Below are 129,117 nucleotides of genomic sequence, written 5' to 3'. Positions count from 1 at the left end.
AAAAAATATATGTCATGCTTTGCTGCTGTGTGGGTGCCATAGGCCTGCAGTGGGACATGTTTGTAATTTATAATTACATTTATAAAAATATAATGTAACAAAGACCTGTCCATCCTCTGCAGTGAGTTGTTCTGACACTTAGAATCCTTCCACTGCTACAGGCAGGCAATTTGCTGTTACTCCAAAGCACAGAGTTATGGTGATTTCCTTGTCTGAAGACAATAAACTGGATAATTTTCTCATTCTTTTTATTTACAGAAGGAAATATTAGAAGTTGCAAATATGAATGGGCTGACATTCATATGTATTGCCTTCTTCAAGGTCTTTGATGTTGCAGCCTCAGAAAACTCAGTTGTTTTGTGCATTGTGTCTTGAAACCAGGAACACTTTGATCTACATTTAAATGCATGTACTCATGGACTTTATTTACATCATTCCGATATTAGGGAATGACACTTTTGATCATAAAGGCTGTACCACCAATCTTCTAAAATTCTGCACATGTGGTTACATAGCTGCCTTATAAAATGCAAGCAGACCCTCTGTTTCTTACCTTTATTAACTGGTTATTGTGGTTGGGTAGAAGGAGGCTAAGCAGTGGCTGAACAGAAATGATGGTCATGTCTCAGTGTCCCACTGCTGTGTTGCAGAGCAGACTGGGCTGTGTCCAGCCCGCTTGTCACTCTGTGTTGGCTCATTTTTCTTCAGAAGGAAGGGACCTTTCTTATTAACATGCTCCATGCCAGCACATCCTGCTTTCATTTGGTTTCAAAACCTGCCCATCAGAATATGGCAGCTACAACCAGCCACCAAAGACAGTCCCTCCTTAGAGTGGAGTGAGTTAAAGTATGCAGATCTGTTAGGAAAATCTCAGATCCTCCAAGCACCATCCTACCAGCTTTTCTACAGAGCTCTGATGGGACTTGGCCATGCCAGGACCTCCCCCAGCTACCATCCTCCATGTACATGTGCCATGGGCACCAGTGAGGCTTGCACTGGAAAGAGTCACTGCAGAGGAAGAAGGTGTCTGTAGGCCATGACAGCATCCTAACAAGAGGTGACACTACCAGAGCAGGAACAACAGGGCATTCTGAGATCAAGCTACCAGGTTCAGAAATTTGGTAATGCCTTGAACAGATCTGCTCCCAACAGAGAATCATGTTTAATGGTAATCCACTATGGACAAAGAGACAACCCAGATCAGAGTGCAGCTGAGTGTGACACCACTTGTCCAGAAGGATATAAACAGAGAATATATATGTTCTCCAGCTCCACTGTTCGGAGGTTTATGCTCCCAAAAAGTTCTAATTTTCAGGTGGTGAAAAAAAAATCCATGTTGATAAAACCCCACAAACTAAAGTAAGAGAAACTAACAAGAAACATTTATTTAATTTAAAATGAGACAAGGAAAGAGTTTTCTTCATAGAGAAACACTGTAGGAAATGTTAAATGTGAGCAGGTAAAAATCCATGGCCTATTCCTGCACAGTTTTATTTGCAGCAAATTTACCCACGTGTATCTTAATTTCCTGTACTGTATTCTTCTTTAAATACACATTGTCACAAAGCCCTCATGTCATTTTATCCTTCTGAAAGTATTTTAAAATACATTCTAGAATTTCCAACAAAAATAAAATTATTGAACTTGAAACTTCATTTAATTTATTGCATATAATTTTCCTTCTTTATCAAGTCATGTCAGATGCATGAGCTGACAGTTTGACAGCTGTTCTCCATTTGATGGTACTGTAAGCATATGATTTTTATGAAAACAAAAATCAGCAGAAGTCCTGACTAAGTGTCTTAGGATATGCTTAAAATGTATCTGTTGCTTTGTAAGTAGTGTTATTTTTCAGCACAAGTAAAAAAATAGTGAAAAATCTCTCAGAACTTTAAATACGGCTTCTTATAATTTGGTCACTTTTCTATATCTGAAGTGATGACTTCTAGAGTTGTAAAATGACCACAGTGAATTTGTGCTCAACAAGAGCTCTGATGTATTCATGTTTGTATAATCTGCTCCTGATTTTGTCTTGATGTACATGTATTTCTGATAGCAAAATACTGTTCTGTGAATGAGCTTAGCAGGAGACACTGAATAAATGCCATTAACTTCCACTCTAAGCAAAATAACTTTGATAACTTCAATAAATACCCACCCTAATTCTGCTTTAATATTACCTAAATATTACCTAATATTCATCATCAACTGTTCTGGGAAAACCCAGCAGTACAAGAGATTATTCATAGTTACACAGTGATAGATAGAGATGTGTGAAACACAATACATTTCATCTATCCCCAAAGAAAGGCCTTAAATTTAAGCACTTTGTTGTTTTGAAAATGTAATACTTCTACCCAAAATTTACCACTGTGGTGAGAGCAAAAACTATATACCGAATATATATGTTTGAGATGTAATTATATTTTTAGGTAGCAAAATGTTCCCTTAACTTCTTCTGCCTTGTTCTAATTAGTAGTAATGCTAATTAAACTATTTAATATATGAAAATGGTACCTTCAGGTTAGCTATCCCCTACATAGCATATAATACGGATGTTTGTACTTGTCTTGGTTTGGTTTTTTCTCTGAACAAATTATGTAACTGTCTTCTTAGTTCTAATTAGGCATTGATTATAAAATGAAACTGTGGTACCTTTCCCATGATCACATCCTTTTTGCAAGTTAGTAGCCTGTAGAAGTCCTGGCCAAAAAAGCTGGACAAAGAAGAAGGTTACAGATTACAATGACTATGCTGATCTGCAATTTTCTCTCTTTGATTGCAAAGGGAAAGAAGAATACCAAGATCTAAAAAAGGGCTAAATATAATTTGTAACAGGAACTCAGGTTCTTATTCATCTGTAAAACTGGGTTAATGACAGCAACCAATTAATAAGATGCTTCTGTGCACAAGACCCGGCTAATATAAAAACCCAATTAATCCCTCTTCTACCGTAACAGACAGACTGTACCATAGAAAACTGAGTGTTTCCATTTTTCTGAAAAGAACTTTCCCAGCTCAGTAATTCTGCAAGGCCTTATCCATTATCATGATGGTGGGTTGGGTTTTTTCCAGGTACTACAGGCCAATTTAAATGAAAGATCTGTCTTACATCAGGAGTGTTGAAGTGATGTTTGGAAGGGCTCTCCTGAGAACATGCAGGTCAACCTCCTGCTCAAGGCAAGCCTTTCACCAGCACTAAATCAGGTCAGCTGTGGGGCTGTTTAACTCAGTCTTGGAAACCTCCAAAGATTGATACATGCCTATGTCCCTCAGGTCCAGTGACAGAAGAAGAACTTTTAATAGAAAAATATCCACCAGCAGACCAGCACTTGATAGCTCAGTGTTAGGACAGCCTTACTGAGAATATAAGCTCTGCTTATCTCTGCATTCTGAAGACAGTTGGAAAGTGAGGTGGTTTTTCAATATAAACGTGTTTATTCCTTCTTGTTCCTTGTTAAAGCAGTTGTATGCTCGCATTTTGGCTGATTTATATCCTGCTATAACACTGTATTTTTACTCTTAGATGATTTACTCTTAGATGATTATAAAATTTCAGAATTAATTATCCATGGCCTGGAGAATAATGGTTCTATAGAGGAAGAGAGGTTTTAGATATTTTACAGGTGCTTCCAATTTGCATCTTATATTTGCTTTTACATGGCAAATCCTAAAAGATAACCCTAAAAGATATTTTATTTTAAAAATAAAAGAAAACCAACCCCATCACTTTTACAGTACACCCAATAAGGTCTATTATTTTAATTGGGGTTTTTTAAGTCCAATGTGATTACCATGAAATCACTGGTACATTGTTACTATGTTAGCAGAAATTGGATCCTCAATACACATTCATGCCAGAAAAACTTGGAAACCCATGTGGTTTTGTGGCAGACACAGGTTTTTATTCCCAGCTTTCTACTTGCACAGAGTAAGCAAATAATTTCATATGTTCTTCATCTGCAAAACACAGCAAATGACAGTAACCTACTTTATAAAGTACTTTGAGATCTATTGATTAAAATAACTAATTGAAAGATTTGCTGATACTAAATAAAAGATCTTATCTCTGGAAATTACTCAAGGGGGCTTCAAATCTTCATAGATTACTCTGATTTAAATATATTCCTTAAACTGATTCAGTTAAATTATTGCAACTTCTGTGGTACAAACCAGACCAAAGAAAAAGCCCGAAGCCATAAGTACAGGGGAAAAGGGATGTATTCGTAGGTCAAGCAGCGTAGGGCAAAATTTTCTGAAGCAAGCACTTCAGTCTCAATCAGTTCTCATTAGCTTTCACCTCTTCCTATTTTAGCTTCTGATAACAATGTACAAATGAATGCAGCAAATAAAAGCAAACAAGGTCCAGCCTTTTTACCTGAAGCTAAACCACACATTATTGTGCACTGCAATATAAACCATATTTGAAACTTTTAGTAGATTGTGTAGGCATGGAAGACAATTAAAAGGAACTGAGGAACAACCTGTGCCAGACATGAACTTCCTAGTGTATTTTAAAGTAAAGATGATTCATTTTGGCAGCAATTCAAAACCTGGCAATGGGTGGAGGGGGAGACTTAGCCTGAAGGATAGATGGTGTTGTCGCTGTCATCCTTCCTCATAGTTTTGTCTGGAACAGCTTAAGAGCCTTTTCAGCAAAGCATGCTGAATCAACTTATTCTTGGCCAGCTCAGTTTGCTTTTTGCTGAGCCCAGTGCAGGCAAAGAGGAGGGTGTGACCAGTGCAGCCTCTTTATTCTGCAGACTTCCTAGCCCCTTGTCATAGTTTCTGCTACCCAGAACTAGTTAAAATTGAACAGTATTCATTGCCCGAGGTGTCCTGTGATAGGAGTTGTAGCTTTGTGGATGTTTTTTGAGTGTAGAGGAGCTGTGTTATTCACTATAATGCAAACACTACCTCCTGTGTCTGACTCATATTTCCAAAAAAATTATTAGAGCTTAAAAATATTCATGTGGGGTTGTTTTGCTGTAACTAGAAGACAGAATAAATACCATGGAATGTAATGACCTAGATGAATTAGTTCAATCCTAGATTACTTTTTTATTTATTTGTGGGATAAGTACGTTGCAGCAAAGAGAATTAAACATTCTGCTTTAGATGGATTGATAAGCATTCCTAAATGCTCCTGAAGAGAAGCAGTATCTTAACTGTAGTCAATGATATTTAGACTAAGAAATACTGAACACAAATCTCTTCAAAACATTACATGCTGGGGCAAAGATAAAGGCTAAGGTATGATATGGAAGCCCTTTTATCATTTCGCAAGGAAATGGGCCTATGCCTGGTGTCCAGAGCAAATGGTCTTACCTGATATAATTTCCAGCTTAAGCCATGATTTTTCTGAGTGATAGTAAGTTGTTTCACCTGTCTGTGCTTTAGGAGTTGTTGTTGTACAAATAGTGCATGGATATTCAGAGAATTGCACTGTTACAAGTGTAGAGCAACCTAAACAGTTCACCTAACAGTGAATACTGTGTTTATGGAGATCTCCATATCACTATTAACATACCACACACCTTTCAAAAACAATGACACAAGAATTTTAATATTCAGAAGTACCTTTCATTTTTTAAGTGTTTCTTTTGAAACTGAATTTCTCACAGGGACAATATCCAGAACCATTAAAGCTGCGCTTTGGGAAAGAGAGGACACCAGATGTTGCCTTCACTGGGCCTAGGGACCAGAAGTGCAGGGAGCAGGAATGGCAGCAGAATGGCAGCAGAATCCTCCCCCCATCCCTGGTGTTTAACCATCAGGTCCATGACTCGTGCTCTGTAAAACAGCTGAGATTGCAAAGGACAAGTAGACATTGCCTCTCTAATTCTTGAGCCTCTGTATATCCTCTTCTAGACCAATGAATGACAAAATACTCACAAAATAGTATGGTAAGCTTAGGCTTACTAGCAACATTTTCATTCATACTTTCCCATCTTCTGCAACAAGACTAGAATGCGAGACATCAGTGGAATTCAGACCTTTGACCTTCTGAATATTCACAATGAACGTACTTTGAAGGCATCATACACTTCAATCTCAGGACAGCTTTTGCTGTCTTTGGTGTGGTACAATTACTAAAATAAGATGGTTGGAATGCCTTTCCATGTACCAAAACAAACACCTTCACATGGTTCTGTAACATGCATCTGCACCAAATGTACTATGGCTGTGGTTTTAAACAAATTGTTTGACATGTTTTTAAAGCTAGTGTGTTTCAGATATGAATCATTACTATTCCAAAAAGTAACAGTTTATCTCATGCTTTGTTGAGAGCAGGGGAAATAGAAACATTTTGTCTTCATAGCTATGACTTTGGCTTCCTTGACATCATCAAAATGCACTGGAACTTAACTTCTCTGTTTTCAATACTTTTAAAAAGAGGGAAGGATGGAGAAGTCAGGAGTTTACGATACATACTTCTTTAACATGCTGTCATTAATGATAGTTTTAGAATGAAAAATAAGAACTAAAGGCAATACTAAGAAAAAAAGATTACATACAAAAAATTTTGTGTTTATTGACTGATTAACATACATGTTCACATGAATTAGATAAATCGTTCTGTTTTATTTTAGATGTAAAGAAGTTGTTTTACACCATTTATATTAGGGGAAAATTCTACATTTAAAAAATAGGATTATTTAACTTTCTGCAGGCTTTTCCAATTGGCCATATTCCTCTTTCATAACTTTCTCCAGTGACAATTTTCAGATGCTCTTCAGCTTTCTTCAAACACTGGATTACTTAATATGGTAAAAAGATGAGCTGTGTTGTTCTTTGATACCTAGACACTCATGGAATAGCGCATATATTACCCCAAATTCTTCAAAATCTGAAAGAGAAGATTGTGGTGGACATGTATAGTCTTCCACAGAACAATATATTATATCAGACCACTGCATTGAAACTGAAGATTCCCAGAATACAAATGCGAGTCTTAAGAATCTGGGGGGATTTTTAGAAATATGGAAAAGAAAGGGACTCTCAAGGGGAAAAAAAAAAAAAAAAAGATAGCTATGTACTGCTTAAAGATGCAGCAAATGGCAATCTCCTCTACTAAAATTTAGTTGGCAGGATAAGAGAATAAAGGATTGACCTGAACTAGAAAGGTGCTATAATGTATGAAGACAAAGGTACCTTTTCTTAAGGTTTAGTGAATTTACATCTGTAAATGGATATGGAAAGCTAGGCTTTCCTCATATTTAAAATAAAATGTTGTTGAAATAATGTACAAGTGCTTCTACTGAACTAAATCCAAATAAATTTGAGTTCTCTGTGAAAAAGGAAAATTTTTTGTCACAACTCATAGTAAACATGGGGAGTTAGAATATACTGTATTTGAGAAAAACTCAGAAAGTTCTGGGTTCAGGAACCTAAAAATAAGAGGGAGTATTATTTTCTTTATTTGGCATCATTAGTCTGCATTTTATCATTACATTTGGTATCTCTCCATTATATTATACATTTTATATGCATACATATATATATTTTTATATCTATCTATATATACACATTATACATTCATTATACATTCATATGTACATTAGTATATTGCAGTAGAGGCTGAAAGAAGTTATTAGAAAGTGCCTGCAGTAGTTCTGAAAGGTATGTTACCACCCTGTAAAGGATCCTTTGTTCTGGTTAAACAGAGCAAACAAATAGTTATAATCTCAAGACTTCCATGACTAATATGTAAATATGTTAATACACATTCTTATCTTGGACAGAAATTAAGGGGGAGACTGTTTTCTTCAAGATAAAGCAGACAGTTCATGCAGCTTATAATTAAGATGTTAGAAACCATCTGAAGACATCAATATATTGAAATTTGTGTATATTTGTAAACAAAATCACCTTCCAAATCTTGTGTCTAGAGGAATGAAACTAAATGCAGCACCCTTTGTTAGTGGAGTTCAAGGGAAAATAGTGACATTTGTTTTTTAACTGATCTGACTTGCAGGTTTAGTGTCACGCACAGAAAACTTGATTAAGGTACTGTCCTTGAGAAGCAGTTACACAACTAACTGGAAGTGGTTTGCATGGATAATACCTTCAACTGTAAATCATCAGTTATGCTCTGAAGAGCATATTTAAAATGCTTTATTCAAAATCTAAAAAGTTTTGGCTTAAACCACAAAGAACAAGGAAGATAGGCAATCAGTCAAAATAAATTGTGTATCCTACCTTGGCAAGCATTAGAGTAAAGTACCCTCCCAAATCCACACAACATATTCTGTCAAGGTCATTCTTTGCTTCTCAAAGCCTTTCATAGTGCAAACACTTGAAGTCAGCTCAGCTTTGTACCCTGATAATATTTTTAGGTTACATCAGTGAGATTAAATGATCAAAATGAAAACTGCAAAACCACAAAATCTAATCCAAATCTGCTAAAGAGGCAGAATATATATGTAACACATATATTTACAGGATTTGAATGTATTTATATTACATGCAAAATAACTTTGCAAATGTCAAAGATCACCAACTAATAGAACTACAGTTTTCTGTGATTTCAGTACCAACAAAAGGATGGTAAGCATGCAGAAAATAAAAGATTTTTCTATTTGTGATTCAGGATTACTATCCAGACATCATAAAAATTACAAATTAATTTGGTGTAGCAAAGGAAGCTATGATGTAGAACTGCTAAAGCTCTATAAATGACAAACCTCAGGAACAGCAATCAAATTCAACAGGTATGCTTATATTGTAGAACTGACAGAATATGTTTTAAAAATATCAGTAGAGTAGAACTTAAGAAAGGTCAGAAATTTGTTTTGCAAAAATATATTTTATTTCTTTATATTTCTTTTGGAGACAGCTTTTCATTAATTACAAATATAAGATGATTGATTTTAATACCAATCAAATACTAGAACTGAAATGTTCTTCAGAACATTTCTTTCTTCAGAACTCTTCAGTGCAATTTTCTCTTTCCAGAAACCACATGGGAAACTTTTTGATGACTCCTGGACTCTTACCTATGTATGCACAGAAAACATTGAAGCAATACTGTGTTCAAAACACTTTCTCATTAGATAGACAAATGACTACTTGTGATGTCTAGATCATATGGTTCTTAAAGATGTTTAGTTTAGATGATAGCTTTGGACAGTATGATTAAATGGCTTTGGAAATACTGTTCTCAGGAACTGTGACTGGCACACAAGCAGTAAAGCAGTGTTGTGCCAACTAAACTGCTGGAGGGAATAACAGAGATTTAAAAGCCTAAGAAACAAAGTCAAGCAGTCTTTTCGAAAGAGGTGGAGATGATAAGGATCTGACTATTTGGACATAAAGGATCCCAGAATTATTTTTAAGATCTGTGGATTCCCTGCCATTGTTACAGCTAATAACTGTTTGATTCAGTTCTACCATGGTGCCAGAAAATTGGCAGACTTGGCATAAAGGGATCACATGATGAGCTAGGCATGGACGTTGTTGTTGAGTTTTATTTCCTCCAACAGCTGTGAGGTCCTTGGCAGGTCCACCTGCTGGATTTAGGAAGGGGAACAGCACTGCTATCACTGCTAGCCATCATGAATGGAAGCATACAGACATTATGACTGGAGGGCCAAGGTGGGATGAACAGAAAATAAAAGGAGGGAGAAAATGTGTCAGGCTGAATGCCATTACTGCATCCAGAAATTATTATTCAGATATGCCCAGGCACTGGAGAAAGCAAGCAGGGTATTCTGTGGAGAGTGTTCCTGCCAGTTCCTTGTCTGTCTGGCAGTTATTCAGGGAGGCAGTTATCCAGAGGTCTCTGCAAACTGTGTCACTCTTGTCTGCTCTTCTTTTACAGGATGCTCAGAAGGATTGCGTGATATATGATGGATGTATCAATCACACAAGACTGTTGTTTTACAGCCCACAGCCATGCTGAGATATACCAACAAGGCTTTTAATGTTTTCTGGTGGTTGACTGTTTATGTTGTTTTCAAATTACTGTCCTCTAGTAACTGCAGCTGGCACTGTGTGATTCTGCTGTTGGCAGAGCAAGGGTGAGGAGCAGCAGGCAGAGGAAAAGAATAACTGCAGGGTCCTCTTCAGTGGGAGTGAGGAAGTGGTCCTTCTTCCATCTTGTTCAGACAAAAGTAAAAGTGAAATTCTTGCATCTGTTTCTCTGTAATTTGGAAATCTGTAGCTTCCAGTAGGAGGGGGAAAAAAACCTGCCACAATTGATTAAAAGCTGTGCCTCTCTTTATACCTTTGACTCAGAACAGAAGGAATAACAAGCACCTAGGCTGAAAGAGATGTAACGGCAGTAGCAGCAGGGTGAAGGAAAACTGAGCTATCACTCTTTTACAGAGTGTGAAATGGTAGAGTTGCATTCCCCCAGAGAAAGAACAAATATACTTACTAGAGATGGGATTGCTGATCCAGGTGAGAACTATGCTGTCAATTTACTAGTCTGAAAGAATATAAGAAAAAGAGCTGATGGCTGCAATAATTTTGATAGATCTTTGTAAATGATGTATAAGAAGAGGTTTAACAGGTTTTGCTCAGTTCATTAATATATTTCTTTTGAGCAAGGGTTCATCTTGAAACTCAATAATATTATAACCCTCGGCATTTTGTCGTGCCTTAGGTAGGTAAATATATCTGTTACACAGTTACAGTTGGGAAAAATTGAACCATGGAAGGATCATGACTTGTTCAAGGCCAGAAAAATCCTCTGCAGTACAGCCAAAAAGAATATCCAATCAAACTATCAATATTCTAAAGATTATCTGAGGTCAAAAATAGAACTGATTTCAGTACTTAATGCAAGATGTACAAACTAGTGATAAAAAAAAAATCAAGGGAGCAGATATAGTGTACAAGGACTACACTCTTGCTTGCTGAATGCTCTGTTGCCTGTTTGTCTTTCATACTTAAATTGCAAACTCTTTGGAAAGAGATCATCTTGTTGCTTTGGATCATATGGTGGACAGACCAAAAGATTCACCAGTTCATAAGTAGATACTACAGCCAAAAAATCCTGTTAAGTGTAAAGAATGTGACTAGACAATGCAGGAGTGTTATAAGTAGCATCAGCATCATTAGTTCTTAGAAAGATTCAGGGAACTGTTATTACATGTTTTGGCAGAACAAGGAGGTTTAAGTACAGCTCTTTCCTTATATTATGTGTCTAACACTTAGGTCAAAACATCACCCTCAGTTTCATGGATCCAAAAAACATTTCCAACAACAGTTCAGTTCCACGTGGATTGAAATGTGGGGGAAAAAATAATCTTTAAACATGTTTTCCATTGAAATAATGAAGAAAAGCATAAGTAAAACATTAAGAAAATAAATACATAAATAACAGTAGACTAGATATTCTCGGTGTGTGAGCAAAACCCCTACAATTTTCTGTAACAGATTCCAGTTTTACCAAACATTCTCTCTCCTGAGAATTGTTATGGGATCCTGCTTTTCTGAAGAAAATTTTTTCTGAAAAGTACACCTGTTATGCTATAAAGTAAGAACAGTGCATCAGCAAGATGGCAAAGCATTTCTGCAGAAAACAGTGATGGCAGCAGATTTTCAGTAGGACCTAGGAAACAAGCATGAAAAGGTTCTCAGATTGGTCCTCATTTAGTTGCTTGACTTTTCCATTACATGGAGGAGTAAACAGGAAAGGATTTTGGCTTAATAGCAGGTTTGTTTTCCGTTTCTCACAATGGAAAGAATGAATAGAAGATCAAGGTGGGGATAAGTCCTTCTACACAGACTAACGAGACAGGGAGAATCCCATTTGTATTCAGTATTAAAGCACTTCTTGCATGTTTAGTCAAGACCAGAAACTATGGACTGTGTTATCTCTCATATTTATTCTGTTTTTGCATGATGATGCCTAGGTTATGTATTCAGGGGCACAGCAGATTCCTATCTCTAGCATGTTGAAAATTGTTGATTATTCATTACACTGTTACAAGTTTTGTGCAACAAGGAAACTCCTTGGCTTGCAAAATCTTAGTGTGTTCCCAAACAGAAGTTTCTTTGTGTACAACAGTAGATGTTCCAAATATTGCACGATGCTAATTTGAGGCCAAAGGCCTCTGTTTCATAACAAACCCTGGGTGCCGTTACTTGTGACTGAAAACTACTAAAAGTTTCATGTTACCTTCTAAAGCTGTGTTTTACATAGACTGAGAAATAATCTGTGCAAGAGGTAACTGAGTATCTTTCAGAGCTCTTCAGTAAGTTTTGTACTTCTTTTCTATTGGGTAAACCCGTTTGTATAAGTGCAAAAAAAGTTTTTAAGAGCAAAGGAGAAAACACGTATTTCAATCAGCATGTTCAGTTTCTGATTTCAAAGCAGTAGATCCTAAATCTGTGCATAAATCTGTGTTGCATGCCAGAAATGCACTACATAGTGTTCTGGAGTGAGGAATGGAAGGTGGGTTTGATTAGCCATTGTGCCTCCTTCTCTGGTCAAGGCACTGCGGAGAAACACACATTTGAAAAAATAAGGTGAATATAAGGATTATAGGGAGAATGTAATTTATTGGAATTGAAATATAGAATTGAAATTCAGCCAATAATTATGGAATAAATAACCATTATAAGGCATGCCATGCATTTCTTAATGACAGAATAGTAAGGGTTTCCCACTTTGCATCTTATCCAAAAGTAGCTCAAAACCTTGACAGCAGTGGCCTTACTCAATGCCTTAACAGGAGTGGTGACAGCCCATGTCTCCTTTTAGCTATTTCTTATACTTACATATTTCTTACACTCCCACTGTCCCTGTATTTTATGTTTTGCCCTGTTCTTAGCTGCATTCCAGAAAACATTTCACCTCAGTGTACCTGGACATTCCTCAGTAACCCACTTCCATCCTGACATTTTCTTTTAGTTTCCTGTTTCCTTCTCCCTTGTTGGAGTCACTCTGGGAGAGCTGCCACCTAGAATTGTCACAGACATTGCATAGGTATGCATCCCTACCTCCTAGATTTACTTTTACTGAAGACATGCTTTTTCTTCTCAGTATTCTATTCCAACCACTTGCTATTCAAAGGGATATTCCTCTTCCATGTGATGAGTATTTATAAAATACCTAAAGTCATCTTCTTGTTCTGTTTAGATGTTTTTAAAAGCATAAGTTTTTGTGTGGTTATTTTCTTTCCTTTTTCTGTAAATGTGATTTTATGGAGGAGAGGAATATTTGAAAAGATATAATAGTGCACTGATTTGGGAGCAACTAACTTCATGCTAAGTCTACAAAGTGGATACTTCGTTGTTATTCCCATGAGTAACTGTCTCATATTGTCAATATGTCTTGGTCTAGGAATCTTCCAGGAAACTCTAATTTATAGTAGAGGCTTTAAGTAAGTGACAAATGCTACCTTTATGAAACTCATTATTAATTTACATCTGAGTTGTATATTACAAGAGAATATTAAGTGATCTGCTTATCCAAAAGAAACCATACTTGCAAGATGGCAATGAATGCAACTTTCTCACAGCATCCTTCACTGAAAAACCTGCACAAGATTGGTTGTAGTGGTTGTGGCATCTTGACAGATGACCTAAATAATTCACTCAGTGCGACCTCAAGGCCTACTGACATTATTCTGCAGGTATATAGAGTACAAAGAATGTCCTCAGGCTTTTGTTTAGAGGTAAAAACCTCTTCCTATCTGCTCATCATATCCTCCAGCAAAGACCCCACATTTGATCAGCCTCTGATAATATATGTAAGGCAAAAAAGAATCTGCTTCTGTTAGAAGGTAATTCTCACTCTACTATTGCTTCAGATCAAATCACTGATCCCAGCAAACTGACCATTCAAATAATCATTGTTGAGACAGTTAATGTTACACTTGGATACCTACCAAATTCTGAGAAATAAGCCTGAAATATCCAGCTGAAGTGCTTTGAACTGTATGACTTATACTGTATTTAAATATCACATACTGTCCTGGAAACAGACTTGTATGCATAGCAATATTCAGTTTTTCCTTTTCTCATCTCAGATCAATAGAGCAAAACCACCCCAATGTGGTCGAATGAAAATCCCAAGCAGAAAATTTACTTGAACCTCCCCAAGGTTCTGGTCATGTGATGTCTCCTGCCTTTCTTCTCTCTCGCAGTCTCTCAGGAAACAGCCGCAGCGGTAGGTGTGCGTGGCAGGGTATAATCTCATCTACATGTGCATTCCTGCGCACACATGGAGCCGGCTGTGCTCCGGCAAGACATTAACACTTCTCGGTCGTTTACAGACATGGAGAGCTACCTGAGGACGAGGGGAGCGGCGCCGGCCAACTGAGCGCAGCCCGAAGGACGCGCGGAGGCTACGTGCGAGAATGTGCATTTAATTTCCTACTAACTCCAGAGAGGGAGGACCAGGTGAGCTGGGGCACACCGGAGAAGCGATTTCTCGGCTGCACGCGGCGAGGCACCGCGGGCGCTCCGCTCCTCCTGGCCCCTCATCGGCTGCCAGGGAAATGCTGGGGAGAGGGAAGGCTCAGGTTACAGGGGTGCGAGCTGGGAGCGCTCCGGGATCCGGAAAAGCTTCTCCGCGCCTCGCACCGGGGAGCCCAGAGCGGCCGGCCTGCCGTGCCTTACCCCACCCCGGGGCCACAGGCGCCTCCGCCGCTCTCCGCACACGGGGAGGGCCGCGTGGGGGGGGGGCCGCGCTCCCCGCTTGGCGCCTCCACCGGCCCGGGCTCCGCTCGGCCACAGAGACGGACCCCGTCCGGCTCCGGCTCCGGCTCCGGTACCAGACCCTGCCCCGCGGAGCAGCGTCGACAGCGCTCGGCGCTCCTCTCGCCCGGCTCCCTCACAGCCCCGACACCTGCGCGGGGGCGGGCGGGGCGCGGCCCCGCGGCACCTACGGGTGCGGCTCCGCCCCCGGCGCCCGCCGCCGCCAATCCGCGCCCGCCGTCCGCCCCCGCCCTACGCCGTTTGCGCAGGCGGCGCCGTTTGCGCAGCGTGCTGTCCGCCGGCGGCCCCCGGTGCTCGGGAGCCCGATGTGACCCGACAGAGAAAATGGCGGCGGCGGCGGGGGATCGCGCCTCGTCATCGGGATTATCCTCGGGCGGCGGCGCGGAGGCGGCCGCCGCCGCCGCCTGCGGAAGCCTGAAGGGCGGCGCGGTGGCGGGGAGCGTCGCCGGGAGCGGCGGGGGGCTCTTGCGGGAGGCGGGCGGCGGCGGCAGCCGGGAGCAGCGCTCTGACTGGAGACGGAAGCAGCTGCGCAAAGTGCGGAGTGTGGAGCTGGACCGGCTGCCGGAGGCGCCCCTCTTCCTCGCCGCCGCCCCGGCCGCCTCCTCCTCTTCCTCCTCGCCGGAGCCCCCCGAGACGCTGCTGCTCCACTACCTGCCCGAGCCACCGCGCTCCAGTCCCGCCAGCCCGGCTGCCTCCCCAAGCCGCTGCGCCGAGCTCCTGGAGCCGCTGCCGGCGGGGCGCCCGGCGGGGACGGACCCCGCCGCCGAGCGGAGGATGGAGCCGTCCCCCGCCGCGAGGTGAGGGGCGCCGGCGGCTGGAGGGGCGGGCAAGGGTCGGTCCGATCGGGCGCTGCGTGACAGCGGCGGCGTCGGGGCTGTTCCCGCGGACGGGTCTCGGGGCGGGCTCCTGCGCCCTGTTTCCCGCTGGCCGCGGGCCGGTAGCGGATGCGGGGGCGGCGGGAGCTGCTGCGGAGCGCAGCGCTGGGGCGCGGCGAGCAGAGCTCGCCCGCCGCCCGCCTTCCCCCAGGGCACCTGGTACGGGGCTGAGGGAGGGGCACGGCCGGGCCGGGCTGCCCCGCCGGCCGCAGCTGTCAGCGGTGCGGAGCTGCGCGGGAGCCGAGCCGCGGGGGGCGGCCCGTCTGGCTCCGGGGTACGTTTGTGTTTGACTTCTGCCGGAGTCCCGAACGGCTTTGAAGTGTGAGCTCGGGGCGGTGGCGGGGCCGGGGCCGGATGTGTCAGCAGCCATTGGGGCTCGGGGCGAGCGAGTGCGGTGCTGCCGCGGGGCTGGGGCCGCGCTGCGGACGGCGGCTGAGCGCCAGCCTTAGGTGCTCCCCAGGCGCTACCTGCGCAGCCCGAGCACCTTGCTGCAAAACGGAGTAATCGACTTTGTTTTATTTTTATTTTCCCCAGCACCACCACCCCCCCCCCCCACCCCCCCACCCCCTTCCGGACTTCTCCGAAGTCAGATTCTAATTTGCAGCTTCGCAGTAATGCAGAACTGATTTCTTTTAGTACGAGAAAGTCTTTGAAGCATAATATCCTCTCAAGTAATTTTATCGTGGCTTAGACTAGGTGATAAATTTCGGTGGTAATAATTAGTGCCCTGCTGTTTGCAGCCCATATTTGCCTTATATATGTATTAATCGATAAGCCCATTTTGTTGTGAACTGCCGGTATTTCGCCTGTTTAACATTTGTGCAAGTAATCAGAAGGAAAGCAAACTTATGCCCATGGTGGAGCAGTTTAGATGCTTCAGGACGCATTTCAGCTTTAACATGTACTCACTGGGTCTTACTGGTTTCTTTCTGTACGTGTGTAGGCACTGCAGTATGACCATGTAATTTTGAAGTGGAGATGACAATTTCACCTGCATCTCTTGTAAGGTTTTATCTGATGTGGACTCTGTAGTTTAAGAACTTAGTATTTAACATCCAGGCACGTATTTTAGTGATGCCTTACAGTTTGGCTGATCATTTAAACCTCATAAAAATATAATTCCTGTTTGGACTTACGACCTGTGTGTTCTTTTCAATTGTCTCTTATGTCAGTCAAACCTCAGGAATATTTTTTAAAGGTTAAATTACCATGTGAATACTGTAATAAGAACTGTTTTATAGTCCAATGTCCTGTTTATATGTATTCTCAGCAATTCAGATGGATTTTGGCCTGTTCCTAGGACAGTGTAAAAATACTTGTTGTGGTGTGTAAATGTTTATGGGGAAGGGGAATGATGTACATATTTTAATGAGTGCCTTGTCTTTTTATAGACTCTTAGCACCATCTTTGTTTTTATAAAGTCGTGAAATTATAATGTACTCTATATTGTAATATAGTTATATCAAGTTTCATGGCTTTCAAGAAGAAAAAGAAGCTGTATCAGAATATGCTTAAAGCAGTTGAGTCTCATGGTGATAGCAAGTGGGAGTTAGGCTTGACATTAGAGGTGCAGGAAGGTCAATGTATATCACATCAGTGCTGAAACACTGCGTCCGTCCTTGGTAGCTGGTCCCACAGCAGCAATGACAAAGCCGCTGTGGAATTTTTTTCCTTTTCACATGGACAGTTTTGCTTACTTTTAAGTACCTGCATTTGGGCAAATCGGTGTATTGACTGTGTATACAAGTTAAAATACTTGTAAGTGCTTTGTGCTATTTAACTAGGAATGTTAACAAATCTTCAAAAATACTGAATGCCAAATGCTTTTCAGTATTTGAGTGAGCCTACTCTGAGTTTATTATAAATGCAGTTGAAAATACATGACAACTTGAACAATGATTGTCCTGCAGAAATACCCTATAAACACTCATGTAGAGTAATCTCAATAATTCTGTGTGCTGTGTTACAACTAAACGAATATTAGACCAGGTCGTACTTTATGAAGCTGTTTTAAAAATTTAAAACCTTTATCTGCCCTCATTTTAATATTGACTTGTTTTAGCTGGAGGAGAGAGGCTAATTTATATGTGAGTAAAAGTAATACACATTAAATTTGCCTGGGCAGCTGTTGCCCAGATATTTATTAAGAGGCAAACTGAAAGGCATAATTTAAATAATGTTTTATGGGGAGGCTTTGAATACAGTTAGTTGTACTTTCCTTTAAGGATCTACTATGAGTTAGAAGATACTGTGCTTGCTTCGAAGTCCCCCTATCAGTCTCTTCGGTATTACAGTTACTTCCTTTTAAATAGATTCTCTGTTTTTGTTTGTGCTGGAAGACCTTCCTGAGCCTCAAAATGAAGCTGAGAAGGGAAACTGACTGCTGTTGAATTATGGATGTAAATATTACCTTTTTTTTCTTTAAGCTCTCAAGCAATTCTGCTTGTCAAGCAGTAGAGGGAATATTTTCATTAAAAGCAGGTGTAAGCTTTCTTATATCATTGTAAGAGAGGAAGGGAGCTGTCTTCCTAGGAATTACATCTTCAACATGATAAAGCACTTCAGGTCTCTTATCCCATGTTTACTGTCAGTATATTGTTTTTGTTTATAACAAGATCCAAATAGCAAATTCAGTGATAACTTAGTGTTGTTTTTTGTAGCGTGAGGGAAATCCATGGAGGTAAAATGCACCTCCTTCTTTTTCAGCTTAACATTATGCTTTTAAAACATTCAGACCTTAAAGTGATGTTTGTGTCTGAAATTGGTGTAGATACCTTATTACTTTCCCTAGTACAGCATTAGTTTATATTGTCAAAATCACATTTTTATAAAGACAGAAGGAAATAAATGGTGCAGCTCATCTCTTCTGTGTGCAGTAACCACATACTTGTGACTATCGTAAAATTAGGTGTTTGGCAGGTGCTAGATAGTTCAGCTGCAAGCCAACCCTTGTAGATGCTTATACTGTATTTTTCTGCAGTTGCTGTTTGACACATGCTAGAGACACCAAAGTCACACTCTTAAACTGAAGTTTTCTCAATATGTACAGGTGTACTAGTAAAAGCTCATCAGTTTCAGCTCTGTAGCACCTTTGATGACTTTCAAAGGAGGACATGAATGCTTTTAACAGAGCACTGGGAGATGGAGTGGGAACAGAGGGAGGGTACCTACGATGACCACCCAGCATGGCCAGAGATTTTTCTGTTAACTAAAATGCTACATTTCTCTGTTCTTGTCAGAATAGAGAAAGCAAGGGAAAAAAATATAGCTTATTGTTGATCTTGGCTATTCCCAGCTAAGGTAAAATATAATTTTATATTTTATCCAGGCCTCTCTAATGCTTGATGTTTGAAACCATCTGTGTAAATAAGCCACCAAATTTTCTGCTTCCAGTTTGAGCAGATACTGCGGTGAAAGATGATTGCCTTTCTGCCTCTCCTGTGCTCCGTGGCTTGGGAGTACTTTTGGAAGAGGGTCACCCTCTACCATGTCTGATTTTTATCACTCTTAGTTATTGCAAGTCGTAGGGTTCTGCTTAAATGGTCTGATCTGGTATGGCAGTTTCTTTGTTCCTGTGCAAAGTAAATAGATTGTAACTAACTAATCTGGAGCTTTCTGTCTCATTGGATTTAGTGATACTAAAGGTTCAGTCTCTACTGTCACTCAGTGGAGTCTAAGTACTGCTCAGTGCAATACCTGTGTGTAGACATGTGCAGTCATCTTACCCAAAGGTCGAACATGTAGAACACAAGATTTGAATACCAGTTTTTCCTTCTGTACGATGAATTTGAACTTCACAAGACCTTTTAGAGTACTAACACTTTGAAAAGTAATTATGCAACTGTGCAGAGATTTATGCTGCTGCAGGGGAGCATGAGGCAGGAGTAGAAGCAAGAATCTGGGGGTGGAATGAATGTGAGAACGCTTCTGTTGGCTTTCACTGGCTTCCAATATTGGTGAAACTTGGCTTAAGCTTGTTTAAAATACAAATTATATGTTGCCATGTAGCTGTTTCTTAAACAAACTTGTAAAGCTAGTTTTCAGCAGAAGTGGTGATAAGAGGACGGATCTGGTTTGAGTTCTGAGTTTCTAAGGCTAATCTGAGTGTTCTCAGAGGATTCTCTGCAGAGACCCAAGGGTCATCTTAATTTACTTTTTATCTGCTCTGCGCTCAGTTAAAGCTCTAGAATTACAGTTCATTCTTTTGCTTAAGGCAGAGTGGACAGAAAGCTTTTTAAAGGGCTTCATTACTTGTCTGTGTGTGAGTAGGAGAACATGGTTAAGTGGAGAGCTGCTTTCTGTTGCTACCCTCCCTTTTTATCTTTAACCAGAGGCAGAGTGTATTGCCTGCAGGGTTGCTTCCGCTTTCCAGTCTCACAGCACTACACAAGTACAACTGGAGAATTCTGGTTGGTGCTGAAGTGTCTTGACTATTTTTTTCCTGTATGTTTGGAGTTCTGAGGGGGTTTTGGTGTGGTTTGTTTTGGTTTTTTTGGGAGGGGAGGAAGGTTTTTTTTTGTGTTTCTTGGCTTGTAGTTTTGGGAGGTTTTGTTGAGTTTTGGGGGTTTGCTCGCTTTATTTTGTTGGGGTTGTTTGTTTGTTAGTGTGCTTTTAGAAGATGAGTTTTGGCTGTAAAATGTCCTGAAAACACAGCAGTTCTATTTACTTGTTACTTAAGAGCAATTTAAAATTGGAAATCATTTGCTTTCTGTCTGGAAATTGATGAAATAGTTTTCAATTTGTCTTAATAAAATATGATAGAGGCATTACTCCCTCTATTTTTGGCTTATTAATGCCCAGTTGTATTGATAGTGTTCAGCATGTGATAATTTTAAAGAAATCTTAAAGATTTTAAGATGTTTGCAGAAAGTGTTTTTTCTTCATTTAAACTTAGAATGTCATGGAGTATTCCTATTTCTGAGATTAAACTGTAATTCAAGTCAGTCTGTCTTTGTTTCACACTGTTTCCATATATTTCATTTGTGTCTCTGAAATGTAGACTATTCAAATCATTCATGGAAACATAGCATAATAGTGTCTGTTCTTATCTCTTTTGTCCTAGTATTCTAATTGCTAGTTAAATGACTGCTAATGTGATTATTATGCTGGACAATTTCAGTTCTTTCCTAGTATTTCCCATCAACAGATTTCACCCTGCTCTTGATACTGCAGCTCCTTCTAGCTAACCCAGGATCGCTGTGGAAGGTGGAAATAGAGTGCTGGGAAGTGAGTTGCATCTGCTTGACCTCACTGACATCTGACCGCATCTGACATCTTGCTTTCTGACCTCTTCCCCATCCTCTTCTTGAGCCTCCAGTTGTCTTGAGCAAACTGAAATGAGTTCTTACTCGTTTCTTACTGTCACCAGTGATGAGCAGGTACTTTTGGGAGCCGGTAGTTTACCCTCAAAGGTCTGCATATATATGAGTTTCATTTCAGTAGGTATTTCTCTGAAATACCATCTTACACCCTGAGATTTTTGCAGTTCTTTATAACCATCTTGTTTCTGTCTCCAGGGCTGTTCCTTTCAGATGCTGAAAGAGCTTGGTCTAAATATTGAAAATGCTGAAAAGAGAAAAAACCCCTAACCCTAATTTGTTGTAACAAATTGAGAAACAGTTCTGGGGTTTTTTATACAAATTGTTGTATAAAAACAACATTCTACGTATGTATAGAAACTCCCATTCTACAGTAAGTAAAATGTCTGCACAATACTATATTGTTAATTCTTAGTATCTTTAAAAGAGAGGCTTCTAGGCTCTGTGGAAGATAGTTCACCTTCGGATAGTGTGTAAGTGCTCTGCCTTTGGAGACGTATATAGAAATGTAAATATCTGTCAAAGGTGTGGTGAAACTTGCAGTGACAACCAGTTTGCAGTTCATGTGCAGTTTATTGAGCTTGTCAGATTAAGACAGTCTAGCAGCCTAGTGTTTATTTACCACCATGGCTAAGACAATATTCTAATTGCTTTGAACTATGATGGTAATTTAATTTCTGGTTGCAGAATGTGTAGTTTGAAAATTCTTGTGTAGTCAGTGACAGTTTCTGCATTTATCAATATTTTAGTACTTTTTTTTCTTTTTTTTTGCTTCCTTCATGGTTTTAGATAATGGAATTGCAAGGTCTGATATTAATTGTCTTTTCAATCTGGTTACATGTTTTAACTTTAGAACTATAGATTATATATTATTATATATTTAATATTATTATATATTATAATTATTATATAATTATAGATTAGATCTATAATTAGTGTCTTAAATCTTTCCATAAATAAAGATCTGAAATGTTTGTCATTTCACTAAAGGAAATACCTCTACAGAAGTCTGGCTACAATTACAGATTTATTTGCTTAATATAAGAAATTATTGCATTTTTAATTCGCATGGAAGCTTGCTGAGACAGTATTAATGTACTCTTAAAAACTTGGTTCTTCCATATTAAGGATGTGTATTGCATATTAACTTTGTTAGATTATTTATATAAATAAATTATAGGGGGTGGCTTCTGTAATTGGGTAAAGTTCTTTCACAGCTCATACATGAAATGGAAGTGTGAAGAATTAATTTTTTATTTGTATGGAGCTGGATGGAGTTATTCTTAAAATTGTACTAATGTGCTTAAGTTTCTTTTTAAAAAGATAATTCAGTAATGCTTCCATATAGATCCAGAAAATGGTTCTTCTGTAAAGATAGAATTAACATCAATTTTTTGGGTTTTTTAACTGTAAATTCTGAATTGATTTGTAAGGAAAGCTTATTACAGTGGGTCTCCTGATCTCTGCAGGCAAATCGAATGCCCCAGCCTGTAGAAAGTGTGAGGGCTTTGGGATTTCTATTAGGTTTTCCATGGTGTGGAAACTATTTCTATAACAAATTAGTAAATGCAGCCAAGCTCTTCACTATCTGCCTGGCAGGGGTGGGTCCTGGTTTCTGGCAGGGTCACAGTAACCAGGAAAACTTACTTTCTCTTTGAACCTCCAAGGTTAGGGTAGGGCTAGTGACCTGTACGTTCTGCTCCACACAGCCTTGTTTACACACTTCCTTAAACATCTTCCTAAAATTAACTAAAATCTAGAGTCTGTTCCCTTGAGAAGAATTTACTCTGAGTTGCAGCTGCATGTTTCTTACCCTTCCCAGAGGCTCTTGGGAGGAAGAACAGGGGTACATGGAAGAGAAATCGTAAAGATATGCAAATTGTTCTGCATTTGCTTTAAGCCAGTAGTACATGAAGAGGGGGAAGAAGCTCCCACTTCACCTCCCCTCCAGCCTTGTGGACAAGAAAGCATGAAATGAGACGCCTTAAGCCATGCAGAGCTCTGGCAGAGAGCAATGCAGGTGGCCTTTGGGGTTGTCATTTTAGAAATGCCTTGTGCCAAACCAATATGGAAAAGTTTGATTTGTTTGGTTTCTCTCACTGTGAAGATTAACATGCTGACTGAATGCCCTTTTTTTGTGGTAAGAGGGCACATAATAAAATAATAAATATTTTGGATTAAACTAAGATGTCTTCCATCTTTTCAAAGTCGTAAGGTGCTTTCATGTAAGGATGTGTTCAGCACTGTAAAGCAAGATACACTGATACACTAAGCAAGCTGAGTGAGGAAAGGTATGGACTGACAAAGTGTTTGACTTGGGAGATTTGTGCCTGCTCTTTGCATTTGGCTTATGCTGCACATCAGCATCCTCTGGACCAATGTGGTTACTGTTGTCACTCATTTCTGTTATATTGCTGGTAGCAAAGGATTCAATTCTGAAAAATAATGTTTTTTTCTTGTATTGATACTTCAAAACCAGTGGGTCTAAGTTGACTCTCTTAGGAATGGAAAATATAGGAAAAAGGCTTAGAAAGTACCAGATTAGTAATATAAAAAAAGGTGAAGTGTTCCCTGTACCTGAGATGCTTATTATTTTAGACAAAGAGAATTTCTCAGTCCGAGGGGGTTTTTTATTGCATGAAAGGAGAGAAGTCAGGATTTGCAGACTCCTAGACTGTCCTGCAAATCCTGTCTCTTTTCTACAGTAGAAAATGGACTTCCCTTTCTGAAGAAAAAAAAAAAAAAGTGTTGGAAAGGTTTGATGTGAACATTGCCCATTGACATGTCCATGAAAAAGGTCTTGATGACATCTCATTCAAATGTTTACTGTCTGTTCCAAATAAAACAGTGACAGTAACTTTCCTTGGCTGTTGCTCTTTGGGATACAATTTGCTAATAAGGTCACAAACCTTAGGGAAAACAGGCATTTCTCAGAAAAATAGTGTCCTTAACCAAGCCTTAATTCATGATAGTAAACAAATGAAACTGCTTACTGTTCATCTTTCTAAACTCATTTGAACTACAGTTATACTTGATCTTGAAATTGTTATTTGTATTGAAAATTTTGAAGTATAATTTAGCTCTTTATGAAAAGTTAAGTGTACATATGGTAAGCGGAACTGTGCTACTGCCAGATTTGTCTTTTAAGCATGTGGTTAAGTTCCAGCATGTTCAGGTACAATGGTAAACTGTCTTGTCCTGGTAAAAGTGCTGAAGTATTTAATTCTCCCTGGTGTCTCAGCAGTAAATTAGTATGCTCTACTGTTTGCTTGTTCTGACCTGCTCTGAGTTGCATATTTGTGGCAGTGCTTTACAGTTCTGCTGCTGCTAGTGAGGGTGCCCAGCAGAGCCAAGTGGAGAAGGAAAATTGCTTTGACATTTTGAAATCAGCTACATATGAATTGCAATCCTTTATTTTAAAATTGACTGCAAATGAGAATATAGGTCCAGTGCCAGGGCAAGCCACTTGCAGACCCTGGGAATCAAGACTGCAGGGGAGAGCACAGCCAGAATATTTAGATTTTTGGCTTCCTTTCAGCCTACCGGGTGGACTGTTGAGGAACTAGCAAGAGCAACTAATAGGAAATCTGCCAATTTCTATCATGTAGACAGAGTTCCAGAAGCTTCATCAAAATAGGTCTTTCACTTTTTCTTATTCAACAAATAATTTTTTGAAAGTACTTCTTCCCATGAAGCAGCTTAACTGTGTGCATTGGGATTTCAACTGTATTTAATGTACTTGCATGTGCATAAGTAGTTGAGACATAAATAGCTAGGACTTAGACAAAACTCAGATTTTAATCCTGTGAGGGAGCCTCTAGCAAAAACCTTAAACAGAGGTGGAGCCCTATAGGCTTTATTGGTATTCTTTGTGAACAAGTGTTCACTTCATGTGTATCTATCATATTTGTAATGTTCGTGTCTTAGCCTGAAATAAAGCAAGGCATTTATCATTAAGTATGTGACCACTGTGGGTTTTGTTCAAAACATAAATTCCACTTCAGAGAAAAATCAGCACCCAAATTTACCACTACACCCTCTGTCAGGCTGTCAGGAAAGAGTGTTCTTTCTCTGCTCATCAGCTCTGTGTAGCGGCTGGCAGCAGGATGAAGCTACCATACCTGTTGTACTCATACTGGCTAAGTAAGTTCTCTGCACCTTGTGGCACTCAGCTACATAAAACTTGTTCCAGGACTTGTAAAGTTAGCAAGCTGGACTGTCTCTGATGCTTCAGGCATTACATACCTCTGTAGAACTTTTGAGGGGGGAAAAAAGGGTGCAACATCTGCTTGTAGTATGTGCTACGAAGTGCAATACTTCCTGGCTGTAACAGAGTCTCTGCATAGAAATGTGTGTTTCAATTAGCACACTTAGGTTGCTTTTGCCTAGGCTATGCTGATTGTGTTTTGGTGCATGCTGATTTATTAAATATCTAAAACTCATGGGTTTGTCACGATTTAAACGTGGTTTCAAAAGATTTAATGTTGGAAGTGGTCATAAGTCTGTAACTGTTTAATTTTAGGACCTTTAGCTGTAAATAGCTGTACTTAAGGAGCAGTAAGATTTTGAAAAAATACTCAGTTTGTTTCATCCAGTTTATAGGGAAATAGTTCAGGTCTCTTCCATTAATGTTTGTGAGGGGAAAGACTGCTGAACAAATTTATGTTTTCTGGTTAACATTGGTACAAAAGCTGCACTAAGTTTCTCTGATCATAGAGCCAAAAGTGCTAAAGCTCTGATTTGCACAACTAGTAAGTGGGCAAACTGGACTGGGACAAAACTAAAACCAGATGGAGAACTGATTTATACTATAGCAGCATTTTCAGAGACGTGACATGTCATCTCTGAGAAAGCTCAAGTGGTTATACTACTTAGGACCAGCTGTGTTCTGTCTCCCCTCTGTGGGGAGAGCACAGCTCATATTATGGGAGCTGATGCCTTAGGAAGAGACAGGCTCTTTTTTTCATTAAGTATTGTCAGTTAATCTCTGGTCGAGAAGACACCATTGCCTCAAAATCTCAAAATATTTGTGCATCACACATGATGACAAATACATTTCTGATTTGGCGGAGGTACTTTTTCCGCTATTACCATTTTTTAAACTACTGATTTTTGCTTGAAACCAAAAATAATTATGCAGTCAAAGTTTTCAATGTAGTTATTATCAGGCAAGGTTTTTGGCATTTTTCTTAACTGTCTGTCCAATCTTTCCTCATGTTTCTTTATAATCACGTTTAGGGAGGAAAACTTGCTCTTTTTCCCCCCGTAAATTCATTTTAGAGAACCGACATTTCACTTTATCTCCTGAAGGCCCAATATATGCTTCATTGCATTTCTGAATCTCATTGTGAAAAGACCTGCATTTTGATACTTAAAAGGAAATAGGAAATGAGACAATATGGGTCTAGCACTGTTACTCCCTTTCCATGTTCAAATAAATGGCATGTTTTTATAACTGGGAGGGGATGAAGCTGGCTCTCACAAAGGAAGTGGTTAGTTCTTGCCATGGTGACTTTTGATAAGGATTTGTTGGGCTACTGTATACTTATTTGCACTTGCTAAAATAATCTAAAGTTAAAGGATTCTTAACCCTTTCTGTGTAACTGCATTAGTTCTTCAGTAGCTGTGAGTGGGCAGCCAAGGAATAAGAGTTTAGAACTCTGCTGTTCCATATTCATACAGCAACTTGTTTCTAATTTTGTGTAGGTGCATGACTGGATGGCTAATGCTTAACCCAGATATACTAAGTAAGTATGGGAAGTGTGTCTTCTGAAAGTAGTGACCTTTCCTGTCGAGAGTATTCAGAGAGATACAGTCTGTGTTATGTATATGAGTGATCCTGAGGCTGACTATGCAAATGTCTTTTGGTTTTCCAGGAGAGGATTATGTGATAGTGTATTCTTCACTGGTCCTGCACTGCAGTCAGCCTTGTTCGAACGTTTCAAAGGCATGTTTTCTTTCTGATGCTTGCATGGACTTGGGGCTCTGTCACCCTTTGCTTGTCCCAGACTGCCTGACATTTTAATGTAGCAATTACTTAAATGGATGACATGAGTCTTCAGCTTCTAGTTCACAGTCAGGTCACTCTAGTACCTAGTAAAATATTAACTTGTTGAGAAAAGTATTTCCATAAACAGTCCATTAGTAAGTCACAAGGTCATGATTTGTTTCACATGCAGACTTTCCCCCAGCTGTAGTTATACCAGTGTGTCCTGGAAACTAATTTTTATTTCTGGATTTGTATATATTATTGTGGTTTCATTTTGATTTGAAAAGCACTTTTATACCTCGTTAAAGAAGTGAGACTGTGAGACTGCTTTCCCAGTTACTGTCCCATATTTGAGACGCACTACGGTCGTACAAGTTCTCATGGTAAGAAATAAAATTAGTTTGACAACTTTAGTGATCACAAATGTTTGCCTAATCTTTGAGTATTTTATTAAAATTTAATAAGTTATCTGTGTGTTATATAAAATACTTTTTTTGTTCTCTTAGGCATTTGTTTTGTATAGGTCTTTCAGAATAGTATTCTTTTGTCTGTAAAATGAGCATATTGAAATGTGTTTCAATGACGTTGGCTAAACTTGCAAGATGTCTGATCATATGTTGATTTTACGTGAGTCCTTTTGTAATCTCTGAATATATGGAAATACCATTAAACTGGAGCAACTTCTAGAGTTGCAAGAGGTATGGACATCTTTTCCCCCACTTTTTTTTCCTTTAAAGTAAAGCTTACATGGTGTAGAAAAGTAAATAAAATTAAATTGGTTTATTAAATTGTAATAATCAGGCAAATTCTGGGACAGATTACTATGTCAAGTTGCTTCAACTGAGCTTGAAAGTCCTTTTAGAGAAGTTATAACACAATGGGTAATCACAAGTGGAACTCTTAACTCGAACAGCTGCCACAATGCTCAGACTTCTTGATAATCACCTGTTTAATTTGTTGCTGCTTTACGATTTCATGTGCTTAATCAGTGCTGATGAGTTTCTTGGTAGCGCCTCGGGATTCAGATTCAGTTGCTGTTACTGATTTCCTTTGAGTGAAAGATACTTGCTCTATAACAAGTGGCATCACTTACCCTATTTTAAGTTGATTCTGTAAACTCTTGGGCTTTTATTTCCCAAATTTTTATGATTTCCATTACTATCACTTCAAGTCCTTGTGTTTCTTATGTTTAAATGTGTTGTTTAAAAAAAACAGCACTGTGGCTTAGGCTGTACTGATGTCTTTTTGTATGGATTCTGGTATTAGATCCTCTGATAGATTATGGAAGTATGGCCAGTACAAAACTGACTGAGATTTCACTAATGGCTGTGCAAAAAACACTCATGAAACTTGAAGGGAAACTTTTTTGAGGCAGATGGGACAATCTCATCTTTCCAAATAAGAATTAATGTTCTTGAATATAATTAGCGCTCCATTTTCCTTTAATTTAATTTTGAATAAAGGCAGTTATGGCTGCTGGCAAATACATTAAGTCACTTTAAAATCTGTAGATTGGTCCAATGAGTCTAATACAAAGAGTGATGAATTTTCTTCAGAAGGAATTAAACAGTAAAGCACAAGGATAAATACTCTTTTGAACTGTGCAATTTAGATTTTTACTTCCTGAAGATACTTTAACAAAACTGTGTATATAGAGAATTACAGAAATCGGTTCTGGATGAGTTTGGCTTCATCGAATCAAAAAAGGATTAAATGAGCTGGGCCTCACCTGTGCCTTAAGTACTTGCTAGTACTTGAAAAATTCTCAGAAACTATCCCATAACTTCAAACTAGCAAATTCTTCTTACTTTTTTTTTTTTCTGCATTTTTTTAAATATCATCCAGTTTGATTCTCTTTCATTGTAGTCTCATTTTTACTGTGAACTTTTTTTCAAAAGTAACTGTCATATCTCTTATTTAGTGATTTGCTTTTGGTGGTATTTGGGTTTTAATATTGGAGTTTGAAAACCTTATTGTACTGTGTTGCGGCTTTCGAGGTTGATATGCTTCTGTCTGAATGTTCATACAGAAAAGAAACCTCACTTTAGTTACTCAATTTTTTAAAATTAATTTCTATCTTTTAATTTTTAATAGTTCTGAATTTCTAATGTTGGTATTTGATTTACGTGTCCTCTGGAAAGGAATGCCTCTTCTGTTCCTTTTTCTTTACTGTGCCGTCTTTAACTAGAATTGCTTGTGGTGAAAGTGAAGGTTGGTTTTGAATACAGCTGAAATACAGATTTAGCTACTTAAATGTGAAGCCTAAATTTGGAAGCGCTTTTGGGAGGCTTGACATATTTTAGAAAATGAAACTGCTTCTTGGATGCTTTCATATGAATTGGGAAGCTATTTTAATGTGAAGCCAGGGATGGGAAGGGAGCAATTCAGGAAAATAGTCACTACTAGACTTACACCTTCTTCAGAAATATAGTGCCCTTTATTTTCAAAGCTGAAAGTGGGAGCAAAGCAGAAGAGTGCATTTATCAGCCAGTTTGCTCCGAGTGATGTGGTTTATTCTGACTTGTTAAGGAATGAGTACACAGTATTAAATGTTATTTACATAATTACGTAGAAGTTGGAGGTAGTTAAGAATCTTCCAAGAATAATGCTTGGATAAGAATATATGCAAAGATAATTTGCTTTTCTCAAAATACATACCTTTCTTGAGGTGCTTTTGATTAAATGTCTGTGATGACAGACTTTCACCCACCAATTTCAGAATTTCAGCCAGTAAGTTTTGGTGATTTGCTTTTTTTTTTTTTTTTTTTTTTTGAAGGTCAGAATTTTAATTGACCAGGATTTGTTGTTGCAGAGAGAAATTGAGATGGTTTTTAAACAGAAAATTCAGTCAATGTTAGTTTAACCTTCCTTTAGAAGCCTGAAATAAAATGAAGTGGAAAAGCTCTGGAAACCAGATTAAGACACACTTGAAAGCACAGAATTCACTTACTGCCTTTCCAATTTTAGAGCATTGTGATGGTCAAAACTACATGAGATTTCATGTAATTGAAATTAAATAAATTTATGTAATAAATTGATGTAAAAACTCACTGATATGCATTTAATTTCAGAAATTCTGTTAAAACTACAATGCAGAAAGAATATCTCAGTGAATTAAGTGCTGTGAAGTTACTAGGCATGGAACTTTTAGGTTAGTTCTGAAGTGAAATGATGGCGCAAGCCATCGATCTGCTGGACCTTCTGTAAGACAAGATGGTTTCTCAGACAGCCTTGGAACTTGTAGTCTGTGTTGGTAAGGATTTGTGTCTGCCAGTGTGATGTGGAAAGGAAAAGGGACAGGGCTTGGCTTTGCTGAAACTGGACCTCTTCAGCATTATCATTTATGGCCTCTTCTGTGTTTGCCTTTGTTGGTGTTTCACGTGTTTTCCATTTGTTGTTCCTCGCTGTACTAAACAGTAGGGAGAAGAGGAGAGACAAAATATTTCTGTAGTTAGGTTCTGTACTAGATTTTGGGAGGTGGGCTTATGATTCTGGCTTCTTACCTGAAAGCTCAGACGCTTAGGCTTTGCTAGTTCAAATACAGTTGTTCTTGTAGGTGCACAATTGTATAGATTACTTTCAAACATAAGATTTAAAATTAAGTGCATATTCTTTCCTTATTGCGCCTATGTTTCAGTCTAAAACTTAATTAAATTTATTGAGTTCTCTTTAACAGTGTCTGTTACCCAGGAGGTCCTGAAAAGTACATACATACCTAGATTCCATCATTAATACCAGAATAGCTCTAATGTATTTTGATTTTATGACAGCTTAACAATGTTCCACACTAGAAACTTCTTTTAATGTGCATTGATTCAGATTTCGCAGTTTGCTTAAAATGGTACTAAATGGTGAATATATGAAATGAGAAAAAAATTCAAAGATATAATTTTCTTCCCCATCCCCCTGCCTCACCCCACCAGACACTAGTGGCATTTGTGCATTTATATTTTAAGTTTGACATAGACATTTTTGCTTACTTTTCTTATATGTATATTTTGCTGCCCTTCATAAGGGAGGAAAACAATGGATATGTTGATTGAATAAAATAAAAGTTCAGATAAGTTGCTTCCCACATTTTTTGACAACACTTCCATTCATGGGCTAGATTTCATGTTCTTTTTTCTTCTTAGTAAGAACATTGTTTTTAAATTAATTCTGTTACATAAATGTGAACACCTCTCTTTGCTTATTGGATCCTGGACTGAAGAGAGAGTATGACGTGGTGTGCTGTGGATGAGAGATATCCATAGGATATGGATAAATAGCTTATTTTCTAATGCATCATGAAACTGGAAATAAGTTGTAAATTGAACATCCAGCTGGTAGTTACACAGTAATATCTCCTAAATTAGATGATTCCTTTATTTTGCACTTTCAACTAAATGTATTACATGTGGATGACACTAGTTTGCTTTTGGTGTAAAGACAGTAAGTTTATAGGATAAATATCTGCATTTTATGAACTGAAAAACAACTTCCATTAGAAAAAAAAAAAAAAGCAGATCTAAGGTTTTTTCTTTTCTCCTAAATGACTCTTTAAAATTACTGCTATAAAAGTCTTCTGAGATAAATTACAGGTAACAAGTACCTTGCACTATTTTTAGCTTACCTCATGCAGCTGAATCTTTAGCAGATGTTGAGTTTGCTGTGGACTTAATGCAAAGTCAAAAGGTAACACAGAGTACAGTCCCAGTGAGTGTGTTCTGCAGTGCAGGAAAACAAAGTCCTCCAGTGAAACACTTCCTGTTGTGTTCTTGACAGCTCTGTTGCAGTAAATTGTTTATTACTTAAACAAGCCATCTAAGGAGAGCTGAACTGTGACATCATATAGTAAAATTCAGTTCTGTGCTGATCATAACTTTTAAGTTTATTTAATTATGCTGTTACGCAAGTCAACTAGTGTAGTATGGTATTTGGAACAATTCAGTGCAAAAGTGATGTAAGGCTAAGTCACACACGCATTTCCCTCTTCTAGTTTTTGAAACAAATTGCTGTATTTTTACTTTGTCTGGCCGTTTTAGTTTTCTTAATGTAATAATCAAATTGCTTTGTCAAATGCTCAGGTATTTTAATAGTGCTTGACTGTTAACTTCTGTTTTTCAACTATCTGCCTCTCAAGAACTGTTTTTCATAGAAATTTTTGCAAGCTGCAATGCAAGAAAAGAGAAGGGCTTTTTCTTAGTCAGATAAGAGAAACCAAAAGCATGCAGCTCACTTCAGCAAAATGCTTTTTTGTTCACTGGCTTTGCAAGAGGAGTCCTTATGAAGCTTTCTTAAACTTTCGTTAGTAATCTTTGTCTTAGTGTTTCTGTGTTATGACAAATACCACTTTAATGTGTGTATTGAATTTTCTGTTTGAGAGATTATGAGAATGCATCTTTCTTGATCAGTGTGTGGTCATGTTCTCCCTAGGCTTTGCCTTTTTATTGTAGATTCCCTCGGAAATCTGAGGTGGTTTTTTGTTTTGTTTATCTTAAATTCTGCTGCCAGCTTCCCTTCATAGCTGAGGTTCCATTTCCGGTGTGAAAATAAAAGACTAGCACCATCTGAGTACAGTAATCTGTTCCTGTCTGCTTGTTAAATACTGAAAAAGTGACAGTCATTTTGATAGTTTTGCAAAGCAGGAAATTACAGACTTCCTTGTCAGAAACTTCAGTGACTAGAGCAGGAAGAGCTACTGAGATCCCAAGGAACATGTTCCAGGACACAAAATGTTTCTGTTTTAACATTACTGTTTGGGAGGAAGCTAACTGGACACTTGTTTAGGTTTTTTGGTGGGGTTTTTTGTTCAGGTTTGTTGTTTGTGAGGATTTTTATTGGGTTTTTTTTGGTTTTGATTGGTGGTGGTGGCTTTTTTGTTCGCTTGGTTTTTTATTTGTTTTGGTTTTTGTTGGGTTTTTTGTAGTTTTTAGTAATTATAATCATCTTCTTATTTCTTTTTGTATAACCTAGAAATCATTTTTTAACATGCCATGGTGCAAACAGATCTTATTTTTAAGAATTTGTTGCTAATATAGTTGCCCAAGGGAAAACCTTCATAAAGTCAAACTTGCCTTTCTTCTCCTCTTCTGGGTTGTATATAATGATAACACTGACAGATGTGTTGTTGAATATCTGCTGGCACAGACAGCTTCCTTTAGAATTTTGAAATAGACTGTAGTTCTACAGTTTCTCCTTCTTCCATCCCCAGAAGGTCAAGTAGGTCACTCTGGTTTTTCTCTCTGCCCATTTGATTTGAGTGGAACTTACTCATTGAATAATTAATTGGATAATTCTTAGTGTAGTTTAAATTCCGTTGCATATAATGGCATTTCTGGTGTAACATTTTTTGAGCATTGAAACAGTGGAATTTCTTGCATCATTCTTGTGTAATAATGCTGATAGTGGCATTAAGTCAAAGACATGCAATGTCTTCTGCCTACAGAAGTCAATGACCTTTTCAAGATAAACTTAGTCAAAGCAAAAATGAGGTAAACAAAGCCTGTACCTGTGGATGAGTGTGTTTTCTCAATACCTCAGGAAGATACCTGAGCACTCTCCTCTCTTTTGACTTGCCTACAGGATCAGATTTGATGGTTACAACTCTTTTAATACTTGCATGAGGGCTTTAGAAGAAGCAGGAAGTTCAAGGGGTGTGTGTGTGTGTGACTTTATGCTAATTTTTTTAAGTTATTGTATCCCCCAGCCTACAGTCTTTCTGATTTGTAACAGTGGGGGTTTGTTCTGTGACCTACATTTGTACACAAAGGTGGCATATATATTCAAATAAACAGTGGGGATTTACTACATTTATTTTCAACGTAAGGGGCTTTTTTTAGTTTTGTGGTGTGGTGAATGAACGCAATTTTTACTTTTTTCCTGAGGTCAGCCCAGTGTCTTTTAAACCTCTTAAACCTTGGGTCATTTCACATGGCATGCCTTCAGTTTCTAGATTGCAGTCTACATAGGAACCAACAGATGAAAGATACAGCAGATAAAAAATAAATCAGACAAATTAATGTGAAGGTACCTTCCTCTCATTCATCCCTGAAGCCACGTATTGGCTGCTGAAAGCGAGAAAGAATCTAGTGGGAGGAGTTTCTCAGAGATTGTTCTGTGGTTTTATCACAGCATGCACAGATAGTTGCAGTTTGACATAGGATGCTGGGCTGGATGGGCTTGCAGCTTGGAGTTACAGAAATGCTTCAATGGGGAGGTCCTGTGGAGTGACAGACTGCAGCTGGGAGCCTTGTGAATGCACAGGGTCTGCAGTTCTCTGTAAGCTCAATTCTTATGCTTAGTCATACTGACATGTTTCCTTTTTGTCCTGGAAATGTAGCATTTTCTTCCTACAATAAATAAGAAAAAAAGGAAGGTGTTACTTTTGGGGGTAACTTCTTGAACAGAAAAGGGGAAAAAAGAGGTCATATGACTTGCTTTCAGTGTTAAGCTTTCAAATACATTTAAATCTCATGGCTGAAGGTCATAACGTCTGCTGTCCTGCTGGGGTTGAAGGAAAACAAATTTCAGCTTTTGAGGACTGTTGCTTCTGCTCTGGCAGCTTTATTTTAGTTATAAGATTTTCTTCATCCTACAGAACTGTTGTCTTCAGTATGGTAAGTCCCTTTCTGCATGTGGGGGATCTTTTCCACTGGAATAAATCTGTGTTACAATGCATATGTACTGTAAAAGAAGCTTGTTTGTCAGAAGTGTCATCCTGTGTTTTTTTTTTCTGGGAAATTGTTGAAGCACCATATGAATTAGGTTGGAGATCAAACCCAGACCAACAGTTTTCCATTTTCTTCTCTCCAATTTAAAGTTTCAGAATGTGTGGTGGTGTTTTGGGGTTTGATTCTGAAGTCAGATCAATATCAGTAGGGATAAATAGGAATTAATAACTTAGGTAGGGAATGGGAACTCCTTAAACTGACCTTGTGTCTGCAGAGATGGTGTATAGAACTGTTTCAATAGGTTACCTACACAAGTTACAGTAGCTTCTGGCCCCTCCTTCCTTTGGGTTGGCATAAATATCTGTTTTTCAAAGCCTGGGTATTACCTAAAGTGTTTCTAGGCTTCTTACCGCTCTAGTTCTGATATTAGTGCTTGATCTAAGAGTACTCTAGCAGCAGATTCAAGATTCTACTTGCATATAAATCTTTTCAGTACTCTTTGCTATTTGATTATTATCTTTTTTAAATATTTGGTGTGTTTTTTTAATGCTTAAAAACGTCTTAATCTATAAATCTTAGATGTTTGTGTCTGAGGTTGAGATCCATTACCAAATTACAAATTGCAAATTACAAAATTACCATTACTTGACAAAGTACCTTGGCTTTTCTTTAACTGATACAGAATGGAAGAAAGGGAAGTAAGAAGAAATGAAATTTGTGTGTGTTCCTTAAGTAGGTTTGCTTTCAGTTTAATACTCTGAAAAACCATTTTAACTTTTTTGCTTTTCTTTCCTCAAATTTTTGAAAGCTGTTTGGTAAAGAAATAAACTTGCAGTTTTTACTTTTTCTGTGTTGTCAGTTGGAATCTTTCAGTAACCTCTTCGAACCTCCAATTTATGCATGTTCTATGTGACATTCCATTTGATAATATTCCCTGAGACTCATTTCAGCTTTTCCTAAAAGACTACAGTATCTCTAAAAATACTTTAATATCTCTTGTCACATTCTGCTTGTATATAGGAAGGTTTTAGAACTTTGTTGCCTGCTGGAAGCTGCTTTATGTGGCAGAAAAATGCAATACTTCTGATTTTTCTGTTTTATTATTTAGTTCAATTCTGGCCTATAGGGTAGACTTTGTGTTGAATTTCCCCTTCATTGTATGAGTACATGATTGAGTTGAAATATTCAGAAGAAAGTTGTCAGTTATACTTGAGTTTTTGAGGCAACATTCAGCATTCTTACTTAGTTGATTTTGTATTTTCAAGCGAGCTAATTTGGGAAAATGTTTTGTCTTTTTTTATGCATGACAGATTTTTAAAGATTAATTACACAGTTGGTTTTTTTCTTAATAGCCTAACAATATTTCATAATATGTTGAATTTTAGGAAGATGAATTTAAAAAATTGACCTTGGGAAGTAGTTATTTTGACGTGAACTGCATAGAAAACAAAGCTTTCAATTGCAGCTTGAGTTTGAAATCTTATGCTAGCTTTATATGTCAAGTCTAAGTGTGCCCTGCCCTGAGAAGGGGAGCACAGCTGTCTTCATGAGTCTAGATGCACATTATACTGCTGTAACTGCATTTTCTCACAAACACCTGAACTAAGTTTAAGTGTGGCACTCGGCAGTGGCATGGTCTCCAGTCTGTGGTTCGTGTCTTCCATCCAGTGCTGAATTTTGTGTCACACTGGTTGCACTGACAGTATTAGATGGTAAATTAAAAACCAGTCTGCTCTCGGAGATGAGGGCTGCAATTGTGCTATATCCCTCTAGAGCAGGTTGATATGTCCATAAACAAGACTGTATTTTCTTACCTTTCGTTGTTAAAGTATTAATTGTGAATTCATTGCATGGAAACTATCTGAAATCCAACATTGCTGGGGGGCAGCATTAAAGCTTAGTACATAGGGAAATCCAGGTAACTGGTAAAACATATCTGTGCATTAAAGCAGTACTCATGTTAAAGTTTCCTTGTAAGGCGAAATATATATATGATTTGCTTGCAGCAGCATACAAAGTTCTTTTGCTTTGAAAGTTAAAGGAACTATGAAAATACTGTCCTGTACATACAGCTTTGTGTAGCAGGCTTTCTGCTTAACATGTGGATTTTTAAAATGCTTTATGTGTTGCTGGCAACAAAACAGAATATTAAATACCTTTATTTCATGATCCTTTTGTAAATGAGACACTTATACCAGGGATTGACAATGCATACGTGCTTTTCCCCTACAGCTTTAACTTGCCCTGAAAGTTACTTTCTTTCTTAACAACCATCCCCGGCCCCCCACCAATAAAAAACAAACCACAAAACCCCCAAAATATTCCAAGTACAGTACATGTGAAACTGAAAATCAAAGTTCTGATACTTCTTTACAAAAACAAAAGCATGCTGGCACAATGTGAATAAAGTATCTGCTGTTCAGGACTGAAGATTCTTTTGAGCTATTTTAAGTAAATTACAGAAATGTTTTCATTTCCACTGCTGCCTGAATCATACTCTCTAATTCCTTATCATGATTGTTGTTAATCAGTTGGTAGAATAAAACCAAAATATTTGTATTTTGACTTTTCCTTATTTTAGATTATTTATTTCAAATGGATGGTAAACCTGGCATATTGGTTTTTTAGGGAGGCGTGTTGAGACTGTGGAGAAATTGTAGTTGGGATAATGAAGTACTTTCAGTTGAGGATGTTTTTGAAAGTTGACTTCTGAGCTAAAGGTATCAAGAGCCAAATATAAATTTATGAAATGTAACCACATGAATTATACTAGCAGTCTCCAAATCTGCACAGTGAGGGAAGACATCTTAAAAAAAAAAAAAAAAAAAGAAAAAAGGTGCATGTTGACATTTGACTTGGTCAGTTTCTGTTGTAGAACAAGTACTTCTGAACAATGGACCTGCATGTTTCACTGGGAATAAACAGAGCACAAATAAGAAAGGCAGGGCTTCTCTGCACAAAGGTACAGTTTCGAAATAAAGTCTGCAAATAAAGACTTTTGAAAACCAAGCTGTAAAATTACTTTAAAAGGCTTTCTTAACAAGCCCACATTTACTTACTTGAAATTCTAATTTCAATATGGCCTTACTTCTTATGTGTAATAGTGAAATGTTATCTTCCAGACAGATGTATGTTTATACTGGTTTCTCAAATAATGTTCCTTGAGAAGTTTGAGAAAACCTTGGAACTTCTTTGCTTATATATGAGGTTAAGTGGTGTTTCAGCCTATCCAAAATGTTTGTAATTATTTTAATTCTGGCACATTGAAAAAAGTTCACTTTTATGCATACCTTAATTTTATTAGTAGAGTTAATGTTATAAAAACTTTAGTACATTCAGCTTTTCTGGTCTCACAGAAGCACTACACTGCTTTCATGTCTCTATAAAGTTCAGGTAAGCCATAGTGTTTCATGGGAGCCTGACCACGTGTTTTATATCAAAATTTTAAACTAGTTCCTTTAGGTGTGGAGGCAGTAGTGAAGCAAGGAAATGTTGTCATTACAGTGCACAAATATTTAGACTTCGTGAATCTCAGGGTGGGATGCTGGGAGCATCCCAGCATTCTTCCATATATTTGGAATATTCATGAAAGCATTTTGTTATTATAATTTTCATTTTCTAAATGGAAGCTTAATAAAAATGCATAAATTTCAGAGAACTGCTCCATCAGAATTAATTTGTAGAGGTCAAACACAGCTGTGGACAGGAGATGGATCTTGAAGACTGCATTGATGAGCTTACATGAGTAGGCCACAAAAGCCTAGTGTATAGTATTGCAGAACAATCACAATGTTTTTCTTTCAGGCTATGTGGGAGAGCAGTTTAAAAATCTGAAAGTACACTTAGTGTGTGTGTTAGTGGTTTTTGTTTTTTCTTTAAAGCCATGGACTTCACTGAGTGCTGCTCTCTCAGCTGAAGGACCACTTGAGGGTACTGCACAAATAGTTCTGATCTATAACTTTTCAGTGTCCTTTAGTATGGATGAATTTCATGGCAATTCTTAGTCATATTTTTCTTGGTTGCTGGTTCGTGGCTTGAAGTCTTTTCTTGCCATTGTGCTTCAACATTATAGTTGAAAAATTTGGATGGGCAGAGATTTGCTGCCAGTTACCCAAAAGATGGTCTGAGTAGTTGTTGGTTTTAAGTGACTAAAGGAAAATACATCTTAAATGGTAACTGGTGTCTTAACTGGTCAATAACATTAAAAAAATCATGACCTTTTGTCTTGAATGCTGACAGTCAATTTCTGATGAAGCAAGAAGTTTAATGGGCAGATAAAGAAGAATGTGTCATCATACACTTTTTGACATACTAATTACTGCATTTATGATGACTGTCAGTATTAAATATTTTAATCAAATCCCAGATAAAGCTAAACTTGAATTTTAAGTCCATCAGTTTCATTCTGCTTCCTAAGTTCCTTTTTTAAGTCTAAATAGGTGAGAGAAAGATATTTATAATTGAAAACATGTTTCCTCTGCCTGAAGTATACATATATCTGTATATTCCTGTGCTCCAAATAGTTATGTTGTCATGAAACCCACTGAAAATCCCTTTGGTGCTTGTCCTATAAACAGTACAGTAGTTTCTCAATGAGAAAGTAAATGAGCTCTTTTGGAATCATAGTTATTTTGTAGCTGCATCAATGTGAGGCTGCTTCTTCAAAGATACGGGTTGTTTCTTCTTTTGTGCTTGTGGGTTAGGACAAATGAAGAAGCTTTTGTCAAGTTACTTTAATGTACTACCTATCCATAGTAATAAAGCAAGCAGGGAGTGCTGCTGTTAGTATTTTTGCAATAAGCATTTTAGAGATTTTTTCAGTTCAATCATTTTAACTTTTTACAGTTGTTTGAATTCCTTTTTATGTCCACAAGGCTTGTGTTCCATGATTGCCTGTGCTTATTCCTGTTTAGAAATTTCACCTTTTTCACAACATTTTTTCCTCCTTCCCTGATTCTTCTGGATGAATTAAAAAAAAAAAAAAAAAGGTAAATTTAGTTACTCTGATTTTATTTAACAATGATACATGGAAGTTTAAGTTATCGTTGTAACTCCTTCCCAGCCAAACCCTATGCAGTTACCTTTGGGAAGAGATCTCAGAATGTAGTAATAAGCAGTAATTACTCTTACTCAGTTGTGGTGCTGATTAGAGAGGACAGTAAAATACTAACTATCCCGTTCTGGAAAGCCTTCTTCCGTTCCTCTTCAAAAGTGTTTTGTTCAGCAGTCTGCCAACTGCACATACAGGTGACATGACCATTACTTGTGTTACTTAATGTTTATTACTTGTTTTAAAATGTTAATATTTATGTTCAATATCTTTTGTGGTCTCAAAGTCATGTATGAAGTTAGAGACAGATTTGTTCCAACTACCTTGTAAGTATATATAACCAGAATGTCTGAATAATGCAGCAGTGGGAGATGAGTAAATATCAGTGTAAATTTGGGGTTATTCCACAGTGTGGTTTATGCTTTCCAGTAGGTTATGTATTTTAATATTTTTGTACTGCCTTATGCATAGAGTAGCTTTCAGTGTGCAAAGTTGTGGTGTAATCAGTAAAGTGATGGTATTTTAGGAATTTTTGCTAAACAATCACTCCACACAATCCTGGAGGAAAGATAATAATTCTTAAAGCTGGCAAGCATGGGAGTACTAAAGAAGTGCTTGAATCAAAAACTGCCAAAATAAATGCAAGAAATTACAAGTAGCCAAAGCATTTTCTGGTGGACTGCTGAAAGGCAAAAGTGAAGGCACCACTTGCAGCTTCCTGCACAACATTTTGAATTCACATTAAGTGAATATTCTCTGATGTCTGATGACATTTTGCATGAAGTGCAGTTTAATTTCCCCCCTCCTGCCCCCCTTCACTACCTACTACTTTTTCTGTAATTAAGGAAGCCCTAGGTTTAGAGAACACAGGATGGTGGTCAGAATGAGATGCAAGGAGTTAGTGTGTAGAGCTGTACGTTCTGAGCACTGGTTTTTATAAACAGAGAGATGACAGTTCTTGGTGGCCCACAAAACCTTCAGCAGGTTGGGAATAGCAGTCAGTGTGCTAACTGAAATCTGAATAATTAAGTCATCTTTATTCACCACTAGGGTCTCTTTAAAACTTAGTGCTTCATGTCAAATGCTGTTATTCTTTCATGAATCTGGACTTAGAAGAACCACATATATGTCACTAGATAAAAATTAATTAGTTTTGCAAGTTTCATTTTTTTAAGAACATTTCACAGATAGGAAAACTGATACCGGCTGACCTAACAGTTCTTATCCTTACATCATCCCTCAAGTACTGTATGAAGCTTCATACTGCTTCTAATTCCTCTTGCATGGTATGTCTTGATGAAATCAGACTATTCCTTTTCATGTACTAGCATGCTTTGTATGAGTGCAGTATCTATCTATACAATTCAATTCTGATGCATCTTTGTAGTGTTATTTTTCTCTTTTTATGGAGGGGTGCTCATGTTTTATGATAATGTTATTCGCAGTTGCTTGTGCACAGAATGTATTGTGCCTAGTAATCTGGGATTAAATGGTTAATCTGAAAACTTGAATGCAAAGGCTTTCTGATCAAATGTGGCTCGCATGTAACAGTGTCTTTTGTCAAGTCACTGGTGACAAGCTGGAATTCTCATAAAGTAATGCTTCTCTTGTGTTATGCTTTCACACTGCTATGTGAATAAGTATGCAATTTGTAAGTCAGTTTTTAAACAAATACTGAAGATACCCATTTTCCTTTACCCAGATCCATATCATATGGAAATGTGCTCATTGCATTTTTATGCTGACAGTGTGTCATTTCTAGTTAGGGTCAAGAATTACATTTCATAAGGAGTATGCATTACTATAAATTAGAACTTAAATACATTGTTAGAGATATAAAGCAGCAAAGTTTAAAAATAAAATCTCAGGAACACACTGAAAATGATAAGAAAAAATGGTGTGTTTTTAAGGAGTATGCTTGCTGTCCTGTATTGGCTTTCTTGTTTTGTTATAGAGCCCTGGTTGATTATTATGGAAAAACATTTTCTTTGCCTGCTAACTGCACTGATTTATTTTTATATTTTTTTTTAATTTGGATTTTTATTTTTTTTTAATTTTAAAAAGTTGTCCCACTAAACACTCTTTTTCTTATCTGTTAAGATTTCTGTACTTATTTTCTCTTTATTCTGTAGATTTTAAAGAAGGCAAAACAGGAGTACTGAGGCTACTGAATACAATTTTTAGCCATATGCTCATGGAAGTTTTGAGTGTCTTTTCCTGACATTTTTCTTGTTATGATAGCTTGTTGTCTTAAAAAAATAAACATTTGTAATGGTAGCTGCCATCGTAGTTACTGTATGGTTGGCCTGTGGTTAGATTAGCTGACAGATACCACCAAAAGGCCTTGTTCCAAAGGAGACAGGCCTGTTCAGCACAGAGCACTCTATACCTGCAAAGCCACTGCATGTGTGAGCATTAAGGACCTGCAGAACCTAAATCTGGATCTTCATGGTGAGAGCCAGTTCCCCTGTGGCTCTCTGCTGATAGAAGATACAGCACTCTTCAATATGTGTTTACCATAAGTGCTTCAGGGTTGCTGGGATTGTATATTTTTCACCCAGCAGTTACTCAGAATAAGCTTGCAAGGAATTTTTTATGTTATTCCTGCATTCTAGTAAAACTTTTTGTGACAGTCAGAAATCTCTGTGGAAACATTTAGCCCACTTTGGCCTTTGATCAAAATTCAGTGTATGCATCAATCTTCAGAGTACAAGGTCTTTTCGAATGAGTCTTTGACTATCAGTGAGCAAGACATATCTCTCTTTAGCAAGTTCAGTGCCTGTTTAGTATGGCTTACTGTTTCTATATCATGATATCTTACTAATGATACAAATACTCAGTGTGACTTGGACTGATAAGTATATAGACAAGAAATACAAAAAGAGGGGAAAAAAATAAAGCTTTGACTTTAAAAAATGAGTACCAAATAACAAAACATAAATTAAAAAAAAAAAAAAACAAATTGGGATGCTTAGAATACTAGGGGCTTGCTTCATGACTCCTAATTGCTACTTCAGTACAACTAATTGATAACAATATTAATTGGTTGTAATTGTCAGCAGTGTATGCTAAGAAACAAATATAACCCTGGTGAGAAATAATGATTATCATGAAAGCATGTCAGTCAGCTCATTCTTCAGAGTAGAGCAGGAGGAGTCCTGTTAAATTTCTTTCTGCATCTCTGGTCTCCTTCTGTGAGGCCAGACTAACCAGTCATTAAGACCTAAAATTTGTAGAGGATGTTATGTCTATTTTCTAGAAATAACATATATATAAGCCTTCACTTTTTCTCATTTGCTTTGTTTCACTGTTGATTTTTATGAACATATTTTGCATATGAACATATTCTGAAAGAACTTTCCAGCAGTAATCTCTGAACATTTGGTATCTGCTGATAATTTTGCCATTTTGAACAGAGCCAAGACATTCTAAATTTTTTCTCATTTATAACTATACGGCAATCATTTAGTAGCTGTAGATTTTAAATTGTGTAGCTTATCTTGTCCAAGTTACTTGTTTGTATCCTATCATATTTCCACCATTCTTATTGAATGTGGAGAATGTAGTGTGCAGGTTTATCTGCTTAACCCTAGTACCTTAAGCTGATTCAAAGCATAATTTTTTTGTATGAAATATCTGATGTTCTTTACTGGCGACAGGGAAGTAAAATTCGCTAAGAAACTCTTAATCTTGTGCCTTATGTGTGGAGATGTTTTACTCTTCTGTGACAGTCACTTAATATACAATACAAAATTTTATCTTTAAAAAATAGGACAGACACTTGAAACAGTAGGATATGTACCTGACACATGGACATATAAAAATAATTTCCAGTGAGAACTTTTCTAAGGACTTGTATTTTGGGGTTTACTCTACCTTTAATTCTCATCTTTCTGTTAATGGCTTCAGACTTCTGCATCAGCAAGGGCCATATCTGCTCTGACCTGATCCTTTCTATGTGTTGGCCAATCCCATTTCAACTAGTACTCCTAATTTGACCCAGGACAGCCTTGATGAATCTGAGGCAAAAGATCGGTTTGGTGCCTAAGAGATCAAACTTCATTCTAGAAATGAAGAATTTGATTCTGTTAAAAAAAGGAGTTGACTTACATGATATGTGACAAGTGAAAATTTGTTCTTATACTTCTGTAAGAGCTGGACGACTCTGGTGGGCTAAACTGGGGGAAGGAATCCCTAACATGTATGCTTGAGATCCTGTAACCTGGTGCAGATGAACTAATCATAAAGCTATCAGTGAGCACTCCTTTTCAGTCTTTGTAATGACATTACAGCTATTTTTGAAGTAAAGCCCAGTGATGTGTTGCACCACAATGGGGACAGGACTAGCATGTTCTCTTCAACTGGAGTAACATGAACTCGGTATCTGGGTTCTGCTGTCTGCTGGGATGCTGAAATTTGTCATATAGTAATAAATGTGTGAACCTTTATAAACTCATTTTGGGTATATTAAGCAAAACTCATAATTGAAATAATTAAACAACACAATTATAATTACCTTTGGGTCTCTTATATCAATATAAATTATCTACCTCCTGTAAGTTCTAAAAATTCTGCTCAATAATGGCATAAGCTTTAAGGGTTTTAGAGATAAAGTACCAAATTCTCTCTCTAAAGCATTTAGTGTGACAGTGTAGAGTCTGAGAGATCATGTAATATTACTACTGCTTTTCACATCTTGAAAACACCTGTGTGTATACCCTGATCCATCTGGACTGCAACTGGCTGACTAAATAATGATAGAAAGAGAGCATAAGAACTTTCTGTAATACTGGTCTGAGATGTCTGATAGCTTTTTTAAGAAATACACAGGAGAGAAGCCCATTTTATTAGCTTCATAGCAAGCATCTATTGCAAGCAGAGGCTGTCATTTCTTGTTTCATAGGAGGATTTCTTTTCTGTGGCTACTGAGTAATGTATCTCAAAGGATTAGCTAGGTGGTTTCAGAGCAAGAAATAAAACAAGTGTTTTACATAGGTGAGTTTGACTTCATAGGAACTAGAAAATTTGTGCAGGAAATCTACCTCTGTATGTTTTGACATCTATCTTTGGAGTTTTGAGTCTTCATCACTGAGGCTGACAGGAAGGATGGTCCTTCCTGGCCAGGGCCTGTGAGGTTCCACTGAAGGGGATGGCTCAGTCTATGCAGTTGGAGCTCTGATTGTAAATATTGTCCTGTTAGCAGTGAAATATTCTCTTTGACAATTTCACCTTTTGACATACCAGCCTTCAAGGGAGTACTCTTAACAGAATAATACATCTAAATTTTCACACTTCAGCTAAAATCTCTTTAACTATTTTAGGAAGCCATGTACCTTTGTCTCTAGGAAGTAGCACATTCAATTCTGTTGTTAAGTGCCAGTTGCTGCCATTTATTTCCAGGTTGAGAAAGTTCCCTGTGAAAGTTTTCATAATATGTGCCATACCTAATTTTTGCTTTGTTGGAATGGGTGCATATGGTTAGATGATAGATGTAAGCAGTGGTGAATCAGCAAGAGAGGAAACATCCATCTTGCTCTGTATTTCATTACTGATCTTGATTTCATAAGAAGTAGTTAATGGCAAAAGAGAAACTGTGAGCACTACTGGAACTGTTAGTGGCAAGAAGTTACCTAATATACTAGTAGCTGACCTCCTCAACTATTAGTATGTTAGGTAGTTCTCTCAGTTCAGGGAATAGCTAACTCTTTTGTCCCTGTTCCTCACATTGAGCACTGCTTCTATGTGCCATGCCTCCTGGACAGGTGACCAATTAGCTTGGTGCTCTTGGGACCTACTGACGCTTTGGTTGCATTTAGCTGGGTGACCATATTCTTAATTCTCACTTAAGATCCTCAAAGTGAGATCTTGATATCCCATCTAAGGTCACTTCCAGTTTTGATTGTTATAATAGATGGCATTTGTATTGAACAGATTATATAATGTCTCTGTATTTTTTCTTTCTCTTCCAGTGCTCTTGCATCAAACCTGTTAATAATTGCATTGATTGCTCTGATGTAGCTGCTTTGTGACCACTTTTGTTCATGATGCTTCTTGTGGTTCCCCATGGTTTGACCACTGCTCATATACAAGTTACTTTTGCTAAATTGCATCAGGTGAATGTTTAAAAGGGAAAAAAAACAACAAAAACAAACAACTCACCAGCCAATAACTTTTTCCTTGCTATGACTGGGTACTTGTGGATATAGCAAATAGAACTTACCTTTCTTGGTGCATTGACTCCTATTCCAGAGCTTGCCTTTTTCCCTTCTTCCTGCTGCTAATAAAATGTGGTCCAGTCTGGCTATTGGCTAAAGCTTTTTTTTACCCATATAAGATAGCAGAGAAGCCAAGACAACTAACTATTGAGAAGTACAATGTAAGCAATGTACAATTTGGAAATGAACCAGAGCTACAGTTGAGCTTTCATATACCATTATATACCTTTGTAAGAAAAATACTTGCAGAGAATTAGTATTCACTAAGCTATTAGAAGTAAAGTTTGCTTGTGTACTTCACCATAGTTCACTAAAATAGCACATGTACCACATACTTTATTATAAAATACTGAATCATTGATCCACAGAAAACAAGTTGTTAGTGATCTAGCTACTCAATAGCTGTTCGCAAGTCTTGAAAATTAAGACATAGAAATTAAGGACATTTTGCCTTCTCTGCTACATAAGATGTTGCAGTAGATTTTTTCCATGCAGTGTGTTAATAGATTGAGTTTTGTAGCTCATGAAGCAAATAATCCAGTGTGAATGACAGAATTATTGAGGTGCAGATCAGTGATCTTATGCGTTAAACTCCAGTATTCATCACACTGTTGACCGTGCTCACTACTCCAGAACTCAATTTAGAGCCATTTCTTTGGTACTTCTTGACAATACAAGAGCTGGTGTCAGTTGGTTTGGAAATACCAATACAAAGAATTCAGAAGATACTTGGAGTTGCCTTAAGGGGGAGGGAAGCAAAATTTAAAAGTTAAAATTTATCCCAAAAAAGTGTCTTCTATCCTTTTTTGTTTGACTCATGGGAAACTGAAATATTTAAGAGCAAAATCCTTGCTTCAGAGGAGTGGGCTGTTTAGAAATATAAGGCTCCCCTGGTCCAAGCATGATCTCTGAGGTTTGTTTTTCACTTACTCATTAGCTTTGCACTGATTCAAATAAAATACCACCTGAGAGTCACTTAAGTATGTGGCTATCACAAATACATGCTGCTCTATGAAGATCAAAATACTCCATACACTGCAAGATTAATTCCTTGGTGGAATATGCTCTGGATTTCTTGTTTTTATTTTGTGCTGAGATACAGTGGTCTACAGACACTAGACATTGCTGCGTAGATAAACTTCAGCTTGCCTGGAATAGATGAGGGAGTTTGTAGGTGTAATAGATGTAAAAAACAAAACAAACAAACAAACACAAAACCCCAAACCCTGCAGGTTCAGGGTCACAAGGTGAGAGCATCTTGCAGTGTTGTAGGAGCTTGGTGCAGTCACAGGGAAAATATTTTTTCCACAGACCTAGCAGACATGAATATTCTAATGGATATTTTAGCCAAGGCTCGAGTTAAAATATGAAGTTATTTTGATGACAGATAGATAGACAGATAGATAGATAGATAGTCAGACATACAACTTAAATTCTGCATAAGAGAACTGATTTACTAAGCAAAAGCTTTCAGACATGGTCTTTCCCACCTGCGTGTAGAGAAAGCACAAGAGTTCTTTGTGCAGACAAGAGTAGATTGGTTTAGCTGTCACATGAGAGGAGGATAGCTGCTTCTGCTTTTTAGAGAACAAGCAGAGATTGTGAAGCCTCTACTGTTGTATTACATTGTTCATGAATTCAAGTCCAAGGGCCTCTAAAAGACTTTTTTTATATCAGTTGGGAAGTTAATCATGGTTATATGAACAAATGAAATACTGTGTCATTCTTTCCCTGTTGGCGTGGTGTTTTCTGTCTAGTATATGAAGTATTCATGCAACTGAGATATTTCATGCCCATATTTAGAGTTCATGCCATGAAATAACTACTGTAAAAAATACAGTAATGATATTTTAACTTGCACCTATATTACTTCAGAGCTGTGCTGTTCTTATCAAATACTTTTTGTCTTTGAACAGATTTTTTTTGACTGAGGAAAAAATATTTTTTGACTGAGGAAAAAAAGAGTTGAGTCTTTTTACACAGTGATTTATTTGGCATTTGAAACTTCCAGGCAAGTTTTTCATTTGGACTCTACCTACTGCTATATCTTTGTTTTTCATTAATTGTCACAAGTTTTGTCTCTGTATCTAGAAGGCAATGTTATGGAATTCATTTGCATTACTTTTAGAATTAAGCAAGCATGAATGCTAAACCTCTGAAAAAGCATTCATTCTTAGGTGGATTGTGTTTCTTCTTATAAACATTTTTAAGTCCTTAATAATTAGAATCACACAGTTCAGCATATCTAAAATTAGTTAGTAACAGTAGAAGTTAGCTTAAAAGAAAATATATTTTCTTTTCATCTGCTTATTATGTTTCAGCTCTTAACAGGAAGAATTGGTTCCTGCCTCAGAATCCTTCGTTTCCTCTGTCTCTACAATGGAAGAAGAAGAAAAATAACTACTCTTCTTCTGACCTGCAAAATTTTTCATTTTCTTTAAAGTACAAATTTGTGATAAATGACCTTAGTAATACAGTACTGCTGAAGATAGGAAGTGTAATTTTAACATCATTTTATTGCAATGAATATTTCAGGGAATATATTTTTAGGTCATCATACAGTACATAAATGCAGTTGTGACTGTATGGTTAAATGTTTTAAAAGCTGAGCTTGCATGGAAGAAAGCAGTGGTTGTTGCTAAATTATTATATACTCTTCCTCTTTGTGATTTTATTTTTGGAATAAAATCTCATTCTGACAGTTGGCTTAATAAAGCTTGCTTATTTTTGAAGAGCACTGGCTTCAAGAAGATGGGTGGGGATCATGTGCTGCTGCTTAAGAATGTGGTTTTCTTGGTGATTTAGCAGATAGCTCAACAGAATCAGGAAATCTTCCAGACTGTTCATATTTGCTTCTCGGTGTCTAACAGTGTTTTTGCTTTTTTGCTGTTGCCAGCAATCACAAGGAACTACTTTGCTGTAGGTGAAAAAATATAAGCCCAGATGGATTAAGTTTTCATTTTACAGATATGAACTTGCTGTGAATTTTGCTCTTATTATAGCTGACTTTAAGAGCTCTTGAGTTATTAATCACTTGGAAAGAGCTCAGAAGGCTACTAGCCTCAATTTTGTGACTTCTGTGTCTAGTTTAAATATACTTTAGGCCAGGTTGGTTGGGGCAACCTGGTCTAGTGGGAAGTGTTCCTGCCCACAGTGACAGAGTCGGAACTAGATGATCTTTAAGGGTTCTTCCAACCCAGGCCATTTTATTATTCTCTGATACTTACTGTGTATTAGTTTACAAGTTCTTTCTTTGAGCAGAGTTAACATATGAAGAGGCACTCGGTACATAGTTTCATGCTTGTGCATCTTATGATTATGGGAAATTTTCATCTTTAATTTATATTAATTTTGTCAGTTATTTGAAAATGGATATTGCAAGTTTTGAATTTCCAAGGAATGCATGAACCATTGCAACACTTGTGAAACCCTTGATGAATGGCATGACATTACATAGAGGGTAATTTTTGTATTGGTTTTATATTTGCCAAGATGTTAGTTTTTACGGGGTGTTCACTACTACTACAAGTAGTGCACACATTTTAAAGAAATACCCCTCTAAACAGGTATTCTGCTTCAAATGCCAGAATAATGTATTAGTTATAACTCTTGAAAGGCTTCTTGCAGTCTGGTGGAAATAATGTCTTAGCAGCTGCATTGTAAGGAGAGAGAGAACAGGGTGGCACAAAGTTTAAGAATCCTGTGGCATTACACTTTAACTGAAATTGTGTTTATGACTTTTTTTTTTTTTGCTGTAGTCGTGACATGGAGAATAAAGAAACCCTTAGGGGGTTGCAGAAGATGGATGACCGCCCAGAAGAGCGCATGATCAGGGAGAAACTCAAGGCAACGTGTATGCCAGCTTGGAAGCATGAATGGCTGGAAAGAAGAAGCAGGAGAGGCCCTGTGGTAAGTGGCACTGGATGGAAGGACAGTATCTGTAACAGCTATTACAAATAAAAATCACTTAAGCGTCTTTCTGTTAGAAACCTTTCTGTCTTTACAATTTCTCTACTCTTAATTATGGTGCTCCTGTCCGTTTCCTGTCTGTTTCCTACGCGGTGTTTGTAACAGGACAGCGTGGCTGACTTTCTGAAATGTCCCGCGGTTGTTGCTGTTTATTTTTAAGCAGAGGCGTTATCGCGGCGCTGCTGTGTGAGCCGCACGCACGGCTGCGGCACTGCTGCCCTCCAGCGGCAACAGCCCAGGGAGTGCTGCTCACCAGGTGAAAACCGGCTAAAACCAGGCGCAAACCCAAACTCGGCCTTCAGGCAGCTCTCAGCTCTGCTGAAGTGTGCATGACAGTCTTCTGTTAGCCTTTTGGGTACTGCTTTGGCATAAATGGCTTGGAAGAGCTTTTAAGAAAATGTAGGTAGATCAAACCTGAAATATTTTAAGAGTAGTTCCAATTCTATTCAGCATAATGCTGGTTAATTAATAGCTATACTTATGAGTGTAGTTGCATTGGTTGATGTGACTCCACTAATGTAAAGTTAAGATCATCTGATGCAGTAGGCAAGTGTTTGGAGACAGCTTTTCTGGAACAGAAATAAGAAGCTTCTGCTGGGAGAAATAACACTGAAAATACTTACAAGAGCACCAAACCCCATTACCTCAAAGGGTCAAATAACACAATTTCGACTTAAAAAATTGAAATGCTTTTGGGTTACTGAATAGCTTGAAAGGATTTACTCAGCCCACTTCCCTTGAGGTTTCTGAGTGTGTTAGTACAACATTTGACATTCCAGATTCTCAATTACTATAATTTGACATTTTTGATGTTTTCAAGCACAAGTAGTTTGTCCATAGGTACATGAATTTGCATTTTGATCTTCCAGCCAAGGAGAAGCATTACTGTAATTGGTAGGAGGGGAAGAAGGGTTTTCACTGCCCTTTATATTTCTCTTTTATCCTGTTCACTTTTGTAACTGGGCACTGAGTCTAGATATCCCTTCCTATGCTGAGAAGGGAAAGCTCCTTTCAGTTTTTGTCTAAAAGAGACTGCTGGAACTTTCTAGGAGAGATCTGCTCTGTTTATTTGCGGTGTTGCTTGGAGCTTCCTTCCAATGTTAAGTCAGGCCTCTGAGACATTGAGAAATGTGGAAGTAAAACTGCATCTTCCAGATGCAGTAACATCCCAGAGATGTTACTCTTCTTATGCATTATGTAGGTCTGACTGGCAGAAAGCTGAAAGTTGTCTTGAAATATTCCAGTTCTCAGTGCCAATTTAAAATTAAGTGTTCATGCAACAAAGCACTGTTATGTATGTACTCCCTTTGCTTGAGCACCCCTTCTACCCACATTGTGCATGCACAGTGGTTACCTCAGACACCAGATGTGGTGTAGCTATTTTACTTGTATGGCAGACAAAATAAGTGAGTGGTTTTTACAAAGAACAGCACACTTACTTTTGCTGGATTACCTCCAAGTTTGAAGTTTTTATTTTGCAACAGTGTTGTGCAAAAGAAATAGTCCCGGTATTTTTCAGCTGGTACCTGTGTAGAATGGATGGATCCACTATTATAGCTCTTAATAAGCACAGTACCTGTAGAGAAGAAAATTATTTTGGCTTCTACTGTCCAGGTGGGGAAACTGCTATTTTTTGAGGTATATATGTAGAATTATACTTTGAGAATCAAATCAGTTGCTGCCACAACTAACATAAGCTGCACAAATGGACTGGAAGAAAGGTTCTTGCTTTTGTATTGCATATAGATCATTAAGCAACTCCCTCTTAGGTCTTAGTAGTATGGCCGAAGGAATACTTGGATATCTGTATAATAGCTTAATTACAACAAAAGAATAATTGTTTAATTTGCTTTGCTTCAATGTAAACTTACCAATTAATAATTTTAACATGTGGTTTAATTCCTGCAAGGTGGTGAAACCTATCCCTGGAAAAGTAGATGGATCAGAAATGAACAAACTCTCTCTAGATCCTCAAGCTGAAGGACAAAACACTGCTTCTTCACCTACACAGAAAGGAAGACGTAGTCCTTCTCCTAGCAGTTCCTCTTCATCATCTGCTAGGACAGTTAAATCTGAATCACCAGGTGTTAGAAGAAAAAGGGTATCTCCAGTGCCTGTAAGTTTCAAGCTGTGATGTAATTTTCAATATGGGTATATTCTACAATGTTTTGCTTATATGGCAGTTGGTCCTCCCTCTGTAGAGCAAGATGCTGATATGAAGAAGTTATTACAGGTTATCACTTGAGTGACATACATTTCTCATGTGGTATTGTCATGTGTGGTTTTCTTTTCCTTGAGTCCTGCTTTCATTTGTTATTGCTAGGAAGTAAATGAAGAACTATAGATAATCATGAATATATGTATGTTCTCTTAGCTTGATTAGTGTGAAGAAGTGCTGGGAGGTTTTTGTTGATGGGCTTTTTGTTTTGTTTTGTCTTTATTTGTGTTTTGTTGGGTTTTTTGGGTTTTTTTTGTTTGTTTATAATGGTTTCTTCTGCCTGTCAGTTCTCTGGGCAGGTATATTCCATCAAGGATAGGACTCTAGAAGAGATTAAAATTTCTGTAGAAAAAGTCTTACTGGTATACTGTTGTGATCCTCTATTTCAGAGCTTATCTTTATGTACACATTAGGAAAGACTTGTGTATGTACACTGTTAGAAGTCTAAAATCACTATCACTGCATTCTAGAGAACACCTAGAATAGAACAGTAACTGGTTTCATTAAAGAAGATTAAGAGTATATTTTGAGCAATAATATCTAACATGGTAGCTTGTTGTAAATATGTTCATCAACAGTTAAATTCACAGTGCAATCCACAGTACAATTAGAAGATAAATAAGATCTAATTGATTTTATTTTCCTGTTGTTCTAAACAAGTTTTTCCAGCATCAGTTAAAATATGTTTTATTTCTGAATTCCATTCTTCTGAACTAGAGACAAGTATCACAAGTTACAGCACAGGAGCATTGGCCCTTTCCTCTTGACAAGAGAAATTGAAATTAAAAAAACAAATTGAAATTGAAATTAAAAAACCAAAAACAACCATTTTTGCTTGGTTGGGGTTTTTTGTTTTATATTAACTTTTCACATTAAAGACGGTAAAAATCGAATTTATATTTTACCTATATAATGGATAGTGAATTCATTATTAACTTTCATCCTAACATGAAATTCAATGCATGCAAATAAAATCAGAAGATCTGAAATGGGATGGAACCATTAATGCATTTCATAATGTTAGAAATGTGAAGAATTTAAATAAGACAATCTTCATAAAAGGTTTGGGCCATTGATTTTTTGATTATGGGGAAACAATATTAAGAAACCCCAAAAGCATCCTCATCTTAAAGTTGTTTTCATGGCCAAGAAAGGAGAAAGCTGTAGCTTTTCTTTTTCTTTGGAATTTTCTTAAACTTTTGATCTTTGTTGAACTTGTATTACATATTGTCAACTGTAGTCATAGCATTTTTTCATTTATTAAAAATACTAGTATTACAGCCTTATAGAATAATGTCCTTTGTTGATTAATAAGTCTCTGATTATCTTTGGATTGAATTATATTTGATAACTCAGTAGTAATATGGTAATGCAACAATGATGACATGAAAATAAGAAGCAATTTGAAAGACTCCTTTTTGTGTCCCAATGCCAGACAAGTTTCAGCCACAGAATTTCAGTTTTCTTCTCCCCTTGAGTTTTGGGCATGGGAGAAATGTAATCCTTTTAAATCATATAGTCCAAGAGATTGTAGTAGTTCCATTAGTAGTAGATTTTGGGGACTCGTACTCTGTAAATAAATAAAAAAATAAATCATACCTATTTAAACATTTTTTTGTCCTTTGAATGCTCATGACGGAGGCACTTCTGTAGTTTCAGAGCGGACGGATAACACCACCTCGACGAGCCCCGTCTCCAGATGGCTTCTCTCCATACAGCCCTGAGGAGACAAATCGCCGTGTCAACAAAGTGATGAGAGCCAGGCTGTACTTGCTGCAGCAGATAGGACCCAACTCTTTCTTAATTGGAGGCGACAGCCCTGATAATAAATACAGAGTATTTATTGGGCCTCAGGTAGGGAACATTTTTGTCTTGTCTATAGCTTTTATCAATTCATAGTTAATCTCGGAAAACTGTTCAAAGCCAGACTAGTTCAATTGATGATCACTGTTCTATAAAGTAATGTTTAAAAGTTGTAATCTGTACTCATGTAATACCAAAATCAGTTTGTAATTTGTAAATTACATTTGCTTACAGATTCTTTCTTAAAAGAAAAAAAGACTCATTCCTGGAAATGTCTCTGAATTACTTGTCTTGCGTATTCTTGGCTAAAATTCGGCCACTTAATTCCTCTAGTCACAGGATGTATATAAATGACAAACACATGACAGAATTCCCTTAATAGTGTGATAATTTCATTAATACCATAATGAGATCCTTTTCATAGGCTTTCTTGGTACTGTGTGATGCAGTACTGGGGCACATCCAGGTTGGGTACACAGAAGCAAAAGAAGTTTGGTTGATGTCATGTTGTGGATTTGTGATTATATGCATAAATTCCTTCCAGTAAGAAGCATAAAAATAGCTTCAGTTGATTTAAATAAAAAAGGGGGGGGGGGGAGAGAAAAAAAAATTGAAAACTGGTGTTGTAATTTTATGCTTTCATGTATGCATTTCTGAATAATATTTTAGGAATTCTCTTTTTTTGTAAGGCTAGGCAAGAGGACATTTATGCCTATATATGAAATACTTTTTTTGTTGGGGGTGGATATGTTCTATTATGCACTTAAATGTGGAAAAAAAATACCAAGTCAGTAGAACCTTAGCATATACTTTTCTTTGCAGACTTGTAGCTGCGGCCGTGGGACATTTTGTATTCATCTGCTGTTTGTTATGCTGAGGGTCTTTCAACTTGAACCCTCTGACCCAATGCTCTGGAGAAAGACGCTGAAGAACTTTGAGGTAATCAATTTCTAACATTCTCTTAAAAATGCCGAAAACTGTTGGATTTCAAAGCAACAAGAATATATGTTTATAATTATATCTTTAATTCAGTCTCAGGAGTTCTATAAATGAAAAAAATAACCTGCAAATATAAGACATAACTGCATAAATAGAAGAGATATAGTTTAGCGAGTGATTCAACTTGTGGGATTTTCTATTAAAATTTATAGATCTGTTGTACTGATTTGCTAAAAGGAAGAAAAAAATGTGGGTATTTTGAAGTAATCGTGTATAGTTAGGGCTGTTAGTTATTTTCAATAAGCAGATAAGTTTTTGGTGTAAAATGTTTCTAGTGATCTTTTTAGTAGTAAGACTTCTGAAATTGCTGCTGCTACTGCTAATGCATTATTGTAAACGCGAATAGATTTTTCCTGTTAGCAGTAGTTTACACTTTGGTAATGTGACTTTTAATTACAAGATATTCATAGCATAAATAAGACTGTTGCTATCTTTTTCTGATGTTAGGTTGAGAGTTTGTTCCAGAAATATCACAGTAGGCGTAGCTCAAGGATCAAAGCTCCATCTCGTAACACCATCCAGAAGTTTGTCTCACGCATGTCAAATTCTCATACATTGTCATCATCTAGTACTTCTACATCTAGTTCAGAAAACAGGTTAGTATTTTTAAAAGGAATTACAAGCTTTATTCTGTAGTTTCAGAATCACCTACATTCTTTTTGTTCAAAGCTACTTTCATTTCAAGCCACGTTAAGTCTCTGCATTTGCAAGCAATCAAGTCAAGCATACATTAGTCACTGTGGTACCAAGTGGGCCTATTTGTTTTGTAACTTCTTTTTGGAAAATGTTAAATAGAGTTGTGAAAAGATTTTTATTAATTTTGTGAAACAAAACTTTTGAAATCTTGAGTGCAAGACTGAAGCATATATAAACTTTGGAAGCCTATTGTGTGCATTTTTTTAAATACCGCATTTGTACAAACATTAACAAAAGAATAAACATGATTTCTTTTTTTTTTGTCTCCTGTCCTGCTTGTGCCTCTGACAATACACCGAAAAATATTTGGGTAAAGGCACTCTATATAAACACATACATAAATATAAAAACAGAAGCAAACATATGTTTTTAACAGGGTGATTAAATTATTTTGAGAGCTATTAACACATTAGTTATGCCTTGTCTATGAATTATTGCCTTGTCTGTGAATTTCAAGTGATGTGTTATTCTTCCATTATTTTTTCCCTGACTACTTCTACTTGAGTTCTTCTGTACATGGTTTTCCATGGTTTTGAAAAGATACTGATTAATTTTTTAAACAAATAATTTGTGCTTGCATTTTTTAATGGGTAAACTGTACATCATTTAGAGAGATTAGACCAAAAATGGCTACCATAATTGAGGCTTTGTTTTACGTGAAGTGGAATCTAACTTAAGGAGTACCTTGCTTGATATGTTACCTTGTGATAATGAGAATATAGTAAGATGAATATATTCAGACAGGTTTATAATTCTGATATACAGATTGTGACTTTAATTTCACTTCATCTTTTACTTATTTTTCCAAATTGTGTCACTGTAAATAAGTTGCATAAATAAAGTTGTTAAATGTATAATTACTCTGGAACTACTTTTCTGGCAAGCCAGTTCCTTTTATGTTGATACTTCATGTAGGAATTTTTTTTCCATAGGATTGTGAACTTTGCTGCATTAGTTATCACTTCTTTGTCATGTTTTGTGCAAGTCTAAATATGTATGGTATAGGTATTGAGGAACACTGAGCATCAGATTCATTTGAGGTAGAAGCTTACTCAGTTCTGATAATTCCTGTGACTTGCAGTTATGTTTTGCTTACTTCTGATTCTTAAAAAATTAGTTTCTAATTTATATATATATACACACACACACACACACACACGCGTGGAAAATTGTTTTTCATTGTAAGCTTACTTTAATGAATTTTTCCAAGGAATGTATAGCTTTGCAAACATTTGCAGAGAAATAGAAAGGAATACATGTGTATAGAAAGAATGCATGTGCAAGTTAATTTTATTTTAAAAATATATTGTTGGTGAACAAATGAATGGTGTCTGCAAAGTTTTTGAATCACACCAACTGTAACTTAAATTTTTTGCAATGGGTAATTAGAGTTTTTCACATTTAAACAATATTGCAGAAGATTAAAAATGTGTGCTTTTCATTGAATGCTTAAGTTTAGAAGCAATTTTTTGGTAAATCTCTGGTTATATCCATTTAAAAATTAAAGTGGAGAAAAATAAAATAGAAACAGCAAGCAAAAAAGGGAAAATAGGAGGTTTTTTTAAATATCTGTGTGTGACATGTATGTTAGTGTTCATGTGAATCTATTCCATCAGTTTCTGTTAGTGGCAGAAAATTCTTGAGTAGTTCTTTATTTTTTATGTTTTACTATGTTCATCAAAGAATATATGCAGTTTCTTTTAAAGCTAAAGACTGCCTTGTGACTCCATACTTTGAAAGGAATTTCATGAAAAAGAATGTAGGTAGTTTTCAAAATACAAAAATTCCTTAGTTTTTCAAACCCAAATGATAAATTAAAAAGTTAAGGATGGTTTGTTTAAAGAAACCTTAGGGAAGAAAATGTTAAGTGCCCAAAGCTGGGCTTTTCAATCTCTAATTGGTATCTGACCTAGTTTGAAAAGATGTCATGCGTTTTGTGACTTACCCTTTCATTTCAACAAAGTGTTGTCTGTACTCAGTGCTTCTAAAAATCTAGTTGCTTACTTACTCAGACCAAGGTTTAGGAGAATTACTCGTGAATAGCCTATAGTTATCCAGAAGTGATTGTTCCGAACTGGAAGTTAATATTTTTTCACTGTTAAAGCCTGTTCTGAATTCTGATATGCCTCTTCTACAATTACAAATGTCTCTCTTTATAGTATGAAGGATGAAGAAGAACAGATGTGCCCCATTTGTTTGTTAGGCATGCTGGATGAAGAGAGTCTAACTGTGTGTGAAGATGGCTGCAGGAACAAATTACACCACCACTGCATGTCAATATGTATGTTATCCTTGTTTTGTCAAGTTCTAGGGACTCTAAATCTGCAAAAGTACTATAGTTCAGTATGGTTTCGGGTTGATTGCTTTATGTTCAATAGGAAAAACTGGAAATCTGCTTGTAAATGATGACTGTAACTCTGAAAATTTGGTATCATTCATGTACTATTGTTACACCTTATTTTATCAGTTATTCACAAATCAAGTGTGTAATTCAGTGCTCTGATAGAGAAGTTACCTGCAGGTCTAGAGGTTTAAGCCTCTCTTATCTGAGTGAAAAGATTATGTCCTATTAGAACAAGGTTAGGAATGGTCTTTCAGCTCCTTGTGACTTGTCATTAGAATGCATAATATAATCCTAGCTAGAATTATATAATGAATTATGAAGTGTGTTCATATAATATGTCAAATAAAGTATTTAAATATTTACAGTTTTCATTCACAAATAAGATTTTTCTATGTTTGAGTACAAAAGGACCAGAATTTCAGTTCATAACTTAAAATATTAATCATAGTACTGAAGTGAAGCATTTCTTCATGCAGAAAAAAAATATTTAAGCACCTGTATTTTAATGCCCAGACTGTTGCAAGTGGTTCAGAAGTATTAATTATAAAACTAATGTTCTTCAGTAAAACTTAGACTAGTTATGCCATCTTATGTTTTTGTACACTGTAAAATTTAAGTGCATATGATCCTGTTGCTGTATTCCAGGGGCAGAAGAATGCAGAAGAAACAGGGAGCCACTCATCTGTCCGCTTTGTAGATCTAAGTGGAGATCTCATGATTTCTATAGGTGAGGATTCAGTTGGTGTATAATACACTATCTGATCCTGGATATTTAATTGATACTTCTGAATATGCTGAATTATTTACCTCAGATGTTTAATTTGTTAATCTGTGTTGTTCTTGATCTGTAGTCATGAATTGCCAAGCCCTGTGGATTCTTCTGTTCTCCGTGTGGTTCAGCAACAATCTCAGCAGCAGTCTGCAGTTGGATCACAGAGAAGAACTCAAGATAGCAATTTTAACCTTACTCATTTTGGAGTCCAGCAGATCCCTTCTACATATAAAGATTCAGCTGAGCCATGGATTCAGGTAATTCTATTTTGTAAAAGACCTAATAGCCTTTTGAGTGTAAAGGTGGATTCATCTGAACATGGGGTCACACACTTAAAAGTAAGATAACTTATGTTTCCTTTATTTTAGCCATTATTTTTATCTGGCATAGACAGACCTTGATTTCAGGACTGTTAACATCAATGTCTGGAAACCAACTTCATACTTAATAAGTAAAATTCTCTTAAGAGAGTTTTTACTATCACGGAAACTTTTTTAAGACACTGTACCTTCAGACATATTTTTGCTGTCATCCTTGATGATTTCTAACTAGAAGTATCTTTCCTCGTTTTGGATGCTCTTGTCAAGTACTTAAGTTGGAGCATTACCCATTTTGACTCCTGTCAAAATGCTTTTTTGCTTTCTTCCTTGGCAGGTATTTGGGATGGAGCTAGTTGGCTGCTTGTTTTCTCGAAACTGGAATATACGAGAGATGGCACTTAGACGTCTTTCCCATGATGTTAGTGGTGCTCTATTACTGGCTAATGGTGAAAGTACTGGAAACTCTGGAAGCAGCAATGGAAACAACACAACTGCTGGAGCTCTGGGAGCAGCTAGTGGGTCATCTCAGACCAGTATCTCAGGAGATGTGGTGGTGGAATCCTGCTGCAGTGTGCTGTCCATGGTCTGTGCTGACCCTGTCTACAAAGTGTATGTTGCTGCTTTAGTAAGTAATTGTTTACTTGTTGTATTCTACTAATTTCATAGTTACTTCATATTTGAAGAGGGAGGGAATGGGAGAAGATATGTGAAATCAGGAACCTAGTAATTGTTGAGCACCACTGATGGCTTTTAACTATCCTTTGAAAGTAGGATGATCAAAATACTCATCATAAGTGAAAGGACATAATTTCACTGGCATTTGTCACAGTACTAAGTATTGACAGTATTTGTATGTCTTTTTACTCTCAAAGAGGAGTTGACTAACTCTAGCAGTGAATATGTAGTAAGCTATTCATCCTTTGAACATTTCACTGACATTTTGAACACAATTTATGTAGAACTGAATTTACAACTCTTTAATGCTTATTTACGTCTCTTTAAAAAAGTAAAAATTGTGTAGCTAGTTGGATTTCATATGTATTGTTTTTTTCCTTTCTCTTAGAAAACTTTAAGAGCCATGCTAGTGTACACTCCCTGTCATACTTTGGCAGAGAGGACTAAACTACAGCGACTTCTCAAGCCAGTTGTAGAGACAATATTAGTTAAATGTGCAGATGCTAACAGGTATGATGTCTCATGAATTTCATTTTGGATTGTTACTGAAATATCTTAAAGCTTCATTTATTGCTATTCATGAGTAATTAGTTGGTGTTAAAACAAAATGTGTGGCTTGTAGATATATATCATTGTTTTGCTAGCCTAACTGCTGCTGGCAAACTTATGGCTTGAAATAGGTAGATTTTGAAGGCAAATGATTGTATACTTTTTTTTCATAAGGGCTTCTCCCCACTTAAAGTAAAGGAAGATGTTAGGTGCAGTAATGAACCCATCCTTTCCATCTCTGTTGCTATTGCTTTGGTCTGATTCTTGTGACTGTCCTTAGAGCTATTAGCAAGTACTTCTCAGTATTCTTAATACTTCAGCAGAAATTGTTACACATCTTTGCTATGAAGTAATAGCAGCAACATAACATTTGTGATTTTCAATTCAAAGTGTAATGATAGGAAATGGCTATGTAGGGTGAATTGCCCTTGGTTTGAGTCTTCCTATCATAGGCTACCCTGTTTGTTTTGCCAGACCAGCCATTTCTTCTCCCGTAGTGTAAACTAGATGCAGAGTTCACCAGCTTGAGTTTTGTTTAGTTTCTCACCAGCTTGAGTTTTGAGTTTTAGAACTCACCAGCTTGAGTTTTGTTTAGTTTCTAAGCAGCATTTTTTCTGAAACTGCAGCTAGAGATCCCACAGCAATAGCCTAGCGAGAGAATATCTAAAGTTAATAGTGAAATAGAACTGGTTTTATGCATTTGGCCACATTTTGCAAAAGAACAAGGCAGTTTGGGGTTTTGTTTGTATATTAGTGATAGACATTACATTTCTGGAAGTATCCTTGTAAAAATGTCACAACCACTGGTAGCTTAAAAAGAGTGGAATAAAGTGATGTGAAATAATTTTACACATAATTGCTAGCTGATGATTTTTTAAATATAATGAATAAAACATTTTTCCTTGAAACCATTTGCTAAAGGAGTTCTTTTTTTTGGTTCTACTTTCTTACAGTCGAACAAGTCAACTTTCAGTCTCAACACTATTGGAGATGTGTAAAGGTCAAGCAGGCGAGCTGGCAGTTGGGAGAGAAATACTTAAATCTGGTAATAATAACTCTTCATATACAATTAAATTATAATTGCAAGTAAATAATACAGGAATTTATCAAGTACAAACATAGCAAAGAGAACAGTATTCCTCAACATTTTGGAAGGGGGCTAATTTGGGCAAACTGTGAGTAATTCTGTATGATATAGATCTTTGTGTAGGATGTGAACATAATACCTAATCTTCATTTTATCAACTTTTTTACAGGATCCATTGGTATTGGAGGTGTTGATTACGTCTTAAATTGTATTCTTGGAAATGAAATTGAATCTAGCAATTGGCAAGCACTGCTGGGGCGACTTTGTCTAATAGACAGACTTCTATTGGAATTTCCTGGTGAATTTTATCCCCACATTGTCTGTGGAGATGTCTTGCAGGCTGATACCGTAGTTGACAGGTACTTGTTTGTACTATGCATATGTTGCTCTTTGTAGTTGAATTTGTTGGTGGTGATTTCATAAAAGTAGTTGTTCTAGTTCCTGTAAACAAATAACATGTTTTTCTATGCAAAGTGTGCTTGCTTTACAGAGTAAATAGTTGTCTCCTTAAAAACTTCTGACCTGTGAAGCATTTTTGAAGCACCAGTGCAACAATAAATCTCCTTCCTACTTCAGAAGTGACAACTAAATACATTATCTTGAAATGGTACTAGTTAACTAGAGCATGTCAGTGTATAAAATACCTCTTTTCTTTTTTTAGGTATAAGAAACTTCTCTCCCTTTTAACTTTCGCCTTGCAGTCAATTGACAATTCCCACTCAATGGTTGGCAAACTGTCACGGAGAGTATTTTTGAGTGCAGCAAGAATGGTAGCAAGAGCACCCCATATTTTTGTAAAGCTGTTAGATATGTTGAGTATGACAAGCTCAACTCATTATGCAAGGATGCGTCGACGTCTGATGGCAATAGCAGATGAAATGGAAATTGCAGAAGCTATTCAGCTAGGCATGGAAGAAATGCACTCTGGGGAATGCCGACATGAAGACTTTTTACAGCTACCTGTGCCAGATAACTCTCCAGAAAGTACAGAAAATAATACTCCTAATAATACTGTTCAGTTATCAGGGAAAAGTGGGAAAGGTTTAAGTGACAGAAAACTGAGTGCCAGTCCAGATGATGTTTCTGAGATGCTAGCTGGCCTTGCTATGGGACTTCCTGTTTCATCAGTAACCACTGAGCAACCAAAACCAGCCATTCAGACAAAAGGAAAACCCCACAGTCAGTGTGTGAACTCGTCTCCCTCATCCAGTCATTCCCAGTCACTATTCCCAACACTTCTGTCTCCATCGAACCCATCTGTACCAGCTGGCACTGTAACAGATGTCTCTAAACTCAAACCTCAGGGATTTGTTCCCTGCAAAATCCCCTCACCATCTCCTCAAACACAGCGGAAACTTTCTCTCCAGTTTCAGCGAAACTGTTCTGAAAATAAAGAATCTGAGAAACTTTCTCCAGTTTTTACTCAAGCCAGGCCATTGCCATCCAGTCACGTACATAGGCCAAAGCCATCACGACCCACCCCAGGTGATGTGAACAAGCAAGGAGAAACCTTAAAAAGCAGTATGACACTTGACCTGAATGATATTTCACAGTGTGATGGCAATAGCAGTGCAGTTATCCCAAGTGAAGAGACAGTGTTCACGCCAGTAGATGAAAAGTGCCGGTTGGATGCTAATGCAGAGCTCAATTCCAGTATTGAGGACCTACTTGAGGCTTCCATGCCAATGAGTGATGGCACAGTTACATTCAAGTCTGAAGTTGCAGTTCTTTCTCCCGAGCGGGCAGAAAATGATGATACTTACAAAGATGATGTAAATCATAATCAAAAATGCAAGGAAAAGATGGAAGCTGAAGAGGAGGAAGCTTTAGCCATTGCTATGGCAATGTCAGCATCCCAAGATGCCTTGCCAGTAATTCCCCAACTACAGGTCGAAAATGGTGAAGATATCATAATCATTCAGCAGGATGTAAGTATACATATGAGAATTTAGGTTAAGTTTCAATTGAGGGTCACTGAAACTATAAAGCAGTGCTGTTATATTTCAAAAGTGACAGAAAACTTGAAGGTGCTTAAAAACCTTCCATAAGAAATTGAATATAAACAGTCTGCCACTTCCAGGTGCTAAGAGAATCCGTACATGTTATTAACAAATGTAGAGAAGATGTTTGCAAGAGAAACACTCTATCATGTATCAACATTTAAAGTGACAAAAAAGAAAGTGTAAAGCTGGGGAAACGGGAAATAAAACCAAAAATTTTAAGCAGGAGTAGAACTGTAGTGAGTCCTCATACTGATTTACTTTGAAGGTAAGTGTACAAAACCAAACTAATTTTCAAAAGAAAGAATTGGAAAAAATCTTTTCCTCCTATCTTGAGAGAAGATGAGAGATACTTTTTTAGCCAGAAAAAAAATACATATATATTTGCAAATAGAAAGCACAAGAAACAATAATAGAGAAAGGGATATTTTATTTGTGGTTCTTGGAGGTAACAACATGTAAAGCATAAAATAGGAAGGATAAATTAAATAGTAAACAACCTGATTTTGGTTCTGTTTACTGTGGGTGCAAGCTAAAGCCTTAACTAGATGTGAGACAAGGAACAGAAAAAAAGTTGTGTTCCGACTTGTGTCCTCGAACCTTGCCTTTCACCTTCACATAGTAATACGGAGGAAGCTCTGTTTCATGTTACAGAGTATGCGAATTACAGAGTAGTGCTCTCATCTCAGTTGACACCTATATAACAAGCAGTTCAAGAGGTGTAAGGGAGAGGAGAGGCATATAAGCTTGGATATTTTCTAACACTTTAGAACATCTGTATTTTAGAAGCTTATTCGTAAACTTGGAATTGATTTTGAATTTAATTTGCAGACACCAGAAACCCTGCCTGGACATACCAAAGCAAAACACCATTACAGAGAGGATGTAGAATGGCTTAAAGGTCAGCAAATTGGTCTTGGAGCTTTCTCTTCCTGTTACCAAGCTCAAGATGTGGGAACAGGGACATTAATGGCTGTAAAACAGGTAAATACTACAGGAAAGTAACTCACTTTCTCGCTGTCTTGTGTTTGCTCTCTCAGACCTCTTGTGTTTGTGCTTTTTCTATTCCTTGTCATGTCTTCTGACGTAACACATAATTTAGAAAACCTTTATGTGTGCATGGCATTAATTTAACATGTACAAGTGTTTTCAATTCTTCTTAGAGTGAAAAAAAAGGGATTTTTTTTTCTGTGCCCATTTTTTTCCATAGTTCTTCAAGTGTGTTTTTGCTTCTGTCAGGTTCATAAACTGGTGACTGTTAGGAATAGAGCCCAGACATCTTGATTCCAGATTAATGCCCTATTTGCAAGATGGCTATTTAAAATAGTTTCTCCTCACTTGTCAAGAATATTTTTCCTATAACTTTAAATGGAGGAAATATAGTTTAATATTTGTTTCCTCTGATACAACTTTGCTAACTAAATAAAGGCAATTTGGAGGCAAGTATTCTTACTATATAAATTAATAGATACAGAACTGTGGCTGAGAAGAGGCACATGCTTCAGTCAAGATTTTTGAAGGTTTCAGGTGTGAGTAAATTGTACACACTAGAGCTGCCCTAGGGCTGAATCAGTGGTAACAAAATAGAGGGAATTTTAGTCCCAACACTTTTACCAGTTCTCCAATGAACTTACACCTTTGGAATAGATTGAATGTTTTGAAATTGCTCAAGGAAAGAATATCTTTATATTTTATATATATATACTAGGTATTCTATATAATGTACTGTATAAATATATATATAGAGAGAGAGATAATGTATATATATATATATAAAAAATACACCAGGTATTCCTCCTTTGAAACTTTTGCTTGTGAAAAAGTGGGACTGTTCATGTGGTCTTGGAGAAGTGATGGTGATTGTGATGCCTAGGGAAATTCCCTGCCAGGAGATCATTTTTAGTTGAGGTATTAGGGCATCGGTTGGACTCTACAATCTTGGAGGTCTCTTCCAGCCTAGCGATTCTGTGATTCTGTGATTTTGTCATATTTAGTATGGATCAGAGCTGAGATTGGCTGCAATTCCATGACTTCTGATCTGTCAAGTTTCCCCTCAGTTGAATTTCTGTAAGAGCTTTAGTTATGAAACATCTATCATTTAACCAGTAAGATTATATAAATGACACTCAGGATCCTATCTCAGGCCTTTTCTTTCTTCATTTTCCTCAATATCTGGAAATGAAGAGTTTCTTCCTAGTTTAAACAGAGGCAAAAAGAGGGATGTTTCCCCACTCTATACTTGGAGAAGTTTTTGTTTGTTCCCTAGAAGATCACTCTTAGTTTTTTGTGACTGTCTCACATGGAGATATTTCTCAGCTGATGGGGTTGGAGGTAAAAATAGAAGTTACAGATGGTGAAAACCATGCATTCTTGTTGCTGTACTGAACGGTGATTACAGGACTTGTACTTAGGTTGAATACCATATTTCAAAACAGGTGACATATGTCAGGAACACGTCATCGGAGCAAGAAGAGGTGGTTGAAGCACTGAGGGAAGAAATAAGGATGATGAGTCATCTGAACCATCCTAACATTATTCGAATGTTGGGTGCTACATGCGAGAAGAGTAACTATAACCTCTTTATTGAATGGATGGCAGGTAAACAACTGGTCAAAATACTATTTGGAAGTGTTGCATCGCGTGAAGTGTGAATTTATATTTTCATTGCTGTGTTGGCAACCAGTATAAAGGTCTATTTACAGAACAGCTGAAGTGGTCATAGCAATATTCTTAATAGTGCATCCTTCTGTGATTTGCAATTTTCCATACCAAATCTGTCTACAGTTAAAGCACTTGGAAACCATGAAGAAAGATGACTGTAAATGAGAAGTTAAAAACTGTGATTTATTTCCAGCTGAAGTGACTGTCTCTCAAACTGCTGCATTTTCAGTGTATGTGTGTAGCTTGAGGTTGTTATTAAAAATAACTTTGCTAGAAAGTTTGGAATTCCTGTCATTTATTTTTGTCCCCAACCTTTTCATAAAAATTGTGTCAGGTGACATGCAGATGCATTTAAGAACTGAAAAGTGAGTTTTAAATAATAAGTAGTAAATAGTACTTTTGGAAAAATTAATTCAAATCATAGATCTCTTAACTGGTAATCTAGTAAAAAAAATTGAAATCTTTTCATAATTGTATAGAGCAGGGACAATAAAATCTCTTTAATTTGAAAAGTAGTCTTATTAATTTTATGGATGTGATTATATATTGCTGCTGTCCAGTTACAAAGTGGTGTTTTATACATCCTCATTTGCTGTAAAAGAAAGCATAACACCCTAACTTATGGTCAGAGTGCTAACATACAAAGCCCCCAAGTATGTGTCATTACAAGAAGTACAGCAAGATTCTCAAAATTTAGTGTTAAACTTCTTAAGAGTAATTTTTTTCTGAAATATAATAATGATAGTTAAATGTCAGGAACTGGGTTTACCTCATTCAGGCCCAGGTTGTATTACAGTACTTTCAGAGACAAATTGGAAATCCAAAATCTTGATAATCTGTTACCAGTTTTGGAGAATAGAGGAAGATACTGTTTTTCCTGGCTTGTCTGCATAGTTCTAAGTATTGGATGATAACAAACATAAGTTAAGATATTAAGAGGGAATGCTTGCTGGAGGTTGCACTTAACTACTGCCTCAAAAATAATGTTCTGCTGCTTACATGTCAATGTGAAGTGTGAATAAAGTGTTTTTAAGGAAGTATAAAATTACTAGGAAGCATGAAGACTTTTGTCCTTAATGTGTGCAATTCCATTTTAAAAGTAATTGAGGAATGACCTACATCACTTTTTGCCCATGAAATTATTTTAATTTTTGTGGGTAGGGGAAGGAGAAATAGAAATTAGAAATACTAATATCAAGTTCCAGTTTTAGGACGCAGTGTTGCACTCTAGTAAGAGAATGTGTGTTGATAGAATGTACTGTTTTATCTTTTAGGGGGTTCAGTTGCTCATTTGTTAAGTAAATATGGAGCCTTCAAAGAATCGGTTATTATTAATTACACAGAACAACTGTTACGTGGCCTTTCTTACCTCCATGAGAATCAGATAATCCATAGAGATGTTAAAGGTGAGAATTACTGATAAATTCTTCTAAGAAGGAGTATTCAGAAAGCAGCATTTGTTTTGGCCTGAACCGTAGATACCATCAGGTGCCATCTCAGGAGTGGTATTTCTACTGGGTTTGTCTAATCATTTTTAAGAAACTCTATTGCTGAAATTAATCAAATGGCTACTGAAATTAATCAGGATGTTTGTGGCAAGCTTATGGATATTTGATATCTGTGCTGACAGTTTAGAAAAATTGTCTTTCTCAGTTGCTAAAATAGGATAGGAAGTTGCCGTACAGTTTTAAAACTACTGCTGCTTAAATTAATGTTTACACTGAAATGATAGTAAAATCTGTGAACAAACCAAGGTAAAGAGGCCAGATTTCTAATGTGTGGAGATATTGTTATGAGTCTTCTTCCTTCATCCTAATTGAACATAAACATAGTTGTACCCTGAGTAACATGCAAACTTTACTGGGAAATACCAGTCTTACTGAACTTTTCCGTTTAATGTCATTGTAGCTGTCCATGAACTGGAGATATATATATATATATATATAAGTAGAACATATTGATGGTAAATGTTTGTCTTTATTAATTCTTTGAAATAGTAAAACTTTAAATTGCTTGTAATTACCTTTAGAGCAACTCAGGGTTGCTTGATAATGAAATAACTTTAAATTTCATGAGGAGCTGCAGGCAATGAAAGCCTCCAGGGCTTTAGGTCACCATTTTCTTCCATTATACCATCTCCAGGCATTGTTCCAGAATTCTGTGTGTTTGCCCTACTTTGAAAATTTGATTGCCTCTCGAAATCTCTCAAACAGCCTCAAGCTGTGTGCAGTATCATTCAGGCATAACAGGAAAGTGAGGTTATTAGACTGTGTCCTTGATTTTTAGATTTCTTTGATACTGGGGTGGGGAGTGTCAAACTTTAATAATTTTGAAGTGCAGGAAGGAAAAGTGTCAAGAGTCTGTTCATCCTTTTGCCTTTAATAGAAAGCCAACTAGTAGTATTTTTATTGTGCTGTTGACAGGTGCCAATTTGCTAATTGACAGCACAGGTCATAGATTAAGAATTGCTGATTTTGGAGCTGCAGCCAGGTTGGCATCAAAAGGAACTGGTGCTGGGGAGTTTCAGGGACAGTTGTTGGGAACTATTGCATTTATGGCACCAGAGGTAAGAAAACAATTTTTAAAGTTATTTAAAAAAATTAATTTGAACTCTTTAAGCTAATTCATGTAGCCAGAAAGCCAAAAATTGTTGTATATGCTTCAAATGTGTTTTAAATGCCTTTGTTCTAAAGATTAGGAATGATTCCAGCATGGCAACAATGACATTTCTTTCTTGCTGTCAAAGTTGTTTTAAGTAGTTTGCCACAAGATACAGTTATCACAAGTGTTACTAATGCCCAAATGAACATTTGCTCAAAAGCTCGCCATTGCAAGGTACTTTGCTTGCCACTTGGACAAGTATTTTATTTACTAGATCTCTAGACCTGTGTAAATCTTATGACATTGACATCACTGGTTACTCTCTTAGCCTGAAATGTTAATCATAATACACTTGTTTGATGATATGTTGAGGTCTACTTCTAAATTACTTAGAGCTTAGAGACTTTGAAGCATATAATCTGATTGTTGGTGTCTGTTCAGGTCCTGAGAGGTCAGCAATATGGAAGGAGCTGTGATGTGTGGAGCGTTGGCTGTGTTGTCATAGAAATGGCTTGTGCTAAACCTCCTTGGAATGCAGAGAAACACTCCAATCATCTTGCTCTGATATTTAAGGTGAGGTATTTTGTTATTATCAATATACTACAAAAGATGCCAAGTAATCTTGTGTACAGCAATGTGAATTTTAGAAAAGCGTGCATGTAGCAGGGGTTGTTGCAATAGCTTGTTTTTGTGTTGGAGTTGTTAGTACAGAAGCAATACTAGGACCAATATAATCATACTTTAAAAGAAAAAACAAAACAAAAAATCTGAACAAACTGAAAAAAAAAAAGATACTACATACATGATATTAAAAATCATAGAATTGCAGAACAGTGTGTGTTGGAAGAGACCTTAAAGATAATCTAGTTCTACCTTCTCCAACATGTGCTGGGGCACCTTCCACTAGATGAGGTTGCTCAGAAATGTCTGTTCTAAGATATAAAAATATAGTGTTAGAGTTGATTTTAAATTAAGCAAAAGATCGGGATTTGAACTTTTTTACCATAAACCATTTGTGTATGTATTCATATTTCACGGTGGGGAAAGTCCTTTTGTAAAAGCCTTATGTTCCATAAGTAGATTTTGCTGAAAGATGTTTTCCATTATGTCATGCTATGTATGATTTTTGCCCCTTCCTTTGCTAGATCATTCATCTTGGCATTCATGTTTCTTATTAAAATCTGTTATATTTAATTCTAAAAGTCCAGTTGAACTATAGGCATAAATGAAGAAAATACTGCTGCAAGTAAATACAGTGTTGCAGAAAACTGACATTGTACAGCAGTACTCAGAGATGTTCTAAGTAAAATCACTTGTGCTAAGAGATGTAACTGTCTTGGTTCTGTGTGTCTCTGTGAGTCTGGTGGTGCCACTCTAGTATTCCCAGTCATCCTGCTTTAATGCATCTCAATAAAATTAAAATTAATTTGACTGGGAGAGATCTGTGTCTTTCTGAGAAATATTTACTTTTGGGGTAGTAGCAGAAATACAGTAAAGGCAGTGCAAGAAAGCACACTCAGCTTAACTTGTAGTGAAACTTCACTCAGCTTAATCTCTCTCTGTGTGGTGAATCACGTCAGCTAGCAGTGAAGGCAGCTAGTAGACTGAAGAATGTCCGTATGTGTGCTGTAGGAGCTTTTCCTTGTGGCTCAGAGATGATCACTGCAGGATCTTGCTGTGAGAAGAACTTTTCAAGAAAAGTATCAGGAGTGGGTCAAACTAAAAAGCAATAGGTGTAAGGACAATAAACTGAAAGTAGTAATGTAATCTCCAAACTGCAGTAGGAAACATGCTGGAGAATGGAGAAAAGTTCAAATATCTAACTCATCAGCTGAAATCAGTTTGTAGAATGTTTTTGGGGTAAAAAGGGGGCTTAATCACTGACTTCTAAAAAGTTATTTCCCCTTGCTCAGATTGCTAGTGCAACTACTGCTCCATCAATCCCTACACATCTGTCTCCAGGCTTGAAAGATGTGACTCTTCGGTGTTTAGAACTTCAACCTCAGGACAGACCCCCTTCAAGGGAGCTGCTGAAACACCCAGTCTTCCGTACTACATGGTAGCTACTTGTGTGTAAGGCTGAAATACTGAAGAAAATGCTACTGAATATACAATAACTGTCATGCAGTGCAGTAAAATGCAGCAAATTATATTATTCTGCTGGCCTTAATGACAGATACATCAAGAGCATAAGGCCAGTGGAGGACCCTACCTTAGTATGTGATTGACAAATCAAGATCTTTACCTAAACTCAGTATGCAATATTTGACAACTCATGCAGAGATTTGTAAACTGTGCCTTTTCAAACATCTGGCTCTATATTAACATAAAGACATTTTTCCTTAAATCTGCATGATTATTTAGCAGGTAAGTGATTTTTATTTTATTTAGAGCACTTTTTCAGCAGTATTAGAAGCTGAGAGGCTCAAGATCTATTCTAATATAGCAATCACTGTTCAATTTCACATGTATATGCTCTGCAATTAGTAAGTTTTCAGTACTGGTTAAAAGGACATTCTGTATCTGTCCCTTTTAATTACATGATGTTCTCTGAGTAACAAATCCAAATATTGATGAAAACTTTAAAAAAAGCATTTGCCTTCCTATTAAGTAAGAACAGGCACTCATGGTTCACTGTGCATTTACTGCTGGCCATGTAATTTCTTTTGAAATCAAAGTTTGTTTTCTTTGTATTTTTAACTTCCATGAAAAGGGGATATTTTAAAATAGTCTTTAGAAAAAAAAGATGCAAGCTGTGTCATGGAATATTTTCCTGATACAAGAGTTTTAAAACCAGATTTGCTGGAAATCTGGGATAAAATGCCACCTTCAACAAGGATATGTTGAAGGCTCTGATAGTATAGATTATTTAATAAACATAAAGATTGTTCTGTATAAAGCAACTTAGTCTGAACCATGCTAGAAGTTGTTGAGCCTTTTTTTTCATATAGCAGTTTCTTCTGGCAAATCGTGTAGAGAAGTTTCATGTCAAAGGCCCCCCAAACCCAGCTCCCATTTAAAGATTTTATGGGAGACTTTGGCATGTACTTCAGCGTGAGCAGGTGCCAAATGAGCAAATCTCATTCTTTGTGCAAAGAAACTGAGGTTACATTCTCTACTGATAACAAGTTTTACCTGCTGTTTTCCTTCTGCCATACATCATCTATTTACTGTAGCCATTAGTGATAATTTAATTTGAAAATGTTAAAAATATTACCATAAGAAAGGTATTTATTTTAACAAGAAACAAACTTGGACTTGAAGATCAAGATAAAGTAAAATGTGAAGTAAAGCTTCACCTGTAGTGCAAAACTTGTTGGTTTTTAGGAGGTGTGGGGGTTTTTTTTAAACAGGTTTTTAAAATTATTTTAAAGGCAAGTTTTTAGATTCTGATGCATGTAATTCTGAAGGAAAATGGCAGCTTTTTCTTTTGCTTTTTTAAAAATGGGGATCTTTTTTAATCTAATAATGATTGTGTTTAATCCATTTTGAAAAGAAATACTGTTCATGTTATAACTCTTCAGAAGCCAGTTGGATTGTTGGACTCAAATAGAATTGGTTATTTTCAAAGACTCAGGACAAACTAAATAAGCTATAGTACCTTAAAAGTGTAAAATACAAATTGGAAGCAAGACATCTTAAGTTTACATGAATGATAGTGCTCATACTAATAAAAGAAAAAAAAAAAACCATGTCATTAGTTGTGAATGTGTTTCTTTTGGAAATTTTACATTCCTTTGTTTTTGAAGATTGGCAGACTTTGAAGAGTTAAAAAAATAATACCGAAATGTGAAGTTTGGTAGTTCTGTTTTGTACTTGACTTTTTTTTTTTTTTGACCACTTTAGAATTTCTCATTCTAATAAGATTGTTTCCAAGTCTTTTTATGTGCAAGCTTTAAAGGATGCACTCTTGCCAATTCATGTACTGGAAGATCAGTTGTCAGATTAATACTGTTTCTGGCAGAAATGTAAACTGTATAAACTGATGAACCTCAGCTAATCAGTATTACTATGTAGATCACCATACCTACCACATTTCAAACTCAAACTGCCTCTTAGGTGTCCAAATGCATTTGTTTGAGTTTGCATTTCCCTCGGCTTGCTGGTAATTGTGGTGTTTTTTAAAATGGAGATGTGATGTAATATTCTTATTTTCTTTGGATCAAAGCTGGACTGAAAATTGTATTATGTAATTATTTTTTTGTGTTCTTAATGTTATTTGGTACTTAAGTTGTAAATAACGTCTACTGCTGTTTATTCCAGTTTCTACTACCTCAGGTGTCCTATAGAGTTTCTTCTACCAAAGTTCACTTTCACAATGAAATTATATTTGCTATGTGACTGATTCCTAAGACTTCCAGGGCTTAAGGGCTAACTTCTATTAGCACCTTACTGTGCAAGCAAATTTTACAGAAATCTCTGGGTTAAGAAATTTGGCTTCATTGTATCCTTTGTTATTTTAAATATATCAAGATATTTTAATTAAAAGTTTTTACCCCATTGAACCAATTTTATATAGTATAATTTGTACGTATTTTGGTGTTTTTTGTCTTCATAGTAAATAAAAGTTTTTGAACAAACTTGGTCCTTTGCTTACTGTAAGACAAACCCATTCCTTTTACTGATGAAAATAAAATATTTGTTACAGTTTACTGTTTATGCACCATTTCATACATTTGATATATCAAGAGTTAGTTTCCAATATTAAATTACACAAGTAAGTGAATATTAGTTTCCAATATTAAATTTCACAAGTGAATATATATGGCCTATCTATATATATATATATCTTGGGTGAATTAATAAAGTGCTTAGATAAAGGGCAGCAACAAAGACTAATTTCTTTTCTTTAATGATAAAGGAAGAAGCTTCTCTTATGACAGCATTGTTATATATGAACCTCACTTGATTATGCCTTTAAGATAAGAATTGTTTAAATTTTGCATTATTGCAAATGTAGCAATTTGCTATTCAGGTGGGCTGGTTAAGTCAGTTCTAGAGCCATCAAAGTGTCTGTTGGAAGTTAATCTGTTGGTTTATGTTTCTGCTGAAATTATTCTGTTGCTTGAGATTTTAATAGCAAACATAAGCCTTTTCTTAATCGGGCATTCCATATATTGCAAAACTGGGGTTTGTTTCAGTTTTTGTCTTTCTCCAGATATTTTTGAAATTCTAAAAATTAATATTTTTTTTATGGAAACAGATTCCAGCTATAGATTTTCTTGTGACTATAAGTTCTGTTTTTGAGGGACTGCACTTTTTATTATTTTCTTTAGGCATGAGACTTTCTGCCGATAGATATATCAATTCACCAGAAAAAACTGGCAGCAGAAATCTTCAAATAAATTCTAGTGTCTGATTTCTCAAATCAGAAAAATGTACTACCTGAAATGTTAGAAAAGAAAATACATGGCAAGGATTAAGTAGGAGATAAATGGGTTATAGTGGTTTTTTATCTGATTTACTACAGAAGTTCTGAATCCTGCAGTACTGTGTTGTACTTGCGATGTTGCAGCCTCCTTTTCAGGAACAAGGGATGCTAGAGATCACTGATGCCCAGCAGATGGCAGTAAATTTCAAAGACACCTACTTGGGGAACAGGGCATGTTCAGTTCTTCCACAGGGCAAAGCTCTATGCCTGGTGTGACTTCTCTGGTGGGAATAAAATCACATTTCTGCATACTGGTCATAGGTTGAAGTCTGATGGTGTTTTTGCAAGTTCTCACCCGAGGCTAAGGACTGCCTCCAGGACCTGTTAGAGTGTCACAAAGGGTCACGTATGTCGTTTCATCACATGAAAGTGGGCAGCTTGTGTGTGTGACTGTTGTGACCTGGCAGCCCACCTCCCAAAGCTCTCTATTTCCCTTAGTAATTTTTAACTCATTTCTTAGTCTTCCTTAATGACCTGAATCGTGCTGTGACTACCTTACTTTTAAGAGCCACAATATGCATGTGTTGTGGTGTGGTGGACATGTGTGGTTTTTTCTGTTTATAGCACACAGCTGCGGAAACCAGAGTTGAAAGTACTGAAGTGAGAGCTTTCTTCCCTGTAATTACCGAGGAAGGCCAGGAGATGTCAGGGAAGCACCTTCCTGGTAGCCACTGTGCCTTTTGCTGCGTTTTTCCTCAATTTCTTCAGTTCACAATAGCTCATCGCTCAGCTCCTGTTCTTGAAAAAGATGAGGCAAGCCAGCAGTAGAATTGAAGTGACTATGGGCACAGGTTTTAAGTATTTGTAAAGTTCTGAGATGGGAAGTTAATTCTGACAGTTACATCGCTTTGGTGGACCCGTCTCAAATTCCCAAACCCTTGAAAAAATTTCAGGTCCAGAGGAGGCAGTGTAAGCCCTTGGACTGTTATGAGGTCTGATTTCTCTGTTTACTCAAAAACCAATTCTCAAGTGCTTCATATTTTTTTAACTGCTTTCCAAAGTAAAATACATGCATACATGTTCTTATTTTCCCAGTTCATTGGCAGTGTTAAGCTGAGCTGCAGATGAGGAGCAGCATCCAAAGATAAAAGTTTTATGAAACTAGGTATCCAAGCAGGCAAAGGACAGCAGTGGCCAGCGATAACAGTACCCTTATCTTTACACCTGTAGTGTTTGTAGAGAACGACTTGCTAATTTTTGAAGACCAATTGCTGAGTGATTGTTTTCCTCACTAGATTTTTTTTTTAATTACCTTAGAGATAAGTGATGGTAGAATGTGGCAGCAGAATGGCTTATGGCCCTGTTTGTAAATGCTCATGATTTGTAGTATATCCCCTCAATCTTCATTAATATACTTCAATGCTGCTGATTGCTGTACATCAGTCAGTGGGAAGCACCTTTAAATCTACAGAAGCTTATGATGCTACATAGTACAACTCATGTCTCTTTGTTATCACAGTCAAATACTAGTTAAAAGTGTGGACGGAAGTGTAACAGGTCTCATGTCTGTAACTGAGCCACTCTTTTTATGACATGGATCACAACTCTGGAGGACAAGTCTTAAGAGGAGCAGCTGAGGGTTGGGGATGGTCTCAGCTTGGAGAAAAAGAGGTTCAGATGTGACCTGCCTGAAAGGAGGTTGGAGCCAGGTGCGGGTTGGCCTCTTCTCCCAGGCAGCAGGACGTGAGGACGTGGCCTTCAGCTGCTGCGCAGGAGGTTCAGGTTGGTTATTAGGAGGGATTTCCTCACAGGGAGGGTGATTAAACATTGGAATGGGCTGGCCCTGGCTGGCCTCCCCACCCAGGGAGGTATTGGAGTCACTGTCCCTGTAGATGTTTAAGGGAAGATTGAGCAATGAGACAGTGGTGTTTCGTCGAAGGTTGGACCTGGTCTGAGGGGTCTTTTCCGACCTAATCCGTTCTGTGACCATCTGAGGCACTAACAGTCCTTAGTATCGATAGAAGCAGGCAGTGGATGATTTCGGAGAGGTGATCTAACAGTGTTAGGAGTGGTCTTAAATAGCCGCTTCTAGGTAATTTTTAAACCACCCTTAAATGTGATCTTGTCTTTTTGGATTGTTCAGCACAACACAGAAGGTGCAGTGTAACATTGTTCCGAGAGATGTGTGTGTAGTTACGTCTGTAAGTGTGCACCCAGGAGCTATACGTTTTCACTCCCGGTGCCTGCAGTTCTGGGTATTGCGCGTCGTTACCGCGGAGCGCAAGCGCCTCACCCTCGGCCCCGGCGGCTCCCCCCTCCCAGCCCGGCTGCGGCTCGGCGCCCCGCCGGCCGCTCGCAGCCAATGGCAGCTCAGAACACAAACGCGCCGGCGTGTGTCCGGAGCGCTGATTGGTTATCCCAGTTCGCGCGGGCGCGGCTCGCCGGGGTGGGTGGTGCCGGGGCCGGGAGGGAGCGGCGGCCATGCTGCGGGAGCTGCGGCGGCGCTGGGGCTCCTACAAGTACCGCTTCGTGCCCTGGCTCGCCCTCAACCTCCGCCGCCAGCGCAGGTGAGGCGCGGGGAGAGGTCCCGGGCCCCAGCCTAGACCCCGCTGCCCCTCGCCGGGTTGGTCTGCTGTGCCGCAGGAGCTCACTCGGGTTTGTCACTCAGACGTGCTTCAGCATTGGTCGCCCCTTGGCTGGCATGAAATTCTTAGATACTTTAAAATGGTGTTTAATGTTGAAGATAGATAGATAGACAGACAGACAGACAATTTCTTGTTGGTAAGATGTGTATGCCCTATTTTGATTGTAAAAGTAGTGTTTGAATTTAAATTATTGTGACATGGTTATAAGTAACAAAATAAGTAAAAAATTTAAACTTTCTTTGCCTGTGCAATATTTGTCTCGCCTCATTTGAAGTGTAATGAACTCTTTGTACTTTATTTTTTTTAATAAACATGATAATTATGTTTCATTTTCGGTGCTGTTTTCACTGAGCTCAGTAGGGTTTAACCTGCTCATGGTAAATACACAGAGATGATGTATAGTAGAACAGTTACTGGTTTTAACTAAGCAGTCTTTTTTGGTGTTAAAAACAGTGGCTTTAGCTAGAACAAGCTGAATAAAGTTTGGGGTTTTCTAAAACAATAGTGTATTGAAGTTACTGGTGTTGCAAAGTGTCTCCTCTCTATTTAGAAAATAAAGTAATATATGTTGTTAATTTTTAAGTATTTTTTTTTTTCTTTACAGAACCCTTCGATATGTTCCTGAAAACTGTCAAGACAAAATTATTGCTGATGAAGATGTCTTTGAAACACTACTCAAAACATTTAAAGCTCTGTTCATAAATGACTTCAGTAGACAAGCAGATATTCTGGCCTTACTTCCAGAAGTCAAGTGTCAATATCTGGAATTACTTACTGTGGAGCAGAAGCGGTCAAAAGTAAATTCTTGTAACTGTCAGAGTCAGCACCTATTTAGTCCTGAGGAAGTTTTGTTTAACACACTTGGGTTCACTGTTAGCAGAGACCGAAGTTCCCTGGTGTCTGCTGGAACTGGAGTCTTTGTTACCAGAGGCTTTGTACCGAAAGGGACGGTTGTATCTATGTATCCTGGTAATGGAATGTTCTTATTTTTGATTAAGTTAGATGGGACTTCTAACCACCTGATCATGGAATGCCAAAGATATGCACTAATTTTTATTTTATGGGTTTTCTTTCTGTCATTCCTTAACAAAATCACTAGTTAGGCTGCATGAAAATATTTATAAACTGACAAGAGTTCTTTTGGAAATACAAAAAAACCAATATTGGGAAGGATAATTTTGTTTATAAAAAAAATTTAGTACTTAAAGCCTGGTTTTCTAGCAGCTGCTTTTTCCGGATTCTTGAAATGTAAATGCAAGGGAGAAATTTAAAGTAGATCAGCAGTACAGTTTAATTCCTTGAGGGTTTCTGTTTTGGTTCAGGATCTGAAAAATGAAGTTTTGAGATCTCCACAGAGGTTAGTAGACAATTGCATGAGATTCTTCAAAGTACAGAAGTAAAAAATGGAGAATGAAAATAAAACCTTCATTTAGCAGAGCTTTATTCCATGAGGTATGTTTGGAAGAATCAATACTTCTCTATTCCTGATTTCTTGGAACTGTATTTGCATACATTTCTTAAAAATATTTGTAATTCTGTCAGTATGGCCAAGCTAGCAGCTCTGCTGAGTTGCTTTGGGTTTTTTTCTGTTTCATCTGCCAGCAAAATCATCTCCTGTGGTCTCTGTCTTCTGCCAGCAGTGCAGGATTGGAGCAGCCCAAGCATTCACTGGGCGGTGGAGTGTGTTTTTTGGAGTGCCTGGCCATTGCCATTAATTACTCATGAACTGACTAACTGTCAAGTGACAGCAAGAGAGCCTACTACTTTTGCAGCTTAATTCAAATTTCAGGCAGATACTAGATGTGAGCATAGGCTCATGCAGAGTCTTCTGTAGGAGCTCTTACAGAAAAACAAGAGGATTGGCTACTGAAATAACTTTCCAGGGTAGTGAAGGAACCTGCCGGTCTGGGGATGAAACCCTGTGTAAAGGGACCCCAGATTGCCTGTGGCCTTTGCCTGGCTTCTTGTGAGACTGCAGTGCATGATTTCTGCAGAGAGGTGCTGAAGATGTAGTGGGTGTGAGGGATGCAGTACAGCAATTTCATGAAAAGTGGCAAACCAGTCAGCTGTTGCTTTCTTGTGCTTTGAAGTGGCAGGTTAAATCCTTTCCTTAGATTTGGGAAACAGTGTGCTGAAATCATTTTTTCTTGGTTTGTCATTTTCCATCTCCTGGACCTAACAAAATCCCTGAGGTAACGGAGAGATATGTTTCAGATTCTTTGCTGAATCCGTGTATGTTTTTCAGAGTCCTGACTCAGTACTAACAAAACAGCTTGGTATCTTAAACTGTGTTTTCCTGAACGAATACCATGGGATGTTTTAATCTCTGAAGCGCACTAGTTGGCTGTGGGGCTTTATCTACCTCTCCTAAAGATACTCGGTTCAGGCCTTCTATGATTTCTTGTGAGGTTTCTCTCTTTGGACTATATCAGCTCATTTAGTTGAGAGGGGATTTTTTGCATCCCAGAAAGTTGCTTGAAAGCTTGTAGGTTTCCAGATGTCAATGTCACTAAGTGAGAGGGGACTTCCACCCACTGTCTGCGCTTTGAGTTTCTGTGTGGAGGGGACTGAAAGCCCATTCTGACAGTTAACTTACTTCTGAAATAATATCTGTCTTGCAACAGGTACAGTATACAGAAAGCATGAGCCCATCTTTTTCCAGTCTCTTGGCAATCCCTTTATTTTTAGGTGCATTGATGGTGTCCTTATTGATGGGAATGATAAAGGACTGTCAAGATCAGTGTACAGGTAAGCAAAATAAATAGAGGATTGTCACTCATCTTATTTAAAACAGGAATACTCCTCAGTTCCCTGTTTCTTACCCTGAATTGTACATGATTGTCATCCATCTGTGTGTTGCTCATAATGGGAACAGCACAAGAGTGAGAGATGCTGGATGTGACCCAGCATGTACTTGTGTCTCCATCTGTAGGACCAGTGAGATGCATATTGATGTAGATACTTTCCTGTACAGAAAATAGTTCTACTAGAGCAGGATGTAGTGTAAAAGCATTGAATCGTTTCTGAGCTGTTACTCTAATGTGCTTACTTTACTAAGTCAAACTCCCTGTTCCTTGTGGAGCTACCTGAAACTGAACTGTATCACTAAGAGCATCATGTACTTGCTCCTTGAACTGTGGCAGACTTGGTGCTGTGACCATTCCCCAGAGGAGCCCTGTGACTGGCCACCCTCTCAGTGAAGAATCTTTTCATAATGTCCAGTCTGAACTTCCCCTGACACAGCTAACTGGTCAATTTTCCTTAAAATATAATTTGTTGCAATTTGTGTTTAAATATGATGTGAAAAGAGCTAAGACAATGATAAAAAATAATACCTAGTTTGACTATTAATACCAACTAAAACCAGATTTTAATTTCTGGAATGAGTTTAAAACTAATATTGTAATAAGTCTTTGCATTTTTAGAGATGAGTGAAAGGTGTTGACACTTCTGTAATGGTAGCAGCATTAGATGTTGATTTGTAGAAGAGTGTGTGGTGGTTTTCTGCAGATGCTTCCACCAGAGTCTGAAGGACACCACAGAGCAGTGAGAGGTATTGGTCTATGCACATGTCCGCCACCCCAGATGGGTTGGGCAGCTGTAACTTTATGTAGTGACTGTGGCTGTTCCTACAGAGAAAGATAACCTATTAGGTGCAGGAGGCATGATCCATGCTAACACTGTTGGGCATTTCAGGTCTTGCAGCAGAAGAGATCAACTTGGCCCTTTGCAAATGAGTGACAAGAGCTGGCTCACAGCCACCCCGCAAAACCCACTGGCAGTGGGACAGTATGTCAACAACTGCTCACATGGTAAGTTGCCAGGTAAATTTTCAAAGTATGAGTTTGGCTTTATGGATATAAATTATTTTGAAGGTAACAGAAAATAGGTAATTGATCTTGGGGTGCAGTAGTACTGTTTAAAACAGGCACTTAGGGAGTAAAACATTTCTGAGGCTTTTTGTCACAGCTGAGAGTTAGAATCCTTCTGTGCAGCAACACTTCAAATACACGTTTTCTCACTGATGCCCCAGTTTCCATCCTGGTATGTGGAATGAAAGGCATACACCCCAAAAGTGACATGGTGGGTAAAGATATCTGGCAAAATATCACCAGACTAAGACAGCAGAGAGTTGCAGATCAAGTTTCCCAGTATGGTTCCAGGAGGCTTCATGAGAAAACTACAGATAGTGACATGTACCGTAAGATTTTATCACGGCTCACTTTGAACTGTAAGACCTTCTTTAGACTTCCTTACATATATGCACAAATCTAAGGAACTGTTGTTTTAATCTCATTTCTTGGAGCTGAAGAAGGGAACTACTTATTCTGTGTCACTGTTGATCTTAAGTAATTCATGGGAACAGTTGTACTGTACAGAAAGTTTAATTGATACTCAGCTTCTAAGCGGCTTTCATAGCCTGCATTACACTAAAGATTCCCCTCTAAGCAGCATTCAGAAAGGTTGCTGGAGGAGCAGACCAAGGGTTGGCACAGAGATACAAGGCTGTCCCATAGAACTCTTTCTTCCAGTCGTCATGTCAATGTAAGTGGTTTTCTCCCAGCCTGTGTTTCTGACATGTTCTGCCACCAGGCAAAAATATTTTTCAATTTTTTTAAATTTTTTTTTTAAATTGTAAAAGCAAACACTGGGACATTTAGCAGTTCTATAAGCTACCGCAGGCACTAAGCAACTTTTTGTTGAGCATGTACATGTACAGGCACTACTACTCTTTGTAGATGTGTTGGTAACTGGGCAAAGCATTGATGCATACCTCTTGTGTAGTTCAAAATAGTCCTTCAGAGGAGTGCAATACCTCCCAACAGCGGAATGGTTTTCAGGCTTGATGAAGCATCTGGTTCTTCTGTAACAGTACATTTGATGTTTTTACATATCTCTAAATCCTACCTAATAACTTTTTTTTTTATTCCTAGAAAAAGCAGCAAATGTGTGTTATCAAGAGTTTGATGTGCCAGGACATTTTCCAGTAGAACTGAAACAGTATCTTCCAAACATCGTCTACAGCCATGACATAGAGAGGTTGGCAGCAAATGAAAGAGCTCATAGATTTCTATGATACAAGGCATATTGCATGTGTAAAGAAAAGACAGCCATGGTTGAAAAATAACAAATCATGTGAAGATGAGTTACACAAATGTGTGCAACTGTATGGGAGAGTTACCTCTCTGAATAGACTAATTTTAATTACAAGACTCTCTTAATTCCTTTTTCCACATTTTCATAAATGAAATTAGCTCTGAAGACAAGTTTTACAAGCAGTTGTTGCACTATAGTGCAATTCTTCTGAATCCCATAAAGCACTAATTGTACTTTGTCTTACAGTGCTGAGGCTTTTCAGTATATATCTCAAATCTGTTTCAGCCTTGACTAAAGCCCTTCTGAGATAATTCAGAATTTAGGCTTCTTACTCTCTTCTCCATGTCTTCTGATTAGGTGACAAATAAGCAGATGAATTTGCAAGAAGAAACTTAAAATTGTATTGAGACAAGTGAAATACTGTGCAATATAAAGGCATAAACTTATAGTTACAGTATAATTAGTAAAATTACAACATCCTGGTTATGACTTGAAAGTATACCTTTTTTCTCAGAAATTTGAGCACTTGGAAATCTTTCTCAGATAATCTTCATTTCAAGGATGTATAAGAATTTTAGAGCAGATCATCTGAACTTTGAATGTAATTCTAGAGTTATTTAAGTACTCTGAAATTTCACTGGATAAAGTTACAGTTCCTATTGGAAAAGCGGCTTTTCTGATTAAACTTGGAGTTCGTTGAGTCAAGGTTAAAGATGCACTCGGAATCTGCAGATAATTAGGTAATGCTAATAAAATAAGCAATAGGACTAAATTCTCAGGAAGCCTGGATGTTGTACTTGAAGCGCAAAAGCCCATAAACTATGGGACTACTTCAGGAAGGGGCAATTTTTCTCTTGCTTGGAATCTGTCCAAGAAAATACCATCTTCTGATCATCATTTCTCCCAGTGTACAGCCCCAGATGAAAGATCCCATCTGCTTCTAGGTACTTGTTTCAGTACCGATGTATACGATGCTGACAACATAAATTATCTGGTTTCTAGACATTTTTGTGTCTTATGAAGGAGTTCTCAACACTTAACTTACCTTGTTTTGTATTTTTCAAACTGGCCTCCCACTAAACTTATAATAGTAGAGACTTGGGTTGATGCTGTTTTTCACTTCCTGGTTCACCAGTATCCAAAGCGTGTACTCTCCTTCCTAGAGACCATACTTCCTAGAGAACATACTTCAGCTTTAAGGCATGGTCCTTTACTAAAACAAATTTTAGAGGGGTGGGTTTCTGCATTTCTCTGTGATAAACTGCCTGCCAGCCCCTGATTTCAGGTGGCTGAGAGAGCTCGGGGTGTTTAGCCTGGAGAAAAGGGGGCTCAGAGGTGACTTTATCACTCTACAACTCCCTGAAAGGTGGTTGTGGTCGGATGGGGGTTGGTCTCTTTCTCCAGACAACAACTGACAGAATGAGAGGACACAGTCTTTAGCTGTGCCAAGGGAAATACAGGTTGGATATAAGGAAGGAGTTTTGTACGGAAAGAGTGATAAAGTACTGGAATTGTCTGTGCAGGGAGATGGTGGAGTCACCATCCCTGGATGCGTTTAAAGAAAGACTGGATTAAAAACTGAAAAAACTTGGTGCCGTGGTTTAGTTGAGGTGCTGGGGCATGCGTTGGACTCAATGGTCTTAAAGGTCTCTTCCAAACCTAGTGGTTGTGTGATAATTGACCCATTGCTGCAGATGGCAGCAGGTTTCTGGTGCAGTTAGGTGCTGTGTTCCTGGGTGGTGGTGGGCCTTAAGAGAGCTTTAGCCAGCTGGCACCTATGGACAGGCGTGTTCACAGGAGTGGCTTCTGCTGCATGAACTTTGCTGTAGCTTCTGCTCCTGTCTAAGTGTCTCTTGCAGTCTTGACTAACTCTTTTCTACTCTGAATGATTGTGTGGAACAATTGAGTGGAAACATTTTTTGCATACTCACATAGGTGGTGGGGTTTTGGTAATTATATTGGTTTTGCTTATATTTGCTGTCTGTCTTCAAGTGTTGTTTTTCCATGTTCCCTGCCCTGCATTGCACATATTACTCAAAACTAACCTAGGCAAGGCCACTGCTTTAGCTTCTTGAAATGAAGAATTGAAAACAATTCAAAGGAAAATGTAACTGTTCGCTTTCACATGTTTTGCTTCTTCTTCTTTTACAGCCACTTGAGGTGTGTAGTTCTTGTCACTCTCAGAGACATCAAGCAAGGAGAAGAACTTTTTTCAAATTACTACACTGTTGTCAGCTGAATTAATAGATTCAAAACTGAAGAAGTCTGTGTCAATAAAATATGTACATTGTTTCAGTATGTACTTCGTCATCATTTTTGTGTAAGGGGGAGCTGTAGTTTTACCATCCAGAGCGAAAAGCTGTAGGCTTGAATTTCTCTTAAAATAGTCTGCATTTGATGCACAGATGAAGATTGAACCATTTGTATCATTAGGTTCTCGGCTGTCTGCTGCTGTTGATATTTCTACATATTGGTGTTCACCTGTCCGTAAGGTAGATCATAAAATTAAAACCTAATTTCTGGACATACCATTTAATCTACTAGATTGCACAGTTGTCTGTAACTGGGACTGTCACAGTATTTTTCCATTTCATTGCCTCTGCTTAAAATGGACACAGCTCATAAGAATAACTTTCCTCTTGAACTGTATAATAATATATAATGCTAATCCTCATAGTTCACAGTTACTAGGTCTTTTTCTGGTTTTCTTGAAGTTGGTATTAGCTTTTAAAAAACACAGCAGTGCAGGCATTTTTCCTAATCTTGTATGAAGCCCATTTTGGAACCATGCTGATGGGCCCCTCAGCTGTGCCTGCACAGTGCACTGTCGTCTTGAGGCCGTCTTGAGCCACTTGCTTCAGCTGTGTCTGTCCTGGGTTGGGAGGAAACCTGTGTGCCTTGAAGCCTCATCCTGATTCCAGTGATTCACTGAAAGTTTCCTGGCATGTGGCAACTTCTATTGCTTTTATTCTGCAAGAGGACTTCATTAATCAGTTGCTGGTATAAACAGGGCCAGCTATTCCCACATTAGTTTTTGCTGCTGTCTGCGAACTGCTTTCAGAAAGATGAAACCAGCATTCACTGCAAAAGTTCAAGCAAGCCTCCCAATAAATTTGTGGTTGGCATAAGCTCATGAGAGAGGAGGAGTTGAGAAATGCAGCGCTTTAACAAATTGGGTAGTGACTGGGGCAGCCAGGGTGCCCTGCTTAGCTGCTGGGGCATTACCTCCTTTTCAGAATGCAAAGCTTTGTGGTGTCTGCTTGGTCTGCTTCCAGGCCTGAACCTTGCCTGTCACATTCATGAGTCCTTCACTGCCAGAGAAGGCTGGCTATTTCAGCAGGAGTTAACCAGCAAAGCTCAAGGACAGTGGCATCATGGCTCAGCATGTTTTATGGTGATGCTCAGGGCAACTTCTAGTGACATTCTTTGTTGTCTTCACTGCTTGGTAAGGGATCAGAGCAGTAATCACCAGTCTGCTGAAGGGGGTGACCATCCTCCATGACTCTGAGGATCCCTGCTCTCCCGAGCTGACTCTTCTCCCCAGCTCTCTATGAGGTTATTGAGATCTCTTGATCTGTGGAGGAAGCTGGATGTCAAGGGCACTTGTATTCCTGGTGTAGGGTCTGTGGTTCCCTAGGCAGCTCCCATGGCACTCTGGAAGGAAGACAGCAGGAAAGGAGTGGATGGGCTGGTGGGTGTGTGCTGCTGCTCATTTGTCCCTTTTTCCTTGCTCTTAAAGCTGCATTTGCTCATCAGACCCTCCCATGAGCTGATCTAAGAACAGTACCACCACCATCACCCCAGGCCTTCTTTGCTGTTTTGTTTTCTTCTATTGCAGTGAGATGAAACGGCTCATAGAAAACAGCTCATAGAAGTGCCATGGTGAGCCAATGCAGGAAGGCCATAGGTGGTGCCAGAGTTGCTGATTTGATTCCCTGGGCCTTACAAAGCTGCGCTTTAGGACAATTCTATTTTGCACATAAGGGTGACGCTGTACTTGCTCAACATCTCACTGCCTGCCAGGCTGCTCTGCTCCCTGCTGCGTGCTCCTCTCCATGCCAGTTCTGCAGCTCACCTGGCAAGACAGGAGACCATGTCAGGAGCTGCAGCAAGAGGGAGTGGTGGGGTTCTGCCAGCTAAAACAACTGCGAATGTCAGGCCTGTTGGCGCAGCAGACAGGTGTGTGCCAGCCACAGTAAAGGAGCGGGTGGGGGATAAGCAGCCATGCTGCAGGGCAGGAGTGGGCCCATGGCTCGACACGAAAGGAGTAAGAAAATAACATTTCTGCTGGGGTATCCTGGCCTCCTCCCCTGTCAGAGGGACAAGACTTAATGGGTGCTTAAAATTACTTTCCCCTACAGAGAGGGAAGAGAAATCCAAGAACTAGTAGAGAAAGTGTTTTATCAAACTGATAGCCAGGGTTTATGCTTGTAGTGTTTGCTGCCTTGCAATTTGTTGACTAAACAAGTCAGTCAGTGAGGCAGCAGCAGTGATTGGGTAGGTTTGGGGGTGAGTGTTAGATCATGCTAGCATCATGGGATTCCCAGCTCAGCAACACTTGAGCGGCAGCCCCAAGCCCCATCTGGACCCAGAAACCCTCGGCAGACTCTTTGCCGGGAACAGTGTGGCAGATTTCATCAGCTCTAAGGAGCATGAGTAATCCAAGACAGCAGTGAACAGGAACATGGCACAGCAGGATGACCAGGAAGGGCTCCTTTGGCCATCTAGAGGGCATCAATAGAGGCAGATAAACAGACTCAGTATCTGGTAGAGAAGAGCCCTGAAAAGATCCTTTCAGCCCCAGTCTCATTAGTGTAAGCTAATATTAGCATAAGCTTCAGTTGTGGTGTTGCTGCACCACAGAGCTCATTCCCCTGCAGCTGCTGGAGTCCCTGGCCCAGCCATGTCAGAGGCCTCCAGCCAGCCAGACCTGCTGATGACAGATGTATCTCTCCAGGTCACAGACTGCCAGAAGTGTCTGATGCCTCTCAGGCTGGGCCAACAAACAGTTCTTTTGCAGAAGGTGTGCTGTGGCTGAAAAGATGTGTCACCAGGTAAAGGAGCAGAGGAAGAAGTGAACAAGTTATGTAGTATTTGAGTGAATGAGTGAGATTGACCAGTTATTTACAGAGATGCTACGCTCTCAAGACTCTCAGGGAGTCTCAAACCTCCATGGTAGTGGAGAAGCTGATGGAGTGAGAATCCTGCAAGGTAATTAGCCAAAGGTTTGTTGAAGATGAAGGCTGGAAAAAGGTCACTGCATGTACCAGGAGGAAGGTTCTTCCTCCTGAAAACAATTAGGATTAGCACCTGCTACAACAGGTGCCCTGGAACTAGAAGTCAAGACAACAGATGAGGTTGATGAAGATCCTTCTGGAATAGTTGAGCCTTGTAAAACACCACCACTGCACTCCACATCACAACCACATCTTTTAAGAGAAAAAGAGTGGTAGTTTTAATAGGAGACTCCCTTCTAAGGAAAACAGAGGGCCCAATATGCAGTCGGACCCAATGCACAGGGAAGTCTGTTGGCTCCCAGGGGCTCAGATAAGGGATGTTACTGGATGGGTCTCCAATCTAGTAAGGCTATAAGGCTATTGGTTGCTCAAACTGTCAAGAGACAAAAAAACAATGAGAAGTCTGAGGGCCATCAAAAGAGTCTTCTGATACTTGGGACAATTGGGAGTCTGAAGGATCAGGAGTACAGATACTGATTTCCTTGATTCTTCCAGTAACAAGGAATAATATTGATAGGACGATGGACCAAGGGATTCTCGGTGCCCTGAGCTGGGAGATCACGACTGTGAGAATGATCAGCTCCCAGCTGCCCCTGAGCTTGTGTGGGCCTTGCTGCTCCAGCTGGATGCCTACAAATCCATGGGGTCTGATAGGATTCATCAGAGAATCATAAAAGAGTTGAGTGGTGCTGTTGCAAAACCTCTCTCAATGATTTTTGAGCAGTCTTGGGAATCTGGAGAGGTTCTTGCTGACTGGAAGCTGACAAATGTCCTGGTTTTCAAGAAGGGCAAGAAGGAGGATGCCAGAAAACACAGGCCTGTCGATCTCACTTCAGTGCCCCGTAAAATCATGGAAAAGATTATTCTGGGAAGTACTGAGAAACAACTGGAGGACAATTCAGTCACTTGTCGTAATGCATTTAAAAAAAATGGTATGACCCAAAGAATGTACCCCCGAAAATGTGGAATTTAAGCTTCTTTCCCTTATCTCTTTCTCCCCGGTTCCCCTTATTGGCTGTGTGAATGTAATCCACCCTCTTCCTCCTGCCTTCAAAAAGAGGCGCTTATCAATATTCTTCCTCTTTTCCTCCTGCTCTTCTCTGCAGGACCCCAAGAAATAAAGCTGCACTTCCATCTCAGCTAAGGGAAAGGGCCTCGTTTTTATGTTCTGTTCCATACTATACTATCTCCCCTGTTTCCCTGGCTGCAGCTGGGCAGTCCATGGTAACAGAGAAGCAGGGGAAGTAATAGAAATTATAGCAGTCACTGGTCACAGCCAGCATGGCTTCATGAGAGGGAAAGTCCTGCTTGTTGAACCTGATTTCCTTCTATGACAAGATAGCACACACAGTTGATCAAGGGAAGCCAGTTGATGTGATCTTTCTGTATTTCAGTAAAGCTTTCATCACTAGCTCTCTGTATCCTTCTGGACAAAATGCCCAGCTCACAGCTGGATAAACACATTATGGGATGGGTGAGAACTGGCTCATGGGTCAGGCACAAAGGGTTACAGTGGATGGGGTGGTATCAGACTGGGCACCTGTCACTGGGGAGTTCCACAGGGCTCCATCCTTGGCCCTCTGCTCTTTCACATCTTCACACATGATTTGGACAAAGGATGGAAAGGAATACTAAGTAAGTTTGCTGATCATACTAAATTTGGAGGAGCTGTTGACTCCCTTGAGGGTGAGAGACTTTAAGAAATTAGAGAGATGGACAATCACCAGCTGTATGAAGTTCCACAAGGGCTGGTGCCAAGTTCTGCACCTGGATGGGGCAGCCCTGGCTGTGCAGACAGACTGGGGAATGAGAGGCTGGAGAGCAGTGCCATGGAAAGGGCCCTGGGGTTCTGGGGTTCAAGTTGAACATGAGGCAGCAGTGCCCTGGCAGCCAGGAGGGCCAAGTGTGTCCTGGGAGCATCAGGGACAGCATCACCAGCTGGGCAAGGGAGGGGATTGTCCTGCTCTGCTCTGCTCTGCTCTGCTCTGCTCTGCTCTGCTCTGCTCTGCTCTGCTCTGGGGCAGCCTCACCTCAAGTGCCAGGGGCAGTTCTGGGTGCCACAATATGACATTCAACTATTAGAGAACAACCAGAGGAGGGCTGTGAGGATGCTGAAGGGTCTGGAGAAGCCCGATGAGGAACAGCTGAAGTCACTTGGTCTGCTCAGCCAGGAGGAGACTGAGGGGAGACCTCACTCTGGTCTACAGCATCCCTGGGACAGGCAACAAAGGGGCAGGCACTGATCTCTTCACTCTCATGACCAGTGGAAGGACCCAAGGGAATGGCCTGGAGTTGTGTCCAGGGAGATTGAGGCTGGATATTAGGAAAACATTCTTTATCCAGAGCATGGTTGGGCACTGGTACAGGCTCCCCAGGGCAGTGGCCACAGCACTGAGCCTGACAGAGTTCAGTAAGTGTTCAGACAATGCTCTCAGCACATGGTGTGACTCCTGGGGTATTGTGAGCAGGGCCACAGCCGGACTTGGATGAACCTGATGGGTCCTTCCAACTCAGCATATTCTATTTTTCTGTGACTTGGCTCTTTGTTGCCTAAGCACTGGGAGGACTTCATCTTATCTTTTTAGTGGCAGAAACTAATGTTTCCTACCTAAACTGAAGTGTTAAGTAAAGTAACTGATTTGAGAAGAGTTTAGATTAAATATACATATACTAAACTACAGCCATTTTTAAGACTCCATACTGCAAGGCTAACAGTTGCATCACAACAAGAGCTAGATGGGGGTCAGTCATTATCATTTATTCTAGCATTGATCCTTATGCTAAACAACTATAAAAAAGAGAGGTGCAGCTTGTAACTGAAGTGTTTTGGATAGGTACTTTGTTTTGCAGACTGTGCTGACCATCATTATAAAGACATTCTCGTATCTCTCCATCAGGGGAAGCAAAGCTCATTACTTGAAAAATTACTTTAGCTCTTCAGAATTATATCAGTTCGTACTCCTAACTAAAAAAAAAAAAAAAAAAAAAAAAAAAAAAATCTTTACTTGAAGATTTACTGTGCCAGCCACTGTATAAACAAGCATGCTGGGTCTAGGAAAGAACTCCACTAACTCCATCTGCCATCTGGTAGAATTGGTACATAAGTTCACAGCTTTTCCAGGGTCCAAGCTTAATGCTTGTTGTCTTGCGGAACTGGAGAATCAAGGCAAAAAGTATTTCAAATTGTTTTAAGTTCAACATTACGGCTTAAGCCAAGTAAAATTTTTGTATTCACAGCTGTAATCTAGCTTGATCTAGATTTACAAATTTGGGTGAGTTTTTTCCCCAGAGAACAGGTGTGTGTTCTCCACAGCTTGTAGTCTGAACTCTGGGTGAACTTTGAAGCGACATTTAAGTCTGGAGATTTGCTATACTTTAGCCATGTTTCAAAAGTCATTTCAAAAACCATTACTCATTAGCTACCTGCATCACTGTGTGCTGCATTTTTCACTCCCCTGTGCACCACCATGTAGATGGCAGCATGTCCTTTGGCTGTACCCAGTTCTTAAAAGTGCATTCAGAGTTACTGCTAAATATCTCTGGAAATGAAGTAGCAAACACAGTGCAGATGCATGAAGAGCTTTACAAATAAAGAAAGGTTTCCAGACATTTATTTCTGGAACTGTACACCAGGTATTAAAGTACAACAAATACAAAATAATGCTCAAAAAAATCAGTGTTTATGTACAAATATTAAAACCAATGCAACAACAGCGACTTCCTCTTGAACATCTGATGCTAAAACATGTTCCGATTGTCACTTGATTTGTTGTTATGCACAGGGTAGTTACTTTGAACTGAGAATAACTGGAATCTCTATTTTATTAGGAAGACTATAACCATTCCTACTTTATTGTACAATTGATAGCATCTTCCTCCTTCTTTCAATGAAAAATATGAATAATAAAAATAGTAACCTTGTCATTATCTTACAAATTACTGTATTTTATTTCCCTGTCTGTAGACAATGTGCTTGTAATGCTGGGCAAATAGCGTCCCTGTTGGTCAGTTTATCCATTAGTTTACATTCAAAGTTGAAATACTCATTAGAGACTTTGGTTAAATTAAGTAGTATCACTGTGTCTTACTTGAACTGAAGTTTTCCTATATTTTTGACTCTCAGTTTCAATTGCACAATTCACAGACCTAATTGTACACAATTTCATATTCTTCAAACAGTACTGTACATCCTTCAAGTAAACTCAGCAGTTTGACCATTACAAGAGGAAGACTAAACACTTAAGAACCTAGCATGGGAAGATAATGTGTGACCAACTGTGGTATTGCTATAATCACAGCACCAGTTACACCTCTACATGAATCTGCTACCCTCTTCAGATTCCCTGTACATAAAAAGGATACATTTACCAACACTGCAATTGCCCATTATGGATTTTTTGGTTTGTTTTTATGAAGAAAACACATGGCAAAGGACAAAGATCTCATCACAGTTTGTTACAAGAATTGTGCTTGACACAATTGGTGTCATTTTTACACAATATTTGTGTAACAGCCAAGGCATTGTAATTTCTTCATATGGTTGCAATTCAGTTATCTCCATGCTGACTTCAAAAACACAATTCTTTTAATAAACAGTAACAAGTTCTCCATCTGAATGTTTAAACTGAGAGCAAAAAATGTAAGTCCAGCTTTAAAAGTAAAGTTCAATAAATAGCTATTTTACATGGATAAAGTCATAGTGGTACAAATTTATGAATGTCACATCAAGCATGCACAAAAATGTTACTATACACAGAAGTAGTCAGAAAATATTGAAAGAGATATCTAAAAAGATATGAAGAATTTACATATTTACGAAATCTTGCAAATTATTGCCTCATTTTAACAAGGAATTAAAAGTAAACGATACCAGCTAGCTAGCCAACAGGCTAAATAAGATCAGCATTTATATTAGACTACCCGGAAATCATTTTTCTCTCATATCATTTTCTGAATTTTGGTCAAAGTCTTTATTAAATAACTAAAGTGTCCATTCAACTTGCTGACAACCCAAACCTTAGACAAGTCTCTGCCTACATTAAGAGCCCAGCAATGCATAGATAAACTGAGTATATTACTGCATCAACTAATGAAAATGGGCATGTTCATTTAAGTGCAACTGGTATAAGCATTCAGTCATCTTTGTATGATTTTTATACAGACCAGCCACTCACTGTAAACCCATAGAAAAACTTGAATGTATAACAATGGAAGATTATGGCCAGAATTCTACAAAATTCCTTAAAATGGGTTGATTCATAAACAAAAGAAACAAGGTACAAAGTTCAGCACAAAACACAGCAGTAAGAAGCTGAGAACTTGGCTAAGAATGTCAAGAGTACAACACAGGGCCAAGGCTACCCGTTATTTACTGTGTACTTACTAAAGTTAAATATTTCAGATGTTTAAGTTAAGAACTGATTACAAAATCATATCTACTTTTGTCCACTGTGCTAAACTAATTTGTTTTTAATATGATAAATGTGCTATTGCATAAACACTTCAAAGCAATCTTCATTACAATGCTGTAAAGAAAACTCCATATGCTGCATCTGAAACTCGGGATGTCAATGCAGTTCACAGTATGCATAATAAATACCCTCTTCCCTTTCCAATATTAAAGTCACTAGTTTCTAATTACTCAGCACAACCTTGAAGCAACTATTAAAAATATCAACAATGCAAACTTAATCGCTTGAATAATGGAAACAAATTAGTGGCAATTAAATTTGTATTACAAACAGTGCAAAGAAAAAGTATGGAGGGACAGGGGTAATCCTACTGAAGTGAGGTTCAAGCTTTCATTAGAACACCCTGCAAGTTGCATGCTATGATGTGTCACAAGCCAATACTATGCTTGGTTCCTGCAGCAATTGAAACAAATGTTTGCAACACAAACATCCTGGATGGCTAAATTGCACTCAAGGTTCCAAAGAAAAAAATGTAATAAAGTTAAATACTTGCTTTTATGGGATGCATTTTTACTCATCCCATAAATTTTGACCACGGAAGTGAAGTGCCATTTTGAAGCCAATGACTTGCCAAAACAAATAAATGCAATCCACGCTAAATAAAACTTTCAAACATGTACTTCAAGGTTCTACTATTACTATATAAACTAGATAGTCCCTCAAAACTGTAACACTTAGAACTGCAGCGCTCCAAACAACTTAAGATGTCTTCCAAATGTAGACTGTTTAGTGGTAAATCCTAAGCTGTGCAGACTGTAGTACTATACATCAGCTGCCTTAGGAAAGTTAAGGTACACGATTGCATTACTCTTCAAAGTTGTGGACAAATCCTATCCAAACACAATATAGCCTAAAACTCATCTGTTTAAGCCGCTAAGTTTGAAGTACACAGACGTCTATGGCAGCATGATTACTTCTGTGTAAGGTAGCCATGACCTTTAATTTTGCAACAGCATTCAAGCGTAGATCTTCACTTTACTCATCGTAAGTCCCTTGTGCTAGCTTCCACCAACATGAATTTGCTGTATTGTAAACTGAAGTGCTCTAGTTTAGTATCACATGAGAGAAGGTTCCATTTAAAAAACATCCTTGTATGTTTGTGCAGTTTAAAATAAAGAAACCCATCCCTGCCTTTATAAGGGGGGGGAGGGGGGTGGGGCGGGAATGCTACATTGAGCAGGGATCAGGATTGGTACCTGTAAACATTGTTATTCCACTGCATCCATTACGGTAAAAGTAACTTAGACTAAAAAAGCCACTCCAATCCGTTCAGAACTTCTGTGCTGGTTTTGAAATGGTGGCCTCTGTCTACAGGTTTTAGGAAAAAAAAATGAAGCAGAGCTTAAAGCTGCACCACAGAGTTCTCTTAGTCCCAAACTCTGCCACACATCCTATGACATTTCCACATTTATGGACTGAAAAAAGAAATTACTCTTGATAAATCAAGATATAGTTCTATACATACAAAGACATCACTGATGTCATAAAGTTCAAACTTCCAGTGAAAGACTAAGCAAACCTGATAGCTCCCATCAAGTTTACTACTACTGCATAAAGTACCCACTGTTTCTTTAGTTTTCCACAGTCATTCTGAATGAAGGGCAGCATGTTGGTGGAGAGTGTGGGTATTGATAAAACCATTTGTCTCATTTGCAGATAGACTGCTGAAGTCAGCCACTGAAACAGCCATTTTGGCACTGGTAATATGATGTGTGTGGTTCTCAAAGTCCACACCAAGGTTATTTACAGAGACATCATTCATGAAAGATTCTGGGACAGCAATCCCCATTTTCAATCTCTTCGCAGGTCTTTCTGCCTCCTCACTGCACATGTTCATTTGGTTTAGCTCTGAATGATAAAAGCCAGTCTCAAATAAATTAAAACAATCACTTTCACCATTGCTAGGCAAGTTAAGCAATTCTTCTGTTCCAACAGGCACATGATTAACTGGTGCTCGGGGTAAGCTGTCCATAGGAGGAAAAGCGTCATCCAGGCAGTTCACATCTGAATTGTGGCAGACTGTAGCTACACTGTTTGTCAGTGCTGGAAAACAGATGAACACAAATGCAAATGAAATAGTTGTTTGTGTAGTTCCAACCAAGATTTTTTTTTTCTTGATTTACCTGTCAACTCATTGGCAGTGATAGAGTTCAGAATGCTTAGTTGTTGATCAGGAATGGTTTCTGTTCGACTGTTAGATGTTAAGGCTGAAGAATGCACTGCTCCTCCAAGGGATTCTGCTTCATCTACTAAGCGATCCATGTAGTCCCTAAAATAATATTGCATCCATAATATATTATGTAACTGGAAAAAAAGTCCTATAAATGATGATGGATTTAATTTCAGTTGCCATAGCCACTGAAGCTTTACAGTGCAATGATAGAAGTGAGGTGGGGGGGGAAGTCTTCTACATTTATGATTTGCAACAGAAAACACATTCCAATAACATTTTACTTACGTAACTCCTGGATGATGGTTATATTTCTTCTTTCCAAATCTTGTTTGCTGAGCAAAGTAATCATAACGTTCCGACTTTTTCCACATGTAGTAGAAAGCCACGCACTCAGCAACTGTTCTGGTTCTTACCTAAAGGGCAACAAGAAGAATTGACAAGATTAATGCAAAGGCTATGGTTTTGTCATCTTCCCAATTCCTACTCCTGCAATATTGTCAGTTTTTACTGTTCTGGAAAAAATCTTTGCAGACTTCAAACAGACCTACAGTTTCAAGTATTACATTTGTTCTACTCAATGTGTTATTAGATTTCTTTTTAAAACTTAGTTGAAACTCTATCTACCTCTGAAGTACTTATATAAATATATATATAAACATTTTTAAAACTGTAAGATGTATCCTCTCTTACAATGGAAAAAGCTGAGCAAGTGAATGATCTAAGCGGAGTGAAGCACAAAAGACTCTGGGTATGTATTCCTTTGGGGAAAGTTCAGAACTGTGGAGGCTTTGGCAACAGAGTTGTCAAACCACAACAGTAAATGCTTAAACAAAATAAAACTGTAGTCTTATTAAGAAGGTACAAAGGACTGCAAAGACTTATTTTGATCTATGTTAACTGTTTGACTTTCCCCAAAATGGAGGTGCTATGTGAAGTCAGATTCTTGGAGAAAAAGTCATTACTTCCATTTTCATCTACTTATTGATGCAGAAACATTTCACATCATCATATCACCCACAGTTCCAGTTTTACAACTCTATCCAATATACAACTATCCAATACAGTCTGGCAGTAAAATATATTTAAGCATTTTCAAACATACAGAAACATCAGTGGCAAATCCAAAATGCCTTGGGTGCAGTAGTGAGCCTTGCTAGTTTAGACACAGACAGGAAGGGGAGGAAATTAACAGGTGTCCATATGCTAATACACAAAGGCCCAGTTAACAAAGCTTTGCACTGCAGCAGTAAGGAAACACATCTTGTTAAGCTCCTCCACACATTAAATCTTGTCTAGCTGATACTTGCTGTATGCAAGTCATATCACCTTATGCTGGATCCCAGAACTTTCCCTAAACTTTTCTTCCCTTTTGCGTGGGAAAAAAAACCCAGTAGATTTCTTAAGACTAATTCTGGTCCATAGTGACAGACGCATCAACACACATGTTTTGTTCCATGTTGGAAAACATTTTTAATCTCTGATGCATTACTGTTTATTTGTAGAGTCCATTTAAAATCTGAACTATCGAATTATTTAGGATGGGTTAAACCAGGTATTGGGCACGACCAGCAGACCACTGTTGAACAGCAACCACAACCCTATAAAGTTCACCTGAAATACAGTAAAAACACCAGACTCCCAAAGAAAAAAACCCTTTAATGTAGTATCAAAAGCATAAAGGAGGTATACAGGAAATTTGGAAACACTGATATTGTCAACTATTGCTTTTTGATAAAAACAGCAAAAAGCCTGATTCTTCAGGCACAGAGGAGTCAATCAGAAGCAATCCAAACCAAGACTAGAACTCCTTTTTGGCTCAGAAAAGAGAGTATTATGGATGACTCTACCTTACGAAAACACAGAATGCAGCTAGATTCTGTAAACTACCATCTTCCTGGTGACAGAATAAATTAGGCAAAAATGCATTCTCCCCTCCTATAGCCATGGCACAGAAATACCGTTCACTTCTAGGAAAGGCACAAATTTAAACTGAATTGTAATGCACATGCATAAAGAGAAGTAATGCCAACTGAAGTTGATTTCAGAGATAATATATTAACTCATCTCACAATGCCTAGTATTTCCAATGATGTTTGGAAATACTAGTGCAAAGGAAGGAAAAAATAGTGCAAAAATGCCAGATTTATTTTAATATGGTTCTTATTTCTCTCTTCTGTAGGGCTTCTGACAAAAGACTGCCTTCATATAATACCATATAATTTACCAACTCTTCCATTTAACTGTAAAATACTAACCTTGTTTTTCTGTATGAGATGAAAGTCTTTTCCATACATCAGAAGTGCATTTTCAAAGCTTCTGCATTCTTCTTCTGTCCATGCTGTCATCTCTTCTAGACGATTATAAAAGTAGCATGAGAAACTTGATTTCCCTCGCTAACATTTTACAAAGAATAAAATTTTGTTCCTAATGCATGAATATCCAAATGCATTCTAAAAAAACCAAAGTAATTCAGTTATTCAGATCCTTAGATTTTACTTCCCCTACTGAGAAACTATCCTACCTGAAATTTAACATTCTTCTTTATAAAGAACGATCTAGCAGAGTTTGATTTCAGAAATTTTTCATCCTTGAAGGCAAAGGATATTTCAAAGGTTTTTTGGTCTTAGCAAGTCTGTCATCAAAAAATAGTGTTTGATAACATCACTGAGGTGGTTAAATGTGATAATTTTTCCCAGTATTTCTTGTTACACAGGACACAAGGAACAGTGGCTGTATGAAAAAAAAAAGCCAAGGAAAGCCCTGTTTTGACGGATGGCCCTGTTCTGACTGTGAGCATCACAGACAAGAAGGCCTGACAGAGCTCAGCTCTGCTATGCAAACCACAGGAACAGTGTGAACAGTGAACCCATTCTCTCTCAGGCACTCAGCAGTCTAGGCCATGTCTTACCCAGGAGCCAACTACCAGCCTGGATGCTGGCCTCAGTGCATGGCACTGTAAATAACAGCTGAGAAACAGGGTGGGATGAACTGTCATCAGGAGGGCAATTCCAACCTGACACAGACAGCCAATGGATCCAGCACGAGGCAGACTGCCCAGAACATACAACACTTTGCCTGATTTCATAAACCCCCTGGTGAGGTAGTGCACTCCTGGAAAGGGCATAATGCACCATGGAGGAGTGCCTCAGCACTAAGCCTAGGTCAGGAGGCCATGCAGGACAAACTGACTGGTACTACACTTAACAGGATCCAGGCTTTTGAAAAATAAGGGCTATCAAGGAATCCAGAAAAACAACAACCACCTGGTCCTAAAGAGCCACAGACCTCTTCCAACCCCTTCAGATCTCTTAAGGAGAAACTGTAAATTTCTTTTCTCCTTTTTTTTTAACTGATTAAACCTGAGTTTTCTAAAACTGGATTTTGGTTTGACAAACAGCAACAAAAATTGTTCAAGACTCTTATGAATTTCCAATCTTAATTGTAGCTTTGGGTATCTATATATAAGGAGGGATTTTTCAGATATCTTACATTCACAGTGGTGATACAAAAAGTTTCCACTCAAAAGCCAGTGGGGGAAAATGCATTCACACATTTCAAAGTATCTCTGGAAGCACACACTGAAAACAAGACCTTTATGCTCCCAGATGAAAGCGATTATCACTCCACCTCACAGCTGTGATTTTTTTCTTTCTCAACCCCATTAATTTTGCATTCCTTACTGCAAAGTTCTCAACCTTTGAAGAGGAGAAAATACCCTCATGTAAAGTCTCACTGTAAGAAACTTGCCTGGGAGTGGTGTATTTTTTATTTCCATACTGAGAACAGTAGTGAGCTTCAGTGGGGTAGAGCACATCATAGTATAATGGCTACTCTAAGAGACAGACACTGACAACATTACAAAATCACAAAATCATTAAGATTGGAAAAGACCTCCAAGATCATGAGGCCCAACCTTTGAGCAAACACCACCATGTCAACTAGACACAGTACTAAATGCCTTATATCCAGTTGTTTCTTAAACACCCCCGGGATAGTGATTCTACCACCTTCTTGGAAAATCTATTCCAATGTTTAGCAATGCTTTCCATGAAGTTCTTTGCAATATCTAATATAAACTTCCCCTGGTGCAGCTTAAGGACATCTCCTCTCATCCTGTCATTGGTTATGTGGGAGAAGCCAACCCCCACCTGGCCACACTCTCCTTTCAGGCAGTTGTGGAGAGTGATAAGGTCACCCCTGAGCCTCCTTTTCTCCAGGCTAAACACCCCCAGCTCCCTCAGCTGCTCCTCACAGCACTTGTGCTCCAGACCCTGCCCCAGCTCCCCTGCCCTTCTCTGGACTCACTCCAGCCCCTCAGTGTCTTTCCTGCACTCAGGGCCCAGAACTGGACACAGCACTCGAGGTGTGGCCTCACCAGTGCCCAGGACAGGGGGACAATCCCTGCCCTGCTCCTGCTGGCCACACTATTGCTGAGCCAGGCCAGGATGCCATTGGCCTTCTTGGCCACCTGGGCACAGCCTGGCTCATGTTCAGCTGCTGCCACCAGCACCCCCAGCTCCTTTCCAGCCACTCTGCCCCAGCCTGTGGAGCTGCCTGGGGTTGTTGTGACCCAAGGACAGGACCCAGCACTGGGCCTTGTTGAACCTCACACCATTGGCCTCAGCCCATGATCCAGCCTGTCCTGATCCCTCTGCAGAGCCTTCCTGACCTCCAGCAGATCAACACTGCCACCCAAGCTGGTTTTGCCTGCAAATGGACTGAGAGTGCCCTTGATCCAGATTATTGATAAAGATACTAAACAGAACTTCCCCCAATACTGATCCCTGGGGAACACACCAGGTGGGTCTAATTCCATTTACCATCATTCTCTGGGCTCAGCCATCCAGATGGATTTACCCCAGTGAAGAGTGCACCTGTCCAAGCCATGGGCTATCAGCTTCTGCAGGAGAATGCTGTAGAAAATGGTGTCAAAGGCTCTACTGAAGTCTAGGCAGGCAACATCCACAGCCTCTCCCTCACCTGTTAGGTCTTACTCCTCCATCTATCCCTTACCATTTTAATGAAGGCGTAACAGTTCCATCTGACCTTGGGGAACAGGGTATGGGTAAGGAATACCAGTCCTTAGGATGGAATTCTGGCCTCTAAGGCACAAATGGACAGAAGTATTCTTCAATCCTGAAACAGGAACCTAAATTCCAGAGAAGTACTGGATATAGGATACAGCCCTGCAGCTGATACTTTAAGGTCTACACAATCTCTTGAGGTTTTTATAGCATTCTTCTTATAGTCTTTATTTCCTCCTTCAGCTTGACCTTAGTGTCCTGATTTTGGCTGAGATAATTTTCTTTCGTGTAGCTGGTACAGTGCTGTGTTTTGGATCCCATATGAGAATAATATTGCAAAAAACTAAAACTGATGTTTTAGTTGGTGCCAAACTATGTAAGTAAGGACATTTCAGTGTTCTGTGCTCTGCAATAATCAGGTGCCCAAGAGCCTGGGGGAGCATGGCCAGGAGAGCTGACCTGACCTGGCCAAAGGGATATTCCACACACAGACCAACATGGCCAGGCTATGAACTGGGGAAGCTGGCTGGGAGCGGCCAGGTGCTGCTGGGGAACAGGCTGGGCATCGGTCAGCAGGTGCTGAGCAACCGCGTCACTGTGCATCACTCGCCTCTTGGGGGTTTTATCACTCTGTCTTACCCTTTCACTAAAATTATTACTGTCAGCATTATAATTAGTTTCCTTATTATATTCTTTTTTTTTTGTTTCAATTATTAAACTGTTATTAGTTCAACCTGAAGTTTTACTTTTTTCCTCTAATTTTTATCTCCACCAGGAAAGGAAGTGGTGGGGCAGAAGGAGTTTGTGTGGTACTTAAGCTGCCAGTCAACATTCAACCTGATATTCACTTAGATACTTGTCTCTCACAGCAGTTAATTGCATACAGTCAACTTCCCTTTGGATCCAGTTCTGAGTAGAGGACTATCTGCCAGAATATTAACTTACAGCAGAGCTCATAACCCATTCTGCTTCACACAAAACTTACACAAAAATAAAGGACAAAAACCCACCTTTGTTAAATTACAGACTCTGGTTTTCATTTAAGGGATTAATAAAAAATAAGGACAAACAAAATGGAAGCCCATTTTCCAGTGCGGACTCAAGCAAAGCTCTCCATGCCCTAAGGAACTATACAATAGAGCCGGGATAGGGCTGGCATAACACAAATGTTAGCACAGAATGGGGACTTATTTACGTACCCACCTATATTCTCCTGATTTTGGTACAAATGTTATCAGACTAATCAATCATGATCTCCAAGAGACACTACATATAGTGGGTGAGAACTGCTTTATAGCAGCAGAATCACGTCTCTCACCACCCCTCTCCTCAATCTGTTTCACCATTACAACAGCTGTGGAGGAAAGAAGGGAAGGCCAAAAACAAATTGTCAGCCTTTCTACAAACCGAAAACTTCTGTAGCAGAACTTCCAACTGGACAACAGTCAGATTATACCTAATTTGTGCTAAAGTTATCATGACAGGGATGTGCTTGATAATCTGATTCTACTCAAGAATTTTCCACAGAACTTTTTTTTTTAACCACACTTTTCTGAAAAAAACATGTATTCTCTTACCCTGAGATGCCTTTCCATTTGAGCAGTATCTCTCAATTGCTTCTTTAACATTATGGCTACTTTTAAGAAGTTCATACAGCGCCTATAAAATTAAAAAAGTCTTTAGAAGGGTCAAAGTTTCATAATATCTAATCTAGACCTCCAAACCTAGTCTTCCAGTGAACATATCTAGTGAGGATTTATCTTTAAATATGATGAAAATTTAAAAACAAGAGTCAAAACCAAAACCACCTAAAAGCTGAGGCTTTTTAACTAAAAAAAAAATGTAAAACACTATATGCAATTATTAAAAAGGCTTAACTTGTCAACGGTATGACAACCAGAAACATCACAGATCACAAGGCTGCCAACATTTAAATACTCAAGATTTTTGAGAATGTGCTTAAAAATTTTAAGTAAGATCTTGACCCCATAATATTCAACTAAGGAATGAAGACATTGAGTAGTGGTGCCTTAATAATACAAAGCAGAGAAGGAGACCACATGTTAATTACAAAGTGCTGTGTCACAAATGGAACAGTATATAAAACTTACTTGCTCATTGTCCCGTGTATGTAGTCCTTCAGGAATTCTGCCAATCATTTTTTCATTTCCTGTTCTTAAGGAGGTTTCAAAAAGGTATTCTTTAACTTTACTTTCTGAGATCACATCAGGTTTCCAAAGTAAATGGTCTTCATTTTCATAAGCTGATAAAACAGAAATCCATTCATGCCAGGTGTAACATTTTTAAGGCTGTAACATTAAAAGCTATTTCACAAATACAAAGAATAGGAACACAGAAGTAATAAAATCGAGCATGATCATACTACTTTTAAACTGCAGATCACTTTGGCTATTTTCTGATTTTCAAGTAAACTTTGCCAAAAATTACCTAACAGAGTGGCAATCTGTATGGCAATGTGGTGATTAGATTTTCCATTCAGTAGAAACTGAATGCTCTTAAGAATTTGGTATGTTGAATGCTTTAAGTGATTAGGATGTAAAGTCTTCCACAGTACATTGAAATGACATCTGCAACTCCCAGACAACTTATCTCAAAGACAATATATTGGAAATGCACAGGAGATGACAGGAGCTTTGTCAGTCTGTGCATCTTTCAATACTAGATTAAACTATAAATCCTTTATTCTGATCAATAGATGTGATTACCATTGCACATCATGTTTCAGGTACTCTCCTGGCAATATAGAACTTGAGTTATTTAATTCAAACACAGAACCATAATGGCTGTTACAGCAGAAAAGATGGATGTGCTTAAAGCTTTCCTAAAACTGCAGGAAACAACATTAGGCTAAGGTGAGGAATAAAATAACACCTCTGAAAGTTCTTTTATGGGTTAACAACATAGAAAGCTTTCAGACAGATATGATACAAGTGCAAAGTTTATAGGAGTGCCGAACTGCTTTCCAGCTCACATCTGGTAGCTGGACTACGTAGTACAAATGTAAGGCCCTATTTGCCATCACTAGCTCTTCAGGGCATACAGGAAAGGCTTTCATAGAATCCTTCTCCCCTACAACTAAGCCCAGCCTTCCAGAGTGCTGGGGACACTCTTCTTCAGCTTTATTAACCAAGAATAACCTCAAAAGACGCTCCTTGAGCTCTCTGAGCTGGGAGCTACTTTGCTCTTGGCCATGCTAGCAGACAAGACTTTCACTATTTTTCTCTACTACCACTTCGTTACAGAGAAAATTGTTAGATTAACCCCTCCTTGGTCATCTTCTGGTTATAAGGACTTCCTTAGTTCTTGGCTGAGGAGAAGTCAAGATGTGGAAATTGTAAAAGAGCTACCCATGTAAATCCAGTCCTTACTCCTCCATTTCTTGCAACCCATTAGCATCATGCTTGAATCTTAAAAAATTGGAGGCTTTCCTAGATCTTAAGCAACACAAGATATTCACTTCCTAACGCTTCCAGCTCCATTCCTACCAAATGTTCTTCCTCTCTATTGCAAAGGATTATTCCTCAAAAGAGCAGGTGGCACAGTCGAAAAGACCCAATACAATTCACTCAAATAATATCCCCGTTAAGTGCTAAAGAACACAGGCACCTTACAGAATATAAAAAATTTGCAGAAAAAACCCCACAGAACGCCCTTCATTTACTATTGTATCACCCAACCAATTTATTAATTTCATAGCTGTTCCACCCATGAGCAAATCTTTTTGCATTATTTGCCTTTTCAATTCCATACCTATATGTATTAGGTTTCTAAAGAAACAAAATAAAACTCTATTACATAAGGCTCTTTTTTCCACTCTAGCACAACAGCAATTTTTAACATAAATTTGTACTGGAGTAACATTGTATTTAATACACTGCATTTTTAAGAGACAACATAACAGGACCTATTATATAGGATAATAGGATAAATACCAAGGAAATTTAAAATAGTTTATTGCTTTGTTTTCCATAGCAATTTTACATCTCACATGGTTTTACCAGCCAAAAAAAAATGAGCAAGAAAAAAGACTGTTCTGAACATCTTCAGTGTAAACTAAGTTCCATGCTCATAAACCAGCTATGATTCTCCAAAAAAAGTACTCATTCTTGGCCTACAGTTACTTGACACCTACTATTAGCAGACACATCAGAATTAACCCTCAAATTTTGTCTTAATGTCCTCTCCAAGTTGGAGAGTCACACTTCTGAGATCTAAGTATACAGTTGTGCTGCTTCAATTTTCTAGTACAATTTTTAAAAGGTCTCTGAGACTTTTGCTAGGTAATTGAATTGACCTTACAAATTTAAATAACATTTTTCCACTAAGTGCTATGTATAAACATAAAATAGGAAGTAAAACAATCAGAAAAACATACCCTTTTCATCATCACTACATCTGCCAAGGTAAGCTGGAATTTCAGCCTGGTACTGTGAACCAACCATTATTTCCTGAAAATGTAATAAAGTGAAAAAGTTATTGACAGTATTTTATGTATGGAAGTATTAAAAAGCATCATTAACCTGGCATGTGACATAGAATTTCTGAATGAAGGTACAATCTTAGATACATACTAAAACTCTTACTGGATTTTTCTTAACAGAAAAGTTCTAACTTTTAAAAAATATAATTATTACCTTTCTCAAATCTTCAGATGAATTACCATTGTCTGTCTCTACATCTTCACCATCAGATTCCTTATCTCCGTCACATATGGTGTTTGCTTCAGAAACAAAGAAGTTTGCTTTTAGCTATGGAGAATTTTCTATTCAAGCATAGAACTACAAGATAACATTTACTTTTGAAAGGAGCACCTGCTTTTATTCAGGGAGACACTTATTTTGTGTCTATTGATCCAGATTTCTATCAAAACCAAACTAGAATTACGTCAGAACACACTGGTATTTGTATACTGCAGAACTGAAACATTTATCATCATTGCAAATGACACAATCTACCATGTTTCCAACAGTCAAAAGGAAATGAGATAATTTTTTGTTGATTTTCTCAATAAAAGCTTATGCCTAGAGACAAAACAGGAAACTTCCAGGGCTATGACACAGCCTGAGGTTAATCACAAAGAGACTAAAGCTAAAGGCATGCCTTTATTACCTACTAAAACCTTTCATCAGAAGTTTTAATGGGCATTCAAAACATTTGTTCAAACCAGACTGCCTTTGCACAGAATGAAGATACAGGAGAGACACAAAATGGAATAAGTAAGACAAAAAAAGACTGCTTATTCCTCTTAAATATTTTTTTCCCTTCCCTTAGGAAGAAATACATCAGAGCCCTCCAAACAATTCAAATACATTACTTTATAGAATAACTCACATTTGATAATCTGGGACGCTGTGGTACTGGGTTCTGAAGCAGTCCTATTTTTATTGTTGTATAATCCCCAGCAGAAGGGAATCTACAGCTGTGACATGATTACAGCTATTTTGTATTCTCCAGCTTCAGAGAAAACATAAACTGGGCTGAAATTTTAGCTTCATCACAACTAAAACATCAAGAACATCAGAGACAATATCTAAGACTGCATGGACTGAGGGTCTTCTTCCGTAGGCACTATTGAAATCACCAGCCTCTCTTTTTGGTTTTACAAGTAGCAAGCAAGGGGCTAACCTGAACGAATGGAACAATATGCTTGGACAATCACAGGCAATTATTTTGCCCAATTAATGTAAATGTAGTGAAACAATCTGTATTACGTATTAGATAATGCATCTCTTAAAACTTAATGTTATCTTAGAATCTGGGAAATGGACAGAGAGAGACCAGAAAAAAATGGAACTGCCAACAGCACAGAGAATTGATATCTCCTTCCCTGAAATGGTGGATACTTGATTTTAAAATGTCCAGCTGAATGTTCCAACAAAAAAACATTTTGAAAGAAAACCATGACAGCTGAGAACAAAGATGACTGTTCTTTAATCCTCAGATGAGGGGCAAAAGACGTTTTTCTATGAAACTTCCACACTTAAAATGTCATATTCATTAACAGTTCACAAGTGCCAGCATGTTTTGGCATTTGTTTAACTGAGAAAGGAGCATTACAATTTTTTTATCTCTCTTTCAATACAAATGTCCTGCATTTATCAGACAGCAGTAAGCAAAGGGCTATGATTGCTGGTGACTGAGGCAGCACAATCCTTTTATCCCTCCCTCCTCTAAAAAAATGAAATCTTCCATATATTTTCCATATATATATATATATATCTTCCATAATATATTCAGCATATATTTGCTGAATTAAAACTGTAATAGGAGTCCTCCACACTGCACTAACTTTAGGACACCAGTGAACAAATGAGATGCAACAGGCAATGAGGAATATCTCATCCAGGCTGGATAACTGAACCACTGGTTCTTTCCCATCACAGCTTGATGGACAGTGAAATTTTGGTGGTCATGGGTTTACAGGCCCCACCCCATATAAAACTACTTTGGCTCACCCCTTAAAGCCATATGGAAAAGTGCTGAATGTGTGAAGGGAAATAATCACAAAGACACTGCATCCCAGTTCACAGGCTGTATGGAGGAGTCACTGGCTTAAAAGCAGCACCAAAATTTTAGTACAGAAACACTAATTTAAAAGAATGGGTTACATGTTCATATAATTCACTAACACCGAAAGTCATGAAGGGTGTTCCTCAACACTATATAACTATTGATTATGAAGTTACTGCATTCATAGAGAAATTAATTTTAATTGCACTTTGAGCAGAGAACCAAATGTAAGTCTTTTAGGTACACAGTAATGCCAACCAAAGTCAATGTTCATGTACAACATTTTACAAAGCACTGTTTCTCAACTCCTGGTACAGTGAATAGTATTCCTCAATTCTGATATTTTAAGGTATGAAGCTATATACAATGATACGACTTTTTATAAAGTACTATTATAAAATTAGGTTTCCTACATCTTAGTGGCCGAGGAAAGAAGTCAGTAGCTTCATGAGAAGTAACCGATGGTGTCAAGTCATCAGCAGAAGACTGTGTTTCTTCATCATCACCTGACAACAGGTCTTTAGCGATTTCCTCCTGTATCATTAAAATAAAAAAAATAAAACCACAGAGTGACTATAAAATATAGACTGGTAAGCATTTAGATTCAGCCAACTGTAAGCCTCATTAATTAAAATGAGTTACCTTACCAGAAGAAAATTTTGCAAATCATATTCCCTTAAATAAAAAGCTAGTTTGCTCCTACTAACTCTAAGAATAAAACCATTCATTTCAGAGTCAAACATAGCAGCTCCCCCCTGTCTTCTATTAAAACAAATGCACAAGAATTAACTTTTGCAAGCATCAATCTCAGATGTTCCTCCAGCTGCTTCCAGTAAGAAACACCAATGGAAACTACCTCACATACTTAGCATTCTGTCATTCTTTGCATCACAGATAAACTGAAGCTTTAAAAGCTACTGCATCCTAAACTCTGTGGAAAAGGCCAACCAACTAAAGAAAAAAAAAAACCCAGCCAGGTTTTTTGTAGACTTTTGCTGAGAGAATAGTTCCAGATAACAAAACACCCAAAAAACACACATTTTTGTAGGTTAAAGAAACAATATTAAGAAAGAAAAGGCATACTTCCTCCACAAGCAGACATGTTTGAACCCCTCTGACAGAGATCTGGAAGGGGAAGAACTGTAATAGACAACAAGCCGACTACATTTTTGTAGCCTCAACACAATCGTGAATCCTAATGAGAATCAGATGTGCAGAGCCATCATTATATCCTTCTTTCTGTGGAGTTTACCATTACATCATACTCATAGGAAAAAAAAAGACATATACTTACTACTTGCATACTTTCTAAGCTCAACTACAAGCTGCCCATGCTTTGTGGCCAAAAATCAGAATAAAATCTCAGAATTTAAACTTAACTTGCACACCACAAAAGCAGAAATTTCCGGGTTTTGTATCAGCAATTCAACATATATAGTCACTACACATAAAACAATCTCTCTCTCCCTAAAGCTGAGACCTTTCTAAAAGATACACATTTGAAAAAACATTCAGAAGTGCATTTTCATGTTATTTCCTTTTTTTTGCACTTGAAGTGTGGTGGAAGTCAGAGTCATTTCTGGACACTGCATTTATTATTGAAAAATCCCACTTCCTAACTAAAAAAAATCCAAAACAACTAACAAACCCCCTACTTAAAAGTTCTCCGCATGTGTTTCAGAAGAATTGTTGACATATTTAGTTTTCTTTTGTACTAATATAGTGACACACTAAAGCTGCTATGCAGCATCATTAGAACTAAATGCCCAATATCCTTGAAAAGGTAGGATCCCAGAGTGACGATGTATATTGAAATTAACAAAGATATATATTTTGTAGCACCAAGAGATTATGACACGTAATTTAAAGCCACCTGGATTTCTGCTTTTAAACAACAATGCAGGTGAAAATGTTCTTACTTACTTTATCTAGAGTCATATCTGGAAGCTCATCTGCAAGTTCACTTGGCGAGCTATTCGCACTGGAACCTGGCATAACTGGAATTGTGGGTTCATAGCCATAGAATGCTAGTAAATCTTCCAACGGCATGTTTCCTTCCTAATACAAGAAGATTTACAACACTTCAACTTATTGCCAATTACTTGTAAACAGTTCAGGCCCAAGAGAGTAAGACATATTTTGAAGAATAGAAATAAAAAACAAACATTCAGCTGAAAGCAAGAATAATTAAAGGTTTAAAATATTAATTTTAAATGATTTTATGGTAGCAATTCATAAATATGTCTCTTGGCATGTAGTGAGTTCTGTCAAGCTGAAGGGGAAAATATTTTACTGGGTGAAAATGAAAAGTAAGTATTAAAAATTTGCTCCTTATCTGATTGATAATGTAGAACTTGATTTGTCAGTAATTCTTCAAGAGAAATAGAGAAAACTTTGAAGCCTTTGTTCCTACATAGTTACAGCTGCACATGTGAAAACTCCCAGAAAAGTAAACCAATACACACCTTCTAAGCCCTTCTTTTCATCTCCTGCAGAATGTGTATTAACCACTGAGAATGTAATAAGAGAAAGACAGCCGTGAAAAGGCAAAAATCAAGAGAAAGGTTTGATTTTTAGCTTGGCTTTTCTGATAATTTTTGATGAAACTTCTAATAACTATCATCATACTTGCATCCTAATACAATTAATAGAACAATTAACAGTGCAGATTCTTTTTCATTACCTGATTCAAGACATCAGGGAATGAAAAATATTTTCAAATATTTACATCTTTAAAAGTTATACCACTAAAAATTTATTGGTGAACTCATACACTGATTAAATTCCATTTTTTTTTCTTTTGCCAGGCAAGGTCTTAGTCAGGCAAAGACTTTTCACAACGGGTAAATGGAAACTCATATTCAAGTCTTTCCAGGATAAGGACCTAGATTAATAAAGTGTTTAGGATGAGTGTTTCTTGGCTCTTCTTTCTTCTACTATAGAAGCAGTAAGAGAATTTTGTGGAGTAAAAACTCCATTTTGACCATCAGACCTGGCAAACTGCTTCACTACTATAACAGCAAGCTCATCATCAGCAAAAAAGTAAAGGCAGTAAGGCCAAAAAAAAAAAAAAAATCAGGAGTATAAACACTGTCAACTCCATATGTAGAAAATTTGTTTTCACGTGGACTACTGAAACACAGCCTTGTATTTGATGCTAAAAAACACACTTTTTTGGAAGTCTGTTGACCAAAACCTGCAGTTATGCTGAGTAGTGTAAGTGGGTCATGAAAGAGTAAGGCAAATAGTATCAATTTCTGGGTGTTCAGCATTCAGCAGGCATTTAGAATGCATGATATACTGCCATGGATGAACAAAAGGTGTAAATAAGAAAAACTTATTAAGACGTGTAAAATGGAATAGAAAAAGCCAAAGAGCACACTGATAATTTTGTATATCCACTGAATACTAAACCGATAAAACTAAGGCACAGAAGTATCATTTATAAGGCAAATTAATGTGACCCATCATGGCTAAACCAGCATTGTTTGTCTGCATATTGGAAAAGTAAATCCTGACCAAGATAATGAAACACTGCTAGATGTCATTTTAATAGTATGCAAAATGTAGTTTCAACATACAAGTGATGTTAGATGACAGACAGGCCTCTAAAACCCATGTCCTATGTGATCTCTCTATCAAAGCAAATGTGCTACGAAATAAAAAAAAAAAAAAAAAAAATATGAGCACCAACACCTTTGAGAAGCTTAGTTCAGCCTTTTCTGTGATGATGCACTGCTGCATCCTAACCTTTCCTACAACCTGCAAATGCATTTTTGCAGAAAACTGATGGCACTATACAAAACTGAAGGACAGGCTGAATGTTTTTCTCACTAGTAAAGTTACAATATGTATGGACGTTCACAAGGGAGAAAGTTGCTCTTACCTTTTCTAAATCTTCAATTTCAGAGCTGAAATTTTTGCTTTCTTCCATCATTTCCTCTTCTTCAAGAGTTCGCTCATCATCATAATCGTGTACCAGCATTTCAGCAGATGGGTCAAAGTCATGATCCTCAGATGACAAAGAGCCAACTATCAAAAAAAAACTTAATTTAAGAAATTTTTTCCCCTATACCAACATACAAAATTAGCAAAACAAATTGCATGAACTCTCTTACAATGACAGTCGGAATTCTCAATGGGGTAACAAATTCGTAACTACTTGACAAATTCAGCTGCTTTAGATGACCTTTCCTGTTCATATTTTTAAGTAACAGGACATCTTTCTCTTTTGCTACAAAACAGAGTATCAGGGAGAAGTACCTAAACAAGCAAAACTAAATTTCAGGAAGTACTATCCCAAATCAATATTATACTGAATAAAAGTTTGTTCAAAACACCCTTGAAATCATCATTAAGATACAAAGCACATACATCAAAAGATATTAGAAGCTGCAAGACTGTGATCTATAGACTCTGATTTTATTGATGTGATTTTTAACAAGCATAGTTTTCCAGTGGCAAACAGGTAACTTACGAGTTCATATCCTACTAGTACCAAAATAAAGTGAGACTCGCTTCCAATTGCTTTAGCCTCACAAATGGATCTTCTAATAAAATTAATTGGTAGCACTTCATCTAGAAGAATAAACACAGCAGAATTTCAAGAAATACTATGAAAAATAAAAATAATGAAATGCATCTAATGGATCACACTAATTAACAACCCAGTGTGATAGCTCTGTGGTCCACTTTAAAACGTGTGGACCTTTAATGTGTGGACTTTTTAATTACTGAAGATGATACTCAGAAGTCATCAAAAAAGTACTGTTATTTTAAACGCACTTTGTCATTTGAAACATTAAGAGTCAATCAATTTTCAAGATGAAAATATTCTGCATCAGTAGTCAGCGTTCTACAATGAAGAATCACCAATCATAGGGTTGCTTTGCTCTTTAATGTTCACTTCTTTATGATTTCCAGGTTGGAGAAGAAAGATTAGTCTATTTCTCCTTCACTTCTGGTTTCTCTTTCACTACTAGTGCTCTGTTGCAATCCTTAGTTTTCAGACAAGGTTTATCAAAGAATTAGTTCTATCAAGGAACTTCTTCTAAAGTTTTTGAAGAAATAACTACAAATCTTCAACCCTCTTCAAAAAATAATACAGTATTCCTCTTTGCACTGCTTTCAGCCTTGAGACAGCTGTTAATAACAACACTTCTGAATCTTAAAGAATGCAATTTTTTATCATTGATGCTAAGCATTCAATCTGTACATGAAAGTAATTGAACTTTGTTCAGCTTGCCTAAGACAAAGCTGTCAAAGTTTGTAATATCATACTGTAGAGAAACATTCAGCCCAAAAATGCTTTTTATTCACATGCTATTCATATTATGGTCTCACAGAACTTTCAGCAGAGCTGACAATGCTACTACAGGTCCAGTAATGACATTATGTGTTTAATCCTTCTGCTGTTGGCCATCACATCCTGCTCAAGTTTTAAGAAACTATCAATTGCCTTAATCTAACAAGTACTCATAAGGGTATGCTCAAGATTATTGCTTCTCATTGATTTTCTAACTCGTCTTCCATTTACTCAATGGGAAGTTCTGTTCCATAGACTTCACATTAAAAAGTCCCACATCTCCTGTAGTTCTGAATGTTCAATACCCCATTTAAAATATTCAAAACTATATTGAAAAATACAAGCTCAACAAATTTCGTAAGAGTTAAAGATGATGACAAACACTGCAGAAAGCATCTGCATAGAAGTAAATATGTTCCCCAAATATTTGAGAATAGACCTGCTGGTGTTAATAATGCTTGGTTGTATATTGTATTCCAAAGAACCTTAACAGCATTTAGTTACACCCTTAAAAATCACTTGTTATGATTTTAAACATTTTCTGCTATTACCAAGGAGTCAAAAATTTAGACAAGACTGTAGTTAGCAGCAACAAGAGAAGCTGCCTCTTTCCAGCCTATCTAGCTTTACTGAGATGCTGACTTAAAAGTGCTACACAACTTTGATTTCATTTTTGGTTCCAAGCAGTCAATTTCTAACTGCAAATGGACTTAAGTGAAGGAATCCGTAGCGCACATCTACTCTTAAAAACCTGGCAGGCGGTTAACAGCGTGCACACGAAGCCTTAGGAAAACTACGAGGGGATATATTTGGGAAGGAGCGGCAAGGAGAGAACGGCGTGCGGGCGACAGGCTGGGTGCCGATGCAGGAGGTGGGCGAGGACGAACCTGGGCTCGAACTCCCAAAGGAAGCCTGCAGGGAAAAAAGAGACCGAGATGAGAGCGGACTCCCTGCGGCCCGGCAGCAGGCAGGGCCCTTCATTTCACGCAGCCGTCGGAGCTGCCCCGTTTCCCCGCCACCCCGTTTTTCCCCGCTCCGCTCCAGCCTCAGCGTCCCGCCCTGTTGGCCGCTCCATCCCGCTCACCCTCGCCCATCCCTCCTTCCATCGCTCCCGCCTGCCGCTCTCCGTCCCTCCTCCTCCCCTGGCACAAGGCCCCCACCCGGGGCCGCGCCAGGCCCGGCCGGCGCTCCCGCTCCCTCCGGCCCGTACGGGCGGGAGGGTCGTATCACGAACCGGACCGGCCGCCGCCTCGGCCGCGCACCCAACCCGAGGCTCGCTCCTCCTCCCTCCCTCCGGGCGGTTCTCCGTGGCCCGCGCCGCAGCGGCGACACCGCCGGCCCGTCCCGCTGCCCCTCCGCCGCCCGTGGGCCGCGCACCGGCACCGCGCCCGCCCCGCGGCCTGGTCGCGCAGGCTCCGCCGCCCCGGCCCCACCGCCCCCGTCGGTCCCGCCGAGCCGCCGAGGGGGCGCCTGCTGGGGGTGCCGGGGCGGCGCGGGGGCGCTGCGGACGCGGGGCCCCGCGGGGCACCGAGCGAGCCCCGCGCCCGGCCCGCTCTGCCCGCTCACCTCCGCCATATTGGGACGATGGGGCCGAGCGGCGGCGCCGCGCCGAGTGCCCGGATGGCGCCGTGAGCCAATGGCGGCCGCGGGCCCGCCGGACCGTCCGTGCGGGCGCGGGAGGACCGGGACGGGCCGGGCCGGGCCGGGCCGGGCGGGGCGGCGGAGGCGGGGCAGCGAGCGCCGGGACCCGCCGGGACCCTCCTCTGGCGACGCCGCCCCGGCCGGCGACGGCGCTCGACCCGCCCCGGTCTGGCCCCGCCCGGAGAGGGCGCCTGCCCGCCGGAACGGGCGGCTGGTGGGACAACCGGCGGAGCGTGCGGGGCCCGCCGGAGCGGCTGACTCGGACACCCCGGGCGGGGAGCGCCGAGCGGGAGCGGACCTGGCCGTGTCACCTCGGTACCGGGTGCTGGTGTTCAGGAGAGCTGGCGTCACGCAGACCCGCACGCCGAAGTGTCAGGAATGTGAAACAAAACTCCAAAGCCTTGAGCCTTTCTGGTGTTCTGCTCTGGCAAACAGAAAAAGTAAAATTTTCTGTTATAGATGAAATTAGAATTTTGACAACTAGGTCTCTTGAGCTAAAAACAGTTTAATTAAAAGTTAATACAATTTAGTAAATTGAATAGTAATTTGGTATAAGAGAATGCAGTTTAGTAAAAGGATACAATTTTGTAAAAAATACAATTTATATATACAATTTACCAGTAATTAAGTATGATTAAAGCATAAGCAAAACTGACCGGGGTACGGGAGGGCTTGTTACCCACCTCACGTACCAAACTGACCCGGGTATGGATGGGGTTTCTTACCCTGCCTCACATACAAAACAAAGCACTTCAAGCTAAACTTATATATTGTACGCTTATACATATTCATTAATGTTTCCCATAAGTTTCCTCCTATTTCCGATTTTTCTGATTTTATGTCACTTTTCTTCACGGCGCATGCTTCACTTGTTGTTAGAGGGTCTTCAGTCTTCTTTTGGTGGTCTTTTGGACAAAGGCTTCTCCTCTTCTTTGTCCTTTGGATAACCTTACAGGTTGGCACGTGCATACTAAGCGTTGTGTTATGTAAGTCTACTAATTTAGTCTTATATTTACTGATTTTTAGGCCCTATGTCTAAAGTCGTTTTAATTTTGTCCATCTCAAGGCTGATTTCATCTTAGGACATCACTTATCTTCCAAACTGCATCCTGTACCTCAATTTTAACATGTAATATCTGTAAAGGGGTGCATCTGCCTTGTAGTACTGATTCTTTTGATTGCTTCTAATAATAACTTTCCAAATAGTTAAAATTTAGTTAGCACAAATCAATTCCATTTATTACATTTTCTTTGCAGTATTTTTTATCTAAAACATGTCATGTCTACTACATGCAAGTTTTATCTACTCCTTTTTACAGAATCACAGAATTGTTAGGATTGGAAGGTCCAAAAGCCCTGCCACAGGGTCAGTGTTCATTGTCCCAAGAGAGGAAGATTCCATGACTTCCCTGGGCACTGCTACCCTCAATGTAAAGTTCTTCCTTGTGTTTAGGTAGAACTTTTTTTTGTTTTAATGTATGGTCATTATATCTTGTCCTGTTGCTGGGCACCACTGAAGAGAGTAGCACCATCCTGTTGGCAACTGTCTTTGAGATATTTGTACACATCTTTGGCATCTCCTCTCAGTTTTCTGTAGGCTAAACAGGTCCTGTAGTCTCTCCTCATTAGAGAGGTGCTCCAGACCCCTCATCATCTTTGTTGCCCTTCACTGGACTGTCTCTGGTACTCACTGTCTTTCTATGTACTGAGAAGCACAGAACTGGATACTGTACTCCAGATGTGGCCTCACTAGGGCAAAGCAGAGGGAGAGAAGCACATCCCTTGACCTGCTGGCCACACTCTTCCTGTTCTCTTAGTGGCATTTTTTGTCCCTCTACACATAAAGCTGGATTGGGCTGTCTTTAGCTTGATTCCTTCATCCCAGGCTATGAAGACTGATGCTTCTAATTTTGGATTCACAAGTTTCTGCTTCTGGCCAAATTTCAATTGCCATACTCACTATATTGAATGTAGCTCTTGGGTGTTGGGTGTCCATCCTTTTGTTCCGTCTCACCTGTGGAATTTTTTATCCATTAGTTGTGGGGAAACCTGATTGATGGTACTTACTGGGTGCTTGAGAAACACAGGGCGTTTGGCTGCGCCCAGAGGGGAGGATGGGGGCAGCTGGGGACTGGCTGGTTTTCTTGGGCTGGAGAGCAAGACACCCTCTCAGAGCTGTTGTGGCTGGGAGAAGGGAATTTGCCATCACCCAGACGGAGCTGCTGCTTCTTCTTCTTCCTTCTTGTCTGTGTGCCTCGCAGCCCCTGTCCTGCCGGGACGTGTGGCAGTGCCAGCCACCGCCGCGGAGCTGCTGATACACCTCGTCCACCAGCCCAGGATCTCAGCTCATCCCTGCTGTTCCAGCTGAGTGTTCCTCAGAGCCCTGCAGGAGCACCGGGACTGACTGCCCGAGGGGGTTTGTGAAGCAAAGCCTCTCCTCCATCCCTTCCCGTCCCGGCCGAGAAGGCTGTCACGGGGTCCCTGGTTCTGTTTTGTTTATGCTGTAGTTATTGTTGTTTGTGGGCCTTGTCATACACACTAGTAAAGAACTGTTATTCCTATCCCCAGATCTCTGCCTGAGAGCCCCTTGATTTCAGAATTACAGTAATTCGGAGGGAGGGGGTTTACATTTTCATTCCAAGGGAGGCTCCTGCCCTCCCTACCAGACACCTGTCTTCCAAACCAAGACAGCTCTACTGGAGGGGTGGTATGTGTCACAGCAACACTCACAGGCAGTAGTGAAACAGAGAAATTAATAATTAGGAATCAAGCATCAAGAAATGCTTTGACAAAAAGAGGGAGGGCTGACAAAACCGTATGAGATGCTTACTGCTACCACAAGAGCAGGAAGAGAGCAAGACTACAAGGTAAGGTAAAGAGCTAGAATGCACAAACAGGATAAGGGGATTCTTTGGACCCCTAAACTGGGAAAAATGGTATCAAAGTCCGAAAGATGGTCAAAGGACTAAAAGGAGCATGCGCAAGGAGATAAGGTGAAAAGTTCAACTGAGAGGAAGATTGATTACTTCATCCCAAAGACCCCCAGATGACCACCAGAGTGACCAACAAGGAGCAGTGCACAGTCGCAAAGAGGCATGGAGCTAATTTTAATATGAAGCAGGGACAGGCAGGATTAGGAAATGGATATGTATTAGGTGTGTTGTGTAACCCTAGTTTGTAAAGAATAAAAAGAGAGGGGCAAGTCTCCAGGGTGTGCATGTTTTTGCAGGAGATATCCCTCATGCACCTCAGAGCTGAATAAATACGTACTTACTCTTATAACTTACTCTGTGGGTTATAGAGTTTTCTTTCTGCATATCAGTAGCGGCCCAGGCTGTGTCCCACATGAGACATTGGGGAGGCTCAAGGCTTTACACAAAGTGGATGGCTGCTTTGGATGCATCCTAAATTTGGTTTGGAGACAGTGTAGAGATCTCAAGCTAGTTCAGGTGCTTGAGCAGGAGATTCAACAATGATCAATTCATTTTGCTGGGACCTGCTGCTCTGAGAAACAGAGTAAATTAAATTGTGTCATGCTGCACTGCTGAGTCTAATACAATTTCAGTATTCAAAGTGTTTGTATGCCTTCAAACTACACAGCAACTACAATGTAGTCATACTGCTCTCAATGTACCTGGGGTAGAATGCTGACAACATAAAAATTGCAAGTCTTTGCAGAAACACGTATTTTAGTATAGTTGTCACAGTCGCTAGGAGCTTCATCATCACCTCAACCTCTGTTGCCTGATCAGCCTTCATGTTTTTTGAAGTTACCTGGTAAAAATGGTCAGTAATAGACAGATGGGCTATGTCAGGGCACGCTGCACATACTCAAACATTAGGAAGAAAATATCAATCCTTTCCACTCAAAAATTAAAGAACAGATCTAATATTTTCCACCTCTCACTGATCCAGAATGCCATTATAACCCAATAATGCTACTTAGCCTCTCTAAATTTAATTCCTTCTAAATACAACAAATCCAGTTCCCTATTTTCTTGAAGCCTCAGGTTGGATAAGGCAAATAGCTTCTCATGAACTCAGAATGTGTAACATATACACAAGCCTTCATCTTATCAATAAAATTGTACAGAAAATGCAGCAGGAAAAAAAAAATCTCAATTCAGGTAAGTACATATTTGCTACTATATACATTTTATTAATAGGAATTCTCCCCAGCTGGGATGCAAGTACCTATTTCCTAACTCCTGAAGTAGTAGTTTACTTCAAAGTCATTTGACTGTTTAACATGATCAAACTTTTCAATAGTGCACAATTTTACAGAAAAATCCACTGTTAATTTGCTACTTAAAATATTTTATCAGACTTAGAACTGAGTTTTTAAATTCTAATTCAGTCCTCTTTGATAAAATAGTATGAGCTCATAGCTCTATCACAGCAGGTCATGATGCATACTCCAGAGCTGCCACATAAGGTGCACCAGCTACTCTGGGAAAAACTAGTGCTCAGAGCTGTCACAGAAGGCTGCAAGGAAAATAAAAATTACTGGATTCTAAAGTATACCAATGAAAAGAATTTTCACTGAGATTTAGTTTTGCATTTGGAAATTGTAGCAATACAGAAAATCATACAAATATATGCATATTCCAGTACTTAAGATAAAGAAAAGGAAAAAATCTGGATCTTGAAGATTTGAAAAGAACTGCTCTGATCCTGTATCACAGTGGGTGTTGTGCTTATATTCTACACTCTTAGATGTTTTACCTCCCAGTGGTTTTTACTGAGTGCAGATCAAGATAAAGAGTAAGAATGGGCTAGAATTGTTTTTAATGGAAATGGAAAGGAGCAGGGATATGATACAGGAACAGGAGAACCTGAAATTATAAAAACTAGCTTGGAAACAAAAACTTGTACTTTGGTGGAGCCTGGTATGGTCCTGGTGGGGAGCTTCTTCTGGAGCCCAGTGCTTTCATGAGTGGTGTTTTGCCCTCTGCGCTGCCTCCCTGAACAGAAAGGCAATCTAAGATTGCTATTTCCATTTTACAAGGACTCAGAATTAGACATGGCAGAAGAAAATATACCTATGCAGACATAGCAAAAAAATAATTCCATCAATGCAGATGCAATTTTTCATAGCTTATTAAAAATCCATGGAGTTCTGTATTTCAAGGTGTCTTTTCTGTTGAATTGGAATCAAGAAGATGGGACAAAAATCTGCCTAAACTGTACTTTATGAAGTAATGGAGAATGATACATTATATATACATTTTGGCTATATTTTATCATCTGAATTAATCTCAAACAAAAAACTGTTTCAATTGATTGAAACAGTAAAGAAAGTGGAAACAAGTAAATTAATTATCAAAAACCTGAAACAAACAAAAAAATCAATGCAATGAAACTGAACAGTTACAGGTGGGGAGTTGTAAGACAAAGAGGGCAGAAGCTCTAGAAGAAAAATCTCTTGATCTGTAGCAATTTTTTCTCCTTCACCCTTTAAGAAGGGTAAATTTTAATCTTTTGCTTCCTGCACTCTTAGTGTGTGTTGTCATGGACATATCTAAGAGACATATGATGATCAGAGATTACCATAAGCATGTTTGAAGTCTTAGTTTGTGGCTGGGTGGTATGGATATAGTGCTGCTTTCTTACTTCAGTCCACACTATTCCAGCAAATGATTGCCCAAATCCCTAGTGTAATAGCTTCAAATAACCCTTTCTGTAGGCATAAGAAAAAAATGCAAAGCCTGCTTGTTTGACAAATGGAGCTGGTCTTAGACCTTTTGGCTGTATCTGTCCTAGTAAATTAAATATGCTCAGGGATGTTTGCTTTAAAACCACCAGGAAGCACAGAACTTCTGTCAGAACACAGAACTTATGTCCAGAACTGCATGTATCTCTGCAGCCAAAACCTCTACTTCTGTCAGAGACCACCTGCTGTAGGTGGACAGTTGAACACAGTAACCTGAAGGATAATGAGGAGGAAGGCTGCTGGTCATGAAATGCACAGGAACCGTCCTAGTAGTTTGATGTCAAGCATGTCACAGCACTGTTCAACTTACAGGAAAAGAAATATAAAAATACAGTATCTCCCACCAATCTATATTCTTTGAGCTGTGGGAGGAGAGGGTGAAAGAAACCCCATCTGTGTATTATGCATATTGCTTACTACTCCTAATCACATTTCTTGTTGTGCAGATGCCATCAATTTGAGGATTTTATTTCAACAGAGATTGGATCTGCAGAATAAGTTTAAAATCTCCTAGTTGTTTGTCATGGTTTAACTCAGTTGGCATCTAAGGACTGTGTAACTGTGTAAGCCTTCTTATTTTCCCCAGATAGGGAGGAAAGTCAGACAAAGCCCGTAAACTTGTAGATTGAGATAGGAACAGTTAAATAATTGAAACAAAGTAAAATATAATAATACTAATTATAATAATGTTAAGAGGAATGACGGATTTGTCTTTACAAACAAGCTGTGGGTCTACTGATAGATGAAACTAGCACTGAGAGATAAAAGAAACAATGGAATGGATTCCACTGATTGATGAATGGAAAAAGATTATGAAGCCTTTACAAACAAACTGTAAGTTTGCTGGTAAATGAAATTGGATATTGAAAGATGAGACAATGGGAAACACCATAAATTCTGTAAGAATTAAAAATTAAGAGGGGGGTTATACATTAGAGGGAAATCTTAGGTATCAGGCATTCAGGGAAGTCTGGACCTCTCAAGTACCTCAGTCAATGGGGAAAGAGAGAGAGACATATGGCTGGAAAATCAGGATTAAAAGGAGGCTGCATCCTCCAAAAATTTGAGACACCTCAAAGGAATGCTCCATGGCCTCTCCCTTTATTTGAATAAAGTAAAAGGACTCCTCTGTCTCCTTTTTGCACATAAACCTCTAGTGTCTGTGGATTAATTTTCCTGACAATAACAATACGTCATGGGGTGGCTTTACCTTTAAGGTGGTTTTGGGAGCTAAGGAAGTTGAAGCTGCTGGTGGCTGATGGGTGTCTTTCCTCCTGACCAATTATAGGTAATTTCTAAGAATTGACAGCAGTTTTGACCATTAAAAAGTGAAGTCAACTTGTGAACACCCCCTTAAGATGTACAGTCAGAGGTCTCTTGCCCACTTTGGTTTCCGGCTTCTGACAAGGTCCCAAGGCTCTGTCTTGGCCTCCTCCCCCACTCCAGGCCAGACAAGGCCACAAAAGAGGGGGGCAGGGGAGAAGCAGAGCCGGCCAGCTTGGCTTGGTTTTCAGTTTCTGCTGCTGGACTGAAACCTGACACCATGAACTCTTGCAGCTTTTCTAAGGCTTTAATTCTTTTACTACCTGGATAAAACGTACAGATTACTCCTTTTTCCCAGAGAGAGAGAGAGAGAGAGAGACAATCAACATGAAAAAGACATCATAAAACCACCAACAACAGTGAGGAAAAGAGTTAAGTTTTAGATGGGGAGAGAATAAGGAGATGCTTTATAAGCTGAAATATCTTTCTGTTAAAACTATGGAGATAGACAATAGTAGTTTGAAAATACTCCTTTAATTCATGACAGAGTATATAGGGAGGAATGGAGTGTTCAAAGTGTGGATTTTGAGTAAAAAGTAAGGTAATTGTGATACAGTGAAGTGCTGGAACAGAGTGAAGCGAAGATTTGAGGCCTTGAGGGCAATGAGAAAACTGTTTCCAGAGAAGCTCACAGAAACAGATGAAGAAGACTTTTGCCTTTGAATAACTCATCCTTAAAATGACATCCCTAAGCTCATGGCCCATACACACCTCAGAGTGATGTGAAATGGGAAGAGTGAACTCTGATGACAGGATTTCCGGGCAGCTGGCATCAGAAAAATAGAAAACTATAACAGAAATAGTTTTCTCGTGAGAAACTCCATAAATTAGCAGAAGAAGACTTCTGTTTCTCTACAAAGGCTGATGAAAAGACTCTAGCAAGAACTGAGACTGTTTTAACCACCAAAGTTCTAAAGTTTTTCTGTCTCTATGTTGTCACGTGAAAATTCCTAGGCTGGGGGATCAGAAAATTTTTTCGGAGTTCGGTTCATTCTCCCTCATTCTCTACACTACTCAGAATTTCTTACACCTGAGTCTACTTCTGGGCCAGGGGCCTCGTTGGCTTCTCTGGATATCTCAGCCCTCACTCTAGAGAAGCTGCAGACTATATGGAGGAAGCTTAACAGCTGAACTACCAGGAAAGTGGTATTTTTAACACTCAGGGGAAACTGGATATTCTCAAAGAGGGACATAACAGATTTAAAGGAGAAGAAGGAAAGAAAAGGCTGAAAAGCCTTATCTCTTGCTCTTCCTCTAACAAACTGGGTACAATTACTAATAAACTCCCAAAATGTGCTACTGGGACTGGGAGGCAGGGTCGGGCGAAGAAACCATAAGCCAAACATACCTGACAGAAGCTTCAGTAGTTCTATGAACTTCTTATAAATAATTATCACCGAGCCCAGCACAATAACTATTCTAATCCGTGCTCTTCTACTGTGAAAGAGGGAAAAGACAGGTATTAAAACTTCAAAAAATTTTAGGGACCAGATCTACATGAAGGCCTCCACCCCGAGAGATATTATGTATCCAAACAACATGGCTACTGACTGCTTTATCCCAATACAGAATAAATACAAGCAAAAATACAACCAACAATCAGTACAGGTTTTTCCACTTTCTCTTGCCCTGCACTGGGCACCAAAAACTGTATTTGTCCTACTTTAGGGCAAATTAGGGAGGAAAACTCTAAATGGGAATTTCCCCAGGGAAATGCCCCCTCCCCACCAAATGGTCCGGGAAAGGAAAAAAAAAATTCCTTGGAGAGAAGTGGAAAAAGCTGTTTATTTAACAGAAATTGAATAATATTAAATAATAAAACCTCTTGCTGTTTGATGGGATGGCAAGTCTAGGAAGAAAAGTCCTTTTCATGTGGTGTAGCTCGGCTCACTCAGGTTCTTATCAGTCCCTCTGGTGCTGGAAAGTGCCGAGGCCCAGGCCCCGGTGGGCCACAGGCGTGAGCTCCCGGGGTTTGGCTGGGTGTTCAGTCCAGAGCAGGCTTGCACAGATCCTAGAAAAAAAGAAAAAAACAAAGGTCCAGGGAATTCCTCTGCCTCAGCTAGCTAAAACTAACTAAAAGCCAGAGAGAAGCTCTGTCCCGCTGTCTGTCCATGCTGCAGACACCACAGTCCAGGAGCGAGATGTGTGGGAGTGATGTTTTTCCTTAACACAAACTGCGGCTTCTTCTTCCCCCTCTCTTGCTCTCAAAGCCAGTCTTAAAGGTGCAGAACTTAATATATAACATAAACCAGATGATTGGGGATACCAGTATCATAAAGTCACTCCAGGACCCAATAGTATCTTCATCATCAACAACAATAGTAATTAAACAGAGAGAGAAAGGAATAAAACCCCAAAAAGGCAAGAGGTGCTCAAATGCAGTTACTCACCATCCAGTCATAGATGTCCAGCCTGTCACCATGCAGCAACAACTGGGGGCAGCTCCAAGCCAGCTCCCCCCAGTTCATAGCCTGGCCATGTCAGTCTGTGTATGGAATATTCCTTTGACCAGGTAGGGCCAGCACTCCTGGCCATGCTTCCCCAGCTTTTCTGCACTTGATCGCTGCAGAGCATGGGACACTGAAATGTCCTTGGCTATGGAAAGTAAATAACAACAACAACAACAACAATATCTAACAATATCAAAAAACAACAATAAACAACAATTTAATTTTAGTTTAAATAAGCAGCTTACTTTTGGTGAAACTTACAAAAACTGGGGGATTTATAGCAAGATGTTTTATCCAGACTTACAGATATATGACTTACAGATGCAAATAATTACAGCAGTGTTAATTACACAAGAGATGTACACAAGAGATGTAATGTGAGTATTTTAATTTAGGAGATTTTTACAGAGGTCATTTAAGGAAGGCTTCCTATCAGGGATCTACCTTAGGCTGCAACCTTCAGCCCTCCTTAGGTTTTAATACCTATAGGATAGATAACCCTGGTGTGAAGGGAATGAGCCCTCTGCTTTGTTAAAGGCACAGCTTTCCAAGGAAGGTCTTCTTGCTTAGAGAAAACATCTTTCTGATTGTCTTCATACTGAAATGGGACTGTCCTTGCAATATAACTGAAAACAACTGTCATTCAGCTATCCAAGGAAAAACAGATGGTCAAGTGCCTCCTCTGCATGCCTTACTGTTGGTTAAGGAGGAAGTTCTTAATGAAAAGGTAGGTATGTAATTCAATTATAAACAATTAAGAGCCAGATAAGAAACAGTATCTCCTCGGTATTGCACATTACTAATTTTCATTTTCTAACACTGGCAGATGTGCCACACATTATGAAGGAAAAAAACCCATTGTGTTTTTGGTGTCTCTCAAAATATTTTAAATGGAGATAAACCATTTGACTGGCTTCAAATATTCCTTAGCTTAATACTGCACAGTGTTTATGGAATGTGTTATTGGACATGGGTGCTTTTTACTGTTAAAGGGGGAAAAACTACTAGTCAGGCTATTTTCAGTTACACTATGTGTGAAAAACTTCAAACAGGGAAGCTGCTATTTTAAAATCTTGGCTCCAAAAGAGTTTCTATCTCTGATTAGCATAAAGAAAAGTATGGCACCCCAGTTCTTGTCCTGGCTTTTCACTAGTGTCACCAAGATACTGATAATTTGAGATAGAAACAGACATTATCTTGAGAGAGGTGAAATGATCTATTTATTTTAATAATGTAGTTCAAATTTATATAACTCAAAATGAACACTCAGGTATTACTTCAAAATATAGACTGTTAACTACACCTTTATTGAAGTCTGCCCAAAGTTCTGCTCCCATCAAAGTCAGTGGTAATTTTAATATGAAAGTTCTTTAGAAAATAAGGAGTCAACATGCACTTATGTCCTAATTTCCAGACCTGTCTGGTACTTTCTTATTACATTAAATGCATTGGATGCAGAGATGCTCAGAAATCTTGAAAAATTAAATTACTAGTGTTTATATATAATTGTCTTGTGTTGCAATGCAAGATGTAACCAGAAGAATGTATTCTATGACCATCTGTTAAAACCAGGTGTGGCAGTGTTCTTTATCTCTTCCACTACCCATCCTCCCTCCAGGGGGATCTCTTTGGTTAAGAGGCCATTAGTCTCGCTGCATGACTGATAAAATTACCTCATCCCATGGTGAGATGCTCCACCTAGGGGGAGGAGGCAAGCATTCCTACCTGAATATAATTGGAGACTTTCAATACCACAGGCAGCCTTTCTCCACTGGATTCCCAGAGGAAGACTGGACCCATCTCCACAACCACTGGACCTTCAGAGGAAAATAACACCCTTCTACAGGATCATTGCTTCAACAGAACCACATCTGTCACCCCTGCACCCACCATTTAATTGGACTGCTACCAACACCTTGACCAGCTGGGTGTCAGTTGTATTCTGACTCTGTCAGAGGTGTTTTATGTACTACTGCATTTTTATTTTAATTTTGCTAGTAAAGAACTGTTTTTCCTATTCTCATATCTTTCCCTGAGAGCCCCTTGATTTCAAGATTATTATAACTTGGTGGGGAGGTGGGTGTTTACATTTTTCATTTCAAGGGAGGTTCCTGGCTTCCTTAGCAGACTTTTACCATGTCTTTTACCATGACAGTAATATAATGCACATGATAACAGCCAATTATTTACTACAGTCAAATCCCATTGTCTTATTTATGTAGATAGACACACTGAAATCCAGAATAAATTGGTAAAATCACCTTACCTTTCTTTCCTGGAAGGTATGATACATAAAAATAGACAAACCCAGATATACTTTATACTAGTGTTCATCATGTTATTGCAAATGATAATGACTAGATGTGCATTTTTGCATACTGCTTCCATTCTTTTAATTTTGCTACTTAAAATAAAAGTGAACATACAGACGAATGAGGTTTAAAACTTTGCAGTAAGGATTGTTCACTACAACTGTGTTTGTATTGAGGAACTCTCACTGTGTTTGGGAGCTGATTATACAAATAATCATTTGCTGAGAACATACATTAGAGTTGGGGTTTTTATTATTAGAATTAGGTGCCATTTTCTTTCTAGTTTTTAAATATTTGGCTCACTGCACCAGAAGCTTTCTGACACGGTGCCAGATTTTTTCCCCAGCCAGCTCCCGGCACTGAGCCAAGAGTGGGCTGCTCCTGGAAAGCAGGGAAGCTTAGGGCTTATGCTCTATGGCTGTACAGTGTCGAGGGCAGGAGCAAGGATGAGGGAGAGGTCTTCCATGTGGCTTCCAAAAGGGATTTATTCTCTTGAAGGTTCCAGGGAAGAAAGATACAGGGGTACAGCAATTTATGTGTGGGGAAGGAGCAAGGGGAGTGTACAAATAATAAACCGATACGGAAGACCCTGCACCTCTTGGTGGGTTGCTCCCCCCAGCCTACCCAGTTTAGGGGACAAAGGGTTAGGAGCAGGGGATGAGGAAAGGGGGCTTTGGGAAGAACTGGGGAAAACTGACATGGTTGCTTTTCCACCTTCCCATCATCTTCCTTTAAAGGATAACATTTGTCCCCAAAAGTATCTCATCTTTACTTCTCTGGGGGACACATGTGGAATATGTTATCATAACCATCTGATAAAACATTTTAACAAACCCCAAGAAAACTTCAGGCCTCCTCCCACCAAGGATCCCACAACTTGGATAAGAATCTCCATCTGTTGCCCTGACAGACAAGCACTCATCCTGTCAGGGACAACAAAATCCTCCCTCCCCTTTGGCAAAATGTGAAACTTAAAAGAAAAGGGCCCAGTGACCACCCTCAACTCCCTTTCCACTCAGGGCACCAACCAACCCCCCTTCTTCACACAAATCTACTTGTGAGGTCCCAGTCTATTGGGGCAACTCACCAAAAACAGTAACAAAAATTGTCCATAAATCCGCTTGTGAGCTCCCAGTCTGTTGGGACAACTCACTAATCGACCATAAATGTCCACTGGTGAGTTCCTAGTCCGTCAGGAGAGCTCACCAATTGTCCATAAGTGAAAACAAAACCAACAACTTCCACTTGTGAGCTCCCAGTCCCTCGGGACAACTCACCACTCCACTGGCCACTGAAACAGAAAACCACAGACGAGGTCCCCTGCCATGAAGTAATCCTCCCAGGTGCTGGAGGGTTGCTACTTCAACCCTGGGAGTGCCACCAACCAAAAAGTGGTGTACTCACCCAGGGGCACTGATGCACCAAAAGGCTTCACTCCTGGAGAATCCTTGATTCCCGGGACAGCTGCTCGAGGGGTCCCGAAGGGCCCCACGTTTGGGCGCCAGCTGACGCGGAGCCGGATTTTTCCCCAGCCAGCTCCCGGCACAGAGCCAAGAGTGGGCTGCTCCTGGAAAGCAGGGCAGCTTAGGGCTTATGCTCTACGGCAGTGGCTGTCCAGCGTCAAGGGCAGGAGCAAGGACGAGGGAGAGGTCTTCCATGTGGTTTCCAAGAGGGATTTATCTTCTTGAAGGTTCCAGGGAAGAAAGACAAAAGATATCGGGGTACAACGATTTATGTGTGGGGGAGGAGCAAGGGGAGTGTACAAATAATAAACCAATAGGGAAGACTTAGGGGAAGAACACAAGGCGGGGTTACATAGTACATAAATCAATGGAGAACACAAGGGGATGAGAGTGGGGCACATGGTCCAATGGATCTTGGAGGAATAGGGGAATTCCAAAGGGGGCTGTCCAGGCAGGGGTTGACACAAGAGAGGACTGACAACTTCATGGGAGGGGGAACAGGGAACATTGGGGAGCAAGGGGCAGGTATCAGGGTGGATTGGCAGCTGGGTTAGGAGGGCACAACTGGGACTAAACGATTAACATGGCGGGCGGGGCAATTTAACAATAAAGAATGTAATTGAATCAAATATAATGAACAACAATGCACCGCAACAGCTTTCTGGATCAAATTTGTAATTAACCAGATTTAAAATTCTTACATAAAAATTTTGATTTTGGCTTTCTGTCTGATCCTTTAGTTCAGATTGATTGTATATTGAGCACACTGGGTTTTTAAGAGAAGGTAAAGTGTGAAGTGACACAAAAATGTGTAACAGTAGGAAATAAATTATCCTTCTATATTTTTCTATAGCATTTCCTTAATTATCAATCTGAGTGTGTCCTGTACTTATGTAAGTATCTTAATTTTCCTCTACTATAAATTAAAGCATGTTTCAACTGCCTGCCAAAATACATTTTTGGTCTCATACTTCATAGGTGAGGAAGGAGAGGTGGTGCAGTGTCTTTGTACAGTAGGGAGGGTTTCAACTTTATAGAGCTCAAGGATAATGTCATAAGTTTAACTCCTGATGAGTAGAAATCAAGGGGAGGGCCAACAAGGCAGCTATCCTGGTAGCTTGTTCAAGACCACCTAACAGGGATGAAGAGCCAGACAAAGCATTCTAGAAGCAACTGGAGGATATCTCATGACTACTGGCCCTGGTTATTGTGGGAGACTTAACTTTAACTTGCTGGATCTCTCCTGGAAAATCAGCACAGCAGAGAGGAGGCATTCTAGGAGGTTCCTGGAATGAAGAAATGTAGAAGACAATTTCCTTATAGAGAAGGTGCATGTGAGCCAGCGAGGGAAGACCTCACTGGATGTGCTGTTTGTGAATAGAGAAGGACTGTGGTGGTCAGAGGCTGTCTTGGACATAATGACCACAAAATGATAGCTCTCAATTCTTGGTGAAGTGTAGTGGTTTAGATTCGCCAATTTGAGTTTCCTGGCCAATGCACCAAATAATGTGGTGGGTTTTAGTGCTAGCTAACTAAAATTACCAGAGTACTTACTCATTTTTTGCTGTGAGATATGGATTAGGAGAAGGGCAAAAAAGGCTTAAAACTTAAAAGGAATAAAGAAACTTTATTAACAGGACTACAAGAATAAGAAACCAGAATAAAACCTTTCCTCTCCCTATCCAACCTTTCTTTTCCCAACTGACAAAACCTGGGATGGTAAATCAGTACCAACTACACAATAGTCTTTTCATCAGTCTTTGTAGGGAGAGGAGTTTTCTCTTGTCATGCCACAGAGACTTGTCCACAAGAAACAGTTTTCTCGTGGCTTTTCATTTTATGAATAGCAGCCACCTGGGCATAAATTTTGCCATTGCGCCCTCCTCCCATTTTCACAGCCCTCCTAGAGGTATGTCCATGGGCCATGAACTCATGGGGTATTATTTTAAGGATGAGTTATTCAAATGCAAAGGTTCTTTCCATCTGTCTCTGTGATCATCTTTGGGAACAGAGGTTTTCTTCTTCTCTCCCTGAGGGTAAAGGGTCTTCATCAGCTCTCATCTCTCTCTCTGTTCATGCATCTCATGGGATCACAGCTACTCCAACATCTGCTTAGCTTCGTTGATGGATACCTTTGCTCAGATTTATAGCTTGAAATATATATATATATATATATACTTATATAATATATATAAATATATATACTTCATCTCCCAAGTATTCTTTCATTAATTAAAGGAGTTATTTTCAGAACATCATTGTCCATCTCCATGGCTCTACCTAAGGAATATTTCAGCCTATTAGGCCATCTCTTCATTCTCATTCCATCTTAGGTTTGACTCCTTCTTTTACTGACCTTGATGTTTTCGTGTTGTCTTTCTATGTGTCGATTGTTGTAGTGTGTTATTTAGTTTTGCTAAAGTTTGTTGGTATGTTCTTGTTTCCCCCTGTTGATTATATTGGTATGTCCCAGTTGTCAGTTATGTAAACCCCTCTTATTTTTCTTGAATATTCCCTGCCAGTCACCTTAGCCCTACCCTTACCCCAATCCATCATTGTAAACCCCACCCTTCTTCCAGACCCTTCTGTGTCAATCATGCCTCCCTCAACTCCCCATTGATTGTTACCTCATGTTCCTGCCTTCCCTGTACCCCTATTGGCCCTGAAAATGTAATCTCCTTCCTCCACTCCTCCTCCTGAGAGTTCCCATAGGTTCCTGATCAGTACCAGCCCCTGAGCACCTTGTGTATAAAACCCTGTGCACAGAGGTCCTCGCAGCTCTTTTGGTCCTGACCCTTTCTGGTGTGGATACCTCATTTCCCTATCCTAATAAACTGTTACTGGGAACTTCAGTCCAAGAGAGACTCCTCTACTTTCTTGCCTCCACCTCTG

At 38.7% G+C, this 129,117-nt stretch overlaps 3 protein-coding genes across 6 annotated transcripts; 2 read left to right on the top strand and 1 right to left on the bottom strand.

Annotated features, from left to right (window-relative positions):
• The first annotated feature begins 13,913 nt into the window (after nucleotides 1-13,913).
• MAP3K1 (mitogen-activated protein kinase kinase kinase 1) lies at nucleotides 13,914-73,078 on the top strand. Of its 3 annotated transcripts, none has more exons than XM_058826709.1 (20): nucleotides 13,914-14,358; nucleotides 49,534-49,684; nucleotides 51,654-51,860; nucleotides 53,616-53,816; nucleotides 54,588-54,704; nucleotides 55,212-55,360; nucleotides 57,620-57,741; nucleotides 58,450-58,531; nucleotides 58,656-58,833; nucleotides 59,231-59,521; nucleotides 59,960-60,081; nucleotides 61,074-61,165; nucleotides 61,377-61,566; nucleotides 61,869-63,135; nucleotides 64,039-64,191; nucleotides 65,643-65,805; nucleotides 67,143-67,274; nucleotides 68,292-68,434; nucleotides 68,911-69,042; nucleotides 70,383-73,078. In XM_058826709.1, exons 2-20 carry the CDS (start codon nucleotides 49,541-49,543, stop codon nucleotides 70,530-70,532), a joined length of 4,035 nt encoding a protein of 1,344 aa, XP_058682692.1. In that variant the 5' UTR covers nucleotides 13,914-14,358; nucleotides 49,534-49,540; the 3' UTR covers nucleotides 70,533-73,078. The 3 variants fall into 3 exon arrangements, with proteins under 3 accessions (XP_058682692.1, XP_058682690.1, XP_058682691.1); XM_058826707.1 differs by lacking the exon at nucleotides 13,914-14,358 and adding an exon at nucleotides 14,374-15,473; XM_058826708.1 differs by lacking the exon at nucleotides 13,914-14,358 and adding an exon at nucleotides 33,997-34,118.
• Nucleotides 73,079-76,287: 3,209 nt separating this feature from the next.
• On the top strand, nucleotides 76,288-83,880 carry SETD9 (SET domain containing 9). The gene is made up of 6 exons (XM_058827407.1): nucleotides 76,288-76,407; nucleotides 77,090-77,454; nucleotides 79,110-79,233; nucleotides 80,182-80,297; nucleotides 81,420-81,525; nucleotides 83,734-83,880. Exons 1-6 carry the CDS (start codon nucleotides 76,322-76,324, stop codon nucleotides 83,819-83,821), a joined length of 885 nt encoding a protein of 294 aa, XP_058683390.1. The 5' UTR covers nucleotides 76,288-76,321; the 3' UTR covers nucleotides 83,822-83,880.
• Nucleotides 83,881-90,414: 6,534 nt separating this feature from the next.
• MIER3 (MIER family member 3) lies at nucleotides 90,415-113,402 on the bottom strand. Of its 2 annotated transcripts, none has more exons than XM_058826600.1 (13): nucleotides 112,890-113,402; nucleotides 112,211-112,235; nucleotides 109,905-110,050; nucleotides 107,942-108,076; nucleotides 106,432-106,552; nucleotides 104,143-104,228; nucleotides 103,884-103,956; nucleotides 101,599-101,750; nucleotides 101,065-101,146; nucleotides 96,719-96,810; nucleotides 94,749-94,876; nucleotides 94,414-94,559; nucleotides 90,415-94,333 (listed from the first exon to the last, which is right to left on the bottom strand). In XM_058826600.1, exons 1-13 carry the CDS (start codon nucleotides 112,896-112,898, stop codon nucleotides 93,876-93,878), a joined length of 1,653 nt encoding a protein of 550 aa, XP_058682583.1. In that variant the 5' UTR covers nucleotides 112,899-113,402; the 3' UTR covers nucleotides 90,415-93,875. The 2 variants fall into 2 exon arrangements, with proteins under 2 accessions (XP_058682583.1, XP_058682582.1); XM_058826599.1 differs by having other exon boundaries at nucleotides 96,719-96,813; nucleotides 112,890-113,397.
• Nucleotides 113,403-129,117: the final 15,715 nt, after the last annotated feature.

Source organism: Poecile atricapillus, chromosome Z (genome assembly GCF_030490865.1).
Source record: "Poecile atricapillus isolate bPoeAtr1 chromosome Z, bPoeAtr1.hap1, whole genome shotgun sequence".
In the NCBI taxonomy this organism is placed as follows: domain Eukaryota; kingdom Metazoa; phylum Chordata; class Aves; order Passeriformes; family Paridae; genus Poecile; species Poecile atricapillus.
The sequence above is the reverse complement of the archived record's forward strand: the minus strand, read 5'-3'. Positions and strand labels throughout refer to the sequence as shown.

Coding starts and splice junctions, on each gene's coding strand:
- MAP3K1 (XM_058826707.1), top strand. CDS start 15,001: ATGGCGGCGGCGGCGGGGGATCGCGCCTCGTCATCGGGATTATCCTCG. Junction 51,861..53,615: donor AAAGGGTATCTCCAGTGCCT/GTAAGTTTCAAG, acceptor GCACTTCTGTAG/TTTCAGAGCGGACGGATAAC. Junction 55,361..57,619: donor ACATCTAGTTCAGAAAACAG/GTTAGTATTTTT, acceptor CTCTCTTTATAG/TATGAAGGATGAAGAAGAAC.
- SETD9 (XM_058827407.1), top strand. CDS start 76,322: ATGCTGCGGGAGCTGCGGCGGCGCTGGGGCTCCTACAAGTACCGCTTC. Junction 76,408..77,089: donor AACCTCCGCCGCCAGCGCAG/GTGAGGCGCGGG, acceptor TTTTCTTTACAG/AACCCTTCGATATGTTCCTG. Junction 80,298..81,419: donor TGTCAACAACTGCTCACATG/GTAAGTTGCCAG, acceptor TTTTATTCCTAG/AAAAAGCAGCAAATGTGTGT.
- MIER3 (XM_058826599.1), bottom strand. Junction 106,553..107,941: donor CAGATATGACTCTAGATAAA/GTAAGTAAGAAC, acceptor TTAATGATACAG/GAGGAAATCGCTAAAGACCT. Junction 103,957..104,142: donor CATCTGAAGATTTGAGAAAG/GTAATAATTATA, acceptor TTACATTTTCAG/GAAATAATGGTTGGTTCACA.